General features: G+C 42.9%; 7 protein-coding genes across 7 annotated transcripts; 5 read left to right on the plus strand and 2 right to left on the minus strand.

Annotated features, from left to right (window-relative positions):
* The first annotated feature begins 4,990 nt into the window (after positions 1-4,990).
* On the plus strand, positions 4,991-10,666 carry FAM210B (family with sequence similarity 210 member B). Its single transcript, XM_054173724.1, has 3 exons — positions 4,991-5,221; positions 8,505-8,677; positions 10,429-10,666. The coding sequence occupies exons 1-3, from the start codon at positions 5,048-5,050 to the stop codon at positions 10,643-10,645; spliced, it is 564 nt and encodes a 187-aa protein (XP_054029699.1). The 5' UTR covers positions 4,991-5,047; the 3' UTR covers positions 10,646-10,666.
* Positions 10,667-14,183: 3,517 nt separating this feature from the next.
* AURKA (aurora kinase A) lies at positions 14,184-20,780 on the minus strand. Its single transcript, XM_009903220.2, has 9 exons — positions 20,678-20,780; positions 20,322-20,409; positions 18,930-19,209; positions 18,295-18,373; positions 17,456-17,647; positions 16,681-16,819; positions 16,174-16,322; positions 15,427-15,601; positions 14,184-14,876 (listed from the first exon to the last, which is right to left on the minus strand). The coding sequence occupies exons 2-9, from the start codon at positions 20,373-20,375 to the stop codon at positions 14,685-14,687; spliced, it is 1,260 nt and encodes a 419-aa protein (XP_009901522.2). The 5' UTR covers positions 20,376-20,409; positions 20,678-20,780; the 3' UTR covers positions 14,184-14,684.
* A 169-nt stretch (positions 20,781-20,949) lies between these two features.
* CSTF1 (cleavage stimulation factor subunit 1) lies at positions 20,950-30,043 on the plus strand. Its single transcript, XM_009903184.2, has 7 exons — positions 20,950-22,067; positions 22,714-22,884; positions 23,635-23,830; positions 25,194-25,471; positions 26,262-26,459; positions 27,036-27,426; positions 28,836-30,043. The coding sequence occupies exons 1-7, from the start codon at positions 21,948-21,950 to the stop codon at positions 29,093-29,095; spliced, it is 1,614 nt and encodes a 537-aa protein (XP_009901486.1). The 5' UTR covers positions 20,950-21,947; the 3' UTR covers positions 29,096-30,043.
* A 6,783-nt stretch (positions 30,044-36,826) lies between these two features.
* CASS4 (Cas scaffold protein family member 4) lies at positions 36,827-52,869 on the plus strand. Its single transcript, XM_054173596.1, is given in 8 exon segments — positions 36,827-36,838; positions 43,784-44,212; positions 47,490-47,594; positions 48,529-48,678; positions 49,538-50,872; positions 51,713-51,740; positions 51,743-51,768; positions 52,456-52,869. Coding segments are annotated over 8 exon segments (2,499 nt in total).
* Positions 52,870-54,622: 1,753 nt separating this feature from the next.
* RTF2 (replication termination factor 2) lies at positions 54,623-80,427 on the plus strand. Its single transcript, XM_009903183.2, has 9 exons — positions 54,623-54,745; positions 55,600-55,694; positions 55,798-55,891; positions 56,065-56,204; positions 56,663-56,741; positions 75,286-75,399; positions 78,617-78,671; positions 78,830-78,919; positions 79,764-80,427. Exons 1-9 carry the CDS (start codon positions 54,677-54,679, stop codon positions 79,943-79,945), a joined length of 918 nt encoding a protein of 305 aa, XP_009901485.2. The 5' UTR covers positions 54,623-54,676; the 3' UTR covers positions 79,946-80,427.
* Positions 63,570-70,768, minus strand: LOC104302650 (beta-1,3-galactosyl-O-glycosyl-glycoprotein beta-1,6-N-acetylglucosaminyltransferase 7). The gene is made up of 6 exons (XM_009903182.2): positions 70,701-70,768; positions 70,334-70,443; positions 67,787-67,914; positions 65,422-66,453; positions 64,874-64,969; positions 63,570-64,113 (listed from the first exon to the last, which is right to left on the minus strand). The coding sequence occupies exons 4-6, from the start codon at positions 66,395-66,397 to the stop codon at positions 63,887-63,889; spliced, it is 1,299 nt and encodes a 432-aa protein (XP_009901484.1). The 5' UTR covers positions 66,398-66,453; positions 67,787-67,914; positions 70,334-70,443; positions 70,701-70,768; the 3' UTR covers positions 63,570-63,886.
* Positions 80,428-107,697: 27,270 nt separating the features above from the next.
* Positions 107,698-116,191, plus strand: TFAP2C (transcription factor AP-2 gamma). Its single transcript, XM_054173484.1, has 7 exons — positions 107,698-107,909; positions 109,321-109,797; positions 110,093-110,144; positions 111,654-111,876; positions 112,580-112,698; positions 114,011-114,152; positions 115,780-116,191. The coding sequence occupies exons 1-7, from the start codon at positions 107,862-107,864 to the stop codon at positions 116,063-116,065; spliced, it is 1,347 nt and encodes a 448-aa protein (XP_054029459.1). The 5' UTR covers positions 107,698-107,861; the 3' UTR covers positions 116,066-116,191.
* Positions 116,192-141,884: the final 25,693 nt, after the last annotated feature.

Genomic DNA, 141,884 nt, shown 5'->3' on the forward strand with positions numbered 1-141,884 from the left:
GATTTTTTCTCACCCTAAATTCTTCTCACAGTCTGGGCTGGTTTCTTTGGATTTAGCTATCCTAGCAGTGCAGTCTTCTCCTCTTTGAACCAAGTTTTAATGATTTTCCACTGATTTTGCTGGAGAAGGAAGATGTCCCTAAAAGGTAACTGGAGGTACTCGAGCATTCATCACACAGAAATTTCCTACTTAATAGTATTACAAACTGCATAGGGATTCTTCAAATAATAAACAGGCATTGTGTTATACACACACAGATAAAAATTTTAATTTCAAGGAAATAACATTTTCTGATATCATTTTAATTCATGTTCATCTTATCAACTCCCTACATTATCCCATCTTCATAATTTAAGCATCTTCAGAACAAGATGTGAAAAGCCAATATACTCAAGAACTAAGCCATTTAAAACTAGTTCATATGCCATGCCCTTAATTTACTGGAATAGTTAAAAAATTACCCTAGCTTCTTTTCTGAATGAGGTTCATGACCAGTTCCCAATTTCTCTCATTATCTATATGGTATTACTACATTTGTAATAATTGTTAATGTTATTGCCTCCATCATGTATAAGCAGTTGCCTCCCACACTCATACAGGAACCAGTTTCTACTTGTCCATTAGAAGGAGCGACATTCTGGAAGTATCATATTCATGATCCTTGAGTTATTTGTAGATTAAGTAATTTGAATAAATGTCATGAACTTGCTGTCATGGAATTTATAAAATTTAGAAGACTTCTAAGATTTCTTCATCATCAAAATATCACTTTAGTTTGACTAAGACATTGTTAAAAGCAAACTGATACTGAATTACTAATTACATTTATCATTACAAGTGAACTATTATTATTATAAATGAACCAGCTCATTGCAGGGTCCCAAAAACATCAATGGCAGGACTTAGAATCATAGAATCAATAAGGTTGGAAAAGACCTCAAAGATCATCAAGTCCAACCTGTCACCCAACACCTCATGACTACTAAACTATGGCACCAAGTGCCATGTCCAATCCCTTTTTGAACACCTCCAGGGACGGTGACTCCACCACCTCCCCGGGCGGCACAATCCAACGTCCAACAACTCTCTCTGTGAAGAACTTTCTCATCACCTCAAGCCTAAACCTCCCCTGGGGCAGTTTTGAGACTGTGTCCTCTTGTTTTGTTGGTGGTTGCCTGGGAGAAGAGACCAACCCCCACCTGTCTACAGCGTCCCTTCAGGTAGTTGTAGACAGCAATAAGGTCTCCCCTGAGCCTCCTCTTCTCCAGGCTAAACAATCCCAGCTCCCTTAGCCTCTGCTCATAGGGCTTGCTGCTCGGGGCCTCTCCCCAGCCTTGTTGCCCTTCTCTGGACACATTCAAGAGTCTCAATATCCTTCTTAAATTGAGGGGCCCAGAACTGGACGCAGTACTCAAGGTGTGGCCTAACCAGTGCTGAGTACAGGGGCATAATGACTTTCCTGAAGTTGCACCCTTGGCAAACCACAGACTGAACAATTCTGTAAACATGGATTTCTAGCTCCAAATGATGCACATTATAGCTTATTTCAGTTCTGTCACTGTTCCTACATGCCTGTAAAACCAAGAGAGATTTTTGACTAGAAAAAGTCAAATTAGGGAAGGAAAAGTGTCATGTAAGGGATTTACAATAGATACCTTGATAAAGGGTATCCCCTATGCGACTTCATTTTAAATGTGCTGATAAAAGGATGCCAAACATTTTGGGAAAAGCCTTTTCTCAGAGGAATACAAATGCATCTTCTGGTGACATTTTACTTACTGCCTCTTTGGCAAGCTGTGGTCTTAATTCCCAGCTTCACTTTTAAAGATGCTAAAGAGTAATTATGCAATAATAACACAAAACCAAAGCAGCACTATTGAGCTGTTGGAAAACACCAAAAGGAAAATAATAGTAAATCTACATAGCACCAGGCTAAGAGATGAAGCAGTGGTTCATACAGGACACAAATGCAGTAGAGACAAGTGCATCATCAATCTACATCTGTTTTTAAACAATAGATCCCTAAGCCCTCTTGATTTGGGGTTCATATCTTGACACATCATGCTCTTGTTCCAGGGCTGCTGAACACACTTTGGAGATCTGTAAATGTTTTAGCATTTCATAGTGTAGATTCCAAAACACTTTGACACATGAGTACTTGAGAGAAAATGAATGGTGAAGACAGAAGCAGATTTATAGAATATAAATTATTAAAGTATTGCTTCAAAAATGGATATGTTATAACAACTGGTATTCAAATTACCAAGGAGCAATAGGACAATTTGAGTTAATTTTAGAAAAAGGAAAATTACTAGCCAGTCCTTCTCACTAATAACAGCAATCATCTCTATTTCCATATTGCAGAAGAACCTGCACATCCAGAACAACACAAATGTATGTCTATACAGAAGTGTTTTCTTCAGCTGTCTTTGAAAGTTGTATCTTCTCCCCTTTGTCTTAGCTACCGTGACAAGATGGAGCACATGCCTTTTCCCCTACACTTGTAAACTATCTTCACATTAAAGTATCTCAAGCCCACATGTTTGCTTGTTTTTCAGGGAGCATATATCATTTGATGTTTTCATATTGTTCCCGCCTGCTTCTAAGCAACATCTCCCACTGACGTTTTGGAGACAGCAGACAGCCAGACTCTACGTATAACCCTGACAACCCTAATGTTTTTATGCCTTATTAAGTGAAGCTATTCTGCACTTGTCCACAGCTCCTACATGTCCAGCAGCAGCATAACATGTATGCCACAGAAGAGCTGCTCTGTGTTCTCTACCATGCATTGGCTCTAATAGGTCTTCTAAACAAACACAGAGAAGTGTCCAGTGTGTAAGTACAGAGGCCAGTGATGGTCTATGCCAGTCAACTTGACTGACATCTCCTTTACTGAGACTAGAACTGACTCCTTTGACTTTTTATAATTCATTAAAAAGTTGATTAAATTGTAGTGTGCTATGATTAATGAGTTGCTATGTCAGTATCATCTGTCTATTCAAGTCGTGTTAGTGTGTAGTCACAGAAAACAGATTATCAAATTATTTTGGAACAGCAATAAGCACAATAAATACATGAATATACTAAAGACATGAAACTGACTTCTAAGAAACTATTCTTCTACCAAGCACTCAGAGAGAGACTGGATTTATGAAACAAGAACTAAAGAAAGCATAAAAGCCTAGAGCTGGCAGAGCTGTTTATTATGCACTGAACAGGCTATTTTAACACACACAAAGCTCTCTCCCTCTCTTCCTCCAACATACTCCTTGAAACCCATATGTTCTGTGGTGTATTGCACTTAACAAGAGCCACCCGTCATGCCATTTCAGCATTGTACCATTCAGTGTTGTCCTGTGCAGTTCCAGCTTGTGCTCCTAAACTGCAAGATCTTCCGGAGGGAAGACCTCCTATTTAGCTGACACAGATCTCCTATTGTACTCAGCCCTGTACGCTTGCATCGCTGCACAAACAACATGTCTGAAGAGGAAAAGCTTTGCAAGCAGGAAAAGAGAAGCATTTTATTGCTAGAGCCTGTAATTCAGATGCATTGTTTCAGTACATTAACACAGTTATGCAGTATTTACCCTTCCCCCCACAGTGAGCAGCCTTGTCTGTGATGGCAAGGAGCCATCATTTCAGAAAACTGCAGTGACTGCAGTTATTAAAAGCCTTGGCACTCTGCAGGATAGTGGTCAGCTTGTAGATACTAAACCATGGTCAGTAGGTCTGGAAATCACCATTGTTCTGCCCTGATCCTGAGACTACCCAGTGTGGAAAGATGTTTCCCATCAGCCAAAGCCCTGTGGGTGGAAATAGCACTGGGATTGACCTGCCAGGAATATCCCTCCCCAAAACATCTACAATCCTACAAGTGATATCATACGTCAGCGCAGTTTTTAGTTCCTAGTTTTTCTGTTGTGGCTTTAATATAGAGAGAGGGCTGTCAATGTAAGACCTTTTCAGTCTTTGTCAGAAGGCCACGTGCCAGGTGCTGCACTTTGGTATCAACAGCCCTATGCAATGCTACAGGCTTGGGGCAGAGTGGCTGGAAAGCTGCCCAGTGTGAAAGAACCTGGGTGTGCTGGTCAACAGCTGGCTGAACATGAGCTAGCAGTGTGCTCAGGTGGCCAAGTAGGCCAACAGCAACCTGGCCTGGATCAGGACTGATATGGCCAGCAGGAATAGGGAAGTGATCGTGCCCCTGTACTCTGCACTCATGAGGACACACCTCAAACACTGGGTACAGTTTAGGGCTCCTCACTACAAGGTCATTGAGGTGCTGGGACATGACCAGAGAAGGGCAATGTAGCTGATGTCTGGAAAACATGTCTGGTAAGGAATGGCTCAGGGAAATAGGGTTATTTAATCTGAAGAAAAGGAAGATGAGGGAGGACCTTCTGGCTCTCTGCAACTCCCTGAAAGGAGGTTGGAGAGAGGTGCATGTTGGTCTCTGCTGCCAAGTAACGAGCAATGGTCTTAGCTTGTGCCAGAGGAAGTTTAGGTTGGATACCAGCAAAAATTTTGAGACCAAAAGAGATGTCAAGCCCTGGAACAGGCTGCTTAGGGGAGAAATGGAGTTGTCATCCCCAGAGGGATTTGAAAGACTTGTAGAAGTGGTACTGAGGAACATGGTTTAGTGGTGACCTGGCAGTGCTGGATTAATGGTTGCGCTCAATGCTTAAAGGTCTTCTTCAACCCAGATGATTCTATGAATCTATGAACTCTGTGGGACCGGAGAAGTTCTGCATTTACGTGCTGCATTACACCGTCCTTACAGACTTCACTGTCAGACCTCAAGTCCGCAGCCATACCTGTAACCGCCCCCCCCCCCCCCCCCCCAAAATAACCGCCAGCGAGCCCGGCGGGAACCCTCCTTCTTAGAGGTCTAAAGGAGGCCCCAGCAGGGCGCTGCGCCTTTAAGAAGGAGGGCTCCCGGCGCCGGGCGGGGTGGGGGTTCGGTTGTCAGGCCTGGTTGCCCGGCCTGGTTGCCCGCCCCACTCGGCGCGCGGAGTCTGGGCCGTTCCGTTCCCCCGCCGCTGCTATGTATCGCTTGCTGCGCCTGGGCCCGCTGCGGCCGCCGGCCGTCCCGCGCAGCCCGCCGCTCTCCGCCGTTCCCCCCCGCGCCGTGGGCTGCGGTCCCTGCCTCTCTTGGGCTGGCCTCGGCCCGCCGCTGCCACTGGTAACGCTGCGATCTCCCGCCGGCAGTTCCGCCAGGGTAAGTGGGCGTGTGTGGGGGGGGGGGGTGTCTGGGAGCCCCCTGTGGGGTGCTGCCCTCGGTGAGGGGGCAGCGCGGCCTCAGGGCCCGCTTCTGGAAGGAGGTGTCTTGCTGGAGAGCGGATCGGAGCGGTGGTTAAAGCGCAAGTTGCCCTGGCCTGGAAGTGTTAACCAGCTTTTGGGGGTGTCTTAAAGATCAGGGGTTCGGCTGTCCTGCAGCGACTCGGAGTGAGCGGGCAGGCGTGTGTATATTTTCCTTGGGGGCTGCAGGGTTTGAACACTGCAGGTAAGTAACGTAAATAACGAATAAAAAAGAGGGGTTTCAGTAATTCCCGCTGACACAGAGCAGCCCGAGTGCTCCTGGTGGATGGACTTTCTGAGCTAGCCGTGGGTTTCAGCCCCGCAGATGGCAGCGGGTGGCAGACCGCCGGTTGCTGCAGGGAGGGATCCTGTTCCTGACTCTCTGCCTTGTGGTAGCTGACAGATAAAACACGAGTTAATGATGTGTTTCACTGTGCTTTCAACGTTCTGCTGCCTTTTTTTTTTTGCAGGTGGGAAGGAGAGGTTTTTATGAATTTGTACAGTCCATTATTTCCCTTTAAAACTGTAATTGATTCAGGGAGAAAAGCAAATGAAGGCCTTACATGTAATTGGCTTTTACACAGCAGTAGATTATGGAATCATATTTATGCTGGGTTTCTGTAGGAGACAGGACCTTCTTGTGCCAAGATTGTGCGTGTGAGTTTTCAGTCTCATTTACAGTTTAATTTCCACAGCTTGATTTTCAGGTTGATTTCTGTAACCTCATTACAAAGTGTAACATGACATTTCTGATTTGTTTTCATGCCCTAGTTCATCCAGAAGCTGAATCTTTGCCTAAATGCTGTGAAGAAAATCATCAGTCTAGCAGAATTATATGGATAATAGGCATCTTTCTTAGCTAAATTGCATGTTATTCAAGAGATGGTCATACTGGGCAGTTCAAATAATATTTGTTGAAGTGGTACTCTTTATTAATATCTTGCTTTGATACCAGAAATTGCTTGGCATGTGAGCTTGAGACTGTGAGTGAATCGAGACGTACTTGAATGATGAGAACAAGCTGTTTCTCAGTACTTATGATCCATCGTGTAAGCATGGCTCTAAGACCCAGAGTACCTCTGAGGGTTATGTACGTCTGTAGGTTGTCAGCTCCTGTTTTCATGGCAGCTGTCTGAAGAAAATCTTCATGTTTGGCTCTTAAATAGATAATGAGCATTTCTGTCTGAATGCAAAATTCACTAGAAGCTGCTGAATCTTAAAATACCATTCAGACTGTGCTTGGCTTTTAAGAGAATCACACTTGAATAAATGATTGTTCTTGACTTAGCATGTGATGATAATTGTATTGTTAGGACAGCTTTTGGCAGAAGGTATTGTGAGTCTATTTTGTTCAGTTTATTCAACTAGTTCCATTCAGTAACTCTGTATTTAAATTGTACAGACTGTGAGTTAAAACAGCTTTCTTCTCTCTCTCCATCCCCCCATTCCTATAATAAAACTGGAAAGCAAGAGAATGAGTTCTGAAACATGGTGAAGTAGCAGCCATGTATGGAATGTAATTACTTCCAGTAGCTCAAAGTAGATTATCTAACTATGAATGCATTATTTTGCTTAATGAGCTTGCTTTAAAAAAATATATTGATATTTTTTGCTCATTTACCTTCTATTCTTAAAAGTGTTTGGTTTAAGCAATGAAGAATTTCTTTTTCTACTCAATATTTTCTTTCTTAATCATGTTTCACTTTCTATTCAAATACAACTTTGACTCATGAGTCAACATAAAAAAAAATTAACATCCATTATGTTTGCCAATTTTGCAAGAATCAGTTGAGCTACACAGTTGCCTAAATACATATTTATGGATCAGTGTGATTTCCTGTCAAAATGAAAGTGACAGAGATTATGTTGTAAAAAAGAGAAAAGCAGCAGCAGAGGTTTGTGGGGGCTCTGGGGTGTGGTTCATATGGTTTAAATCACCGATTAAAGTGAGTTCATCCAACCAAGAGGAGCATATTTTCACCAAGTCCAACAACTGATCAGAAGTAATTTTCTTGGAATTTGTGTGCCTCGAAGCTGGCTGCCCAAGGAGGTGGTGGAGTCACCATCCCTGGAGGTGTTCAAGAGGAGACTGGACATGGCACTTGGTGCCATGGTCTAGTCATGAGGTCTGTGGTGACAGGTTGGACTCAATGATCCTCGAGGTCTCTTCCAACCTTAGTGATACTGTGGTTCACAACAGGAGCACACAGTAGCTGTACCTGCCCTGTGGGCAGCAGTGGCCTGTACTCTGGCTGTCATGTTGTCACTACCACTGTTGAATTCAGCTTAAAAGAAAGAACTCTTCTAAACTTTCCTGATGAGCACTCACCTATTAGAGAAAAATTCTGAGGTCTTTGTGGAAACATTTTCTTTCTCCAGTTATTTCTTCCATGGCATGTCCGAGGAGGTATCCAAAGGGCTATCTTAATACTACCAGAGTGGATGCTCTTCTCTGCCTGCATTGCACTTTCAGATTGCTTTGGGGTATATTTTAGTATGAAGTTCTGCACTTCAAATTTACCTAGATAAAAAGCTGTCCATGGATTTTACTATGATAAGCATTTTCAGTGAAGTTAGGCTATTTACACCAGCACTGGCATGTCTGTGTAGCTGTTGTCTGCACCGTAACAGTAGCAGTTCCCTGAGTCTTCCTTTTTTCAGCTGACCTATAGAGGGTGATTTATAAGAACTTAAATGTTGTACCTCTTCCATCAGTAAGTTGTTAATAAGCCAGCATCAGTGTGGTATCCCGTAGGCTTTCAGTGTCATCAGCTGCTTAGCCTGTAAACAAAAAGTGTTAAAGAATTCCCTGTATAAAGCTGAGCAGTGGGTGTAAGCAAAGATCTCTTTGGCACCTCAGCCTCATCCTGCAAGTGACTGTGTGGGTGTTCCTTGGCACACATTGGATCAAGTGGAAGACAGATTGTAATAACTCTTTATTGTGAAGTTTGCATTGTGTAAGATCTGGCAGCAAGTTCACTGCATCTCTTTGATATGAGTAATTGGGAAAAGGGAGCTTGCCAGGGCTCTGCCAAAGGTGTCTGCTATCCTGATGTGAAAGAGCAAATGTGTATTACTGCCTTCCCCAAGCATTCTGAACAGCACTTTATGCAAGCCACCTTTTTCATTATTCCAGATTGGTTCAACTGACTGGAATATGACATTGTACTTAGTGCTGATAAATATTTTTGGTTTGCTTTTAGGATGCAGGTGGATCCTCTGAAAAGGCAGCCACAGATCCCAGTGCTGAAAACAAGAAACTCAACAAATCCCAGCAGCTGAAACAAGTTTTTAAAGAATATGGTGCTGTAGGGGTTTCATTCCATGTTGGAATTTCATTAGTATCTCTAGGAATCTTCTACCTGGCTGTGTCAAGGTAAGGTTTGGACTCTAGCTCCTAGGTAACGGTTTAGCCAAGAAAAGTGTCTTACCAATGTGTTTGTTTCTGGAAGGAGGCATGTACTCTATGCCTGTGTCATCTATACACAATAATCTTCTGAATTTTGAGAATAGATGGATCCATAAGTGGATCTAATCTCCCATCAGGCAGGAGATGTACATGGTATTTTTGCATAGGTTCACAGTCTGTGGTGGGCAGGTGAAAACATCAGAGGCTGCACCAGAGTAACTAAGCAGATGAGAGAAGTTATTTTTGTTCTGCAGAGCTATCTTTTGTTCTCACACAGTAGTATGGTGTGGAGAGATAGAGCCTTACAAAAGTGTGGAGCTTAGAGATAAATTTATTTTTCTGGGTTTTGAACTCAGTTTCTGCAGATGAACTGCAGAAGGCAGTGGCCACTGAAAAAGGATTAGCTTTAGACAGAAAATCCTAGATAACTGCATAGGCACCAGGTGGAAAATTGTGTATGTGGCCTGTGGTGGGAATGCAGCAGTTAAAGATATGTTGAGCATGAGGTATTTGTTTCTCAAAACATTCCCTCCCACTAACTCTTGGCTTCAGTAGGAATGCCTGATTTCTGTCTTCTGTGCCACTGGGTGACAATGAATATTTTTTACTTCAGGCATAATTTAACTCCCAATTATAGATACTATGCTGGCAAGTGAAGGGGGGAAAGTTACAGTAACATCTTCCTTTGGGAAATAACTCCAAACTATGAGCCTTGGTGAAAGCTGCTGTCTGTAGGGAATTAAAATATTCATGGATTTGGTGAATAATGCTTGTTTGAGATCCATAATACTTGCTTCACTTGCGAGGTCTTAGCTAAGGTATTTGTCATTTTAACAGCTTTGTACTGCTCTCTTAGAACACTCTAATCCTAACAAGAACCAGCCTTACTCAGTTTGGGTTGAGCTACATTTATATGATCAATTTCATCAAGACTCAGAATAGGCTTTGTTGGGAAGATGGATTGCCAACACAAGTTCACAGAGGTCTAATTTTTAAAAAATTCCAGAATAGAGAAATAAATTCTCTGTTCTCTAGAATCTCTGACTGTCGAGAATGCAACAGCGTGTTTCTCATGCCGTGCTGCAGATAGAGCTCTGAAACTAAGAACGTATTTGACTTCACAGAGAAATTGTCAATTTAATTAAAAACAAAGTACATCTGAAAATATTACACTTGTTACAGAAGTAGCTTAAGTTTTTGCTGCTGAGCAGCCTTCCAGCACCTGAGAGGGGCCTACAGGAAAGCTGGCAAGGGACTTGCTTCCAAGGAATTCTACTGACATGATAAGACGGAATGGATTTAAGCTTGAGGAGGGTAGATTTAGAGTGGATATTAGGAAGAAATTCTTCACAGTGAGGGTGGTGTGACACTGGAACAGGTTGCTTAGGTTGCCTCTTATCTGGAGGTGTTCAAGGTCAGGCTGGATGATGCCTTGAGCAGCCTGGTTTAGTGGGAGGTGTCCCCACCCATGATGAGGGTGTAGGGGGGTTGAAACTAGATGATCTTTAAGGTTCCTTCCAACTCAAACCATTCTATGAATCTGTGCTGAAATAATTCTTTTTTTTTTTGCTATTTAACAACATCCAATTTAAACATACATTCCAGAGCTGGAAATGTGCCACATTAAATTTGCTGGAAAAAAAAAAATAGCACTTTGTATTTGTTTTAGCATGCAACCTTAAAATCAACTAAAGAAGTCTTGTTTTCTTTTTCTCCAGTGGTGTGGATATGACTGCAGTTCTCTTCAAACTGGGTTTCAGTGAATCATCATTGCAATCTAAAATGGCTGCTGGTACCAGCACATTTGTGCTGGCATATGCTATTCACAAGCTGTTTGCTCCAGTTCGAATCAGCATTACTATAGTTTCTGTGCCCTTTATTGTCCGATACTGCCGGAAGATTGGTTTCTTCAAGCCTCCTGCCTCAAATCCATGATCATTTCTTACTGTTTGGTTGGGGTTTTTTTTACCACCCCCTCTCCCCCCTTTTTTTTTTTAACGTTCTCTATCCATGTAGCTTTTCAGATTGCTGAATGTCTTTTAAAAGACTTTTTTGGATCCGTGTTAATGCTGATTTCCTCTTGTGTTTCTTACTTGTTCTTTCAGGTAAATGTTACACTGTGAAAGTGCTGTCCTTACCTTCTTTACTTTTTGCCACCTCTTCTTTAGAAAACCCTGTTAAAATAGTGTCTGGTTTCCACTGCAAGTGGTAATATATAGGCTTAACAATGAGCAGCCTCTTTAGAATACACAGTTCTGGATCATTGTAAGCTAGCTTTTGGGGCCTTAATTCTTTTCTTCTCAAAATAGTGACAGCATTAGTTTATTACTGGGTAGTTGGGAAACAGTAAGATTTTCTTCCTAACAGTCTGCAGAGTAAACAATACCCTACCATATGAATAGTCCCTTTGGTAAGTGTATATTAGATGCTAAAGTGGTAGGTGGATGTCTCTTTTGTTATAAAAGGCATATATTATGACCCCAGTCTTGCAGTACAATACACAGACTGCACTAACCTCAGTGGGAATACCCCCATGCTTAATTATTGCACAGTAATAATTATTTAGCCATGACAGGTGATGCACTGTTCTGAAACTTCAGATCCTTTGTGGTGTTTCTGTGTTTCAAGATTGTGTTGTTTGAACACATTCTTTTTTGTAAGCTAGGAACAGGCCTTACTGAAGTCCTTTTTATTTTTTTAATTTTTTTTTTATGCCTATAGACTCAAGGAATCCTGAGTCTACTGAAATCAGTGTAACCAGGATTACCTCCCATCTGAACATACTCCAAAGATCGAGAAGTCAGAGGCAAGGTATTGTTGAGGTTTTTGTATTGAGATCTGGCTTTGGGCTGGAGACACTTCTAATCCAAAAACTAATCCTATCAGTTCCCTGCTCCTGTGGATGAAACTCAAATCTGCACCTGAAGTCCAGACAGCACAATTCCTAGCTTCTCGAGAGCAATTCCTGTGCTTTTGTCTGACAGACTGTTGAATGTTACCAGTTGGAAGCACTTTTCATGTCTTTATTTGGACACTATTCCTATTGGAGTGTAGTTGCACTTGCATGTATTCACATTCTACCTTACAGTTAACCTAAAGACTGGATCCGAAAACTGGTAGTCACTGTAATTTTCTGTAGTAAACCTGGGTTTCAGACTTAGGACTGGGCTTCTGTGAAATAGCTCAAGCCAGAGGTATCACTCTTGTGGACCTCTCCCTCCTGCCAGGCCTGCTCTTTTTACCTTGCCTGCCCCTGTGCTTACACCTACCCCAAGGTGACTCTGACACAGCTCTGTTTGTACAAGAATCAGACTAAAGAAAAATAGCAGGAAATTACCCTGGTAATCAGAGTAATTTTTTTCCTTGCCAAAGTTTAGTGAATTGAGAGGAAGGAATCATGTTTAGCATGCGAGGTTGCTGAAGGGACAGGAAGGGAAGAGAAGCAGCAAGTAATTTATTTTTGTTTTGAACAACCTATTAACTCCACTTAGTCATAACATTAAATTGTACCTTCTTCAGAAAGCCCAAACTGTAGGGAGGCTGGATGCACTGAGAATTTTTGGGCTCCAAGTGAGCAAGCAGTTTGTGTTCTCAGAAGACGAGTTACAGCCACATACATCCTCGTGCCTCTGTTACTGCTACTCCTTGGGTAATAAGGTTTTCTCTAAGAGAGGGAAAACTGAAAAGGGGATAAATTATTTCCTCTGCCCCGTGGAAGCAAGCCATTACTGGACTGCCATCTGAAAACAAAGAACCCCTTGGGAAGGGCTTGGCCTTGTAAGAGTTTAGTGTCTTAAGACACAAGTTGAAGCAGTGAGCAGGTATCTGTGCTGGAAGCTTGCTGTACAACACAAACAGCCATATTGCACGTGTAAAGATGCATTACCTAGTTAAACTCTGCTCAAAGTGCCAACCTGAGAGTCAGTCTTGTAATGGGGCCTGCTTCCATGGGAGCTGCAAGCTGTGCCACTAACAGAGCTCATGTCATGCACAGCTGCTTGGCTTGCATGTTTGGAAGGTGGAGTCAATGCTGCACTGATTCATGTACCCTGTGTGCAGGAAGAATGGCTGTCAGGTTCAGTGTGAGTAGCTGCTTACTAAAAACAAAAGATAGACTAGATTGTTGCTCTCTCATGCCTCTTTGCAGTATGAATGCTGAAGCTGAGAGCTTGTCCCAGTATAGTTCAGCTTGCTGCCATCTGAGCCAGACCTAAGAGCCCAAGTTTCAAACCAGCTTGCCCCTTTACTGTGATAAGTCTACCTGTTTTGTGGATGAGAGCTTATTGCCAAGTGTTTGACAGGTTAAAACTGCACTATCTACAGAGCACTTACAGGGCATGCAACCAACACAACTGTAGCTTTCTAGAACTTAATACATACATTTAGAACAACCAGTCTTTTAAATTCACTGTTTCTTCAAGTTTAGTTGGGCTCCCTCCCTCTTCACAAAAGCCTCTGGGTGGTTTGGGTTGGTGGTGTTTTTTTCTACATGGCCCAATCTTTCAGTTTAGGGCAATGTGTTCTGCTACCATGGATAACAAAAGAATTACAGAATAAGCAGGAGACATTCCTGGTTTCATTTAGTCAGTCATTTCTGATAAGTATATTTTGTCCTAAGTTTCATAGAAGATGAACACTCAAGGTTTTTTTTTTCCTTAAAAAAAAGAAAAAACATCTTTCTGTAAAGCTGGAATCATGTTAAGCAAATGCATTTAAAAGTTAAGGCACCAGCACTAGCTTGATTTTCTTGCAGTGAAGAAACAGCTTCATTTCAATTATGACCAAAATTCATATTACCTTTTATATGACTGTATAAACTGCTGGCCCTTTGTTTAGATGCAGGTTTTTGCAAAGTCTATTTTAAATTAAGTTGAGAATATATTTTGAATTCTAGAATCCTTGCTTGTAAAAGGATCATTTTTTAAAATGGTTTGTAAAATAGTGAAGATGACCTTAAAGTCTTAATGAAAATATAATAAATTGCTTTCTCTTAGTTTGCTTGAAGTGTTTTAATGGAAATCAGTTGGTTTGTATATTTTGGTGATGAGTGACTATATTGTAGGGAATAACATCTTAAAACACTAGCTGTTATCAAATGGGATCTGTAATGGGAACCAGTGTTAACAATACTTTCCAGATTCTTCTCCCTCCAAGTGCTTTCAGACCATGTTGTCTTTGAATAATTGCACTACAAAAGGGAAGAAACTAGTCTAGGTCTGAGTGGTTATAGAAAATTCTCAAGGGAAGTAAGATTTAGTACTTACCTCATAAGCCTGTGTTGTGGCTGTAGAATAGCGACAGTGACTACACCGGTACCAGCACTTTGAGAGAGAACCTACCAGCTCCTTTTGACAGAGGTGGTAAGTAAACTTGTGATCAGACAGGCAGTCAAGCTCTACTGCTGGTAAAGACAAGTGGGCAGAGAGAGACAGTGGAAGCGATAGTACCATAAATAACTGACCATGATATCAGGAGTATATAACAAGTCTTTATTTGAAAAGTTGAGTGCTCCCATTTAAGACAAAAGACAAATAATGTACACATCATTTTTAGGACACGTGGAGAAACACATTCATCTTGCTCAGTTTCAGATTACACCACAGTTATGATACCCTTAGCAGCCCAATAAATTAGGAGGCAGGTATCTCCAGGATATTGCACTGCCCAATAAGCTAGACCAACAACTTCCTCTTGTTGTTAGAGCAATGAACCATTACCAGGACAGACCACATCATAACAGCCTTGAGCAGCTTAATACTTAGATCAAACCTGGCTCACATGTAACTAACTGGATGTCAAGTATATTAAGGATTCCACAACCTCCATCTGAAAGTCAACTATTACACTGCAATTAGAGTTTCAAATGCTGTCCAACCCTAAGATTTGCATTCCAACTGCCATTAGATTCCAAGACATGCTTTTCATATTGTAAGCAGTAGTCACAGTACATGCTAATCCTATGATACTACCCCTGCTAAGACTGTGTGCCAGATGGGGTAGCAGCGTCACTCTTTCTACTGCTGGGCATCTTTGTAGAGTTTACTGTAATCCATGGATGAAGCAACACATCCTTCAGAGGCAGTCGATGTTGTGGGTTATGCTTCAGAAGCTTTGAAATTAGATCTCTTGCACCTTCTGTTACAAATGGAGGAAACCTGAATTCCACCTAAGGAAAAAGGAAAGATAATGAAGACAATGCAACAAAAGGAGACAAAGGACACTACCATCCGAGGTACACCTAGAAAGGGAATGCAACTTGTGCCTGCTGAAATGAGATTAAGTAATTTCATCATAACCCTGAAGAAAACAAGGTTCTCACTGCCTGTAGAATTTAAGATAGGGCATTTTCCAGTCCATTTCAAACCAGATTAATTTGCTGGAACCTTACTACAGTATGCAACAGAAAAGGTTAATCTTACATATTTTCAGTAACACCTTGAACATTGAATATTCATTTTGTAAGTTAGAAAATAAAAGGTGGTGACAGTTACTTTATGAAAGAGGTAGAAGTTCATATGAAGGCAGATACAGGGGAGACACAAGGAAGCAAGACAAGGTATCTTAAAGCCATTCTACTGAAAAGACTGAAGAGGTTTTCAGGGGTCTAGTTCTATGTAAAACACACCCTTTTTCAAAGGGACCATTTGTTAAACTTCAGTAAGACAAAACTGAGAGGCAGCAGGATTCAGCTAGTCCAAATAAGTGTTGACACATACCCTGGAAATAGCTCTGTAGGTTTCCTGGTATGTTTCTGCTTCAAAAGGTGGTTTCCCTACAAGGAATTCATAGCACAGAACTCCCAGGCTCCAAATATCCACATTTTCATCATGCGTTCTTCCCTCAATCATTTCAGGAGGCAGGTAGTCAAGTGTCCCACAGAGAGTTGTTCTCCTGAAGAAAAGTCCAAGTTAATCATTTACTGATTATGGCAATTACAAGAGCCAGACAAGCTAATGCAGGCAATCATCTGTTCCTCAGTGCAGTCTGCCCTGGAGATTCAGCACTACCAGAGAGAGAGTGCTAGCAGTAAGCACCTCAGTCACTGCATTCAGTCTCAACCTTCCTTGTTCCATCCCACTAGCTCGGTCAAATACAGTCTTCCTCTGTCAGCTGCAATTCAGACTAATCAAAGAAATACCTTAAGTATATTGCTAGTCTAATGTTTGAACACAAGCACTGGTCTGTCACCTCAGGGATCACTAACTCTACAACAGTACAACCAGCTTTTTCACTTGCTTAAGATTCAGCAAGTTTTCAGCTATGCAGGTTAAAAAAAAAAAACAAAGATAACACTCTCCCTCTGTGCTGCAGCAGCCCTGATCAAGGATTTCCCACACCCTCCTCCCCCCAGTGTTTTAGGAAGTTCTTATTTATCTCCATTCCAAACTAAGAGTGACACAAAAAAACTTAACATCTTCACTACAGAAGTATTTCATTGCATCAGGTCTATATTGCATTCTCACCTAGAAGACGGAGCATGCACAGACCATCCAAAGTCAGCGATTTTTAATTCGCCATTTGAGCCAAGCAGCAAGTTTTCTGGCTTGATGTCTCTGTGAATCACACTCTTTGAATGACAGTATGATAGGGCATCTGCTAGTTCTGTGATGTACTGTATTCAGAAAGAACAAATCATTAAAGACATTGTCACTCTAAATTGTCTGGCTACAGCAGAGCCTTTTCTAGGCATAATTTAGTAGTTTAAGTAACAGCAATTATTCCTTAAACCCTCGAAGTCTGGCAATACATGCTGTGCATGAACTGACCAAGCACTTTTAGTAACAATGTTAGTGTTGTGCAACATTTTGCCTTGCCAACTTAATCCTTGTTACAACTGCACAAGCAAATTGTTATCCAAGGACTCGGTTTCACAGAACGGAAGGCAGAACTTAATCCGAGAGCTAGCTTTATAGCTCAAATATTTCAGATATGAAGAGCAAGTTAACATACAAGCAGCAAGCACAACCTACAGTGGCAGTTCTTCGCTCATCAAACTTGGTAAGCTTCTGAAGTTCTTTATAGACTTCTCCACGAGGTGCATACTCTAGAATAAGGTAAACTCTTGTAACATCATGGAAGTAACCATATAATCTGAGAATGTTGGGGTGCCTGCAAAAAGATTTAAATATTCTTCTGAGCAAGGCATTCTTCCATGTAACTTGTATTTCCCTTTCCTGCCTCCCCACCCTCAAGGCTTCAGCTCACAACATACCCATTAACAGCTTCACAGCAGACCGATGGTGTTTATCAAAACACCAGCTTTGACTCCCTACTAACAAGTAATTAGCCAAGAGTTTGACTAATTCATATCTTCTTGAACATACTTTTCTACAGCAGCTGGAAAATTAGATTACCATTGAACAGCCAATTCCTATGGGCTTTGAAATGGAAGTTTAAGCTCCCTCTGTAAAAACCAGTTTCTTCATCAATTTGGGCTTATTTTCCAGGAAGCAGAAACAAGCTGAGACTCTTGAAACTGCAGTTATCCACAAGAATCCAAGCAGCAGACAAGGGTGGGCTTTTTTGGTGAACAGGAAGATTTGTTACCTTCATTGCAAGGCACAGGTAAATCTTGGTGCAGAAAGACAAGAATTCTAACTAGCCAGGTCAAACTCATTTTTTTTAAAAGAAATATTTCCTCAACAGGGTATGGTATAGAATTGTAGAGGTTGGAAGTGACTTCTAGAGATCAAGTCCAAAGTTACTTTATGTGAACACAGAGCATAATTGGTCACTAAGTTTTACCTAAGATGAGACTGTATTTCAACTTCTCTTCGTAGTTGATGTTCAACACCAGCTTCCTCAAGTTGTGTTTTAAAGAGCACTTTCAGTGCAAGAATAAATTTACTCTGCTTTTCACGTGCCAGGTAGACATTTCCAAATTTTCCTTTCCCCAGAGGGCGACCAATTTCAAAATCATCAAGAGACCACTGCCTTCTGCAAGAGGAAAGAGAAAGTTAGAGGAGCTAGATACTCGTGTTGGTTTTCCCTCCTAGGTTTATGACCTATGTTCCTGTTCAGTAGATACTTGGTGATCTCAACTAGATTTTAAAGAGAACATCAAGATGACCAAATATGCAATAAGCCTTTTCTGAAGAAGGTTCTGAAAGTTAGTCTCTTCCCTCCTAAAGCTGACACACTGACAACAACCAAAAACCAAGACTCTGCACACCAAGCCAAGCTTGTTTCAACATGCTTAACAGTCATATCAGTGCATGTTAGAACTATTTAAGGTAGCCATACTACAGATTAATTCTGTTCTTTGCCAGACTCCAGTTTCTTGCACATACATCTTGATTGAAGCACTGGCTATCAGTGCACTCACATGGTAAGAGCTATTATTCATTTAGCCAAAACTTTTCTTTAGATTACAGGAAATCCTTGTTCCCCAAAACTATCAGGTTGAAGTAAGCTTTCCTAGATTTTCATATCTTTGAAGTGCAAGAGCCAGTGGTCTCCAGAACCCAGGGGGCTCAAGTAGCATTCAACTTAGCTGCAACTTTATTGCAGCACAAAGTCCTAGGAGTTAGAAACAAATTTACACCAACAGGACTTAACTAGAACAATCTAGGCATAAAACTTACTTTTTATTCTCTTCATTTTTCTTTTTAGTAGTCTCTTCATTTTTCTGTTTAGAGGTGCTTTCTGCTTCAGAGGTTTTTGCTATGTATAAAGAAGAAGATCCAACTTTGTGAATGAGACCCATGAACACAAGGCAAAAAACAAAAATATACATGGGAGCAAATTAACTTCTGGAGCAACTGAAACAGTTCTTAAGAATATATTCAATGACAACTTAGTGTAGTTTACTAAAAGCAGCATCATACTCATGTGTACTATTAAAGTGTCATTTTAAAAGCTTTCTTAAAGAACAGTAAGGTTCCCCCTCCCCAAAGCATACTCTTGCATGTAAGAGATAAACATGAACACCAGCAAAAAGTATGATGTACGAGTGCCAATTACACCAAGTCACAGCTGACTAAAGAGCATCTGGAAATAGTTACATGCCCATGTTGGCTCTAAACAGATAATTTTGGCAATAAAGATAATGCAGCAACAGTCAAGCTGAAGAATGTGCTGCTATTCTGTTTCAGGCCACAACTAAGTACACCTCTACAGGACTGTCCCACATCAGTATGAGCTGCACTGCATTCTGTTTCATGGAAGCATCCCAGGTGTGACAACTGTATAAATACATGTGCATCATCTTCACAATTACCAGGTACTGGAGCCTGTTTAGGTTTTTCATTGTTCTTGCTTGGAACTTGAGACGTGGCAGTCGCTTGAACCAGTTTTGGTCGAGGCTGCAGCGTTGTCTGGTCATTAGACAGTTTTTGGTTTGACAGTACAGATTTTTGTGATTGCACAGGAACTCTCTGGGCAAAGTTTGAAGAACACAGAACACGTTGTGCTTGACCTCCACCATTCGTTATCCGGTTCTGGACAGAATGCTGAGACACAGGGACACGTTTTGGGCCATCCCCGATGGGATTAGAAGTCTGCAAAAACAAAAGATCATATGTTAATTGTAGAATAGCATACTATATCCTTTGTGGCTTCATTCAGTAAATTAGAAAAAAACTACAAAGGAGGTATTAGGGCAGTCCAATCTTTTGTGAATGATAGCATTCTATGATTTTCTACAAGGGCATGCTTATTTATAGCTAGGAAAAGAACTTTTCCACATACATCTAAAGACCAAATATATTAATACATCAGATCCTCACTACAAAAACATACAGTGCTTTGAGTCTTGCTTCCTTTAATGCTTTTCATCTTAACATATCTTGCACTGCAATGGGAGTTCAACAGAACAAAGCAAGCCTATTTGGTAAGGGTCAGCTATCCACTTTTAATCTTTTGCTTCCAATAAAGGAAGGTGGTTTAGGCTTATATTTAAGAAACCCTTACTTTTTCTAGGACACTTTGCTTACAGTTAAGCTCAAATGCTAATGATGAGCTTCTCATTTTTTTACCCCCTAATGACACCCATCTGATGACTCAAGAGTTTTTTCTTCCCCTAGATATTTAATCTTCTAGTCCAGTTAACCAAAAATAATGCTTTGACAGCTTGATTAACAATAAGCTTTGCTGATACGATTCTGAAAACTTTGCAGGACTTATTTGGTCTTAAGCTAGTGAGAAAGTGCCTGTGTTTCTCTATAGGAAAAATAATCAGTATAATCTTGAGGACCGTTGCACAGGCATGTCAATAGGCACATTAACAGAGCGCTTGATTTTAAAATCCATCTTTAGATTAAGTTGGTCACACACAGTTGCTCTCTCCTTAAAGGATTTTATACTTAATATATAATGGGAATCTCCCAAATGGTCTATGATGTACAAATACAACAGAAAAGTAAGCCTTGGGCACTGTTTTCTGCAAGATAGTTACTGAAAGACAAAATCGGCAATTCTCACCTGCACGCAGAAAACACAATTTCAAAACATTTTTTTTCCGGCATTTTTGTTTGTTTGTTTTATTTTTGTTGTTTTGGTGTGTTTGTTTTTTCTTGCAACTTAGCAGCGTTAATAGCTGTCACACACAGTCTGAAATCCATAGCTCGTGTGATCAGGAGAAACACACCCACCAACCTACCAATTCACTTACCTTCATAACACGACTAGGGTACCCAGAACAGTTCTCTTTTGTATTCCTGTCCATAGTGCCCAAGAAGAAAAGTTACATATAGCTCAGCCTACAGAGGAAATAAAGCAAATTTAGGTTAGCGCCACAAAACCCACTATTTTTCAGATCTTTTGCTTAACGCGTCCCATACCCCTCGGTACGCAGGGAGGCCCCCAAGGCATGGCGCAGGCCTAGCCTGCCATCCGGCCGCCTCATATTTCTACCCCGCAACAGCTAGCCAGCGCTCGCAGCTTCCCATCAGCCAGCAGCTCTGGCAGGTATGATCCCGGTACCGGAGCCCTACCCATAAGCCGCACCGCATTGCAACACGTTCTCACCTCTAGCGTCTTCCACCGCCTTCAGCCGCCGCGGCTGTTTGAATTCAAACCTCTCCCTTAAATACCCTTTAAACTACCGCCCCTCGCCATTGGCCCCTCTCCCGCAGTTCGCGCACGCTGATTGGCTCCTTTTTCAACGAGCCAGCCCGCCGATTGGCTCTTTGCGCTCTCTGCTCGTTGCGAGGCCGAGTCCTGTTGATGTGAGTCGCTGGAGCGCAAGCGCAACGGTGGCCTGCTGCGTATCCGGGTAGGTCCAATCCGCCCGCCCCGAGGGCGGTGTTTGCGTTATATGCGTATTTTACGTACCGTCTCTCCGCCGTTGGCTTCTTCCGTACTCTAACTGCGTGGATCGGCGCCCCGCTTACACACTTTTCTCCGCAAAGTCTCTGCCTGGCCGGGTCTTCCGTTACGCAAATCGCGTACGCCCAGACCACCCACCTGTGGCAACGTTACAACTACCGTCGCTTCCTTGCAGCTACTGAGGCCTTGGAGCGTGCCGCCGCCGCGGGGGGAAGGGCCTCAGGTTAGTCCCGCATCCTGCGAGGTACCAGCCTCTTCCCACTCCTCCTCCACTCACGCACCCGCCGACCCGACCCGGGCTGAGGGAGAAGCGGTGCTGCCACCTCGCGTGGAGCCGAGTGCGAGTGGGGCCGGGGACCATTGTGTCCGGCCGGCGAGGTAGGTGCCCCGGGTGGCAGCTCGCAACCCCGAGGAGTGGGAGGACGGGCGGAGGAGTGAAGCAGGCCTCTGCCTCACTCTTACCCGGACGTGTGGCCCAGGGCAGCACTCCACGTGCCGTCAATTCTTGAGGACAAGTGCGAAGGGGACGCCTGCCTTGACACAGCGCAGCACGTCCGGGGACACCTGGTCTGAGGTACCTTCACCAGCCCACGGACCCCTCGTGTCATACCAGCAGTGACCCGCAGCCCGTGTCAGCTTCCGAAACCGCACAGGTTTTTGAGGAGACACTGAGCGGCAGCGGGACAGAGCTGGCAGCAATCAGTGAGCACAGTTTGTGAGTAACAGTGCACAAGGAACGTGAGGTTGCTCTGCTGTCTCAGTTGCCAGCTGCTTGAGTGGTCCTGCTCACACCTGTGAGGGGGACCTTGGCTGCCGACTGACAAGCGGCAGCCGAAACTAGGTTCAGTACTTCGGGCCTTTGAAGAACTGTGATTGAAGGCAACTTTTAACTGTCTCTGAAAACAAGTACGAAGGCGACCCTATTGTGTGTGTTGGTGTTTACAAGTGATACAGGATAGGTAAAAAGAAGATGTCAGGTCGTCGCGTTGCTGCAGCATGTGATAGACGTCAGCTGCCACGGGGCATGGGTAGCATGGCATCCCCCCTCCTTGACCCGCGTCCACTTCGACTACCATTTCTCGAGGCTGACGTGAGTAGGATTTTTGGGAGGGCGGTGGTGTGTTCTTGGGACAGGCTCTTAGCCTGTGGGAGCCCACGTAGTCTCGCAGTGCGAGGTGCTTGTGACTGTGCTGTCCAGGTGCCTGAAATCTGCATGGAGGCCTGCAGTGCTGAGCAGCAGTGGCAACAACTTGTTATTTCATAGTCCGCCCGTGTCCCCGCATCTGGGGATCCTAGTATCTTAGAGGAAGCAGCGTTTCAGAGCGTTGCTAATGGGACACAAAAGACCGTCGGTCCCCTGCTTTCTGCCATTTGGCAGCCTCGTGTTGGCCTTCGGCCCTCCGCAGCTCCCCGGGCGGCTGATCCAGCGGGGCCTGGCACCACTAGCCCACCCTAAGCGCAGCTCTGCTGGCCAAGGCCCTGAGCCTGAACTTCGCGGAAGGAGGCGGGGCGAATAGGGCTCTCGGACGCCGCGGCAGGTCACCGTGGCTTCCCGCTCTACCGCCCGGGTCGGTTCGGCCCGGCCTGGCCTGGTCCAGCGCAACCCCCGGCCCCTCCCCGCTGCTCGGGGGCTCCCTCATGGCGTCACCAGTCACGTGACGCAGTGGGTCCTGCTAGTGCCGGGGCGCGCGCGCGAGGTGTCACGGTCATGTGATGCTGCAATTCTCTCCTTCAAGAGTCGCCTCCAATCGATTTGCGGGCGCTCGATGCAGCAGCCTTCGCGGAGGAGCATTCTTCGGTCCCGGCCGCCGCCGCCGCCTCCTCCCCTGCCGCCGCCGCCAATCGATGCGCTCAGGGCTCCGGTCGCCATTTTAGGGGGAGAGCGAGGGAGGCAGAAGGAAGGGTCGGTAGGTACCGGGGCTGCTTCGAGCTGTCCCTCACTTTCGGCTCAACTGTCTGGGCCGGGGCTCGCCCTCCGCTGCTCCCGCCCGAAGGTGCCCGCCCCCTCCAGGCGTTCGAAGCCCGCTTTCTGTGACCGCCGTGCTCCGGCTAAGCACTCCCCGCCCTCATTCAGTCCCTTTCCCCCACGCCCCCTCCCTGCCCGGTTATTGGTCCCCGGACCTGGTTATGGGTCTTGCAGGCTGGGGTTGGGAGAGGGTGTACAAGCGGGTGCCCTGATCTGCCGGCCGATGGGGAGGAGGCATGGGGAGGATGCGGTCTCCCGGGATGGACGGGAGGGAGCGGGCTGGGGCTGTGCGAGGCCGTTTGACTTCCCTCACGTTTTACCTTGATCGCCTCCCTAGTGCCCGGGTCCGCCGGTGCTAGCGAGGCTGATGGAAGGATGCTGACAGAATTATTTTGCTAACTAATGCCGCATTATTTCGACCTTCTTTATTACTCCTTAATTCAGTTCATGTTCTATTTATTGGCAAGATTTTGATTTCTACAGCAAACAAGTGCAACAGGTTTTTGGGTTTTTTGGTTGGGTTTTTTTGTTTTGTTTTTTTTTTCCCTTTCATTTCTGTATCTGATTCTTACCTAAAATATGGCAGGATTTGGTATCTGCACTGAAATTCAGCATGATGTTCCTTATTTGAAGATTGTGGTTGTTTCATGCAACTCTCTTGTATGTGATTTTTCTTCTTTATTTGTTTCAGGCCCCTCCAAGGCATTCCTTGCTCACAATGTATAGAACAAAAGTCAGTTTGAAAGACCGTCAGCAACTTTATAAACTGATAATTAGTCAGCTGCTATATGACGGATATATAAATATTGCTAATGGCTTGATAAATGAGATAAAACCACAATCAGTCTGTGCACCATCTGAACAACTGCTGCACCTAATTAAGTTAGGTAAGACGAAATAAAGAAACTAACACAAAAGTCTAGTTTTCCAATCCCAATCCTTTTGAATTAAGAGGTTAGACGTCTTTTATGCAAATGTTGTGTCTAGAAATGGCATAACACTTTGTGTAATTAGATACAGCTTTTGAAGAGCATTTTAGCACTGTTTGGTCCATCAGTATGTACTGAAAGCAAAACAGGTCATTGAGTATCGTCAAAACGTGTGTGTTTGGATTTCTGCAGCACGTAAGAATACCTGCCCAGGCTGCTGGGTAGCTGGCAGCCTTCTAAAAATACTCCCCAGTAAATGGGATCACTGGCTCCACAGACCTAATAGAAAATTGACCCACACAGTTCTCTGCCAACTTCAGATACATTCTGTATGATTCTTCCTGATAGTGTTGGACAGGGAAGGAGCCCTTCCGTTGGCAGTTATTACTTGCCTTTACGTATCAGTCTCAAGGAAGTAAGCTTCGCAGTCTAGGGTCTCAGCAAAGGTATTGCCTGTCCTCTCTGTATTTTTTCCTCTGAGGGTGTATCTGTGCTGCGGTATGCAGCCAAAATATCTGAGCTATTGTTGAAACAAGCTGATGGAAGAGGTCTAGCCGTAACATCATGTCTTCTCTGTATTGTAACTGAACTGGTTCTGCTGCCTAAACTAGTTGAGTTCCAGGGGTATAAATATGTGAAATAAAAGTGCCAGACATGCAATGGGTAGATGAAAGCAAGAAAAAAATTCTATTGCATTTGATGAGTTGATGATCACAGCTGGGCACACAGCTGAAAATCTTGTCTGCCCTGTTACCCCTTCCAGTGCTGAACTGTGTTTGTTCTGTAGATGCATCTGGAAATAAAAAAATTAAAAATAAAAATCTGTAGAGTGGGTGTGAAGAGGAGTAAAAATATTCATTGGCAGTGCTGTTATAGTTGTTTATGGAGGAGGACTTCTTTTTCCTTCAATGCAATTAAACAGCGAGGAAAAGAATCAGTAAATGCTTCCATTTTTCACTTTGAATCTCATGTAATAGTAAGAGCTCATTTCTCCCACCATGAAAAGCTGATTAGAGTCCTGTCAGTGGCTTCAGTAACTGATTGTCAGTGCATTTATCAGTACTTAACACACTACAGTATTTGCTGGTTGTATTTCCAGTTATTTTTAAGAGCTATGCTCTGCTATAGCCAAAGCACTTCTCATTTCTCACAAGTACTGCTGTGTAACCAAGTCTGCTCTGCTAGCTTAGCTCTGTTCAGCAGGGGGTGCCTCTCTTAAAACACAGCTCATGGCTGTCACAGAAATCTGTAGCATAGATCTGGCCACAGCCTATCTAAGAAGGTTAACCTGGCTTAAGTGCATCAACTTCTCTCTTTTCAGGAATGGAGAACGATGACAGTGCCGTTCAATATGCAATTGGACGGTCAGATACAGTAGCTCCAGGCACAGGAATTGACTTGGAATTTGATGCAGATGTACAGACCATGTCTCCTGAGGCTTCTGAATACGAGACTTGTTATGTCACATCTCATAAAGGACCGTGTCGTGTAGCTACGTATAGCCGAGACGGACAGTTAATAGCTACAGGATCCGCTGATGCCTCAATAAAAATACTTGATACAGAGAGAATGTTGGCCAAAAGTGCTATGCCTATTGAGGTAAAATATGACTTGAATCATAACCACTTTGTGAATTCTTGAGGTGATGTCAGTTTCATGCCATGTCTGTGCCTTCTGGCTGGCTCAGTGGGTTGGACTAAATATCTGTCTCGCCGTATTTCCTACTCCCACGCGACTCATAAAGTACCCTTGAAGAAAAAGAAGAAGAAATAGGGCAAGTATACCTGTGTAACTTTTGGCAGCAGTCTAGAGAATTGAGCCAGAAATTGCTTCTGATAGTTGCTGGTAATTGCTGTATTGTATGAACACAGTGCATTTTTGAACCCACTTACATTTTTGGCCTCAAGAGCCTCCAGTGGCTACATTTCAGAACTGTTTCACAGAATATGTATTTACTTGCTGCTTTTTTTTCTCAATACAGTTATCAGGTAGCAGTTGAAAAGTAGGGTTTTTTACACAGCACACACTAAATTCTAAGCAACATCCTGCATGAGAAACTGTAGTATTCCCAGTTGGTGCAGCTTCCCTGAATTCTTACAGCAATTCAGTATTTTGATTTTTACTGGTTAGGAGGGTGGATCTGTGTTCTTGCACCAGTTGTCTCCTGGTGAAATGAGTTTGTTCTTGAGCAGGTCAGCTGACCCTTGTAAAGATATGGGGGTCTTACCTGATAACAGTATTTAATGAGCCTTCAAATAATGAAGATAATCCTGGTTATGTGCCTAGTCATGTGGCAGGAGGGTAGGTGCTGTTTGGCCACTGTAGCAACCTACGTTTCTGTCAAAACTGTTCTCTGCTTTCTAACACTCTTGTTGAATATTCTTTGTAGGTTATGATGAATGAGACAGCACAGCAAAACATGGAAAATCACCCTGTTATTCGGACTCTGTATGATCATGTGGATGAAGTTACATGTTTAGCTTTTCATCCAACAGAACAGATCCTAGCATCTGGTTCAAGGGACTACACACTTAAGTTGTTCGATTATTCAAAGCCTTCTGCCAAAAGAGCCTTCAAATACATCCAGGTTAGATACAATACCAGTTCAGAGCACCCAAAGCTTGAATGTATAAGTACTGAGGTATTGATGAGCTGAATTATGCCTGAGTTGATAAGTGATTAGGTGTGTAGGAGTGTGCAACTGCAAAATTTGCAGACATTATGGTAATTACGTTACAAGTTCATGCATGGTAATGCCTGTATTCTTTAAATCTAGTGACTGTCTGCTTTTTGTTAAGCTAGACCAAAAATCTGATATGGGTAACTTTGAGGTCAATTAAGTTATCTTTGTCTAAGAGGAGACTTTGGGATTACTTGGTGGTGAGCTTTGGGGTGTGTGACCAGCTGGCAGCCTCCTGTCACTTTTGTGTGATACCCCACAAATGAGCAGACCCTGCAGGCTGCTCCAGGACAAAAACTCCAATGCATTTAAAGGTAGCCTGCATTTGAATCCTATAGGAGGCATTTTCTATTTTGCAAAAGCAGAACATGTACTCACTGATCATTTAACTAGTTCTTTAGAACTTAATGCCACCAGAATTGACGCTTCCATTTCAGATGGTTTTGTCTTTCTTACACCAGTCTTGTGTTTTTGACCAAACAGGAAGCAGAGATGTTGCGCTCAATTTCTTTTCACCCTTCTGGAGATTTCATACTTGTTGGGACCCAGCACCCTACTTTACGACTCTATGATATCAATACTTTCCAGTGTTTTGTGTCTTGCAATCCTCAAGATCAGCACACTGATGCTATATGTTCAGTAAATTACAATGCAAGTGCAAACATGTATGTGACAGGAAGTAAGGATGGATGCATCAAACTGTGGGATGGCGTTTCAAATCGCTGTATCACTACTTTTGAGAAGGCACACGATGGAGCTGAAGTCTGTTCTGCCATTTTTTCCAAAAATTCAAAGTATATCTTGTCAAGTGGAAAAGACTCTGTAGCTAAACTGTGGGAGATATCCACTGGTCGAACACTGGTCAAATACACAGGTATGTGGCAGGTGACCTTCCAGGTACCTTCTTTCTTAGGTACTGCCCCACGGCAGGGGTGGTGATGCTGTCAGTAATTTTTAAGGGCAGTGGGACACTGCTGCTTCAAGGGTAAATTGCTCCAGACTTTTAAAAACACTTAGTGTAGACTAAATCCAGAAGAGAAGCTGTGATTCTGGTGTGCCAGTCACTGTAAGGATGTTAGGGCTGAGCAGATTGTGGAGACTTTCTGACATTGTTACTCTATTGCTTTGGAGGGAAAAGTAAAAAGGAACCCTGCCCTGAGGACTAGGGTGTTTGTGCAGAGGGTTTTGGGTTTTTTTTCCTCTATAGAGTGTTTAAGAAATGGTGATTATTAAAACAATATCATTTTTCTTATTGGTCATTGTTATGATTCTGTGACTTTATGTTTCTGTGTATTGCTAGAGTAGGGACAGGTTAATCTGGAAGGGTCAGAACTAACACCTAACCTATTTCTGTCCAGATCAGGCTGCTTTCCCACCCAGACAGGAGGAGCTGAACCTACTTGGGGGCAGTTATTTTAACTATTAGACTCCTGTGCCAAAGATGGCTCTATTAAAGCCATTGCCATATTCTGAGAAACGTCTGCAGTTAGGTTGATTCTTTTCTGTCAAAGGATGGAGTTGTGCCAAGTAGTTATGTTTAGGGCCTGCTGACAATGATCATTGATCTCAGCAGGACTTAAAAAACTGGTGCAGGATGTAGAAGCTTTGCATGAGATAGCAGTTATGTGGTGGGGAGAGCTTTGGGGTCAAGCAGTAATGTCCTACAGCATGAAAGAAGAGAGTATGTCAGTTTTGTGTCTCAGCTCCGGGAGTGTCGGTCCCTTTTTGTACGGGAGCTCTGTCCTGCTGTCCACCAGCAGGGTGCAGCACCGCCCTCAAACTTGTGCAGAGCAGGGGTAGGATGCAGGTGTATGTGCTACAGGCAGTGTCTAGACATGATCTATTTGATGGCTGTCGGGGGAAGGCATGGCCAAGATAAGCCCTACACTGTGCCATGTGATACATAGGTTAGAACAGAAGTTACCATTGATAATGAGAGGCTGTATATTCTGTTATCTGTGGTCTTAGTTACAGCTGTAAGCCTCATATGAGAAATATGTCAAAAATGCTCTTAAAGTTCAGTAATTGCAGTCATACTGAGTGGCTGGACTTGACTGACACAACTGGAGTAGTCAATTCTTCTGTCCTCTAAGAAAATTTAGACTATACCATGTATGTAACTGCCAAAGAATATTCAGTATTGATTCACCTGTCCTGTGTGGAACTGAGAAGGCTCCTTTGGAGGCTGCAGAAACTGATCCTTACGGGAGGGCTGTTTTTGAGTCTTTGGGAACTTCCTAAAACCGATCCTATTGGGGTTAACATTTTGCTACATATGTTTAGGAGCCGGTTTGAGTGGACGACAAGTACACAGGACACAAGCTGTCTTCAACCACACAGAAGATTACGTGCTGCTTCCAGATGAAAGGACCATAAGTCTCTGCTGCTGGGATTCAAGAACTGCTGAACGGAGAAACCTTCTTTCTCTTGGGCACAACAGCATTGTCCGTTGCATTGTCCACTCTCCGACCAACCCTGGCTTCATGACGTGCAGTGATGACTACAGGGCTAGGTTTTGGTACAGAAGGTCAACAACGGACTAAGGACAGCTTTCTAAAACACTGATTCTCCAGGTTCATGATACCATGTTATATTGATTGTACTGCCAACAGCTGCCTAGATGAACGCTGTGCTGTGTCTTGTTTCTTTAATTCTGTCCAATGTGGCAGGAAAATATCAAAATACTGAGACTTAAGTTTTGCCCCACACTAATTTTTTTTATTAGTGTGTGTGGCATTAATTTTTTTGTATGTCATCTCTAACTGTACTTGAGGAGTGTGGGGGAGGGGCTGGGGGAGACAATGAAATGATCCTTGCAGGAAGGGTTAAACTTGTTCTCCTGTCTTTCTAAATCCTGTGAAAGATAATGTGACTGTATCTTGCTCAAACTGGGCAGTATGAGCCAGTTTTGCTCTGCATTGTATCTGTGCAATCCCACTGAAGTCTGTTTAAAGAATGGATTACACAAGTAACAGCAGAACTTGGCAAGTATTTTAATGAAGCCTTAAGCTGCCTTCGGTTCTGATTCATTCTTTGTAAAGCTCTGGTTTGTATCTTTTAGTCTGGAAGGGGGTTGGCGTTTTTTGTTTTGGTTTGGTTTTGTTTATTGGCCAAGTGGACTTAAACTTCTGAGCATCTTGTGCCATAAGGATTTGAAACAGCATTTTAAATTGTTTACACAGATTCAAGAATTATGTTCTAGTTCTTGTATTAAAGCTCAGACTCAAAATCTTGTCATCTTCTGAATTTCTCTCAAGTGGAACCTCAGAAGTAAATTATTTTCAAGGAATATCCACATTGCACCTGTAGAATGTGACAGTGCTGGAGCGTGGGAAAATGGAAATAGCTGTGTGATAGGTGTCTAGTATCCTCTCAAAGAAAGAAACTTGTGCATATTGATTTGGTATTACATGTGCCTCAGAAATGTCACTTTGCTTCATTTCCTTGAGAACTTTCCATCCTGTGTCTGCTGTACAGCACTTGAATTACATTATTGGGTTTTTTTAATGATTCAAAACTCAGAGTCCCTGGGTTTCTTGTCCCTGTCATCTCTGAAAGTCCAAGTTTCCAGACCTCATCCTGTTCAGCAGGAGCACAGATCATGAAGAAACTTTGTGCTTAAACCTTCTGTAAGCTTGAAAATTCATTCTTTATTTTTACAGGTAGTTTTAAATGCATTCATTCAGTCATCCTTGCACAGTGCTCTTGGGCTGCTCATGTGGGAGGCTTCTTGTAGGCAAAAGTTCAGCACTGGCTTTCAGGAGGATTTTTAAATGTAAGATTGTTCTTACTGCTGGATTAACTTTCAGTTACTGCTGATGAAGTATCTTGTCAAGGGCTGATGAGGGTACAGGTTGGGTCTGTATTTAAATAAAAATTACCTTTTTGAAAGTTGTTTAATAATACACTTCCCTCTTTGTATATTAGTTTTCTGTTCTGTATGAAAAAAGAATTAATTGAATTGTGGAAGGCAGCATCTTTGGGGACATATTAAAGCTTAATAAACTTGTGCTGCATCTGAATTGGATAACATCTGTAGATTGACAGTACAGAACAGGGGCTGGGTTTTTACAAGAGGTAGAGAATGAACTTTAATCTTCTCTTAAAAGCTACTTCCATACAAGACACTTCTTTGGCTTAGCAATCCTCTTTGTTCCTCCTCTGCCCTCCAAGTGTCTAAAACTTGGAAATAGGGGAGGCATGAGATAGCAGTTCTAGAAACAAGGAGAACCAGAACTTGGTGGGAGGGAAAAGGGAAGTCCATAGTGAATGCAGGCTCTACTTGCTCTGCAGCAGCAACCCTCTAGCACAGGCAGCTTGTTAAATTGATAGCAGTGGCAGCTGGGTTTTGGAGTGCTGCATTTGTTTTGAAGCTGTTAAGCTGGTGTTTGGACTCGATTTGAAACATCATTTCGGCATCATCTTGGTTTGCTGGGACTAAACCATAGGCCAGCCATTGACTGCAGGCCATTAGCACCCTGGAATCAGCCAGGGCATGTGATCCAAGTTGGCTACAGGTGTATCCCAGACCAGAAGTTAGTATAAAGGGGGAAGTTTGCAGAAGATGTGCAGCTTCTGCTCTTGATTAGGCTCCCATGGATCTTCTATTCTTTTCCTGGTGCCTAGTATCTGCTGGGGAGGGGTCATCAGCTGATCAAGTAACTGCTGTAGTTTAGCCCCAGATCCAGGCTAAATAATGACAGTTATGTGTTAAATCACTGATGTGGTTGGTAAGTTCCCATTTTGCTAGCATTCATCTCAAGGTTCCTGAATTCTGTTGTTTTTTAACTTGCAGGATAAAACTGGCAGAGTTTCATTCTGTTAACACAAAAAAACCCATCCTGGTGTTGGCACCTTCTTCCATTTCATATTGTGTATTGCCTTGCTTGAGGACAGAAGTTGGCGGGGCGGGGGGGTTCTGTTTAAGAAATAAGAGCTGGAAGAAACTCAAATCTCACTTAGGTAAAGAACACAGCCCCAGAGTTAAAGAGCTCAGTACTACACTGTCCCAGTGGTACTCTGGTAGGTGAAGGTGGTTGACATGAGGTGAGAATGAGAATGGGCAAGGCTGCTATACAGTACTGAGAGCAAGAGCACATGGAGAAAAAGGATTTATAGCTGCATTGCGAAGAACAGGGTTATGCACACAAGTGCTCACCCTCTTAGATCCACATTTGGCTGATAGGGAATGTATCTTTTCACTGTACAAGTCTGGAAGTACCTGTAAGTGTTTTCCATGCAATCATGCTTACTGCTGCAGTCAAAGATATTTCACACCCAGAAGCTGTACTTGATTGAGTTTTTCAGTCATACCTCTTGGGAGCTCCATCCCAGTAAGGTGTTCTGCTCAGAGAAACACACGCTCAGCTATTATCACCTTCTCAAGAAAATCTCCAGCACCAGTCTGAAGGGCTGTTGTTTCCATCCAGCATGTAACCTCCTCTTGCTTCTCCTCAGAAGCAGCTATCATAGAAATGTGGCAAGATGGTGATGTAGCTAACACATATGGCCAAAGAGCCATGCTGACATGAAAGCAAAGCAACTTTGGAGACAAATCAAGTATGGGTTTGTGTCTTTCAGCATTCCTTGGCACACTGACCTGGCAGCCAGTAATGGACACATGGCTCAGAAAGGCTGTTTCTGGAATTAAATGTGTTTGCCACACACTGAAACAGATTTCAGATTCTCTGGTTAAGATGGAGTTGTGGTCTGAGATCAGTGTTTCTCATTTCCTGGTTGTCTTTCCACCAGAGCTGTCCTGTGAGGCTGAAATCCAAGGAAAACTGAGGTGCAATAAAGGAAAAAAAGTAGCTGTGTTTCAGGTTAGGAAGTTCTCTGTGTACAAGAAACCCTTCAAACATGCTGCAGCACAACTGCTACACTTGCTGAGCAGGACCTTGCAGGACGGGGACTGGAGCTCTCACATTTCTTTGTCTACTTGTATAAACCAGGAGGAGCTTTTCACCCCAGGTATGGATGGTAGTACATCATTTCACAAAACCCCTTTGTAGCAAAAACATTATACCGGTGCCTTAAAAATGAAAACAGCTTTGAAAGGCACAAACAAATGTTAGCTTTGAATTGATCTGATCTGGGCATTCTTACTTCTGTCAAGCCTTGTGGAGCCCCTTGTGGCAGCACCATTCTTGCGTTCATGATGTGTCCAAAAGAGGAAACACAGAAATGTGTAGCAAAACAGAGGGTGAGACTTCTGGCTGCGGTTAATTGCGACAAGCTGGTGACAGAGAGATCAAGGAAAATTCCACTTGCCAACAAAGTCTTTTTCTCACTCTTAGACGTTTTCTTAGGGTTTTTCTGGTTCACCTTCCATTCTTCTCAACCTTATCTGTAGCCACAGAAATTTTCACGAGAATCTTTCCTGCAAGCTCCTAAATGCATCTAGGGGTAGAGCTGTCAGACATACTGCCTTGAGACATAGTTCAAGTCACTCTTCAACCTGAAGACTCTTCACCCTGCTGTAATTAGCTGTGCTGCTCAAAGCAACGCTGCTGGAGAGTGACAACAATGGACACAAGCAGAAGAATTGACCGAATGGCAAAGGTATGTCCCTTTGGGGTTTTAGCACAACATATAAACAAGAAAAAAAAGGCTCCTAGAATAGGGTTTGTTGTTTGAAATCAGCTTGATGGTGCCGTGAATGTTTGGTGCTCTCATCCGGAGGTGTACACAAGGCTCTTGACAGTGCTCATGCACATGCTGCACTTTTTGTTGTGACAAAGCCATTCGCTGGAAGAAATGTCTTCTTGGGGAGGACTCTGCAGCAGGATTTCCAATAACAAATACCTATGAATAAACACATTTGTGAAATAATAAATACATAACTTCAGTTTCCCACCTGTCTGACTGCCATCCTGCAAACATTAGAGATGTGGTTATATATCAGAGACTTTCAGTGGCAGTCCAGGTGACCTGCTGCCTGGTAGGTATTTGCCTCTTTTACACACCAACCAGAAGAGATTTTTAAGCATTATATTTGGGGTTTTGTTTATTGGGTTGTTTTTGTTTGTTTGTTTGCTTTTAATGACTGGGACTAGTTCATATGGCATTTAACATTTATTTGTATATTTCTATTGCATCTGGTGTAATTATATACATATATACACATAGGTAGAGCACCCTGCTGCAGTTATAAGGGTTAGAGAATGCTGAGGTCTTGATTCAAAGTCTGCCTTGACTGTCCTTCTGTCTGCAAGTCTAACAAGCAGCAAAATGGCATTATTCTTTTTATCCTGGATTATGATCTGGGTGTTTACTGTAAATAAACTGCCTCCTGGAAATTTGATACAAAATACTGGGGAGGACAAAGCTTAGTATGAGCTCAGTAAGTCAGGCTTTTTGCACTCAAAATTTTACCCTGAGGCACATTGATAGGAGGACAGTTTTCCATGGTAACTCATCAGAAATTGATGCAGGACATTTCCCATTTCTATACAGAGAAGAGAGTTTCTAGGTATGATATTTACAGTTTCCTTAAATGGATTGCCAATAGCTAAAGAAATGTAATGGTAAAAAGCTGATTTCCTGTTCTGCTGTGAGACCTTTTGATACATCCCTAGCATACCCAGTCATATGCAGCTGAATAACAACTGAAAAAGTCCATTTTATTTCTCCTATATAATTTATGAAGGGTTTATAAGTCTCCTACTACCCAGGCAGTGCTGTTTATTTTAATATTTGAGTGTTTTACTTAATATGAAAGTAGCCAGGGTGTGGGTTTTCTACTGGACTTCTTGTAGCGCCATGTACCAAACACCAGTGGCTTTACTGTGACAGGTAATTCTGTGCACCCATCACTGTGCCCCAAATATCCCATCCTCACCAGGAGAGCCATTTCTGAAAATGAATGTGTGTGAGCAGAGCCAAAGGAATGCTGCTGCTGCTTTCTGGTTGCGTATGCACCTGCAACACAGTCTGCACAGGAAGAGTTGCACCTCATGGTGCAATTTAAAGCCCAGTGAGCATGGACAAGCTGTGCTTGGGAAATAGCTCTCCTGTTTGACAACACTTTCTGTGCTCTTGCCAAAGGAAAAATAGGAGTGCGTTTTTAAACCCTCATTAAGTTGATCTGAAGTTCATCTCTCCTTCCAAAGTGCCCAGTTGCAATTTTCTCACCTTGTCCACAAACAAGTGCATGAAGAATGGTGTGAGATATATGAAGAACCACATGAGATATGTTCTTGTAAACTCCTCCTCACCTGGGGATGTGTGCACTTCCATCCCCATGGCTCCAGGTGCCTGCTGCCATCCCCCTGTGTCCTTTTCCAATGCCTGGGGGCAAATACATGTTTCACAACAGAATTTCCCAGAGTTAGTATATTGAGCAAAGAGTTGCTTAAATAGCCAAGGTGGAATACTGGAGAGGTGGTGACGTCTCCTTTTTTCTGGGCCCCAGCCAATAAATTTGGGGCTATTCTCAGGGATGCAGTCGGGTGGAAGTGGACTCCATGCTCAGCTTTCCTGGGGAAACCTTAGAGCAAAAACTTTGGTTCTGTCATGGGCAAAACAGTCTCCACACAGGGAATTTTCAACTCATTTAATTTATTGCCAGTTAGCACAAACTTCTGATCATTTATTTGGGTGATCAAGAAAGAACAAACTATGAACAATTAAGTAAGCACTTACACAAGCACCTTTCCTCTCCTTTCCTGCTCTCAACTCACATTATCTTTGTGTGAGGTACACGCAGTCCACCCCACTTGGCACAGGAGGTTGGGGCTGGGGGAAAAGTTCTTTGGCTGCTGCTCTGTGGCTATTGTCCCTTTTCCTCCACTCTTGCCTGTATCTGTCCCTGTCCCAGATTGGGACACCCGTGCCCACAGTCCCTTGAGGAGTTCCTGACCGTTTGTGGCAGGGATCCTGTCAGGCATTAATTCAAGAGAACATTTAATTGTGTCTGAAAGTAGTTTTATGGCCCCAAGTTATGGCTTTGTCACCTGAAAAATTCCAGGGCAGGGAGTGAACAGCTGATCTGTATCTTCTGCATGAAGTGAAGTGTTCAAAGTAGTAAAACTGCTGGTTGTAATATTAATACAAAACCAACAAAAAACTCAAACGCAATAAACGCAAATAAATAAAACCTAACCAAATGACAACACCATAAACACACACACAAAGCCCACACACACACTCAAAAACCCAACAAACAAACAACCCAACAACAAAACAAATCAAAACCCAAAACTAGAGAGCACACCACACTCGACCCCAAGGCAGTTCAAGTGAGCTGCTTTGTGCCAGAAATTCTTTCCCATTTGGACAACACTGTTAAGTGCTTCTCTGCTCCTAGCCCCAGCCCAGAGGTGTAGATTTTTGCTGAGAAAGCATTTTCAATTCAGCATTTTCTGTCCAAGATGCCTTGCTTTTCTACTTATGTGATTGTGGCTTTAGGAGTGAGTGCCTAATTTAATTTTGAAGCTACCGTGGAAAGAGGAAGGAAAAGACTTTTGCCAGAGAAAAGGCAATGTGAACAGCAGCAAAACCAGTAAAAGTTTGCAAACCTCAAAACACTCAAAAGTGCATAGCAGTAAAAACCTGTGCGTTTGCATAAGCACAACCCAAACAGAGCTGCTGCTGAGCAAATACCAGCTATGCATAGCTGTAAATAACACAACTATTTAATAAAATTCATTTTATTTCTTTTTTACTAACCAAAGAAACAACCCCCCTCAGCAATAGCTAAGGTTAGCTTTTCTTCTCAGGTTTTCTGTCTCTGAAGAGCAAGATTATTTTGCAGTGATTTCCATAACTGTACAAGAGGTCAGTTTTCTAGGGACCAGAACATGAACATTTCAAAGTCTGACAAACCACTTTAAAGTTTAAAATAAAATGAAACTAAATACAGGAGTAATACAGGATGCTGCAAAAATGCTTCAAAATCCATCCTTGACTTTCTGGTTCAGCCTCAGTGCCCTGTGTTTTCTGTTAAGATACGGTTGCAAAGCAGAACAGGCATTTCCCGGGGGTTTGCAGGAGGGACGTCTGTATGTCCAGGCCCTCATTAGCATCAGCAGCTGCAGGCCAATGGCACCGTGCAGATAATTTTGCTACATAATTAGCTCCCTTCGTTCCCAATAGCTGCTCTCCTCTGGGGAATGCAGCAGGAGGTGGAAGGAGGCTGAGCATTTGCTCTTCAGGCTTCTAGCCAGCTCCTCCAGTGCTTCTGCTTAATCCACTGGACTGGGAAAGGAAGGGTTAGTGGAGACCTTATCCTCCTCCTTAGGTGATGGAGTAACAGAGAAATAGGAGACAACAAAATGAAGGTCAATGTAAGTACTAGATTATCTTATTTCTGTTGCAGTTATTTTAATGGCTTTACTTCTCTCATTTGTAGCAGAACTGTAGATAGTGTAAGATCTGTGTCAGGATCCCTTTTCAAAGAGTGCTGCTGATCTTAGTTGTGCATTACTAGCAGAGCACATGAACTTAACTTTTAAAGTATGATCAAAATTAAGCTGAAAAATTACTTCATTGAGAACAACAGCGTGGTTGAGGGGGGTAAAGTTTTGGACCCTACTTATTAGGCAGTAAAATCCCTTATTAAACAGTGACTACAAATGACCCTGGCTGGTCACTAGGACACCCCTTGCTTTCCATACTGTCTTGGAAATAATGAGTTTCAGTGATGAACATTTGACCTATCTGTTACCTCCAAATGATGATGCGTTTTGCACTGATAACTAGAAAATGAGGAACGGGAATGTTTCAACAACTTGAGTCACTCTGGTGAAGGAAATGTCAAGCAATTTGAATATGAGCTGTGTGAGCCTAGGAAAGCTTGTGCACTCTAGGATAAGGACTGATCATATCCTGCAGTGCTCTTTGCAGGGAGAACTGAACCTCAGAAGAGGAAAGGAGTGGTGGCAGTTTAATTTTTAGGACATAACGCTCTCCTCTTGGAGGAGGGAGGAACAAATGGAAGGATCAAAAATGTTTTGTAGTCCTCTGTTAATGTTTTTGCCCAGGCTTCCAGCACAGCACGCACACAGATGCTGAGCGTTAGCTTGCTTTGTGCTAGGCAGGATTTCCCTAGCTGTGAAGCTCACTGACTCCCAGCCTGACCTTACAGCTGATCTCCAGCAGCTGTGACTCGGGCAGTGTCTGCATGGTCACCATATGCCCTGTGTTAATGACGGAGGAAGGGATCCACACAGCTGCGCACGGGAGTGGGGATGCACAGTGGTGATTAGGGCAGGTCAAAGCCCATCCACTTCTTTTCCCAGAGAAATGCTAAAATTTCAAAGAGATGCAAATTTGTCCAAAGGGTGGGCTTAAAAAGAAATTGACTTTTTTGGTCAGATAGCTGCAATGAGAGCGCAAGAGGAAGCAGCAGTCTTGGGGAGTTGTGCTGCTGCTGCTGATTCATTATGAATCAGAGAGCACCCACCCCGAGCGTCTGCCTCTCCGGTTGCTGTCACTTCTGCCACGGCCAGGGAATTAGCGGAAACTTGTCCGCAGGTCAGATGGGATACAGGGACAGCATCTTGTCATGTTTCTGCACCCAGGAGGAAGGATACACAGCAGTCACTGCAAATGACAAATTTACAATGTGCTTCTGACAAGCTGTCCTAGAAGTTTGTTGCCTGTTCCCTAGGCAGGCAGAGGAAGGAGAGGAAATACTCTGCTCCTGGGACTGTGCAGCATCTATTGCTTAGGAGGCAGAAGGAGAAAACTTGTGCTCTTCAGAACTCTCCATATCTTTAAATCCATGTTTGGAAATAAACATTGTACTAAAATGTCATTAAGATGCTACAAGGTTTAGAAAGTCAAAGTAAGTTTGTGCATTTGGGCAAAACCCTCTGGGTAGTAGTAAGAACCAACCCCCCCATTCATAGTCAGTTCTTTAATATCAGGAAATGGGAATTTATTTTTCCTCAAACTTGGGCATGAGACCAAACATGCAGAAATGCTATGAATGGGAATGAAATCCTAATCACACTGAAAACAAGGGGAGTGTTCAGCTGGTTTTAACACAAATAGAATTAGATTAAGTACTTTAGTGGAGAAAAGAAACTTTGAGGAAAATTAACAGAACCAGCTTGTAATTCCCACCCTAATGGGTGGGAATTAGGCACCCCTGACTAATGGGAAGCTGCACCATTTTTAAGTGGTTCTGCCTGAAGTTTAAAAACTGGTTATTCTCTATTTTTAATAACTGCTCTGACTGTTCAGCATTTAAAAGCTGATCATTGGTGCCTGGTTCCACCCCCCCAAAAAAACAATTAACCCTTGAATAGGCCATAAAAGCAAGTCCTGACATGTGTTCTTTGTTGAAGCTCATACAAACAAAAAAGATCTGAAACTTCTGTATAGCCAGAACACTGAAAGTCCAAAATATGCCCCCAGAAAAATGGATGTTTCCCATGTGAAGTCTGTCGACAATTAACTGAATTAGACAAAACTTAAATTGACTCAACCTGGTCTAGCATTTAAAAGGGACTTCTCTGGGAAGCATGTTCCCAGCTAAGGGGGCAATGGAGAATGTTTATTTCTCTGGCTTTGTGCAGAGGTGAAGAGATTAACTGGAAACAGTTCTGTAAACATGTCAGAGGGTGTCACTGATGCATGAACATAGCTGTTTAGCAAACACAGCCCGCTGCCTTTAGCTGTATCTTTTCCTTCTCCTCAAATATTTTAAGTCCCATTTTTCTGCAGTAAAATGCTTACAGATCCTTTTTTTTTTCCCTTTGTGTGCAAAACACAGCTGAAAAATATTTGTCTTCACCCACAAAAAAAACCAACCAACCCCCTCTCACACACACAAAACCCAACCCAGTGTTTCAAAGTGCCTCTTCTCATTCAGATTATTTTAATAGGGTTTGAAGAAGCACATTTAGGACAACAGGGAGGTTTGAGTTGTTTTTAATTTGAAATGCTGTGAACTACTACAGTACCTACATATCACATGAATTGGAGTTTCCCAATAAAAGGAAGGAGAGCAGAGAAATTACTCTGGCAGACTTGCAGGGAAGATGCTCAGATTATCATTTGATAATCACAAAGGATTTTTCTACCAACATTTGAACATCTTTTATGAGAGCATGTTGGGGGGTTCCTATTGATCATACTATGGGCTGAACATTGAGACCAGGATAGGAGAGGGATGAGGAAGTCTTAGTATTAGTGGAGTTTTTCCCTTAGCACAGTTGTCTGTGATGCACACAGAGCACAGGTATCAGGCTGTGTGAGTACTCCTGGTTTGAGGTTATAATATTTTGCATTATAGAACCATATATTAGCAGTTTTAATGACTCTTAATTAAAATCTTTCCCTTCATTAATAAACATGAGTTAACAGCTTCATTCTGAAGACTCCCAGGGGCTGTCAGGTTTTGTAGTGGGAGGGCTGCTGGATAGACAAATAATATAAATGGGAAAAGCTTGCTTTTTAGGGAGAGTTGCAATCCTAACACCCAATATACAATAAAAAGAGACATTTCCAGCTGCACAAGAACTTCCCTGCACATCAAAGTTAACTGAGCCTGTGTTACCACAGGTCTCATACTGTGGATCCATTCAGTATGGTTGGTTCAATATATGTGGGCAATTTGCATTGCTCTAAGGAGGTCATGAACTCTGCATGAGGAAAACAATGTCTCCAGGAGAGGTTACAGAGGATGCAACCTCTGTTTTCTAGGTCTGGGCTCTTGCAATCTTCTCAGTGAGAGAAGAGCAACAGCACTGTCTGCTGAGGTGCTTTCTCATGGAGTGATGAAATGGCTTTTAAGATGTTCTTTGTCTGAGGAGATTTTTTTCAGGGCTGCTGACAGGGAAGAAGCAACAAACGTCAAAGAAGGAAAACCACTTTGATGTCATCTGTGTTGCTTTAGCTCTTGCTACATGTTGGTTATTGTAAGGACACATTAACAAGATCACATAAAATAAAGAAGAACTATACACAGCTGGCCCTGGATGGCATCTTGTGGATGATAGCTTTAGACAGCCAGCTTCCGCTCCTCTGGTAATAAAGAAAAACTGCAGATCCCATTGGCCCCAAAGCACAGCTTCCTCCTAGCTGAGCATCCCCTAAGGTCTCTGCGATCCTGGGAATGCAGTGCTTGTTTACAGTTAATGGCAGGTCAGAGATACTTCTGCTTACATGATAGAAAGAGGCTGCCACTGTGATTCTTTACATATGTCTTACACAGCTGAAAGTGTAAATAGGGCCTGAATTCTGACAAATATCCACACATTAGATGAGCCAGAGCCTGTACCACAAAGAACCTCGCTCCACCTAACTAGAGTTGGTTTTGGTAGACCTTCGCTACCTATGCTGTCAGATCAAGCACTCAACCTGCTTTAAACTTCCTGTATTTTTGTCTATAAAACTGTTCCTGCTACTACTTGGATCGCAAAAGCAGTTGGCTAGGGTAAATTCTCTTCAATGTGTCTCAGAAAATGAGATTTCTTTGGAAAGTGAATTGGAACAACTTTGGCATCCAGTGGCTTCTCCTTAACTCTATTGCTTAACATGAGCAGATAGAACCCATAGGGTGTTGAGGGACAGAGCTGCTTGTGGGCTGGCTGCTGGTAAGGAACAGGGCACAGATGAGACACTGGTAGTTCCTTACCACACCTCACAATGCGTTGGTTTACTCCCCATGGCCATACCCTCCTCATAGCACCTCAAACGCCACCAGAAAATGAGTCAACCTACAGCAAGCTCTTTACTGCCAGAAGTGCAGTGCTTCCCAGTACCAAAGCTTGTTTAATGCTTGCTTGCTGCATATCCTGCCAAAGAGCTAAAAACATCAGATGGGTGCTGGTCGGCATTGCTGTGAGCTTGCCACAGTCTGAAACATCTGGTTCAGTATCCTGGGCTAATACTTGTTGAATCCACAGCTGGGACTCCTAAAAACTAATGGAGCTTATAGGAACAGTATTGCCTACTTTCCTTTGGTGATAACACCACATAAAAGCGATGCTTCACAGGCTCTTCCACACCAGTCCTGGTGCAGTCAAGTCCTGAGAGGCTGAGTGAGTAATCAGAATTCTTGGAAAAGAAACAGCACTAGCAAGTCCCTTTTAGTTCTTGTATTTGTGTTGGTGCAGCCGGGAAGGACATCTTGTTGTCTAATGCACTAGACAGGCTCAGTTCCTGAGTTCAGGCTTCCTGGCTCTGCCACCAATTTCCTGCATGCGCCTGGATAAGGCTCTTAATGTTTCTGTTTGCTAAAGGCAGGGAGTGTCCCTCTGCCCACCCTCTTCGTGGTCTGCCTTTCAGCGGTTTTGTACAGCATCCAACAAGGGAACAAGTGTTACTCTAGAGCTCAAAGGGTTGCTGATGAATAATAGGAAAAATTTCCTTTTTGATCTAATTGCCATAAAGTGTGGAGCCATAGAGTGAAGTCTGGACTGGGCTTGGGTGGGATTCCTGGAGGCTTGACTTCAACACAAGTGGTTCAGAGCATTTGGCATTGTCCAAATAGAAAGCAGGCTCCTGTGGTCAAGGCAAGAAGACTGTTTTAACCCAGCTAGGACATAAGGTAAATGGGACTGTTGTCCATCTCTGGCAGCTGCTGATGGACAAGCCCATGTATCATGAAAAGGCCATTGTTCACAGACACCCTGAGGAAGAAATGCATGCTGCTAACAACAGGTCCTTCTCATCAGCTGAGCTGACAATTTGGTTTTCTTCTGCTGCAACTTCAAGCCAGCTGTTGCTTTACAGCAAATGCTCTGGACAAAAATACAAGGCATCACATTTCCTATTTGGGTGCTATCTCTCTGGACATGACTTGCACTTTCTGATAAACTAACACTGAAATGCAGCCAGTATCCCACTGCCTGGGAAGCTTGCAGTCTTGTTTTGAAGCTGAAAGCAAATGGTGGTTTGTACTGAAAAACACTACATCCCCCTGCTTACTGCAGACGGGGTTTGACTAGATGACCTTCAGAGGTCCCTTCCAACACTATTCTATGATCCACAGCTCTCTCTACTCTTTGCACAAATGCCTTAAGTGAATAATGCTACCTGCTGCTACTACTTTTCACACTTTTAGCTGTCATCTTGTAATGAGTAAGAAAGTACCCAAAATAAACATGCTGAAAATAAAATGTGGTGATCTACACAGTCATGATTGTCAGAAATATATGGGCTTCAGATGAGACAGGTGGGCTGCCCTGTGATGAAGGAGCTGGAAAATATGAATATTTGCTCTCTCAAAGGTTTTCTTTGATCTTAATAAAGTTACTTACTCTGTTCTTCCTTGGTTTCCTGTCTAAAAAAATTACAAAGAGAGCACTCTATGAAGATGCTGAAAGATATACTGGAGAGGGGAAAAAAGTATTCAGCTACAGGTGATGTCTATGTAATGGGGAGAAACACAGATACTGTTTCAGGCATGCTTACCTGAAATAAACTCACAAACACACTGGCCTGCTGTGAAGAGTTAGGAGCCAACAGATGTATTTGTTTGGTGTCACCGTGTGCATAGGTAGATTTTTCTCTGAGCTAATGTATCACAGAAATCATTAACCTGGGATGGTCAGTAGGATTCAGCTTTCCAGTCTGAGGTGGATGTGGGCACAGTTAGCTGGAGTCTGGGTCTTCACAAGTACTGCAGCCTACCACAGCTATTCAGCAGCATTTCTGCCACTGGGCAGCTGTTAGTCCCCTGACCTAATATGAGGTTACAGAGAAGTCTGTCTGAAGTTGAAAGGAAAGAAAGTATGGTTCGTTTGGGGGGGGTTGTTCATTTGTTTCACAGGTAAGAAATAATTAGTCTTTTTCATGTGCAGTTGAAGTCCTTGGGTAAATAGTGTAGCAGGCAGGAAGCATGAGGTTTAGATTTTTTTGGATGAATGATGCATTTTCTCTGCAACTTCTGGCAAAGAATTCATGGACTGCCAATGGGAAAACCATCTATTTTTCACAGAGGGATGTTCATAAGTTACAAGTCTAAGCAGTGCTATTCAAGAACTTTGGGGGAAGGGGTAGTAAAGAAATGTTACAACATTATTATTATTGTTGTTAGGAGTAGTAGTTGTTGTTGTTACTATTGGTGGTGTTGTCATCCATTTCTTCACCTCACTGAACAGAGCAGGTGCAGGCTGCAAGGATTCAACTCTCTGAAATCAATGAAAAAATGTTGTTTAATGTGAAAGTGAATGGACTTGAGTTAAACTGATGTTAAGGTAGAGATAAACACTGAATCAAAAATTAACGCTTTTGTTGGTGTAACAGTGCAACATTGGTGGTTTTTCTCTCTCCAGAACACCTTGGCCAAGGCGCTATATGACAACAAGGCAGAGTGCTCAGATGAGCTGGCCTTCCGCAAAGGGGACATCCTGACAGTTCTGGATCAAAATGTCATTGGCAGTGAGGGCTGGTGGAAATGCTCCCTCCATGGCAGGCAGGGTCTGGCCCCTGCTAACCGCCTCCAGCTCCTTGCCACCTCTCAGGCTGTCCTGCTTCCTCCTTCCATCCAGAGTGACTCCTCAGAGTCACCAGCAGGCCAACAAAACATCTACCAGGTTCCCTCCGTCCCCAAGCCTACTGTATCGTCATCTACCTATGAGAAGATGGAGGGGTGGGTGAAATCTCCAGCCAGGGTCTCTACTCTTCCTGCTCAAGGAATATATCAGGTACCAGCCTTGGCTGCACAGCTGCTTAGTGAAAGGACCAAAAGCTCAGCAAGCCAGGTAAGCATATAAGCAGCTATAACAGCAACAAGCAGTATTATTAAAACAATCACTGGGAGCAGGGAAGCATTTCAGTGGAATTTGCAGCAAAGCCATTCTAATAAATGGTGTTTAGGAAACTCCCATCAATTCTGCTACATTGTATAGCACCGTGTGAGAAACACTGCTCTGGGCAACAGATGAGAGCCTCTATATTCTGTAGTCCTTCACTTTTTTGACAGTTTGAAGCAGCTGTAAACTAAGACAAGAAGTAAAGAATATACCATTTGTTTGGAAGACTAGAAATTATTTACAAATCTAGCCCAAAGTTAAAATAATAGGACACAGAACTTTCTCCTCTGATGGTCCACAGCATGCATCCATTCCTCTGGGCACATGTGGGGCTTTGCATCCATTTTGCACATCCTTTGCACAGGAAGATGATTCATAAGAAAGAAAGATCACCCCTTGCTGTATGATTGGTGCTCTTGCTCTGGTTTCTACTATTTTCAGCAAGCTCAGAATGCTGTTGCCGCTCTCTCCTGCTACTCAAGGTTGTCACTACACTTGCACAAAGTAGCAGCACTTACTATGGACATGCCAGAGGCCACAGAGTTTGGTGCATCCTGAATCAATTTCTCTCCCAGACAGTTTTTCTGATCACAGTTTTTTGGATGAGTGCATCCACCAATCCTCCCAGTTCCAAAGAGAAATTGCAAACCCACCTTCCCAGGATTTCACTAGAGCTGCCTGACCTGGCCTCTTCTTTCTCCCTGCTCCTGCTGGGCATTCAAATAAAATTTGTGAATGGAAAATGCAGTTTGAAAAAATGTTACATCAAGTGTCTTAACCTTACAACACTTGTGCCTTCTTCAGCATAAAATGAGCTGGGAATCTTTTATAATGATATGTAAATAGAGCAGGTGGAGAGGGAGTTCAAGTACAAGTTTTTGTTCAGTCCCATGAGCTCTTCAGCCCAGGGTGACTGTTTTTAATGTGTAAGAAAATCATCATGTCAGAAATGTTAATTGAGAAAGGAAAAGAAAGGGAATTCAGCTCTGAACTGCTTTTAGGCTGATCTAATAATTTGATTTGTGAGACTCGGTTAGGTTTTGTTCCACTGTGCTGAAGACAAGTTATGAAAACTAAGGTTCTGGCCCCTTTGGTGTGGCAATGAGTGCTGGAAGACAGACCAGCTTGGTACATCTTTAGTGTTGGAAACACAGTTTTCAGCACTGCAGCAGCAAGTTCAGCTTTTGTGCACAATTACCATAACTGTATGTTCAAAGTAATAGCTACAAAAGACCCTTTTACATTTACTGTGACCTGATTTCTCCATTTTCCTAATCCTAAAGAAGGCATTTGCAAATCCAGTGTGAGGTTGACACAAATCTTCCACATTGTGCCAGCCAATCAGACTGAAAATGTTACTCTCCGACTATTCTTGTCTTTTGGCATCTCATGAGTTTATGTACCTAAGCCTTGTTTACTCTAACAGAAGTGGGGGGAGGGGAGTTCAGAGGTTCAGATCTGTCTGTGCTGCCTCTTGCACTGCCACAGCTGTTACTACACCAACTGTACCACTGTGGCCACAGGCCATATGCAGATGCATGAGGAGGCGCAGGGGTGCACAGCCTTTGCGAGTGAAGAAGGAACTGCAGCACTCTGGACTGCCCCACACAGATCCAATGGGACAACTGGCAGAGTTCCTGGCATACTCAGCTGTCCTCTGAGCAGCTGGGTAGAGCCACTGCAAGGCTTCAAGGAAGCTGGTTGAAAGCAATAGAACAAAACAAAATCCCTCAAAGCTTCTGTGCTTCACACTGTAGAAAAGCCACATCACTTCTGTCTAGTACCCAGGGCATCTCCTTGTTTAACTGTGACTGAAAGTACTGTAAAAATCAGTAAGATGAGTTTTCTTTTTGATTTGTCCATCTGGAAACAGACCTGACCTAAGGATTCATAGAACCACAGAATGGTTCGGGTTGGAAGGGACCTTAGAGATCATCTAGTTCCAAGCCCCCTGGCATTGGCAGGGACAGCTTTCACTAGACCAGGTTGCTCAAGGTCCCATCCAACCTGGAAGTGAACACCTCCAGGCAAGGAACATCCACAACCTCTCTGGGCAACCTGTTTCTGTGCCGCACCACCCTCACTGCCAAGAATTTCTTCCTAATATCCAGTCCAAATCTACTCTCCTCAAGCTTCAAGCCATTTCCTCTCATCCTGTCACTTTCTTGATACCAATTTTATCCTTTCTACTCATGAAAGTCTTCTCCATTTTGCACTGTGTGCAAGCAAGGTGTTTCATATCACAGAGCACTAAGGGGGTTTGGGTTCACTCTTCATTCCCTTTCTTCAGATGAGAGCTGAAAGCTTTAACAAAGCAGCAGCAAACATCTGTATAGCTGGAGTCCTGCTCCTCCACCATATTTGCCTTAAATTTAGTCACTACAACGCTCACATGATGGAGAACACCACCTCCAATTTTAAATAATTTACTGTCAGGCAGCAGTGTCTCTGTAGATCAGTAGTTTACAATACTCCATTTAGAAACCAGCTGCAGAGAGCCAACCTAAACCCATGCTAAGTAAACAAAACTCCATAGTTTGGGGACTGATTTTTACAAAGTCCTTTCCCAACATCCATATTTTGGTATCTAATTGTTCCACAGATCTGGTTGTAGGTCTTAAAATTATGTTTTAAGCAAACAGAATTAGTCTGCAATTGACCTGAGTAATGTAATTCCCACAGCAGACTTCTCTGTTCAAAGAGCTGGACAGGATATCAAGGAAACTCTGTTTGCTCCTACCAGATTGAGTTAGTTCTTTGTAACTGCAAAATAACAGACTTCAGCCTTTATCTTTTTGCTGCACATACTACTAAATATGGTTTGATCTAATGATTCTGTGAGACTGGAGAAGTAGAAGTTCCCTCACTTTCTTTTTTTCAGTGGTTCTGCTTTTGAGCAAAGATTTAAGTGATAACTGAAGCGGGATTTTCTCCAAATCTCTTCCCTCCCTTGGTTAGTACAGCAGATCACCTTTGATTTCTATGTGCTAGTTCATAACATATCTGAAATAAACCAGAAATGCTGTCAAAGAAGAATTACTGGGGAAAAAATACCATGCCTGCCTGTAAGGTCAGGTCCTGTCAATTGCCATCAGTGAAAAGCTTAATCGCTTACAAGTGATGACTCTAAAGGTGGCCTATTCAACTACTTAATATTTCAAAGATGTCCTGAGGTTACTGCTCAGCACTTTCTCATTATTTCTTTTTTTTCTTTCCCCCATAAAAGTACCTGTTTACTCTCCCGAGAGCATGCCGGGCTTCAGCCCCAAACATCAGGGGTGAGGTATATGATGTTCCATCCACACAGCGCCGGGAGTCCTCACTCACACAGGTGAGTCCTGCCATAGCATTCCCCTGCAGCTCACACCCTGTGGGACCTCAGAAGAGATTTTCAAGGCAAATTATAGTATTTCCTTGTTTGTTTTGTGCATAGCTTGGCAGTGTGTTTTTAGGGAAGTTCAAAGCCTAGATCAGTTTTCTTTTGAATTTGTTAGAGGAATATGTCTTAAATTTGGTACATTTCTAATAAACACTTTCAGTTTTACCACTGCTGAGTTCCAGGGCACTGATGATTTCTCAGTATCAGTGTCAGTCTCTGCTTTCTACCAGGAAATGTGCTTTGTCACCAAGTCATTTGATTGGAAAGAACACAAGATGTTTGCAGAAACCAAATGCCACCCACACAACCTGCCTCCTGGGCAACAAAACAGAAGGCATTAGGTCACATAACCACAACACACTCAGGGCAATGTGCTGATTGCATTCAAGTGCCTTGCTCTTGAAACCAGGCATCCCTGGGCACAGCGAACATCACCGCATTTCCTCCATGTCTCACTGCCGGTGCAGGTCACCGGGATGGGACAGACACAAGGCCCCAGCCCCTCGCCTGCCATGCAGAGTTGCACATGTAGGCTGGAGCACGTCCACAGATCCTCCCTGGCAGCACCTGGCAGTGCAGAGCTGGGCTCACCCTAATTCATTTATTATCAAGTTATCCACAAACTTCCAGAAGCGGGGAGACTTCTGATCAGATCCAAAGCCAAGCGTGTCGCTGGAGGCTGCCTTGCACCACCTAGTGCCCACCACGCTCCATGCAGCGCTGCGGGAAGGTGCTCCAGCAGCTTTACAGCAGGTTGAGTTTGACTCGCATTGTCCACACCAGGCGACACACAGTGTATCACCATAAAGAGTCTGATTCCACCAAAGTCTTCAGTGGGGTCTAAAAGGGATTGAATTTAAAGCGTGGGGTTTTTCCCTCTGACCAGAGCGGTGCCACTCCACCCGCCACACGGAAGGCCTCTGCGCTGGTCAGATCCACCGAGTGTTTCCAGGAAGAGCAGAAGCAGCTTTACAAGATCCCACCAAGCCCAGAAAAGGCCAGAGCTGTTATCAAGAAAGATTCACCATCGGGCAATGTAAGTAAGACTTGTTGGACACAAGAGAATAAACTCAAATATTTCTAAAGCACTGGGAAAAGTCTGTATGCATCTCAGCAAACCTGTATCAAGTGAAAATTTAAACTCATTGCAGTTGAGAATAGTCAGTGGTGCTTGCTGGTCATCAGGGTATGCATATAACTAGGGCTGAGGATACTGAAAAAAATCAAGTGGGTTTTTATACAGAGACTAATAAAATCTTACATCCTTCATTCTGTAAAACTGAGTGTTTAATGCTGCCTACTAATAAACTGGCATTTCACTTTTCTTGTAGCCATTCCAGAAAACTATGAGTTTTCCACCCCCCAAAGAAGATAGGGAAGAGCCTATAGATTTCACTGGCTGGGGAAAGTGCTGTATGATTTAATCACCTGGGCTCAAAACATTTTAACCTCCATATGAGAATAGAATAGAATAGAATAGAATAGAATAGAATAGAATAGAATAGAATAGAATAGAATAGAATAGAAATTAACCGGGTTGGAAGAGACCTTTGAGGTCATCGAGTCCAACTTATCATCCAACACTATCTAATCAACTAAACCATGGCACCAAGCACCCCTTCAAGTGTCTTCCTAAACACCTCCAGTGATGGTGACTCCACCTGGGCAGCCCATTCCAATGGCCAATCACTCTTTCTATGAAGAACCTCTTCCTAACATCCAGCCTAAGGAAGCAGCTTGTGCATTTTAGAAAGAAATAAAAACTATGGGCTAGCCTTTCCGTGGTGCAGTTCCAGTGACATTACTGGAGTTGCATGCATTTTCTGAGAATTCAGGTTTGTTTCTCATCTCTTGTCTAAAACCATGGTTTATAAATCCTGTGTGCTCTCTTCCAGTTATATGATATCCCTCCCAAAAGAGAAACCGAGGCTTCAGACAATGAATCTCAGAGGAAGCGCTGGGGCCATTACAATACCTTGCCAAATCCACGGAAGTCAGAATGGATTTATGACATTCCAGTGTCACCAGAAAAAATGGGAATAAAACAAACTCCTTCTGGCCACTCCTTGGAGAAGCAGATGCTGTATGACACACCACCAGCCAGGTACAAGGTGCTAACAACCAGCACTGAAGCCAAAGTTGCCAATCAGCAGTTATATGATATTCCACCCACACAACGGAAATTAACCTTTCCAGATATGCATCTCTATGATGTTCCATCCTCACGGGACATGCTCCTTTTGCCACAAAACGGTACCTGTGATGTACCCTCAAGTCTCCTGGCTCCAAAGGCTGAGAATCAGACCTCTGAAGAGAATGTGTATGACATTCCAAAAGGCTTGCCCACTGCTATGCAGTCTAAGAGAGATATGGAAAAACACAGTGACAGTTCTGGAGACCAAGCATACAGCATTCCTCCACAGATCTCAAGAGAAGCCAAGATAGAACAAGACAGATTATCCATTTCGAGTGTGGACAGCAAAAGCAGCACGCTCTCTACATCCTCAAACTCTTCTGCTGAGTCTTTTTCTATGCCATTATCAGAAGAGCCTGCCAGAGAAATTAAACTGGACCTTGATGTAGCGATAGAGACAGTGACTAGGTTGCAGCACAGCGTATCCAGCTCGGTTGCAAGTTTAATGATTTTTGTGAGCAGCAAATGGAGATTACAAGAACACCTAGAGAAAAGCATTGAAGAAATTCATCGAGCAGTTGATCACATAAAAGTATCACTGGGAGAATTCTTGGCCTTTGCTCAAGTCATAAAGGTAAATGCCTCTTCCTTGACTGATAACAACCTTCAGACCAGAATTACAAAACAGTTAGAAATTCTTGTGAACTCATTCAAAATTTTAACAGAAACAAGAGAAGCTCTAAACAATTGCAACTGGTTGCTAGAGGCTCTGGTCCTCAAGAAACCTCAGAGCAACCCAGATGATCTTGATCGCTTTGTGATGGTAGCGCGCACAATCCCAGATGACATCAAAAGGTTTGTATCCATCATCATTGCCAATGGAAAGCTCCTCTTCAGAAAGACTGAGAAGAAACAAGAAATGAAGCAACCACAAGTGAACCTAGAATACAAAATGGCAAAACAAATCACATTGCCAAGAAGAATTGAAACAGATTCACTTCAGAGAAATTCTCCTGAGAAACCCAGCCAAAGTCAGGTCTCTTCTGAGAAACCAAAAGAAAATGCCACTGAGGACTGTGATTATGTTCAGCTGCAGGTCAGTATAACTGGATTGTACTACCTGTATTCTTGGTTGTTTAGCAGATATTAAGCTATTAGCACTACATTATCTTTAAGGTTAACTTTCCTTTATTATTACTAGTGCCAAATTCAGCTCGTGCTACTTCCCATTTTCCAGGCTTCGTGTGAATTCAGGATTTTGTTCAAGTGCTAGGTGGCACACATAGAGTGATCAGTAATTTTAAGTAATAGAGAGAACCGGCAAGTGGAGAACTTACCCAGCAAACACTGTGAAAAGATTTTTAGCTTGCCTGTTTACATTCATTTGAGAAAAAGCCTTTAGCTGGGGATTAACAATTTGTTTCTTCTGTTTTGACCAGCAGTTCTCTTCTTGCTGGTATATTTTGTTTGTTTGGCTCTGGGACAACTGTATAAGAGGTACTAACTCTCAAACTTGAGGCGCATTGGAAAGCATTCTGTTGCAGAAAATGCTGATTTAACAAATGTAACTCATACTGTGAATTATCAGCTTTATTAGTTGGAATAGTTTTGGCTATTTATTAGAATCATTCTCCTTAGAATTGCTGAAATGTCTAGAAAAAAAAAATGCAGCTCTCTTGGTTTCACAAAGAAATGCTGGCTTGCCCTTGGAATTTGGGAAATGCTGGTTTCAGGTCTCAGATCTTGCAGGATCAGACACTAAAGTTTTAGTAGGAGAAAACCTACAGTTGCTTTTAATGACTGTATCATTGTTGTCTCTAACACGAAGGCTGCATAGCAAGGAGGCGTTTCCCTCTGAAATAAGAGAAAAACACATTTATCCTTAAATATTTTATGTAAAGCATTTCACCCTTGCTTTCATTTTGATTTTTATCAGGCACAGAAAGTACTTTCAGGTAAAGAAATAACAAGAGTACAGATTCAAACCCAAAGGTATTTCTAATTATGAAAACTATTACTTATGAACACTTCTAGTCTCTGACTTCTGTGCATGCTAAAACTCAAAATAATTTCCATTTGGACACACATCTCTGTATAGATAGATCTATTTGTTTTCTCACAGTTCATTTTCTCAGAACTAGTTCTGGGAATTACTGCTGAAAACCTGTGCAAAACAGTCTTTCCCCTCAAATGTAACAAACCACTGCACTTTAAAGTCATGCTATTTATTTACTTGCCTTTGTGTATCATTTGGGATAAGGCTGTGAGAAGATTTCAAAACATCCTGCCCTAGTGTAAGGGTTGACTCTCTTCATATTGTGCAGTTTTAATCATTCATAACCCTCATAAGTCAGCACCATTAAAGATCAAGTCTGAATGTTCTGTACTATCTGAAAGCTTGAAATTCAGACCGTAATAAAGGTTTGGTGTTCAGCACTTTGTGTGCTATCCATTATTAAAATCATTTTCAGTGAAATTTGTTTAGGGAGAAAATACCACTTTGAATTCCAGTACTTTATGGAAAGAGAAATTACTGTAAAGGACTACTAGGCTGGGGTGATTTGGAGACAGTGTTAACTGACAAAACTACCTGTAAGTGAAGAAACATGGAGAATATAAGGTAGAGCAAGTAAAGAAACAATCAGTGTGCTAAGCCTCTCTTTTTTAACCTTTTCCCAGGTTTTGCCATCTGCAAAGCAGGCTGTAATTCAGAGCAAGCCAGACTCTGCAAAGAAAATCCCTCTCTCAGACCACTGTAAGCTGTGTTTTGCTGCACTGCACAAGGCAATAGGTGTATTTACTAGTAGTCTAAGCAACAACCAGCCACCCGAAGTCTTCATATCCCACAGCAAATTGATCATTATGGTGGGACAAAAGTTGGTGGATTCTCTCTGCCAGGAAACTCAAGAAAGAGATGCTCGGAATGACATTCTCCACAGGAGCAGCCGTTTTTGCAGCCTCTTGAAGAATCTGGCTCTTGCCACCAAAAATGCTGCAATACAACATCCCAGTGCAGACGCCATGAGGGAACTTCAAGATCAGACTGAGGAGCTGGCTAAGTACACGCAGCAGTTCAGAGCAATAATGGAATGAAAGACTCTGCCGTTTCTACAAATACGTAGCAAAATTGTTGGTCCTTAGGTGTGTGGCAGCCAAGGTGTGCAAAAGCAGCTCCTCCAAGAATTCCTGCTGGCCAGTTCCCTGGGTGATGGTGCAGTTTTAGCAGACAAAGTTCCACACAACAGCAGATGCAGAAATAAATCTGTAGAACAACAATCTGTACTTTCCTCTCCATTGTTCAGATCCTGCCTGGAAATATCATCATAGTGGATGGGCAGGAATGTTTGCTGTGTATTAGAGCAAATTTATTTTATTACCTGGCTGTTTTCTTGGGTTTGGTTTTGTTTTAGTATCTATGTAGGTCAGATAACTACTTTTTTTTTTCCTTTTCTTTTTCTTTCTCCCCCCCCCCCCCCCCCCCCCATTTGGCAATATAGAGCATCTTTTTACATTTTGCTGCATTTACATTTTGTTCTGTAAATTATGATATCACATCATCATTTACTCAAAATTTATGATTACCCTTTTTAAAGAAAAACAGCTACCAAGCTATTTTTAAAAATTATTTATTTTTACTATACAAATGCAGTGAATGGATTATGGGAGAAAAAAATCTGACAGGTACTACATGTAGCTAGGAGTTAATGAAAAATATTTCAGCAGGTAACTGGGCACAGAGGAAAACTGACTTGGAGGAGTCCCAGCTCCTGGTAAATCTGCTGGGAGCACACCTCTGTCATCTCTGTCACGGCCTGAAGCTGTTCAGAGCATTGCTCCAACTGAAACCACGTAGTCACTGAACATGCAGAGGGTTTGGACAAGCTCTTCCTACAGACTGGAAAGGTTATGTTATTCCTCACTGGGCACCCAGAGCACCCACACTGGTGAGGCTGCCCAGGGGCTCTCAGCCCAGTCCTTGCTCTGTCAGTCTGCATAGTGCATGAACTTTATGCTCAGACATGCTGGGTATGAAACAGAACCACAATGTAACCACGCTGGTGGATTGCTTGTATGCCTGTTGTTTGTATTATTTATTTTAAAGTCTTTATCTGAAATGTCAAAGTCTGCCCTTTCTTGGCAGTGTTGTATCTGTGTCTTTGCCCTGAAAACGGACCATTTAGTCCTGTGAGTAGTTACAGCTAATTCGCACTGCACCAGTGCACATGAGCTCCAGTTCTCTGTGGAAAACCCAGCTCCCTCCGTGGTATTTTTACTTGGTAGTCACCGTGTTTTATACCGTTATTTAAACGTTGGCATCTGTAAATACTGTTGTTTGCACGGTTAAATGCAGTAACCGTGCTGCACGTTGGCTTTGTACCTTTTGTATTAAACTCATTCCTGGCATAACTGAGTGTTTGTAACCGGCAACCGACCTCTCCTGCTGCAACTGCCCGGGAGCAGGGGGCGGGAAGGGCAAAGAGGCAATACCTCGGAAGGATGCGGCCAGCTGCCAGTCCCTGCCAGCCCGGCCCAACTCCAGAACAGGTCATTTGGCCGTCAATCCCCCAAAGTCGGTGTTCTAGCCTGGGCGGGGGTTGTTCTCACAAAACAAGGGGAAACCCTACCCACCGTGCCAGGGCCACCTGAAAAGCAGGAGAGGCGGCAGCGGTTCCGCCCCGGTGTCGAGAGGGGACGTTGCGAATCTTCTTCCCCGCCCCGCGAAACAGTGGTACGTTCCGCCCCCCTCCGGCACCGGCACGGCTGGCTGCGCGGCGGCGGTGCGGACGCTCCCTGGGCAGCCGGAAGTGCGTAGTGCCCTCTACCGGAAGTACTGCCCTCCACCGGAAGTGTGTTGTCTGCTGGGGAAAGGACTCGGAAGCGTAGCGCAGCGGCGAGCGATATGGGATGCGATGGTGGTACCATCCCCAAGCGCCACGAGCTGGTCAAGGGGCCCCGCAAAGTCGAGAAGGTTGGAGGGGACCGCGTGAGGGCGGTGGGGAGAGCGGCCGGGGGCTGTCGGACTGGCTCTCTGAGCCTGGGCCCTTCCTGTGGGCCCACGGCCCCGAGGGATAGAGGCCCTGCGGAGGCCCGGTCAGTTCTTCCCCTTCCGCAGCGCTCGCGAACCGGGCATGGCACTCTTGGTGCTGGCAGCGTTGAGAGCATTTTGCGCGGCACTGGGCAATTCTGCAGTGCTGCCGCAGGGTGACTGTGGCGCTAACGGCAGCTGCAGTGGAGATCCCTTTGGCTTCTGGAGTATCCCCTTCTCTGATAGGACAAGAGAAAATGGCATTCCTTTTCCCCAGGGGAGGTGTAGATTAGACATTAGGAAAAGCTTCAATACGGAATAGCTTTCCAAAGCCTGCAATGGGCTGCACAGGAAAGTGTTTGAATCGCCAACCCCTTTCCCTCCCCACACCTGACTATCAGTGTAGCTGTACATTTCAGCATTTCTTGTATGGGCTAATGAGTCATAAAATTTGGGGGTTTAGACAGGAGGTTCAACTAGCATCCTGACATCCACAGATTTGCTTGTTTTGTTATCTTGGTCCTTACAGGCAATGGAACTGGTAGTTGACCAAAGCAGGGGTTCCACGATGCAGAAATGTGTTCAATAGATAAGAGTTAGTCCCTTGAAATTGATTATGAATTTTGCTAAAAGGTTTTGTTAGAGCTATTTTATGGGTTAGTTTTGAGTTCAGAAAGTAGGTTTGGTAAGATACCTGAAGGGTTGATTTAATGCTTTAAGTGTTACTTGATTTTATGTTTAAATAATTTGCAAACATAAAAACTATTTTAAAACCAGGGGTATTTTTCTTCCTTCAGGTTGACAAAAATGCTGAATTGGTGGCAAGGTGGAACTACTGTGCTCTGAGTCAAGAGAAGTTACGTCGGCCAATTGTGGCCTGTGAGCTGGGCAGGTATGACTGTTTCCATACACACCACTGTGTCAAAAAGCACTAAGCTGTAAATAAAAGAGTGCTTTGAGAATCAAGTATGCTTACTAAAAATCTTATGTTGCAGGTTGTATAATAAAGATGCTGTCATTGAATTTTTGTTGGACAAGTCAGCTGATAAAACTCCTGTGGAAGCTGCGTCACATATCAAGAATATTAAGGTAAAACAGCTTCTCTGCAGTTTTAGAGAGTGCTGTGAAAGTTAAAGCATGCCACAAACACTTATCTAACACTGAAAGTGTTACAAACCACAATGAAAAAGCTATTGCAAAAATGTTATTGTGGCTCAAAAATTATTAGTAAACAACTTAAACCTTGCATTTTTCTCTTTCAGAATGTAACAGAGCTAAACCTTGCAGATAATCCAGCTTGGACTGGTGATAAAGAGAGTATAAAAGGTGACAAATATGATGACATTCAGTCTGCACGCTTCATATGTCCTGTGGTGGGATTGGAAATGAATGGAAGACATAGGTCAGTATGTCAGTTTCTGGACTTTTGGGTTTTAGATGTGAGTACTTAGCTAAACCCAACATAGAGCAGGTAAAAATGTTTGCATCGGTGGTGTTGTGAATGATGTAGTTACTTCAAGCCTTTGTGGGGAGTATTTGTTCTCTTGTCAGGAGGAGGGAGTTCAGGAGGCTAGTAAGTGTCCTTTTACTTCATATTCAAGAGGAATGATAAAAAGTTAATCCTTTCCTACATTAATTTGTGTTTAATAAAGAGTAGTAGTACCCAGTATTCCTAATTTAATTCTTACATTCTGCAAATTAGTAAGTACCTAATTAAAGTGCTGATTCTTTAATTTGCTGAAGATAAAGTCCTGCTGACCCTTTGCAGTGTTGTTTCTGTGTTAAATAAAGCTCTTCACATATTTCTCTCAGACACAGGCTTTCTTAAAAATAATTGCATGGCTTGTCTTTTCTTTGAAGGTTTTGCTTCTTGAGAAACTGTGGATGTGTGTTCTCTGAACGGGCTCTCAAAGAGATTAAATCAGAAGTTTGTCACAAGGTGAGTTTTAATTCAGCTTTAATAGCAGTGTGGTCACAATCTCCACAGGTAGATGTATAGATGTAGATACATACATGTGCATATATATGTATTTGTATTCACATCTACTATGGTAAAGTGTGGGAGCTTTTATCTGAATATACAGATTGAAATAGAACCTACAAATGGTCTGAAGTAATTCCATATGGCCTTTTAAAATGTAAATGTTTCTAAACAGTTGTAAAAAGGAGTATTTTTATTCCCTGAGAGTTTAGTCTTGCAATTACTTGAGAAATTAATTTTTCCTCAAACAATGACTGGTTTTGTTTCAAGGTTTCTGACTGGTTGGTTGGTGTGTTTTTTCCCTAGATGCAAGTGGTTTGTGTTTTATCAGTATCAGCTCTCTATTTAAACTGATGACGTGTTCAGGTTCTGTTTTGATGTATTTTTAAAGGATTTTTCCTGTTGGTTTTTGTCCTTTGGTGGGGACAACTCCTCATAGAATTTTCATCAATTACATGAATTATTGTGTAACATGAAGTGCTGGTTTGATCCCCTTATATTGGTTTCTTCCTAGCTAGGGGCTGCTTCTGCTGTCAGGGAGATTTGTGACAATGGTTGCCACACTTAGGCAAGCTATTTTTCAGCAAACACCCTGATATTGGAGAAAAGAAATTGTATGTTTGCATTAAAACAGTGAAGGAAAACTTTCTCAGTGAGATGTTGCAGGTGATGTGGAGCATTATTAGGTGTAGCCTCATGTTGCTGCATTGAGTGGTGATTTTGTTCTTTAGAATACTGGTTTAGTCCTAATGGCTCTGCTTTCCTGTTGGCAGATACTAATGTATTTTTAATGAGGTTTTTTGTTTGCATCTAAATTTTTGCTGATAGATGGATGTAACTTGATTGTTCAATGCAAGAGTGAGATGGTTTGGCCAGTCTGATCGTTTTACAAAAACTAAATGAATCCTTCATGCTTTTTTTTAGTAACCAGTGTTGAACGTAGCCTCATACTCGCACACATCTCTTTGCACATACAGGTGAAGTCTTCACAGTATTCAGGAGAGTGCCCCTAGAAATAATGGAGTGGATATATAGTATCATCTAGTCTGTCATCTTTTATTGTTCAGTTTTGGTGCACAGAGACAATGGGAACCAGCTGGGGCAGTATGATTTAGTCCACATTGCCTTTCAGGTCAAAGAGTGATTTGGTAGAGTTTTGGATGCATGCTGATAATGTTCTCATTCTTCATTCAAAATCAAGAAGAGGGTCCAGAGCCTTTCTAAATAGGATCACAGGGTTGTGTTTTCTGGTAGCTAATGGTTTGTTTCTATCCAAAGTGCTAATTAGCAGCGTTCTTCCAGCAGCAGTGGAGTGTAGTAAAATGAACTAGAACTGATGAATAAGAAACATACCATGTGTATTGTACACATGATAGAGTCAGAACCTTCTAATTTATAAATGAAATCCTTTTCTAATTCATGCATTGTCTAAACCAAACAGTTTTTCAAGTACAGAATGTTTGAGGGTGGTGGATTACCATACATGTTTCTGCTGGTGCTAACCTGTATTTCAAGAATTACAACATGTCTTTTGAACCAAAATCCAAGCTGTGAGATTCATATGGGCCACAGCTGTTTAGGGTTTCTTTTTTTCATTGCCTTGCCACCTTCAGTCTGCCACTATATGCCCAAACATGCCCCTGCAATGTCTGTGTGTGGGGTGTTGTTTTGTGACTTCAGAGAGTGAGAGTAGTTGCAAAAGAATAACCCTGTATTTGCTTGTTTATGCTGTGTATTCACTCTTCTTTTTTCAGCTTCAGAATCTGTGTTTTCACTTCATCCCATGGGATTAGTTTATAGCATTGATGTAAACTGGAGAAGTGTCAGATCTAGGAGCTGTGTGGCAGTTCTCTTCCCTGCTGCTGTGAAATTCAAGAAAGCTCTTTCAAAACAAGCTATTCTTATGTATTAATGCACCCTGTGGGCCCACAGAGCAGTCTTGATAGTCTGCTAAATTGTAAACAGCAACTGTTTCCCAAAGGGCTTTGGCAAACAGATGCTCTAATGATGCAGTGAAAACATTCACCAGAGAATAGAGATCTCCAGCAGCCCAAACAAAGCCTTTGTGCTCATACACTTTGGAACTAGATAATGAATGTGTATTTTACACCACTACAAGATGCATGTCACAAAATGTGCTTCATAAGACTGTAGGAAATTACTTCCCTGTGCTCAGGGCAGGGAGTTGCTTCTTTTCATGGCCTTCCAAGCCATGGCTTGGCTCATGGGAATGCTTACTGCTTTGTGAGAAGTCCCACAGACAGTTGTCTCATTGCTCAGTTTTCTTCTGTTTTTTTCCTGTGATAGCTCATATAACTGTTTGCCCACGGATACTCGGATCACTAAATAATTGTCTAGGAAAAATGGAATGCATGTGCAGATTTAGTGTAATTCAAGGAACTGGAGACCCCCAAGATGAAGCATTCAACTTTCCTGAGTTATCTGAGCAGTATTTGTTGTAGTGCTAGGTTTGAAAGGCTCTATGGAGTCTGTGCAGGAAGGTTTTTCTATTGGAGTTCTCTTTCAAAAAAACCCATCATTTTCTTCAATAGAAACTTCACATGAAGAGCTGACAATACTAAATATGTGTATTTGTCTGCTTTTGCTGGAATTGTTAACTGTATTGGTATTAGGGGAAGGTGCAGGAATATGAGAGGAGAACTGTCATGGATGGAGGAGGGGCAACTGCAATTAGTTTGAGGCCTTTTTCCAAGTGACTTACCTCCCTTGGAAGCAAACAGTTTTGCTTCACATCTTAAGTAGCAGTCTGAGAGATTCAAGTTGCAAAATAGCATTAAAACATGAAAACTGAGGTAAGCATATAATGAGACACTGCAGCAGTGTTGAGAGGAATGGTGACTCTTACTGCCAGAATGGGAAATGTTTTGAACTGTCTTGCCAAAATATGGCCAAAGATTTTTTGAAAGTAAGGAGAATTTTTTTAGTGGTGGTTCATGTTGGAGAGTGAGCTTGTTAGATGAAGTGCTTGGGACACATCTTCAAGCTTCTAAGTACACTGAAAAGAGATGAAAGAGAACTTGAAACTAAAACAGAAATGAATACTCATGAATACGACTAAAACTTGCAGTACCTTGTTACCCAGAAGTGTGTATCAGTACTAAGTCACATGCTAAATGCTTCCAGATAATAGAGTTCTGTTAGCAGAAGCCCTGCAGATCAGTTTTCTGTTGCATTCTGCTTCCTGTTCTTCAGGAAGAGCTATATTTGACATGTAAATTGTCAGTTTATAATTTGCACTTTTGCCTAGGATGTTTTCATCTGTTGTCAAGTTTAATTCTCCAACAGACACTAAGATCAAAATAGTGAGCAAGACAGTAACTACTCACTCTTTCTGTACTGGATGAGATCTTGAAGCTTGTAAGTTAGTGCTAATCATGGGTGTAGATGGAGAGGAAGGCGAAGTGATTAAACATCATGGAACTTGTGTTTCAACTGGCTTCCTGATTCTGTGAGCATTCTTTGGTACCTCCTTGTCTGGAAGTCTGTTATTTGACAAAAATTAAGCTTTTGGAAATGAGGGAACAGAGGAATTACCTAGCATTAGGTAGCATCTATTTATCCTCATTTTGGGAGGCTTGGGAAAAATAAAGCATCATTTCCAACTTGTGGTATCAAACTCTTCAGCCTAAGAAGTTACTGTTGGTATAATAGTGTGCTACAGGTAGATCGGAGGCAGGGTAGTGGTTATTGAATCTGTGTTGCATGTTTTACTGGGAGTTCAGGAGTCACTCTGAAAGCTAAGGACAAGTTTACATTTTAAAATGCAATTTTCTGTATCACTTGAGAATTGATTTTTGCAGTTGTTTTCAGAGTCAACAGACGCAGTTGAAATCGTATGCTTAGCTATTAAAGTCTGCTGTATAAAACACTTAATCAAGTGTTTAACTTAGATACAGAGCTATTGAACCTCAGGCTTTTTGAAACAGAAATGATGCTTACATCTTCCAGGTAGAGTTCATGTGTGCGTTCTGATGTGGAGCGGTGTTTCCTTCAACAAGGTCGTACTGATAGTATTATGCTCTTAGATTAACAGTCACCAGAAGTTAGTAAATATTGGTTGCTGAGATGTAAATTCTGTGACTGATCTACTCATGGCATGATAATGTTTACAGAAGGCATACAGACCTTCGTGAACATGTTTGTGTATGTTTAAATGCTTTCAGCTTTCACAGGTTTACTGCCTGATTTTCTACATTTCTTAGAAGCAAATAATCTGTCCAGACTATACTGTGATTCTGGTTGCTCAGACTCATGAGCAGACCACTGTTTCTTAGTGCATGAATGTTTGATGGGCTAATTAGGATTTTCATGGGAGTGTTATATATGTAAAATTTTGTTTTAAACGTGAAATCCTTAAAGGAAGGAGGACCATGCTCTAGTGATTTTCCTGCACTGCCATGGGTAAAATCATAGAATCAACAAGGTTGGAAAAGACCTCAAAAATAATCAAGTCCAACCTGTCACCCAAGACCTCATGACTACTAGACCATGGCACCAAGTGTCACATCCAATCCCCTCTTGAACACCTCCAGGGATGGTGACTCCGCCACCTCCCTGGGCAGCACATTCCAATGGCTAACAATTCTCTCTGTGAAGAACTTTCTCCTCACCTCGAGCCTAAACTTCCCCTGGTGCAGCTTGAGACTGTGTCCTCTTGTTCTGGTGCTGGTTGCCTGGGAGAAGAGACCAACCTCCTCCTGGCTACAACCTCCCTTCAGATAGTTGTAGACAGCCAGAAGGTCTCCCCTGAGCCTCCTCTTCTCCAGGCTAAACAATCCCAGCTCCCTTAGCCTCTGCTCATAGAGCTTGTGCTCGTGGCCTCTCCCCAGCCTCCTTGTCCTTCTCTGGACACAGTACTCAAGGTGTGGCCTAACCAGTGCTAAGTACAAAGGCACAATGACTTCCCTGCTCCTGCTGGCCACACTATCCTTGGTGCAGGCCAGGATGCCAATCAGACATCGATTATATTTTAAGAAGGCTTTTCATGCAGGTTTTTGTTGTTGCTCAATTTCTGCAGAGCAAACCAATATTATATAGCACCTCACTGCTCAATTTTTCCTTTTGATTCCATTCAGAAGTGATACACAACAGGTGTTTTGTGTGGTGGTGACAAAAGGTAAAAGGTAGATACTGGCTTTGCTGCAATAAGGAGCACTCCATTCATGTTTTAAAAGAAAACATGGAATGGATAAATGCTGGAAGTGGCCTGCAGTGCATTGGGTGTGGTTTGGATAATAATTAATTATGAATATTGCTGTGATTAATACATGCCAGAGACCCATTATCTTCAGCAATGGTTTGCAGAGGTATTCCCAACAAGCTCAGTATGAACATGCTGCATGGCTGTTTTTTGTCTTTATTTATTATCTTCTTTATTTCTCTCCATATATATATATTTTTAAAAAGGGCATCTCAAGCCATATTTAGCCAGAAAATAAGTCCTGGGTTATACACAAAACAGAGTATAGGCCTTTGGGTTGAGTTTGCACATTTCTGTAAATAAATAGGGACCAGATGGTCGTCTTTTAGGTTAAAGTTCATTTGAAAGAAATTATGTTTCCATGAAACTCAGTGTGGGAAAATGAGAAGTACAGTTCTAGGAACCTGGGAGTAAGTTTGTAATGAGAAACTTTCATGTTCTATTGTTGGGTCTTTTGTTGATTCATTTGATGTTTTGGGGAAAATGCTTGGTCTGTAAGTCAGTCCTCTTGTAAAAGAGTGATATTTTGGGCACATATTGAAGCTTCCATCTAAACTGCTTCATGACATTTATAATCTGTAGACTCTGATAGAGTTTATAAGTAACAGGATGTTTTATTAGGTCCCACCAGAGTTTGTGCAAAATAACTGGGAGCTTATTTTGGATTTACTGGAATGAAACTTTCATCTGCATTCTTGTCCAAATACTTCTAAAGGAGGAGGAACAGTTTAAAATCACTTCTCACAATTCAGATTTCTCTCTGTAGCACCTAAAGAAAGACCTTTGCAGGCTGTGTAGAGAAGGTCTTATAAATATTTAATCTAATGGAAGAGTTGCCATAGTGTATGAAAGACCAGCGCCTATATCCTCTCTGTTCCCTTATAGTACCTCAATCTTTTTGATTGAGTCCTGAAGAGGAAAAAGCAACTGTTGTCTGGGAAAGGGCTGAATTGCTGCTCTCTTTTGTTGCCCTTCCCTGGTTTTGCCACTTCTCTACTGTAGTGCAGCCATTGCTGCTTGGTCTGCAGAGGGTTTGGGAAATGAGATGCTTGTCCTGGTGATTGCTATCTATAATTCTTGTAGACTGTAGCAGGGTTCAGGGAAGTTTTGTTTCCCTGGGTGGCTTTTTATCGGTTTTACTTTGTTGCCTGGGCTCAGATTTCCCACGTTTCCTTGCCCTAAACTCCTACCAAGGCTCAGAAACCGGGATTTGCAGCTAAACATTGGTTGCAAGATCCCTGCTCCTGTTGCCCTTTTCATTAGGAGCACAGTCTGAGTAGAGTAAGAGTAACGTTGCCATGCTACGCAATGGAATTAGAGAAGCAGCTGGCCATCAAACAAACCATCTAACCAAATAAACATACACAAACAAAGCAACACACAAACAAACTAAAAAAACACCACAAACATGAAAACAGTGAAATAACTGTCTGAAACTTGCTTATCTACAAGCTCTGAAATTTTAGTGAACTTCATCATTCAAAGTAATCTATTTCCTGAAAGATACAGTGGACATAGCTTTAACTTATGTTCTTTATCTGTGTTCAAACATTGTTTCCGTGTTCAAACATTGTTTCCCTTTTTGGCTGCAGACATGAGGAATGTGATTTATTTTTTTCCAGTTAAATAATTCACTTAAAGGATTATGAACTTCCCCCTTCTCCTCAGTAAGTTATAGATGTAGACATGTCATTTTCTTTAAGAATTAACCCCTCTGCAGCTACTGCTCTTTATATCAGTGTAATGAATAAGAACTGTTTATTTCATTGGTGGTACAGTATTGTGCTTACCCTCATGCTGTAATGCACAGAGTGAAGTCTATGGCTAGAAACGTTACTGGTTTCTGTCAGTATTTTCAACACTTGTTTAGATGTACTTGAGCTCAGACATGCAGCTTCAAGTTGAAGTAGTTCTCTTCCTGAAGCCGCCAGTGATCTTCAATTGGAATTTCTGCCTGGTGCAGCACTTTGAGCCTGTGGCGTCTCTCTAGACAGTCCATAACAAGCGGGTATGTTGCGGGCTCGAATTTGTTGGCAAACAAATGAGGTGACTCAATAATCCACTGTAAATCTCCTAGTCCATAGACACAAATGTCTCTGATGTAATGACCTGCAAAGACAAATTGAAGGTATCTGAAAGCAGCAGAAAGCTGAATGGAATTTAAAAAAAAAAAAAAGTTTCCCTTTGTAGAGTTCCTAACAAAAATCTACCTTTTCATTTCACTTAAAGCATCACTAAAATGTATCTGGAGGGTAATGCTGGATTTTAAACATCAAGGCAAGGGTTTGGTTTTGCATTTTACACAAATGGGTACACTACCTCCATCTGCTTCACTGACGTATTGCTCTGGTTTGCATTGTGTCTGGTAACTGGGCATGGTGAAGTTCTGATCTACCTCTGTTTGGGTACCTGTTTAACCTGGCAGTACTGCACTGTGCTGTGTGCACAGAGAATTTATGTGTGCTTTCCCTGTGGTCAGCACTATTCTCTTCAATTTGAACAATAATAGAAAAGGAGATTTAACCCAGTGTTGAAGAAAGTATCCCACAATTGCTTAGCAATTAAAGCCTCAGCTCTTCACTGGAAACTGATCAGTCGTGTTGGTGCATTTGCAATTGGAGGCTGGCAGAAGAGTGCTCAATGTATGGATACTGTGACCATCTGTGTAAGAATGTATCAGAAACCATTTAGAAAGGATGTAGTGCAGTAATTTAGTAGGGGGGCTTGCTGGTTTATGTGATACTTCCAGAATAAAATATACTTGACCCCTGAGGCACAATTAATAGCTAATGTATGGTATAATAATGTAATTTGCAATGAATGCTAGTTAGTGAATCAGGTTTGAATTCATGATGAAAATTCAGGTTACCTTTGCAGCCTCTATGTGTAGTTCCTTCTTGATCTTTCCATTTAATGGCTCGAATGTTTCCTTCCCAGTCAGCATTGGGTGTAGCCCCTGGAGCATCTTTGAAAACATAAGGTTCTGATAAAATTTCTTTCTGCTTATTACAGGGAAAACTTTCACTGTTGAAGACCTTTTACATGTAGCACATTAAGTATCTACTGTTATTTAAATCAAAAGAATAGACATCATTCTTGGGTTTATTGCCTCTTTTTGTTCCTTGAGAGCTTGAGCTTTCATGTAGCAAAATACTTTTACTCTTTTTATAACAAACCTTTTTCTAGCCTTGTAGCTAATGGTCTGCACCATAAACAGTAATTTTCGGGAATCAATCCTTGTTTCTCCAACATTAGGAGACATCTCTTTCTGAAAGGGCATCATCATGGCTCTATTTATGCAAAGCAACTCAATTAGTTGGTGTTGTTAGGCTTTGAGTTGGAGCTCAGAGCTCTGTCAGAGCCCTTACAATGCTGTTGGGCATGGCTTATTCAGAGTAGAAATAACAGAAATCTTACCATTTAAACGATTCAGTGTGACCCAGTAGTGCTCATCTGGACTGTATGTGTCTCTTGACCACTCCAGCAAATCTTTTGCACGTGCATCAGTCAGTGTAAACTCTACAAATTCTTTAGTGAGTATGTAATAGGCACTGCCAAAATATATTGTCAAATTGTGTGGAGGCTTAGCTTTTATATTCTTTGTTGGATACACGTATGACATTCCAGAGTGTACCGACTCTCTGTAACTAACCTGTGTCCTGTGTTTCATGTGAGCTGGTTGGACTATGCCAGGAGTCATATTCTTACCATTCCATTTACTTTTGATGTATTGTATAATGTCTCTGTTTGTTTTAATGGGATAATCTTGACCACAGAGATTAATGACATAATTCCACTGGATTTTGGAATTGACTAGATCTCTCATGCAGTTGATATCAGCTTGTAATCTTGAAAATCCTGCATAAACAACACTTTCTCTTTTTGAGGAAATGAAAATATTTTCAAAGCAATTAATGAGGTTTTGTACAGCAGCTTTATAATCTTTTGGGGACTTTTCGTCGACATGTATGCAGTAAATATTCTGAGGCATATAAATAGCTCTTAGCAGCTTTACAAACATTTCCAGCTCCTTGTGAATTGTGATAATGTATGCCAAGGAGAAATTTCCTTCTTCATCTGACAGTGGCCTGGTGATAAAGTGCAGAGTCTTCAAAACCATGGAGCAGTTGCACGAGGTCTGAGTGCAGCTGAGTGGTTTAGGTTGATAGGTATTCTGACAGAGGTTTCCTATTTTAAAGGCAGCTGCTTTCCCTGCAAAAAGAGCTGAACAAAGTTCATCTGGATAAAAACCACACTCTGCAATATTTGCCTTCATTTTTTGTTCACTTGGCTCTTCAGAAAACATATCCTTTAGGTAGATGAAAGTGTAGATGAACATGCAGACAGCAATGCACAATAAAAATCCTGACTTTGTTGCATCGAGTGGGTTCATCTTTTGTTTTCCATAAATTGTCTTCTCATCATAGTTTAATGAAGTGTTCAAATTACCTGAAAGGAAAAGTAAGATATAAACCTGTTTGACTTCCTTTTTTTAAATAGATGTGACGTTGAAGATGTATTTATAAATGTTGAGATGACTGTCCTTCCACTTCCTAGGAGGAGCTCTCTGTGTGCCCTTGGAAGTGGTACATGAAGCAGCCTTTCTAGCACAAACAGAACTACCCAGAGAACCCAAATGGCTTTGTACACTTCATTACTTGAGTAAGGGAGGGGTGGTGTAGCCCATCAGATAGATTGTCTCAGTGCAGAATAAAATTCTATGTGCCAGTAAGCGAGTCCAGTGCTATAGGTTGGTCAAGGTCTAGCTTTGTAATAAGAAGGCTGTGTGAGAGCACTGTGTGCTAAGGGACAGCTGCTACTGCTATTTCCTTAAGGCCTGGGAAACCTTAACGTTCTGCCAGAGGACCAGAATTCAGTAAATTAAATCAGCAGAAAATTTATTAAATAAAGAAAAGGAAGAGAGTAGAACATAATCCACAAAATACACTGGGTTTTATCCTTATAAAGACAGCAAATGTTTCTGTCTCTGACAGACTTGTGGTGGTTGGTTGTTGTTTTTTTCCCCTCTGACATCTTTGTATTAATGCTTTGGAAAACAGAACGTGCAGACAACACTCATTTCTTCTTTCTAGCATACGTGCATCTCCTGAGATAAGTTTGCTGCTGCCAGTCCCAGCATTCAGAAAGAGCTATGTAATTTACATCAGTGTTGGCATAGAATTTTTTCCTGTGTGATTTCTTTTCTTTCTTACTCTGATGAAAGATCAGAAGAATGAGAGTGCAGCAGCCCTGAGTGCACAGCAGTTACATGAACTGTTTATCCTTGAAGCATTTAGAGCAAATACCAGGGGTGGACCAAGGGTCCCATCAGCTACCATTAAGTTTAATAGTTAAATGAAGAAATACTGTGAGTTTATTCTAAAGAGAATTAATTTTCTCTCATTTAATGCATTTGCTTTTAAACAGATTTGTAATTCACCTCTAAATATTTCATGCTCTGCAGCTGTCAACATCACAGTGTACTTGGTTTTACATAGGAACAGAGAAGCAGCATATTTTTATAAATGTTTCTTTATAGGAATGCTGTTGTGGTCAGGAGGCCACTAGAAAGAAGTGGAAATGACTTCTTTGATGAAAACTCAGTATGCATCTTGCCTTAGAAGCTCGAAAACAAAGAAGTCATTGTAGTTAGAGTAGAAATGAGGCACAGAATTTAAAACTAGATTAAGAATACAGAATTTGAAGCAAGAGAATGGATACTCTGTATTACCACAATGTAAAAATCTGTTGGAAAAGACTGGATTTATGTTATTGTCCTTACTGGTATGCACTGGATTTCATGCTGGGAAAATGCCTCTTTTCCGTTTATCATTCCAGAGAGTGGAGTGGTGTGTTAGATGGAGGCTTCATCCTTTTTGCTCCTATGTTCTGTCAGCAGTATCCTTCAGTCTGCATTGAATGCATAGGTCAAAGAAAAACATTAGGAAATCACATCCCAGAAGAATATTCTTTTCTTCACAGCTCCTGAGGGATACATTTACTGGATAAACAAGCTTGATGAGAGTATTTGATCCAGTCAAAGAGAAAACTTCAGCAAATCAAACCCTTGTCAACCTTTCCTCCTTTCTGCACACTATTGAGAAAAGCAATGCCACTGAAGGGTGAAAGCCAGGGGGGGTTGCAGTAAGAATGAAATACGCCAGTGCTGTAGCCTGCTACCAGCTGACTGCTGCAGCACAGAGATTTGCATAAGGGTCATTATGTACCTGGTAGCAGAAGTTGGGGAGAGGGAGTGTCTGTTGAGGAAGCATTAATATTTGTGGACCTGGCCAGAAAAAAAATGGTTTTGTTCTGAGAGAATTATTACAGGAGGAGCACTGAGGTTGCCCTGAATTAGTGAATGGGATGAGATCTTTATGTTGCATCACAGGGAGGGTTAAGTCTGAAGGCACTGGGCAGCTGTAGAAATATTTGGGACTTTGTACTTCCTTAGAATATAGAACATCTGTACAGAATCAGCACAGCTGCCAGGATTCTTCCTTAAACACATCTTTGTGGACAGGTTGCAAAGGACAGAGCCCTAGGGAACCAAGCTATAACCTGTTTCTTGCATACACTTAAATTTTTATTACCCTTCAAAGAATAGCTTCCAGGGATGTTTTGAATTAAGTGTTTACTATGGATTTTTCCTATCGAGTTGCTGGGCATCTAGAAGCTGTATTTCAAATGGCAGCACAAAAGTGCACAAACACCCTGTTACCAGGTAAGAAGAAACAATTCCTTCTCCAATGTTAACATGTTTCTGGGGAATGACTAAATGATGAAGCCTTGTCTACAAGAAGAGAATGTCATGTCTTGCAGCTTCAGGCAATATTATAGAATGGAAGCATTGGCTTTTGCTAGTGTTTTACCAGATTTAGGGCTAGAATTGCAGTCGTTAGTCCTGTGAAATTTGCCACGTAAGATTCCTGTAGCCCCTATGCTATTGTTTGCTGTCAAGGACTGTGCTGACATATTTCATCCTGCCCTTGAAGAGCAAGGTGTCATCCTATCCAGAAGACCCACTGTCCAGGCATAACCTGGACTGTGCTGTTCAGCCTTTTAATTTATTAGGTACTTACTATTATCAGAATGTCTTCTTGAAACTCAGCCTTTTCTGTGGTAGGGATTAGATTTTCTAAATCTGGAGGATGAAGTTGCATTAATTTCTAGAACTGCTGAGAGTTTGACATTCCTCAAAAACCCTGTCTGTAGGATTTTCAATCATCTTTATGGCTGCTTTTATGGATCTTACTTAACAGAAAATTGTTGTTGTAAGCTTAAGCTTCTCCATCTCAATTAAAAAGGTAAGCTCTAGAGAAAAAGTGGAATTAGTTCACACCTGAAAACAAGCCTGTGAAATACCATCTCGGTTCATCAAGATCCCATTAGCTGCATATTTTGCTGTGCATTTCATAGTAACAAGTCATTTTACAACTCACTCTTTCTTCCTGCAGTAGGATTTTGAACAGCATCATTGCACCTGTAGGTATTTTGTCTGTACTCTTTGTGTTTGCTTAATATTGATGTTACGATAACATTGATGTGATAAAGTTCATGTGATGGAATAATCTAGTGAAACAAATTATTTGGGAATGCTTATGAGTTAAAAGGCATTAATTCATTATTTCCAAATCTTTTTATGTCTGTTTTCTCTCTGAAAGGTGTTTACAGAAGCATTCATGTAGACATTTTATAAACAAGTGAATACTAACTGTTAAAATCTCCTTGTTAAAATCAATTCTTGCAACTGCCTTTGACTTTGGTTTTTACTTCAGCCTCGGTAAGCATGCTGAGTCTGCTTCTGTCTTGTGACATGCATCCAGTAAAAGAAAACATTTCTTCATCAAACCCAGTTAATTTAGAAATTGTAAATCATTCTTTAAAATACTGCATTGCTGTTTATTAATACACCCTCAACAGATTTATGGAGGTTCAGTTGTTCATCATTGCTATTTTCTGTTTTCCTGTTACGTGTTTTTTCCTTGCATGTTTGACCTCATCATTTAAAACAAATATTATGAAAGCTATTTAAACCCTGAAGTTACAGGCTGTAAAAATGAAATCTTGTTTGCAACAGAGCATAAAAAGTATCCATAAGTATTGTGATGTTTATAAGGCAAACAGCAGTAGTGGTAATGACCTCCATCCTACCCGAACATCTATGACAGTAAAAAAAGGGGGGGGGAACCCTGAAACCTTGCTGCAGATTTGAGACTTTTACTCAAATGAAGCAGATCTTCTGAATTAGAGAAATTAAAACATGTTGTGCTTTAATTAAGGAGAAGCAAAAACCTGAAGTCTAACAATCCAATTTATTTAGTCTTACCTTGTACAAAATCAGCCAGGAGACGGCAGCATAATAAAAGTAAATAGTCCCCCCGTCCTTCAGCAGAATTCAGACAGCATTCTTCACTGTCGCTTGTGTGGAGATCTTGCCTAAGTCAAAGGGGTTAAACATTAACATGAATGTTTTCATTTAAGACCTCATCTGGCTTCCCACAATGCTTGGCATATTTATTCTGCAGTAATGCTCTTTGGCTTCAAAAACGTCCTCTGTTTCACAATGATGAGAGAGAACTTGGGCTTCTCGAAATTCTGTTGCCACACTTTCTGAGACAGCCTTTAAAGGACTGAAATCAGACTTTCAAATCTGTAGAGTACATTGCTGATGATTATAAATAGTATTGCTTTACCTCGGAGGCATTAACCTCTGCACTGCTAACGGAGCATGCTGGATGATGAGAACTGGAAAGGAAACCAACCCTCTTCTCCTCCTCCTCCTCCTCCCCCAGTTCTTAACTGTTTGCCTGCTGAAACTTTCCAATTTGCAGCAAATAAGTATAGCGGAGAATTGCCTCTGGTCATTTCAAATAGCTGGAAGCTTACAAGAATAAATTCCTTGTGAAACCACGTGTTTACTGTGTTACTGCTTATATAAAGGTGCCTGAGATTTTTAATAAGTGAAGAGTTAGCAGCTTAAATTTACCAGACTTAGGAGCTTTGGGGTTCTAGAAACAAGCGAGAAGGCTGCTGTATTTTGGTCACATTCAGATCAAAATAGCATATTGGTCAGAAATAAATAGAGGGAAAACCTCAAAGTAAATTAAAGTGCTGCTGCAGGTATGGCAGATACAAAATTATCATTGACTTTAAGGGAAGCTCTGTAAATAGAGGTTTCTGCTTGGATGATATATTTGTAGGAGATGCTACAACTTATGAGGAAATTTCCCATTCTGTGAATTAGTTTGTAGGAGGCTTTCCACTCTTCAAACATTACCCATTTACTCTTTGATTGCATGTCTCACAAGGGTGTCACCATCAGAACTTAATCTGGCACTACCAGATGAATAAACCTCTATGAGAGCATCTCTTAAAATATGTTTTTAATTGGCTGTTACAAGGTACAGTGATCTTTAATACATCATCTTGTGTGGCTGGTATATGAACAGCATATATGGTCCTTGTGTGAATAGCATATGCATCAAATCCTCCTTCTAAATGCTGCTACTAAATACTATTTAAAGAGAGACAGTCAGGCTGTTGTTACACATGTTCCATAATCTACAGGGAAATGGTTTGAAGAAGTATTCAAGTCTTTTGTGCATTTCCTAGTAGCGATCATATTTAGGAGGACTGCGGGAGTTAACTTAGTGTTTATGTTGGGAAAGAGACTTCAGATTTCTTATAAGACATTGAACTGTAACAGGGAAGTCATTGTGCCCCTGTGCTCAGCACTGGTTAGGCCACACCTTGAGTACTGTGTCCAGTTTTGGGCCTCTCAGTTTAAGAAGGACATTGAGACTCTTGAACATGTCCAGAGAAGGGCAACGAGGCTGGGGAGAGTCTTTCAGCACAAGCTCTACGAACAGAGGCTGAGGGAGCTGGGATTGTTTAGCCTGGAGAAGAGGAGTCTCAGGGGAGACCTTACTGCTCTCTACAACTACTTGAAGGGTGGTTGTAGCCAGGAAGGGGTTGGTCTCTTCTCCCAGGCAACCAGCACCAGAACAAGAGGACACAGTCTCAAGCTGCACCAGGGGAAGTTTAGGCTCGAGGTGAGGAAAAAGTTCTTCACAGAGCTGTTTGCCATTGGAATGTGCTGCCCAGGGAGGTGGTGGAGTCAGCATGCCTGAAGGTGTTCAAGAGGGGAATTGGACGTGGCACTTGGTGCCATGGTTTAGTAGTCATGAGGTCTTGGGTGACAGGTTAGATTTGATGATCTTTGAGGTCTTTTCCAACCTTATTGATTCTATGATTATATAAACAGTGTAAACATTTTGATATTAAAGTGTACTTGCCCCTTGTTCATTTGCATTATATTAAGACTAGAGTAGCCATGGGTGGAACTACATCTTTGATGCTGTATAAAAAAACAAAAACTAGTCTGCCAAAAGTAGTTTACAGAAGAAATGATGCCACCATCACCTTGTGTAGCTGAAACTTAAACTGTAAAATTTAGAATTCAGCAAATCATCTTAAACTCGGATTTCTTTGGTACTGGAAAACCTCTTGTGTTTTATTTTCTAAGAAAGATAGGCTCTCCTACTATATTAAGATGCTTGAAATTTTAAAGGTTTTCATTATTTGAAAACTAATTTCACTCTTTCTTTTACCAGTTCAAGTATTGTATTTATGCTTAAGCTGATAAATGTACACCTTCATTATTCTAATGATTTTAAGCCTTTGGGTAGGTTTTGGTTTTATTTTTATGTGAAGTTCATATTCCTGTGTCTGTATGTGTATACACATGGGATTTGTAGAGTACATAAGTTTGAGTATCAGTCTTTGAATACTTTCTGATCGTGTTTGCACACCCTTTAAACAATTCCTGGGTGTGAGCGTGTTAAACCATTTAGATACAAACTGTTTTGATCACACTTTTGTAGCCGGACCCTGAGAGGGCTTTTAGACAAAAATGGAGCTGCATGTCCAGCATCTCCTTCAGCTAGCGTCCCACTCATCTGCAATTACAGATTGAATCTTGCATTCAGATCTGCAGGCAGCTCTCCTAAAACAAAAATCTGTCCAGAAGACCTTAATCTGAAGGCACAATCCTTCTGAATTTGCAAACCCCAAATTTCTTTCTACATTCTGTCGCAGCTTTGAGATGAAAGTCTTTTTTTTTCTTTTTTCTTTCTTCTTTCTTTTTTTCTTTCTTCTTTTTTTTTCCCTTCTTTTTTCTTTTTTCCTTTTTTTTTTTTTCCAATGAAGAGCTAGTGAGCCTTATTAAAGAAACAGAATTAAATCTTTGCATTCAACAGGACCAAAATTAAAAACACATTTGCTGCATGCGTGATGCAACAACAAATGGTTACCTACTGGAGTTAGTGAAACCTGGGGAGGTGGGTTTGGTTCTATACCTACAGCTTGCTGTACTTAAAGTATGTGTGGAAGCATTTGGTCTCTGTAATTATGATGTGGCTGTTGTCATGGCAAAAAAAAGAGATCCATTTCACTGAACCAGAAGAGCACACTGTCTTTATTTTCTCATTTCTTGTAAATATTTTTCACTTTAGAGCAGTTCCACCTGTGTTTTCCAGATGGGAACCTGGGTTTGCTTGCTTTTTCAAAGTGCAGAATGGGTTGAAATTAGGGCCCCGTGGCATAAGTGGAAATTTCCTCCAAGTATGAAGGTGCTTTTTAGTATGCTGAACAGAATATATTCTAAAATAGTATCGATTGTAATCACTGGCTTGTAGGAGTGTGCTGGTCTTTCATGCTGTATTTGGAAAACACCCCACTAGAAATGAATGTTTAGGGTTTCTTCAGGATCAAGACAGCTGCCAGTTGCTCTTTCCTCAGTGTGAAGACTGATACATCTGTCTTCATTTCCTAGACTTCTCACTCACAAGTGTCTGAGATCATACCAAGCTGGTATTTCTAACACTAGCTCATTGAGTAGCAATGGAAAAATTTGGGCTACTCACCCATTTCTTGTGTGTGACTCACTATTCTGCCTGATTTACTTTGTATGCAACCCTTGATTCTCCTTCATAATCTCTCTGACCACCTTGATTTTAAACTGTGTTCATCACTTGAGTGGGCCACAGTCAAACCTCTGTCCACATGTCCTTTCATTTGATTAATTCCTGCTGCAAATACACGAGTAACCTTTCTAAACCTTTGTTTATAAAACAGGAGAGTAATGACAGAGGTGGGATTATAAACTAATCTTGCAGATTAACAGAAAGCTTCTGGATCTAACAAAATAACAACAACAAAATTGAGAAAAGAAAGCATTGTAGTGAACCTTCTGGCTTTGCCAAATGATTGCAAATGTGTGCAGTGAAACATCTGTGACTTCAAGCAGAAAACAAATGTGCAATTACATGAAGCACATTACATGCATTATCCATTATCCAGTGTTTTGAAACTTGGCAGTGTTTAATAAATCAGATGAGAGACAATGAGATGGCAAGTCTGGGTTAATGAGCAATGCCACTTTTTTTGACCAGTTTTTATTCCCACAGTAATGTAAAAAATAATATTAAAAGAAAAAAGGTTTTCTGGTTAGCTGTCAGGGAGAAAAATTCCCTCTGCTGTCCCTTCTGCACGTACAAGAACAACACCTTCCTTGTCATTCCTGGTCAGTGTAAAGGAACTGCTCCTATCAGTGGTTGTTTCTTGTATTACTATGTTGAAAGACAAATCCTACAGTAGAATGGCATCGTGATTGGATTTGAATCGGATGCCTTAGTGGGTTTCACTGTGGGGCTCCAAAAACTGAGTAGAATCTAGTTAAGTGTTTGATTTAGTCAGAGTACATTTTATGCTAGTAAAACAAAAAACCCCTGCACAGAAAACACACAGTGGTTCCTTTTTTTCCCAGAGGAGAAAAGTGAATCAGTTAATAGGAACTGATGGTGGAAAATACATGCCATTTCTGTAGCCTGATTGCATGGAATAGGGCTTTGAAGAACAACAAAATATTCTCCTATTCCTGACATTCTTTTAGAATTCACTGTGCAGATTGGTGTGTGAGCTGGTTTGAAATGTGGTTATCAGGAGTTCACAGTTCACTGCTAAGAGATGAGTATTTATTCTCTTTGTGAAGAGGGGTACTGTCAGTCAGTGTTCCTTTGCTCATTGCTAAAAACAACAGAGACATTTCAGATGAGAAGATGTATTAGACTATTAAAAGGGAAATAACTATTGGAAAAGAAACATTACAAAGCAGGGGAGGATTGGAGAGCTTAAACACAGTATTAATTCTAACAAAGTTCAACAGTGTAAGGATCTTGAAAAAAACCACTAGTTTTGTCCTTTTTTTTTTCCTTGAAGTGTGGTGTTCCCTTTCAAGAGGGAGATGTGATTGTCCTTAATGGTAACAAAGAAGATGTGGAAGCATTGAAGAAAAGAATGGAGGAGAGAAGACTTAAAAGTAAATTAGAGAAGGTAATCCTTTTATGCATTGTTTAAAAGAAAATGGGAACAATTCTTGTGTGTAATGTGTGCTCTTAGATCACTCAGCTTTTTTCTGCTGATATTTATGCAGAGTAAACAGTTCACTCAGTAAACTGTGTTTTACTTCAGTGCTGCTTTTAAAAGTAGTGAGAATGTGTGCAGATTTTGCTCTTGACATGTTGAAGTGGGTTGTACTGAAACTTTTTTGACTAGCAGGCAGTGCACAGTGATCTGAAAAAGCACCAAATTCAGTGCTATGGATCAAATGGACGGTGTGCCAGCTCTATTGCAGGGTTTTCTCAAAGCAAAGGGCTTGTCTTAGTTAATGCTAGTAATGAGCAAAACATTCCCTGTATTTCATACAGTGGTTCCTGCTGGCAGGTTATTAGTTTTTTGATCTTCAAGTATCCTCTACTGGCCGCTGTCAGAAATGCACTACTGGGATGTGTAGATTCCTGCTTTGATTCTGTAAGACCACAGTTTGGAAATGCTGTCACATTTTGTGGTTCTTACAGTCCTGAGCCATTACTGGTGGTGCTGATTTTCACCATACTGTTGAGCTCTTTGCATGTATTTGTTTCCTTTCTGACTAAGCAAAATGCCATAGAAGCAGTTGTTACAGTTCTGCACTCTGTACTGCTGCTTTGTGCAGTTGTGGTTCTATGGCACTCTGCTGTCAGATGGGGACCACTCTGCACACAGAACTTTGTTCAGAATTGGTTTTTTTTTTTTTTAAATTATCATTTTTAACTGCTATTATTTGGAGGATGATAAAGCAAGCAAGAACTTCAGTGTTGACTCAGTCCAGAGTGGAGACAGGTATAGCTGAATTTCAAGAGTATGAATCGTTGCCTGACACTGTCAGCAACTGAGACTTCAGATGGACACTGATCATCTCTCCCCTGTTACTGTGCTTGACTTTTGTCTGCCTGTTGGGCTAGATGGCATACAAACATTTCCCTAGATTGTTTTGACACCAGTTCTTGTTTCCTTACCAGCAAGCATATGATTCCTTCTCATCATAGAGTCTGTATTCATCTGTGCTAATAAAGCATCACTGGGGCTGGGCAATACAGCAACAAGGTGGTTATTCACAGAGATCCTGCTGTTCCATTTCCTCTCTGTTCAGAGCCTCTGCACTTAGGGTTCTGTAGTTTCTGATGTAAGAGTGATGCTGTAAATCGTATGCTGTCTATTCAGATGTTGTCTTTTTCTGTTGGGTTGTGTGGGTTTTTTTGGTTTTGGTGGGGATTTTTTAGTACTTCATCATTTAATGTTTGAAAGAGTTTTAAAGGTAATTTGATCATAGCATATTGCAGCTCTCAGTAAATGAGTAGTCAGCTCTCAAAATCACAGGCATTTGCACTCCATTTTCATTAGAAAGGTGGGACTGACAAAGCACCTATGGGTTTGGTTCAAATAATGTGGAACAGTCTGCAACTTGGTACTGGCCCAAGTTTCTGCACAATGAAGTACCACCACCTCTGTCTCTTACTGTATCAGCACCGTTGCTGTAGTGGCAGACTAAACAAAATCATGCTTTGGCGTTTGGGTTCTATATGCCTTAGGTGAATATGCAAGTAAGTTTAGTTTGTTCAGTGGAGACTTACAGGCAGGTACAGGATTTGCAAATCTCTCAGTAGGCTTCTTACAATTCATCCCTGATTTCTGAGCAGTTTTTTTGTGATTCTGCCTTGTCTTGCTGCACCAGCTGATCTTTTTGCAGCTAGAACCATTCTTCTCTGCTGTCACTGGCACCATTCACTCTAATCTGAGACCTCCAGTCCTAGTATCAGAAGACAATTACTAGTTTGGGGGCGCTGCTGCTCAGACCTCTCCCTCAATTCCTTCTTTCAGCTAGGAGAGCAGGCTAAATGGACATACTGTATTTGGAGCAGGAGGCACAAACTCCTTTTCTTTATACTAAGGAGATAAAGCATAAGGAAGAAACAGCTAACACTAGGTATAAAACAAACACTGAAGCTCAACTGTGCCATCTGTGCCCATGATGAAATATGTATAATATATATTCATTGTCTATAATACATATGCATACTTAGTTTTACAAGCATCTCTTGATTCACATGGGAAGCACTCTGAAAAGAGATTTTTCATGTACTCAGGCAGGAGGAGAGCAGGGTTTACTTTTAGACTAATAAGCCTCTGCCACCACCTTCTGGCTAAGCTTTGCAGCAACATGGTGCTTTGGGTTTTTTCCCTCACATGCTTGGCAATATGGGTTCTCCTGATTTTTATAACTCATTTAAATATATTTATTTTCTTTGAGTTTGTGTAGCTTTCTTGAAACACATGCAGCATTCTGAATGTATACAGAGCCATCTTTTGTCATAGCACCACCAATGACTTCTAACACATCTTTGGTTTTCAGCTTGGCATTTATATAATCAAAGCCTGTAAAGGGATTCTTGTTGCTGTTGTTTGGGTTTTTTGTGGCTTTTTTAAATCTGGACAAACATAAATTAACTTGGAAAATCTGGTCCACAGATGGCTCTAAAAAATCTAGGTTAACTATTTGCACCTTTTCTTCCCAGGCAATCTCGTGACAGAGGGCCCAGCTATTGATAGTTACCCAAGAGGGATTTTTTGATTAAGTAAAATAAAGAGGATACAAGATGTAGTATTATTCTGTTTTATTGATCAAGGTCTTTATTGGTGAGAGTTAACTGTGTCTTGTTTAATGTGCAATTTAGTGTCCTGCCATGTGGGTTCACAGTCTCAAAGGACCTTAGGGATGATAACAAAGAATGCAAACCAAAATACCATATCCAGACAGTCTGGTTTTGACCTGCACAATTTTCTTTGAGGTAACTTCAAGTTTCCAAAGTTTTTCCACAATGAAATAATACCAAAGTGTGGATCAGTATTGTGGGAGGAAGAGTTAGAACAGAATAGGCCAGGCTGGAAGAGACCTTCAAGATCATCGTGTCCAACCCATCATCCAACACCTCCTAATCAACTAAACCATGCAACCAAGCACCCTATCAAGTCTCCTCCTAAACACCTCCAATGATGGTGACTCCACCACCTCCCCAGGCAGCACATTCCAATGGGCAATCACTCTCTCTGTGTAGTTCTACTATATAGGACATAAAAACATACTACATTAAATTGTTTGTCAAATACGAGTTGGGAATGGCATTTCCTTTGGAATACATCACATTGACAATTTCTGCTTGTGTCATTGCAGAAAGCAAAGAAATCTAAGTCAACAGAATCAGCCCCTCGGCAGGATACCACTGAAGGTAACCTCACAGATAGAAATGCAGTGTAACCCTCTGAGTCATGAAGCAGATTCATGATTTCTTGTTTGTTTGTTTGGGTTTTGTTTTGTTTTGTGTGTTTTGGGTTTGGTGGTGTTTGGGTTTTTTTTCTCTTTCTTTCTTTTTGTTCTCTTTCACAGATGCCCCAGGTCCATCAAAGGCTAAGAATGGAAAGGACTGCATCACTTCCAGTTCTGGAGAAAGGCAGATTATCTTCACCAAAAGCTCAGGTTGGTGTTTACTGTTTAACCTAAATGTGGCAAATGTGAACAAATAATTCTGCTTTGAAAAATACTGTCGGAAAGATCTTTCTCTGGCTGTTTTGTACCGTAGGTTTCAGAAGCTACCCTCTCTTGGGTTTTATTTTTTCTTTTTCTCAGTAATAAAAGGTGAACTCTGGTTTTCAAGGGAGCCATAATGTTGTAGCTCACTTTTCCAAAGAATGTGCTCTTTCAAAAGTCTGTCCTAAAGAGCTGCTTTTCCTAGCTGGAATAGGAAGCTGCCTCATAAACAGGCACAAACAGTTAAGAGAGAAAGGGATTTTTTTGTAGCAGTGAGAGAGGTGGTATCAGAAAGAGAGGCATGGACATTTTCCTATCCCAGATATATAGTGATGCAGAGACCATTATTGTTGGTCATACATGACTTTGCACAGAATAAAGGGAAGAGATAGGCTCCCTGGGGACTGTATGTCACAAGTTTAGCTTTTTGTCATTTGATAGCTCTAAACAATACTTCAGGGTGGTGGGATACTTTCGTGTTTCTTTCTTGAGTTCTGAGTAAATTTTCACTTAGAGGAATAAAAGTCATCCATACTGAACTACAGCACAAGGGATTTACACAAGTGGGAAAGAATTCTCTCTGCAAGATTTTTGAATGCTTTTGGAGCATAAAATCTGAAGGCTAGGAACTTGTTGGCTGTGGAGTACAGCCATGGGATATGTTTGTGGCAGCCCTGAAGACAAGGCATATGCTTCTGTACACATTGTTTTTAAGTATTTTATCTTTATTTAAATACTCCTCTCAATTGTAAGCTGCTGTGCATGCTTCTTTCTTTTCCTTTTTCTCTCTCAGATAATGGAAATTCATCTGTGCCAGCAAAAGTCAATAAGGCTGCTTCTGCTACTACGAAGAGATCCATTGCAGACAGCGACAAGTCTGAGGCATACAAATCTATTTTCACATCACACAGCTCAGCAAAACGTTCAAAGGAAGAGTGTTCCAATTGGGTTACTCACACAGCCTACTATTTCTGAAACTATGAGCCTGACTGTAACTTTCACTACTGCTTTCCTTCCCTGAGGCTGCTTCTGTACAACTCTGATAGAGCTTTTGTTGTACTCTGATGTTATCTGCAATTACTCAGTTTATAAGTTGTTTATAAACTTGTGAGTAACTAATGAACTTGAGTTAGTTGGAGTTTCTGTTAAATAAGAGAGAGATCACCAGGATCCACATTGCTCCAGTAGACCTCATTCTAAAATGATGGAGTTTTTGCACAAAATTTTCTTACCCCAGTTGGATGTGGTCATCCTTACTGACACTGGCCTATGTCCTTGGGAGGAACAGGAGGAGTGAGGACAGGAGGATCTGCCTGCTGGCCTCTTTTACTGAGATTTGCCACAGCTGTAATTAGTTTCCAATGTATTAGTACAGAAACTCAAACTTTTTTAAACCCTCTGACAGTAAAAAGAGCAATAATGCTTTTCTTTTGTACTAACTAACTAGGCCCTCACTAGAACTACTGTGTGTTTCTTAAAGGTCCTGTTGATGTTTTCAAGTAATTTGCTTTTTAAGGGAATATATGAAAGCATAAAGAAAATGTTTGTACAATGTTCTGCTTGTACATATTGTTGTAGCCTGGTTTTAGTCCCAGAGTACTCATTGTAAATTATTGTCTACAAAGATCAGCCTGTAATAGTAAGGCTGTTTTTTTCCCCAAAAAAAACATTTGGAGGTTTACTTTGTGGGTATGTTTTGGAGTTAAAAATATCAGGTCTGAGCTTTCTTTTTTCCTTTCATCAGGGAATCAGAATATGTTGGAACAAAAGTATGATTTCCTTTGCTCTTCTGCTGAAATAGTAAGGTTCTGAGTGTATCTTTTGAGGAGCAATGTGAATTCAGCTGCCATGAAAATGGAAGCATTTGCACTGGGTGAGAGAAAACCACTTGGTGAAAGAACAGGAGCAGGCAGATGATAAATGGCTTTTTAGGGAGAAATGATTGAGCACCAGTGTCGTGGGAGTCGGTGCCAATGGTGGCTGATGGAGGGGAACCCTGCGAGGCTGAAGTTAGCTTCTGAGAACTTTTCATGTTGCAGGCAACCAAAATGTGCTGCTTCTGCAGCACCTGTAGTACTCATTGGTTTATTTTCTGACATAGAATTCTCAACAGCAGACAAATACTTGACTCAGAATTGCTTGTTACAGGAAGATGCTAAACATGGTTTGTCATTCAGTTTTGCTTTTGTAATTGTGCTTTTTTACCCCTGTGATGTTGATTTTAAATAAACCTTGCTCTGGTTCTATGACCATTAACACCACATGTTCACTTGAACTGATACAGAACTGCTTGTTTTGTCAGTGTTGGAACAGAGTAACTTCTTCTGGGCTTTCCTGTGGCCCTTTTTAGCTTTTTTTCCAAACACAGGAATCCTCTTAAAATGTTATCATAGAATCATTACAGTTGGAAAAGACCTTTAAGATTGAGTCTAGCCGTAACCCAGCTATGGTGACCACTAAACTGTATCCTCAAGTGCCACATCCACAGCTTCTTTGAACACCTCCAGGAATGGTGACTCCACCACCTCCCTGGGCAGCCTGTTCCAATGCCTCACCACTCTTTTCAGCAAAGAAATTTTTCCTAATGTGCAATCTAAACCTTCCCTGGCACAACTTATGCCCATTTCCTCTCATTCTATCACTAGTTACCTGAGAGAAGAGACCACCACCAGCCTCACTACAACCTCCTTTCAGGTAATTGTAGAGAGCAATGAGATCTTCCCTTAGCCTTCTCTTCTCCATTCACCAGCTGTGTCAGGAAGCTCTCTTCCATACAGTTGTCTTAGAATGTTTCTTCTCTGCTGTGCTTTATGTCCAGCAGATGTGTAGTAAATTGAAGTCCCCCATGAGAACAAGAGCTGGCCATTTGGAGACATCTGCCTGTAGAATGCCTCAGCAGCCTCCTCATCCGGGTTGAGTCATCTGTAACAGACTCCCAACAGGATATCTGCCTTGTTAGCCTTTCCCCTAGTCCTTGCCCACAAGCACCTGACCTTACCATCACAGTTGAGTTCTACACAATTAATCACTCCCTTAATACACACTGCCACTCCACCACCTCTCCTTCCCTGTCTTAACCTTTCTGAAGAGCTTAGAGCTATTCATTGCAGTACTGCAGTCATGACAGTTGTCCCACCACGTTTCTGTGATGGCAGCTATGTCATATCTGTCCTACTGCACAATGGCTTGTAGTTCCTCCTCTTCTACAGAATGGTGTAGTGACTGAATATTTGAATCTAATAATAGCTACATGAAATGACCAGAGGGAGTGATGGAAGCTTTTCATCTTCCTTTTCTTCCTCTTAAAACAGGCTTTTGTCAACTTGGCACAAACTAGAATAGAAATGGCTTTCAAAACCACTGTGTAATTGTTACCTTTGTGTTTGAAAATGATTCATTATCCTTGTAATTTACTTTTTAAAGTGTCCCCCATTTATAATTGGTAATAGTTAATTGGAGATTCAGATGCTGTGTTTCTATTTGCATAGGTGGTCGCTGTGATTCAAAGACGCTGAATGAAACTGCTAGGATGGTATTGTTATTTTGATAGGTATGATTAAAAATGGGCTTGTTGTAGAATTTATATAGTGGTAAGCATTTTTGGCTTCCAAAGATGTGAATACATCTATACATCACATCAAACAGTTTGAGGTTTACTTGAGCTTCCAGGAAGCACTCGCCCACGTTTTTTATACATGTCTAGCAATTGGCTTTGTTCTCCCTGTTCCCTGTTCTTTTCCTCTTCACTATTATCCTTTATTGTTTGTTAGTGACAGATAATGGAATTAGTGCACTCAAAGATAGGCTATAGGAGGCTCTTTATTTGCAGGTGAGTGAATTCTGTTTTGACAATCCATGTTAAGGTCCTGTTGGTGTTTTATAGGAGTGCATTTTTTCAGCTATTGGTTATAAATCCTAAGGGGAGTTACTGCATTTGATTTAGCTGTTAGTTGCTAAAGAGTACTATACTGTGCTAAGAGAATATAATACACAGTTTTGCTTTCCTTTGGTTAACAGTATGTTAGGCAAAGTCCAGCCTGCTGACCTGGTAACAGGCTTTGCAGCTCATTGGGGCATGGTAGTGACTTTCTTTGTTTCTTTCTCAATCTGACCTGCTCATCTAGTAAAATAAGTTCATGACTACTGTGGCCTGGTTGCTTTACAGATTGTTCATACACACTTGGGTTTATTATCTGGCATTGAGAGTTTGTGCTGTGCCACTTTGTCAGGGTTTTGTTGGGTAGTTTACCATCCCGACTTTGTGGATGGAGTTCTTAAGTCGTTTATGGTTTATAGCAGCGTTGTCAGTGACTAATGAAGTAGTCTCTTTCCCTTTACAAAAAACAGCTGTGGAGGAATGTGATATATTGTTGGCATGTGATGCAATTCGTCACCACAATTGACTTTTGTTAATATAAAATAGAGGAGCAAAAAAACTGACACTTCTGTTGTTGGCAGGCTGGGTTAGGCAGTTGGGACTGGAACGTTGACTTGGCAAGTTTTAATAGATTCAAGTCAATAGTTTGCTGGAGGATGTTTGCTTTGTTGTGGTTTGCTTTTTGTGGGGGAGGGCAATTTAATTTTCTTTTAACGTAGGTGAATTTGAATGTTGGTGAAAGTTGAAGGCTGCAGAACTCTTAGAATCTGAAGTCTATATTTTTTGAGATGCCACATGAGTCTCCCACAGCACTGCATCCATGTGTCTCTCTGTTCTGGGGAGTTCACAGAACAGTTAGTTCTGTTTCCATGATGTTCAAGCCTTGGCCTTTCTTTTGAAGAGCTTAAAAAGGCTCCAATTAACATCAGTTGTATAACAGGGGCATTTGTGTGTGTGTGTGTGTGATGTGGAACCTGCCCACCGGGAACTGGACTGAAATTCAACAACTTCCTTCACATAGCAAATAATCGAATGGTGGTCATGAAATTCAGCCTAGACATGCAGTAGTGCAAAGGGACTGTAAAGCTGTGTATCCTGATATACAGTCCTGGGAACCCTCTGTCTTGTGCACACTGGCAGAGCATTCAGACCTTCCTTCCGATATTGATAGCTCTGAAGACGAAGACCTGAGGATGTTCACATGCTCAGACACAGCAGAGATCAGTCTGGTATCAGTGTTCAGTTTTCTCCCTGGTCACAGCTTTATTCCCTGGTCACACCAAATTGGATGTGATGTGTTGTGCTGTTTTATGGGACATCCAAAACTACCTTTCCCCCGTCATCCATAATAGCGTCTGTAAGCCCTGCTGTCTGTAAGCGTCTGCTGTGGAGCAGCTGTGATGCCCTACTGCAGCTGATAAACCAACTCGTGCTTGCCTGGACCATGTGCTGATCCATGAAGAGGACCAGAGGCACTAACACTGCCTTTTTGTGGAGGACAGTGAACCTTGCCTGCCTTGAACCTTGCCCACGTAACATCCTGGAGCTGACAAAAGTGAGTTTTGGGGTGGATTGCTCTTTCCTGGCTCTGCACACTGCAGCAGAAGATGACTTCCCTCCTTCACACCATAATCTCTACTCCCTCCATTCTTCATGCCTGACCTCCCTATGTTGCCACTTCCATTGGCTCCTTCCCCTGCTTTCACTTGCAGTTAGGCTGGAGGTGGGTGCTGACTATCCTGAGTCCTGCAGCCTACCCCTCTCTAAGGGCATTTCTGTTGCTATCTCTCCAGCCATTTTTTCCACAAGACCTCTAAAACCTGTGCATCTTCAGTAGTTTAACATCCCAGTGAATCTCAGCTGAAATTAAACAATGGTTTATAATGTGGCTGGTACACATGAAGGTATAGGAGCCCTGAAGCTCTAAAAATAGACTTAAATTCTTCAGGCAAAAAACCAGTACCCCAACAGCCATCAGGAAGGCTGGGCTGAAGAGGAGGAATACACAGTGTCTCTTCTGGAAAGACTGGAATTTAGTGACCTCCTGCTGATAAAACTGTAGTTAGTAAGCTTCAGGGGAAAGAGTTTGTTTTGTAAGGCTATGTTAAGTTTTATTTCCCTTGACCATTTTTTTTTTTAAGAAGTATTTGTAGGACTGTTTTCTCTCTAATGGGAATAAAGTTTGAGAGGCATATAGTGGGGAAAAATGCATGTGGTTTGCGAGGATGTTTGGGAGTTTTCACAGGAATTACAGAACCTCTCTGCTTCAGTCTCCAACTTCCATGCCATGAGATCATCACATGGTTGTCAGATTGACACACAAAAAAACCCCCAACAACAACTTCAAGTTCCCTTTAAAATGTGATGCTTGTTAGATTAAAATATTTCTTATTAATGCCCTATTCTTAGCTAAACTGGATGAACACAATTGCCTTTAAGAGTCCTGCCTTGCATGCCTTGCAGCCAAGACGCCAGTTGCAGTTGGTATATTTTGCTCCAGATTCAGAGCAGCAGTGACCCTGCCAAATAGTTTCTTAGTTGCATTTAAAAATAAAAGGGCTGTTTATACATCACAATCCACAGAGGGTCTGAAATCAGTATGTCCTAAGATGAATACAAATCATAGACAAAAAGTGTTTTGTTGGAAGGCCTCACAAATATGGAACTGATTACTGCTAGACAGCACAGATTTCCTTCTGTAAGATGGAACTGATACAATTCCTTCCTGACAGCTAGAAATTATAATTGAGCTGGGGTTTTTTTCAGTGTTTTAAACTTTAGCAACCTTCAAAATGAGCAAGAGGGATGGAATCCTAATCCATTTGCAGTTGGTGGGAATTCTGCCTTTAAAATGGGATTTTAATATCCATCCAACTGCCTGCTTTCTGTGGGGGTACTGCTAACAATTTCATAGCTGTGGTTTTTGTCAAGCATTTAACTTCATCTGGATTAAAATGCCTCTTACAGGTCAGTGACAGAATTCAATTTGCAGACTGACCACAGATTTTTGGGGGGCAAGAACTGATTTCACTATGACACGGAGTAAAGCGAAATTCTGTTTTAAAAATAGTGTTCTGCCATCTCTGTAACACATCCAGCACAACTCAGCCTTTCTCTGCTGTTCATGATCTCTCTAAGAGGTTCCCTTAAAAGTTAAGGGTGTGATCTGGTGTAAAACAAGCCCTTCCCCTTGTAGGAGCACTCATCTGTCAGAGTGCACTACTGCTTTTTCCACTCGTATTTTTCCCTTCTTCCTTCTCATTTGCCTCCCCTGTCTGCTGCCTACAGAGATCAGAGAGAGTTTTGCTTAGTGATGATCAGAAAAGCAGAGAACAGGGAGGAATCAGGGTGATCAATGCCCTGGTTTTGCAGCCCTGTTTGGTCTTTGGGGCTGATTTGCTTTTGTTTTGCAGCCGGGACAGGCTGCCTCATCCAGATGAACTTTATCCATCCTCCAGGCCACATCCTGAATTTGGTGGCAGTTTGGGTCAGGAGCAGATTCACAGCTTGTCTCTGTACAGGTTACTTATTTTAATCCTTGTGTGGCAGTTTTTGAAGAGCAGAGTTGTATGTGCAGCAAAGAACATGAGATTGTTCAGTCTTTTTCCATGTTGCTGCTATGAGGGTGCTTCCTTTTCCTGCCGTGATCTTGGATGGCTGTCCAATCCTTTGCTCCCTTCTCTCCCATGTAAGTTATTTCCTCACGGTATAAGGATGACTTAAGACTTAATTATTATGTTTGGAGGACGGAATATGTCCCTACCAGGTCACAGTGTCATTTGCAAACAGGAATGTTTTTTCCATGGGCTGTTAAAGGCTGATGACTCTGGAAAGAAATATGTTGTTACCTTAAAATAGCAACAACTTGACAGTGTAAGTTTTCCTAACAGTCATGACAGTCGCATTTTTATGCCATGAGTTTCCTCTTTTATAATTAAAAGCAATTCCAAGGAATCACTTTGTCTCCACTTTGCAGTGATAAGTGGGGATTGACATTTAGCATTGAAAGGGCTGCATTGACCAGGATGGGTGTAGCTTTCTTCAACTTGCCTACAAAGCTAAAGAGATGCAAAGCAGGTTGTTGCTCAATTCTGCTGACCTTAGCAGCTAGGTAGGACAAATTAAAGAAAAAGGGAATATCTGGCCTCAGCCTTGGTATTTAATGGGTCCCAAAATGTGCTGAACTCTTTAGTCTAAATGGTCTCTTTAGTGTGGTGTCAAATAAGCTAAAAAGCAAAGGAGCTTCCTTCATTGTTTAAACTTGTTTAACTCCTGTTAAGGCTAATGTACATTTATTCAGACTGACAAAGTGCTGAATTTACACAACAGGGGCAGTAACAATTAGGTCAGATACTTTTTAAATAGCAGTGGGGGGTGGGAATAATTCGCTCTTTTATTCTCATGGATGGAAATTATTATTAGCCAACTGCAATACCTGCTCTTCTCACCCACTACTATTCCTCCTGCATGTCTCCGTGCCATGTCCAGCTCCATCCCATCTGTTCGAGCAGCAGCATGTTAGCTGTGGGGACGTGGCATTACTACTGTGATCCCAAGTATTTTAGTAAGCCCATAACTGTCCTGTGAATCTGACCCTCCTCTTCCCTGCTGGGATCTGACCCAGGCCAATAAATTATACTAAGGAAGAGGAGAATTCAATCGTTAAAAATACGTTTTCCACTCGAATTTATAAAGTTGAACTCTAATCTTCCATGGTGTCCAGTTAGGGCTACCTCTTTCTTATATATTTATCCTAAATATTCCACTTAACATCCCGGCGATGCAGAGAAGTGATGAGGTGTCTGCATCCTGTGCCTTTCTCGGGTATTTGTGCAGGGTGGCTCCTAGGACAGAATCCCGGATTAGTTAGTCCATGGAGCTGATCCAGCACAGCAGGATTTGTTTCTCCAAGAACTTTTTTTTCCCCTTGGCTTTCCTAATATTTGAACAAGCATTCTTGTTTAATTCAGTGAAACAGAATCTGCTTGCATTTGAATTGTGGTCAGCAGCGGGCATGCTGGGCTGGTTGGATCTCTTAAGCTGTAGCCATTTACTTCCCCATTGAGATTTAAGCTACTCATAGTTCATTTGGTTTGCATGTTTCCCTTCTTTAAGGAATCATTAAATAGCCCCAAACATTCTCGTCGGACTGGCTGCAGCGGCTGCCGCCAGCTGCGCATGGTAAAGTCGATCGGCAGAAGCATCCCAGGACTCCTGGGCTGGAAAACCGCAGGGAAGAGCTGGAATTTGACGGAATGGGTGAAGATTTAGTGTCACACACCCCAATTACCTGATAACAAGTACCTGTCAATGTGTATGTACCTGTAAATGTGTGTTCACCAGGAGCACCTCCCGGTGAATGCTGCCTCCGAAGCCGTGAGCGGGCGCAGGGGCATCTGCGGCATCCCTGGCTGGGAGAACTAGGAGCTGGTGCTGTAAACGCATCTCCTTCGAACTGGAGTACGAACTGCTGAGCTGAAACCGCAGCAGGTTGCGTCACTGAGCAGTATCTACTCCTTAAGCCTTCCCCCGCCTTTTTGGCTTTGCGTCAAAAGCCTGCAGGGGCTAAACGCGAGCTGCACTTGGGGATGTTGTCCATATGGTGGCACCAACAGAACAGCAGAGAGTGGCAGGGAACGGCCGAGCTGAGGGAGGGGAAGCCGGGAAGGACTGAGCCAACACAGCCGTTCCCAGCCGGCAGCCGAGCCCAGGATGACATCTTCGCAAACCAAAAGCTGCGCTTCTTCCCTTTAAACGTTCTTGGTGGCTTTCTCTGCTGTCCAAGATTTCTGAAACTCCCTAACTGTCTTGTAAGTCATCTCTGTTTTTCAAGCGTCATAAATGGCTCTACTTAATAACAGCGTTGCTAAAGCTTTCCCTTGTTCCCTACGGAAATGTGCCCTGATTCCCTGTGACTCCGTGCGGCAGTAAGTAGATGGACAGCACTGCACAGGGTTCCAGGAGAGTTGCTGCGTGTGGTCTGGGTAGCACAAAAGTTTGCTGTAGCATCAGCCCTGAAAATTTTGATCACAGGATAAATCTACGGTCTCTGTTGTCCTTGCCCTCTTTCCTAGTTGTTTCCATACGTCTGCGGTTTGTACGCACTTAACATCAGGGAATGCATCGTTGTTATGAGCAGAGAAATGCTAACAGCAATGAAGAGCAAAAATGGGAAACCATCTCTAGAGGGAAAAGACAGTAAGGAGACAGTACCCATCTCTTAATAGGATTACTCTCAAGTGAAAACAGCATGATTTATTTGACTGTTTAATACACTGATTTTTTTCAAAGACAGTTGGTCAGAAAATAGAAGCTTTGTTCCACACAATTCCAGTGCTTCAGAGCTTGTTTCCATTCCAGATCAGACTGAGAAGCGCAAACTGCTCCCAAAAGTAAAGTTCTGTGAAATGTTGATTTGGGACAGTTGAGCTGGGCCCATTGCTTGAATTGTTTCAGCTACGGTTAGATATTTTCTTTCTTAAGAAAAAGCAACTCGCAGAATTCGTGTTTAATGGCTCTTAAACTTGAAAGGTTGCATCACTCTGAAACGTCGCAAAAGCCGCGTGTTTGGGATTTAAATCCTGGTTTCTGGCATCTGTAGTACATTGAACTGTTTTCAGCAGCTCTCCTTGTGATGTTCAGCGGCTCCACGTCTGAGTTGGAGAGATCCTCCCCGAGTCAAGCTGCCCGTAGTTGGAATTTTAAAAACAAAAGAGGAGGGAAAGAAAAGCTTGTCTTCTATTTTAGGGTCTTGCAGTACTGGTAATGCAAACACTGCAGAGTGAATATTTAACCAGTGCATGAGAATCTGAAAAAGTGTAAAGCAAATGCAAGGCAGCAGTCGATTTGCCTTGTTCAGCTAGAGCAGCATTAAAACATTAAAAATAGATTTACAGATTTCATAATGTGATTGCAACATTCACACAGGTTGGGATTTTTAATTTAACTTTGAACTGGATAATGCAGATTGCACGGAGACCAGAATGGACCATATTCTAATGGGAGAATTTGCCTTATGCAGGATTAACATTTCAAAGGCAGGGAAGGATTTTTTTGAGAAGATGGCACAATGATCTGGCTTGCTTGCCAAGTCGACATCCTCCTAAAGCTGTTGGCATCAGTGTGTGGTTTCAGACCATTTCTAGCAGGTAGGGCATCAGGGAGGCACTAGCTCTGCTTTTATCATGTTCCTTCATGTTGCCCACGTGTGATATAGCTGGTCATGGTACAGCCTACTACGTTTTGCTTCTGTCTTCTCTTGACATTAAGAGGTCTGAGCAAACAGCCTTGTACTAAGTGGCCCAGCACTGTCCTGAAAGGGCAATGTGCTCTGGTAGCATGCTCTAGCAGTGTGCCATCCTGGTGGAAGTCACATTGCCACTGAAAGCAGATTGCATTTTAGCTGCGACTGTCCACACCTCTCAGTCAGTGGTGATTACCTTCTATTCCCATCCTTGCAGGCCACTTTGTGTTCACTCAAACTAAAGGTGTTTGAATCTGGAAGTGGCACTTGATGTGAAACCTCCTGTACTTGAGTGCATCTTATAAATCTACTTCAGAAATGGGCTTCAGTTGTGATGACTTAGCAGTAGAGTGTGTGTATCTCTTGAAGATGAGAGGCACTTGCAGCTCTGGTAGAGATGCTGAAATTTCAGGTGAAACTCTGGGAAATTTGCAGAATTTTTTCTTACCAGGAGAAGCTGGGCTGTATCTGAGAAGTTCCAGCACTCAGCACAGAGTGAGTTTTTAAAATGTGTATCAAAAAGTTAAGAAAAGGCAGTGGTTTAGTGCTGGTGGCTAGGTGAGTGAGTAGATGTTATCCCTTCGTGCCTCTTCCCTAATAGCTGCCATCATGCTCTGACTCAGGCATAGCTGTCTTGAATGATGGTTGCTAGAAAAGGAATTCTAGGCAGGTAGGTATTCAAAGAATTTGTATCACTAACAAGGGTAGATGGTTGCAGTACAAATTTTGGAAGTTAGTGGAAAAGGTGAAGAGCAGAAAAGACATAGGCAGGTCCTTAGGACATAGAGGCAATCTGCTTTCAGTGGCAATGTGATCCAGATGGATCAGACAAACTACTGCCCCTGAACTTAGGACGGCAGGACACAACTGTCCCCCCCTGCACGCACAAATGTGTGATTTTGAAGATGCTGTGCATATCACACACTATTTTGCACACGCTATCACAATAGAGTGATATCATACAATATTTTGCATTCCAGAGCAAGGACATCAGATGGGGTCATACTGGCTGCTACCTCCTAAGAAAGTACATTCGTTGGCCCAGCCCCTCTCCACATTGTAGCAGTATGTCTTGTTGTAAAAACCCCCTCTGGGATTTATCTCTTTGGTAAAAGGTTCTCCACAACAGCTGAATGCTCAATATGGCATTGGTTAGCTGTTTTCCACCAGAAGGGGAAGCTGAGTATTTGCAAGTATCAATAGCCCTATATCCCTCTGCAAGGGAGGGACAGAGACAATGCAACACTCTGCTGGTGTGGTGAGCTCTGCGTGCTTTTCTAGGATGGTGGCATTTCATGATCACAAGGATTATCCTTGTTCTTCAACAATGTCAGAAAATGGTCCATATGAAAAAGAAAAAAAAGAGAAAAAAGAGTGATGGGATGAACAAAAGGAATTATGAAAAACTATATAATTTTGTCTGAGAAGTCTGATGCCTTCTGGGAAGTATCATATAATACCCAGCATGAAATATCCCATCAAACGCAGACAGCACAGGCATGGAGCAATGTTGAGCAAGAAGTTTGACCAGAGCACCGATTATTGATTTCAAAACATCCCAGTGCTATGTGGCCACAACAATTCAAGGCAAAATTGAAGTAGTCAGAGAGAATCAAAGTGGTGCAGACCAACGGCTGTTGAAGATCACTTAATGCAGATATGCAACAGCTGCAACAAGCTTCATGCAGAGACATGTCTTTATATTTCATTTAAGTGCAGGCACCAGTACTCACAGGAGAGGGAATGCTGTCTGAAAGCAGTAGTGAGCCTTCTGCATCTGGAACAAGAATTCATATTGAATCCTACCAGAAGTAAAGCAGTGGTGAACAGCTTCCGTGCAGTGACTGAGAGCTCAGGGTTGTCCATGAACTGGGCTATCTCTTTACATCTTCAGAAACTGAAAATGAGGTTATTTGCAAGCTTACATTGCTACTGTCAGCATGAGAGTTGTCCTGAGGATAAGGATGCTGTGATTTGCCAGAGCAGAAATTAAGCCATTGCCTTTACACTTGGCCTCTTTTCAATCTACACTGGTGCTTTCCAGCCTCTGGGGTTCATGGGCTATTTCCAAGTGACCTGTGCATGATAACAAAGAAAAAAGACTTTTTATATTTTTTGATCCCTAGCATCCGCTGGAAGGTGTCTGGAAATCACCAAAATGAAACAGGCTGAGAACTGGTCTCCATTAGTAGTTAGTCAGATACACCAAAACCAGCACATAGCTATTTGTGCATTCTAGATGGAGGTGAATGGTTATTGTCTGAAAGGCATAGACAATTCTTCATTGTGAATGTTTCTAATACTAAATTGTTGGATTTTGATGGCATAGCAAAACTGTCAAGAAACAGACTGTGCCACAGGATACATCTGAAAGCTCATTTTGAAAGTGTCTGTGCTTTTATGTGATCTCTTTGCCTTGTTTCTTCTAAACTAGAAGCTGTCTAGCTGAGGAATCTGGTCTGTCTTCCTGTGATATTGGCTGGGGCTGAGGTCCACCAGTATGTTGGGTAAGATTTGTGATAGTATTTACAACTGAAGCTTGTTGATTTTATCTGGCTGTCTTTTAAAGTTGCACTGTATTTAAGGCAGGTCTTTTCTTCTGAAATGAAGTTTCAAATCTGTCTGAAACAAAGCAGCAAGTGCTTGAGAAATGGATTAGTTTTTCTTTATTAGCTCTGGATTCAAGATTTAGAGATTATTGGAATCTTCTTCAGTAATTCAGCTTGGAGCATTCCTGCAGGTTTTCTAACCTCTGAAGATGTTCCCTTTCATCAGCAGGTATTGCAACAAGGACTTTTTCTCCTTTTGGGCAAAAGTTAAATATTAATTTATAGCATGGTTGCATCAAGATTTCAGAACTGTGCTGCAAAAGCTAATCAATGTTGCTGTGATCTTACTTGCCTTGAGATGATGGGCACATTGCCCTCCGTTGATGTAGTTAAACTTCTTATAGCATGCCTGGATGATATCCTGAGCCCTGATGTGTTTTTATTAAGCTTCTCTGAAATCATTTTCAAAGGATGCAAACCTAGGCTTAGCTGCAGAATTTAATGGAGCCAAACTGTTACCTATAGTCTTTAAAGAACATGCTGTAACCTTTTTGCTAAAAAATCTGCTCTGCTGTTAGCAAGTTTTACCCAATATTCAAATGAAACTTATTCCTTTTCAACCTTTGCCAAGCTGAGGTTATTAAGAAAGAGATACAAATTAAAAGGATTAAAAATGCAGCTCTAATTAAACACATATGAGCAGTTAAGAGTCGGCTCTGCCCTGGTTATCTGTGCACATAGAAGTATCACACACAACTTAAAACAGCCGGAGTCTCCATTAAGTGTTTGCTGAAGGCACCACCAAGCAATATAATAATATGCTGTGCCTTTCTCTAGAGCTTCTTCTATGTAGGTCCTAAAATGTTGTTTTAAAATTAGATGAGCCATTGCTGTCCCCACTTGCTAAAGAGCAGGGTCTGAGCGGAGAACAAGGAGAGATTTCTCTGCTTCTCTCGTGGTCAAACTCAACATGGCCTCCTCTATGGACAAGAACTGGTCGCCACCAGGAGCTGTGCCAGTGCCATGAGACAGGATGGGGATGGCTTGTTTTTCCAAGCAGACCTGCTGTTCCTTTTCAGAAGAATGTAACGTGCAACCAAGACACATCAAGCGGTTTTGGCTTTCTGTGGCAAAAGTGAGTTGATATCTCTTAATAAGTGTCCAAACAAGCCCTGGAAGACACATAATCACAAACCAGCGTGTGCGATCACAGCTCGGCATTTTGAAGGATTAGAGGGGGATTAGGAAGTTTGTAAAATCCTCACCAACCTTTTGTAGAGACAGGATGGAATATTTATTGAAGAATTCACAAGCTGCAACTGCCTGTTAAAAGCCTTTTTTTCCCCCTTGATCTGTGCTGGGTGTGGATGGCTTTGTGATTTTTAATTTTAAAAAGAAAAAAAAATATATCAGAACGTAGCACATCAGTCCAGGCTGTATATAAATCCTGCTTTGTGTGATTCCTAACAAGTTTCAGGGGCATTGTGCTCCTCATGAAGAAGGGGAAAATCTCCTTGCACCAGAGGATAGCAGGTCCATTCGTTCTCCTGGACCAGCTGGTGTTGCTGGTCTAATGCACGCACCCAAGGGAATATTATCACCTGAGGAAAACAAATAGTGAGTGAACTTTAATGTCCAAGAAGTGTTCCAGAAAAGCTACTCATATCCTAGAACTTCTGGGGCCAACATATCATGATGGGCTTGAAAATCACAGTAAATAATCAGGCTTCACCAGACAGGATAACAGGACTTACCTGCTTTTTCTGGGAATGGGAGATGAAGCCGGACAGGAAGGGAAAGGAACACCCTAACTCATGCCTGCAGATGATCTGACAGATCATTTGGATATGGTACATATTAAACAGGGCTGTTCAGAGCATCATCCCTCAGGTGAAAAGGAAGAGGAAATATTTTTCTGGGGAAAACATTATTAATAATATATTTGCTGGAAAGGGTTAATTTTCCAGTACTCTTTTTGGCTATTAGAACATTTCCCATCAACCAAAGAGAGGTGTCTGATTGTTCACAGCTACTGTCTACCCAGTGCTAACCTACTTGTTTTGCAATGGAGGTAAGACTTTCTCTGCATTCTTATCTCTATCCAAGATTGCAGCTTGGTTTGGATGTATAGGCAAAGATCAGAAATGTTGTGCCTAAAGCCTTAGGCCAAAGCTGACAGTGCTGCAGGACCCCAAGGCTGCTGAGGATGGAGTTTCTGTGGTGCCCACCTCTACCTGCTTCTAGTAGGGTGCAGTAATCCTTACCTGTTTGCTGATCTGAATAAGTCTGCAAACCTCAGGCTGAGCTTTTAGGTTTTGTTTGGGGGTTTTTTGCCCCCAAATGTCTGAATGTTCAAAACTTTGAACCCAGCAGTTTCCTCTGTAATGTTATCTCACCACTGTTTCTTTAGCCAAAAGCTAATTTTTACCATGGCTTAAGGATGTGAATTTAAACCATCCTATCTAGTCCTCAATAGCCAGTGTATGATCACTTAATGCTACCATCTGAAGAGGTCTCACAGCTGTCACCTTTGGAGGTCCTCAGGAATTGGCAAAGCTTTCTGAACAACTCCATATGTGAGCAAAGAACTGCAGCAGCTCTGCCTTTAGTATTTGCACACATTGTTGTCGCCTATTCTTATTTCTTCCAGTTTTACTGTCTGCATTTACCAAGGTAAAATCATAAGGGGATTTGCCTAGAACAGAGGGAAGTCCCTCAGCTGCAGTGTCAGGCTTCTAATCCTTTGCCTTTGTATGAGCCTGTGACTCAGGTATCAATACAGGTGACTGGGCCACCACCCAGGCAGCAACAGCATCCTCCCTGCCAAGGGAAGGAGAAGAGTTCCCACCCCAGGTCAGCTTGACTGGTTCTTTGCTCCCTTCTGGCTCTTCATTTGCTTCTAAGTGTATTTGGAGTGGTGTTCATTTGCCAGATTCTGTGTGGATAAGTAGGGCATGGGGATATTAATTTTTGTTGCTACTTGTCCTTCAAACCTGGCCTGCGAGTTCTGGCTCAGGGCCAGACTGAAGAGGTTCCTAGAGGGCTGGCAGCCCTCTTACCAGAGGGAGTTTGCACCCAAGTGCTCCTCTCTGTAGAAACACAAACACAGGGTTTCATATGGTCACCCCTCAGGAAATACATTAATTCACCTTAGTTTAATTAACCTGGAGAAGCCATTGTACTGAAATGCAGCCACCTGTAAGGGAGAGCAGGGCTGAAATGGGAGAAAGGTCCCAATTTTAAACCAGAAGAGTAGGTGTAAATCTTCCTTCAGAAGTGGGGAGGGATTAGTACACACAGGCCCAGCAGGAGCCCAGGTTATTGCTAATTGTGTCTTCACATTTTAGTAGTATTAAAAAGAAAAAAAGATAATCCTTGAATATTTAATGCCCCATTTCTTCACGACCACAGAGATTAATTGGGAAACGAAAGTAACTGGAAGAGAGGAGCGGAGAGCAGAACACCTCAGGGAGCTGCAGCCTGGGCTGGGTGCAGGTGAGGTACTGGGACCTGCCCTTTTCCTGCCGTGCTGTGCAATGGAGAAGCACTGGCCGCCTTGGAAGGTGAGAGTTTGTTCTTCTTGCCCTGTTTTCCGCCTCCGTGCCTTAATAATTCCTGGGTGACTGATACTGACCTAGAGGTCAGGAGCCTCCAGTAAACAGCCAGGAAATGCCCTTCCCATTGGTCATTATTGCCTAATTAACAACTCGAAATATTTCACAATCGATGCCAATGACACACGATGGCCATTCCAAGGGGTGGGAGCTGCAGAGCACTTGGCAACATCTGCATGTGAAAGGCAGCAGTGAGCTGCAGAGGCGTGGGCTGCTGCGACTGGCTCCAGCTCGGCACTGGAGCCTCCAGCCTCACTGACACCCAGAATCATTTTTTTTTTCCACAAACACAATGGCTAGAAATGGCTGGGCTTAAGGTCAGGTATTTACAGCCAGTGCCACGGTGTCGGAGAGAGCTTATAAAAGCTGGGAATTATGAAAAGTGCTCCCAACAGCCCATTCCTTCCTTGTTACTGGAGCTGGCCTCAAACAGTAAATCCTTGACTTGAATCTGCACCAGAAGGAGCTAAGCCAAGGTGTCTTGGCCCTGCAGAAGCAATTCCCAGCCCCTCACCCACCAGTCAAGACAGCCTGCCACCAATAATGTGCCCTATGTATATAAAAATATATACATATCTTTCCTGAGGGACATTCCCTATCTGAGGGGTTTTACAATGTTCATGGCACATTTTGTTTAAAAAAATGCTGAGTTTCAGAAACAGCCTCCCTCCTTTCTCCATTGTCTTGGTCAGGTAGAAAGTGCATTTTAATGTCCTGGGTGACTGACATGGAAAGGCTGTGCAGAAGCTGCCATGCAGTAAGAGGGCTTGAAGGCTGGAGATGGCTGCTGGTGTTGGATCTCCACAGCAGTCCTCCATGGGGCACTTTATGTCACTAAGTTGGTAGACAGTTGATACAACAGAAGCAATGAATGGAGGGGTCCAACAAGTTCCAGGAGCTGGATTTTGGTACTGGAAAACACGATAAAAGATGAAACAGAAAGGCCCCCTCTCCCCTCTCTGCTTTTCACACAGGCACCTGTGTTGGTGCAGCTGCCTGCAGAGGAGCAGCCTGAGGCCACATTTGCTCCAAGCAAATTCAGGCACTTTGTCCAGCATTACACAAGTGATAAATGTCAGGAGTGCAAGAACACATCTATCTGCTGAGATTGGAGCGCATGGCGTGGCACATACACTAGCATGATGCTTTGTCCTCCTCCAGTATGCGTGTCACCACTACCCCAGCCAACTCACCCCTTTAAAAATATCATGAAATCAAGCCAACAGAGGCACTTTGCTGCAGTGTGGACATGGAATCACTGATCTGGCACCCAAATGCCTTCAGCTTGGATTTGGCATCTTCTGGCAGCAGAGCCTTACACGGAGAATTAACATGGAGCAGTTCTCTTCATACCATCGTTACTTAATGTTAGCTTCCATCTGCAGGCCCTGAGTGTCGTGTGGGGAGGTATCAATAGCACTATAAATACATCTCATGCACCCATACAGTGTAGTTTCTGGGGAAGCTACAGTGGAGGGAACAGAGCAGATGAGCCTGGTCTGAGAGCTCCATAGCTAGCCTGTTCCTTTCAGGGCAGGATCATGAAATGTTTAAATGTTCTCCCATGTTACACTACCAGGGTCAAGCCAAACATGAATACACTGGAAAAGCCTTTGCTGCTGTAAATGATGAAGAAAAATATTATGGATTAAACATGGCTTAATTTTTTTAATGCATTTTGCCATTATTTTGGGCGGATATTTGGGCTGCAGACAGTGTCACCATTTCAATTGGAGGACCAGAGTCCTTTTATCCATGTTCATCATGCACCTGCAATAAGAGAGAAAATAATGGAAATAAAAGTAGCCTGTCACTGTAGTGTGGCTAAGGAGAGGAAGAACAGTGCAAAGAAAATGAAGTTTTTCTGCTGAGAGTGTGTGTGTAAAGGGTGAGGATTTGAATTCTGGCATCCTGATATCCCCATTCCTGCTCTATCCGTCACAGTGCTATCTAAATCCTGGGCCATGTTTGCTTTTTCTCAGGTTAGTTTTCCAGCTAATGCTTTCAGAAAGAGGTTTGAAATTAAGATTTCCATATTTATGTCCCTATTAACATAGATACATTAAAAAACTTAATGAGCTTATGTAACAAATTGCTACATGACATTGTTAACAATTCAAGAGAGGATCTGTACTTAGGTAGATAAGAATGATATTTGCAATGGCACCAGCTCTGGTAAAATTACAAGGAGCATCAATTGCATGCTTCAGATAGACTGTCCTGAGACTGGAGCCTAAAGGTCTCTGGCATGGTCCCATCCTGTCAGTGAGGTGTGTGGGTGGGGAGCCATGTGCTACAACCCACTTTGCAGAGCTTGAACAGGGTGATCCAGCCCCTTAGCCTCTGTCCAAGGACTTTCTGTGACCAAAGAATGAGATGAGATTGTGGTCTTCTGATGCAGAACTGGCATCACCTCTTTGTTCTCACAAAGATGATGAGCATCCTTGAGCGAGACCCCTTTGGGCATGTCTGCAGAGACTTTTGCCTGCTCTGGACTGGCTGGATGTGTCAGCAGGTTTGGGAGGGTGCCAGCCATTGCTCTGCTGGAGCCAGTGTGCCTGCTCCAGTCACAAACTGATGTCTCAGGTGCTGCAAGGACTTCTGCAGCTCCCAGATCACATCTGGTCAGCTTGGGGCAGGGCAAGCTGGAGGTGTTTGTAGCTCATAGGTATGCCTTACATTTCCATTTATCCTGCTTCCCAATATAAACAAGGAAATACTGAGTCCCCCCAGTTTTAGGACAGGAAGATGATGTGCTGTATAAGTGCATAGGTAGAGCAGAGCTGGTGAGCATTCAACTGGTCTGAGAGTGCTGAAGATGTAAATTTTCCCCTATTTTTGTGCAGATGCTGTCCCAACTACTCACCAGGTGCACAGGCTCAACATGCTCTCCAGAGAAGCTGAAGCATGGCTTTTAGGAAGAGAGGGCTCAGAAGTTAAAAACTCAGGTATTCAGACCCTTTCCCTCCCCAGTTAGTGCTAACAGATTTATACAGCCAAGTCAATAGACTGGGCTCTTTTGCCCAGTCTCCCAGGAAGCCACCACTGGCCAAGAGCTGTGGCAGCAGAAGTGTGAACTCATCCCTCCTCCTATTCATTGCAAAGCCTCCCTATGACTATTTACATGCCACCATTAGTAAGCAGGGGCAGGTTTGGGCTCCAGAAGGCATTGTGGTCCTGATGAGGTTTGGCTTTCTTTTCTGGAACGAGCCACAGGCATTAAGTGGCAGCTGGTGCCCTGAGCATGGACACAGAGCCTGAATGTTCCTGTGGCTCTGGGGCCTCTGGAAAACCCTGACTTCATGGCTACACTTCACTGGCCACCATGGTGGCTGTGATGGCTTTATATGCTGTCTGGAGAAGAGCAGATAATACTTGCCTCACCAGAGAACACTGTGTCTTGGAAACCTAGGAACAAACTTGAACTGGTGAAGAGATTTGAGCTGTTTGCAGTGCTGTTGCTCTGAGCGGCTGCTAACCACGCTACAACAGATTTACAGTCTCACTGAAACGCAAGTGAGGATTCCTTTGGCAAAACTATGCTGGGATCAGCTATGCTGACAGAAGAGCACTTTAGCTGGTGTATTCTGTGTTTACACAAGAGGAGTGCTTTATCGGTCTAGCTGTACCAGCAAATCTCCCCTCAGGCTAGTTAGTCTTTCCTCTGCAGCTTTGCAGTAGCTGTATGGGCAAAGCCTCCAAGGAGAGATGCAGTTGGCACTCAGTGAGAGCACTTGTGAGAGAGTGTCTGCCTGGGGCAGTTTGCCAGGCTCCCCCCGGGGCAAGCATTGCCTGACAGCCTGGACCCAGCTAGAGCTGAGGCCATTCTGGCAGTGCACCAGCACACACCCTCAGTGTGGACACAGCGTGCTCTGGGGTTACTGTAATTTGCATGGGTGCAGCTTGACCTGGTTTGAGCCCATGTCTGCTGCTGGATTTGCATCTGTTCAGCTGAGCTGGTTTTGTTTCGCTGCTGTTCTTGTTTTTGATTCTAATGCAGCCCAGCACAAGGAAGTGGTGGCCTCATTCCTCTCCTCTCAGCATCAGGGCTGACTTTCAAAGGCTACCACCCATCTTGCACTGGTATGACTCTCACTTGTAACGACTGTTTTCCCTGCCTTTCAGATTCCCTCCTGTTCCTTGACAGTCCCATACCCTACAGCTCCCTACCACCAAACTTTACTCCCCCAAGCCTCAGAGAGAGGGAACAGCTCTGCTCACATCTCCACCTAGGCTGTCCAAGGCTGTGCTCCTAGGGTCTTTAATCTCAGCTCTCCGAGCCACTACGTCATCTAACAGCATAAATTTAATCTGGATCAGGCATGGACCCATGGCTGTCTTTCTGCTGAGGTAGTGAAAGCATGTGTCTAGGGGCAGCTTTGGAGTCACCACTGTTGTAAATTCATTTTGGTGGCAGGATGAGAGAGCATATCTGACAGCAATGATGAAGGTAAAAGACATCTCATGCAGCGTAAAACTACTGGTACCGAGTTAACATCAACCTCTTTTTTTAGTATATCTGTGTTGGTAGAGTGAATTTATATTGTCTTAGTGCTCTCCAGTGACAGATTTTTACACTAGCAGTAGGAGATTTAAAGCTGGTTGAACTGTACTGCCCGATAGTGTCTGGGCTGTGGCTCCTAAATCCCATGAGAGAGAAACTCTGAACTCTTCCTTGAAACAACTATGTCAGAGATTGGAAATCCAGCAAATACCTTTGTTACACCGCTTAAACTTCTCTGGACTGATACACACTGGGCACATTTCACTGCTCCAGCAAGTAGAGAAGTAACACAGGTAGAGAGGAAGTTTGGGATCAGCTTGATCAGCCCGATCCCCAGCTGCCTGATCACAGCAGAGTTCCTGGACAAAACCCATGTTCATAAAAGCAATGACAGGAAAACTTGGAGTGTGGGTGCACATGCACAGGTTGAGGGAAAAATGAATGATGGAAGAAAAGTTGGAAGACCAAAAATGAAGCTGCCTTGAAAGGCTGTCTGCATTCAGATTTGAACTGGAGCACCCTGAATGATACTGTCTCCGTTTTATCACTTTGTAGCAAGGAGTGAAGGTTTTTAACACACACACACACAAAAAACCATCTGGACATCCCAAGTCTGCATTCTGCTGTAATGTTCATGCAAGCTGAACGTGGATAAGAGATTTCTAAGCAGTGTGACTTTTTACACCTCAGAGTATCTCCTATGTGCCTTTGCAGCAGTAGTGCTACGCAAAGCTCTGCAAATAATTTTGCGCAGAAAAAAAGAGTAGAGCTGCCAAAAAAGCCCCAAACCTCAGCCTGTAGTTGCTACACTAACCATGTAACACCATCATGGACTTTTGTCTGTGCAGATACACCTGCAAAATCAAGTCCTTGAGAACACAGCTTGGAGCAGGTTTGGAAGAAATTGAAGGTATTTGCTGGCACCTGATATTTGATAATTCTGACAGCCCTTCACTGGTGCCTTATTAGTGTGATTATAAATGACAGAGTGCATTAAGTGTAGAGGTTTCATTGATGTCATTTTTACCAGCAGTTCAATTCCCCCCCCCCCCCTACACAGTTCTGCTTCATTTTGCCAAGTCATGGAGCTCACCATTGTATCAGAAACAGAGAAACACCACAAAGGAGCAAACGTGGTGCCATAAAACCCTCTGTATTTCCCATTGAGCTATAACCAGGCAAACACCTGTGGTCATCTGTTAATAGAGACATGAAAGAGAGTGTCCCTATGCTCTTTGATGCTAAGTGATAAAAAGGCCAAAGAGGTTAGGAGTTTTGTGTTTGTCTCTACATTTTTTTTCCCTCTACACCTTTCCCCCATACATGATACATTTCAGATTTTGTCCTGCCAAGCTTTGATGGAGGACTCTAGGGAAGACTGGCAATTTAGAGGGATTAGGAGTTGTCTAGAAACTGGACTATAGAAGTAAGAGTAACTGCATTTGTTGTCTTTATTTAAATTGCCTACAGGGACAGTCCTTAGCTTCAACTCACGTGACCCATTTCCCTGACACTAAGGTCAGTTTACTGACTTTAAGATGACTGAAGAGTGAAAGGTAACTAGAAATAAGGCAGCTGGCTCTTCTGTAAATTCCATGCCTACTGTGCAGGTACTGTCTGCATCTCTGCTGAACTGCTGTATATTGTGCTCAAAATCACCTTTGAAAGCATTTAAATTCTTTGTCTATTAAGATGTTTAACTTGTGCATGTGTCACAGTGAGGGAGTTGTTTTAGCCACAGCCTAAACTGGGCTGAGCAATGTTTCTGAGATCATTTCTGTATCTCAGGCTGAAATACTTTTCTGCCACAGGAATCTTTCTTTTTGTGGTACTGAGGGTTTTTCCCCCCTCCTTATTGTAGTATAAGCAGTTAGATGTAGGAAGGTAAGAGCCACAAAGACTTCCTTTTTTAAAAGGTATTAGTTATGTATATTGTGCCAGGAGTCTGTACGTTCTTGTTTGTTTGTTTGTTTTCAGAAAATAGCCAAACTAAATATATGAATCCTGATTTGACATGGTGGTGTTTAAACTGGTTTTAGTGTCTTGTTTGGGGGGTGGTTGGTTGGTTTCTTGGTCAGTTTTTTATTTATTTTATGTGGAGTCTACTTCCTGCCCTAATGAACCAAGTTCAATTACACAGAGACCAGCAATGAGATCCTTTGGAGCAACAGTCTGGCTAGCAGCAATGAATCCGATGGCATAAGGCAAGAATTTAAAAAAAAAAAAAAAAATTAAAAATCACAGCATCTCTCCAGAATGGAATGATCACACTACTGCAGGCAAAATGTCAGAGCCTCAGGATCGTGATGCAGAGATGCAAGGGTCTTGGGGACCATGTCTCCTACCTTTCCCTTGGTCCCACCAGATAAGAATCCAGGTTTTGCCAGTGCTGGGATAATAACCCTTATTTTGTGAATGAGGAGACTGAGGTAAATGCAGCTGCATGACCACATTTGTGGCCATCCCCTGCCTCAAGGACAGAAACAGGCTAGGAATTTGGGTCTTCCTTGCCCTTGTCCTTCCTATGCTGTGGCTGCAAGCAGGCTCCTGTGAAGTCCCTCCCTCGCAGATGTCCATCTCCTTCCGCAAACCATCCAGCTCAACAAAACTTGTGTACAAAAGCCAGGGAAACTGCTTTGCAAGAGCCCGAGGCAGCTGCACATCGCTGCTGAACTTCTGCCACATGCCACACAGCATCTAACCTGGGGCCCAAAAGCGCCTGGTGTCAAAGTCTGTCACTTCTGCCCATGAATTGCTAAACATAACCTTTCTGCTGCAGGCTCACAGCACGCTATGGCCAGGGGACTCTGCTCCTCCAGCTCCATCGGAAAGAAGCAGGAAGAAAAACATAGCTGGAATCGTGTTTATTAAGCAAATTAATAGGTTGGGGAAAAAAACTAGCCACGGTGTGGGCACGCTTTCTTCTCACCTCCTGCAGAGGCAGGGGCTGGAAGCTGAGCAGGTGCTGAGTGCTCGGCGGTGCGTCCTCCTCCGCTCCCTACCAGATTTCTCTGCTGGGGGGCAAGCTGCGGGGCGGGGGGAGAGAGGGCTGGGACTGGCAGGCTCACAGCCCCCGGCGGGACTCCAGCTCCCCTGACACACCTCACATACTGGTGTAATACTGGTGTGGGCGCCCAGAGCTCCGCTGGAGCCGCATCCCCGGGGAGGTGGAGGCAGGCCGGGCCGCCGCTGCAGGAGTGCAATAGAGTGGGCGCCTCCCGAGCGGCCCCTGCCCTTCCCTGGGAGACACACGGAGAGCAGAAGCTGCCGGTGGTCAGGGATGCTCCCGGTGCGAGCAGCTACGGAGAAACACACATAACCCCCATTCCCTCGGGATCTGTAAAAGGAGGAGAAACGTCAGATCTTAGAATTTAAAATAAAATTTTTTTTAAAAACAAAAAAAAACCCAAACTTAAAATGTCCTATGCCGCGACTCGGTGGGACCCTTCCAGCAGCTGTGGAGCACCGCACTAGGCAGCCACCGGCAGCAAAGTCCGGGTCTTTTCGTCCTCTTTCGGGGTCTGCGAAACCCGCGAGACGGAGGTGCTGCCGAGACCAGGGTTTGGGAAGGGGGAGGACAGGCTGGGGGCGCGGATTGGTGCGCAGGCGCCCTGCTTCGCGCCCAGGTGTCCGCGGCTCCGGCACGGGCGCAACGCAAGCCCCCATGGCTCTGCTGTGGAGGACCGACTGCCAAGTATGTATCCCTTGCGCTTGTCCCGGCCCCCTTCGGGGCCAGCAACACCCCAGGAGCCGTCCCACCCGAAAGAGACCCCCCCCTGCAGCCCGGCCGGGGCGGCTCTGCCTCCCCCACTGGTTTTGGGCTGGGTGGTGGGGTGGGACGGTCTGTGGGAGTCCAGAAGCGCTCCTTTACGTGGGGCGAGGGTGGTCTGGGGGTGGAGGAGGGGGACACACACATCTCCCGCTCTCTGCCCCTCCTTGCGGAGTCGCAGTTACACGGCGAGTCTGCCGAAGCGGTGGGGCAACAGCTCCTGTTGCAAAGCGCTGCAGGAACAGAGGCGATAACCATTACAGGTTGCTGAAGCCTTGTTAATGATACAGATTTACGTGTGTTTAAATAATTTCTAGAGGAAGAGAGATTAAACTAATTAGCATCCCCACGCTCTCTTTTAATTGCTGCCAAGTAAGAAAACCTACTGACTTTTACAGAGGGTCAGCAAGTGGGCTCTGGCTTCTCTCCTGAAAGCGTGTTCACACCTGGGGGTGCTTTATGGTCCCCCATGGGAAACACCATCCTCGTGGAAAAAAAACGGGTGTGTGGGGGGCAAGCCACAGGAAGGAAGAAATAGAGGATGTCCCCAAAGTAAAAGCACCAATATATTTTTTTTTTTATTTTATTTTTTCCCCCTAATGCGAAAATAAAGCTGCCACCTGTCGGGAGCTACCTCTCCTGACCCATGTATTGAAGGGAGTGTCCAGGGAAGTACCGTGTACTTGCAGCAGTCCCTGCTGTCTGTGCCCGGAGGTTCCCTGGAAAGGGAGAGTTTCGCCGGCCCGGAGAGGGAGGGTGCGGCCGGGCTGCTGCTGGGTGCTGTCGCCGGTGCCCCCGGCCCGCCAGCAGCCGGCTTGCGTATGAACGCAGAGCATCGCGGAAAGTCGCTCTTCGGACAGAAGCGGCTCAAAAAGTACTTCCCTCTCTTCCCCACTATACTCCCCCCTCCCCTGCCCCAATTTAGAAAAGGGCTGACGTGCCCAGACCCCGAGCCGTTTACTCAACCAAAGCATCCAGCACCAGGGGCAAGAGTCTCACTCGGCCCCAGCGGCAGCAGCACCTGCGCGGCTGCGGTAGCCGCCGGACCCAGCGGGAGGCGGCAAGCAGCGTCCTCAGTCCCAGGCTGTCCTCCCCGCGGGGCCCGGCTCCCCTCGCAGGTCCCTGGCAGCTGCCGCTCTTGTCGGCTGAGACCGAGGAGCAAATCGATGTACTGAAAAGTTTATCTGAAACTTCCCCGCGTTCAGTCTCTGCTCTTTTGGTGTGTATTGTAGGAAGCCAAGTGCTTGTTTCGCTCTCCTTATTCAGTTAATTTCTTCCAAACTTCTCACCCTTTTCCACTTATCTGTTTATAAATATTGTTTATGCACGACAAATAATAAGAAAGTTAATTCATCTTCGTGATTTTGGCTACCGAGAGAAACAAACGGACGGTGTCCAGACCTTGACAATTAAGTGAGAAAATCACGGCCGCTTCCCAGTGTGACATTTCTGAGCAGAAAGAAAAATCTGTCTTCTGAGGTTCTGACAAAAATGACCAGCGTTGCTACAGTACAGTAGAGTCTCTTTGGAAGGAAGAAGAGCCATTCCCAAACCCGGGAAGCTCGACGGTTGCCTTCCTCTTTTCTTTCTAAATCCATCTTGTCCCTTTAATACAAATGAACTTTAAGCTCCCCCTGTCTTTTATTATTTAGATTCCCAGTCTTAATGACGCCAGGAGCAGCGCAAGCACACTCGCTAATAATCGTCGCGAACTGCATTTCAAAGAAACATCCCTGGAAGAAAAACACCGTCGTTTAACAAAACATAAATAGAGACTCCACCAAAAATGATAATGCGGAGTCCCTGATGATGATGGGCTTAATGCAACTGCTGCAAATCGGCACCTGCATGCTAGATAAGGCAGACAACACCTCCAACAGTTACTTCCAGCACCCCCCCTCGTCATCTTCGGTTTTATTTTTAGATCATTCAGGTAGTCAGAAAGAGTTTTTTTGGTGCTACCGTTTTTCTTTAAATTATTATTGTTAATTTCCTTCCCCGATCCCTGGGGGAAGCGAGGGAAGCGTGAAGGGGTTTAAATTTCTTGACGTGGCTCTATCTCGGGCCTTGAATAACAGCTCTCAGGCGGCTCGTCCCCGGGCACTGAGATAGCCAGATCTCGGCAGCCAGCACTGTCCAGGGTCATCTTTTGTCCCTGTCACAATAAACAAACACTTGCTCCTCTCATGTAAATGAGCAGTGATCCGGATGCACCTTAAAACACGGAGAGAAGTCGTTGCTTTTGAAAACGATGTTCATTTTGTCTGACACACGTAACTGCATAGATCAAATGGCTGCAGAAAGGTAGCAATTTTGACAGGGAAGTATTTTCTAAGCTTAGATGAAAGTGTGCTCACGGCGTCCGAAAATGCCTGTCTCACCTCCCACCTGCATCCCCAGCCCTAGATTTGAGCGAATAGATTAGACAGGCGGGATTTTCGTTAAAGACATTGAACCAATAAAAATAATGATGTAAGGAACTAGTGGCACAATTCACCCAGCCCCGAATCGGGGACGCTGAATCAGTGCTGCTTTACCTACCAGGGATTCAGCACAACTGCAATAATCTTGTCGGATAATTAAGTAAATTATACCTTCAACATCGGTAGCTTACAAGTTGTTATCAGTAATTCAAAATCCTGACAATTACGCAAATTGAGCCAGGCTGGCGCTCCGGCGTTCTCCCTTTTGCAACTTTCTTGCTTTTTCCGACTTTCGCCCAGAAGCCGCCAGACCCGCCGGGTGTGGGGTTACCGGGCTGCACCCCTCCACGCGGGGCTTAGCAAAGTCCTTCCACGTGTGTGTGCGTGTGAAACATCTGACTCTGCTCCCCCTCCCCCCCAAAAAATCCAGCTCGTAGAGGGGTGGGGAGGGTTGTTTGGGGCAGCCTCTTTGCAATGTGCATGTGCGGGGGTGATGCCCACCCATGATCCTTCCCACGAGCCAGGACTGTCCCCCTTGCACCCTGAGCGTTGCGCGGGGGCTGAGGTGGGGTCCGGTCCTGCGTTGCCTCCCCACCTCTCCGCGAGCGCGGAAGGAGTGGCTTGAGGCTGCGCGCTCCCTCCTGAGTGGCTGACGGCCGCGGCTCCCAAGCCATCCCTGGGGAGGAGTTATGATAATCCTATTGCCATTAAGGGCGTCTGGGCAGGGAAAAAAACCCGAGTGACCATAAGCGCGGAGCGTTAGTCCGTCATCTGCCTTCATGCCTGCCAACTGAGCTCCGTCCTGGGGGCCGCTCCTCTTCCCCAGCGCCGACGTGGATTTACCGCCCGTGGGGGGGGGCTGAGCTCTCGTTTGTTTTCGGCACCACACACCTGGTTTGGACGCTGGACGCCATGTTGTGGAAACTAGCAGATAATGTCAAGTATGAAGAAGACTGCGAGGTGAGAAGCGTGGGGAGGGGTCGGGAGTGGGGATGGGGGGGGGGGGGGAGGGTGTCCAGCGTGGGGTAGAGCGGAACTCCGCTGCCCCCCTGAGCCGCGCTGCCCTCCTCTTACCCTCCCCACTCGCTTCTAGCCTGAGCCCGGTTTCTCTGCCTCCCCGCCAGTTGGGACGGGTCTCTTCCCTGAGACCCTCGCTTTCTTCTTGTGGGTGTTTGGGTTTTTTTTGTTTGGTTGGTTTTGTTGTTTTGTGTTGTTTGGTGTGGTTTTTTATGAGGTGCGAGTTTAATATTTTTCCCCTGAGTATTTTTCAACTCTTATATAAAATGGGGTGAAAACCTCGGTTAAAAGAACCGAATTGACATCCCGTGTCCCCCACCCGCTCTCTGGAGAAGCGCCGTGAGGGAGCAGGGAAGGAGCAACGACAGTCGGGGTCAGGGCAGAAGGGGGTGCAGCTCCCGGCGCGCCCCGGGACCGAGCACCACAGCCTGCCGGACCGCTCTGGGCGGGATAGGGCCGGGAGATGCGGATGAGCCGGCGGTTCTCGGACGGCGGTCTCGGTGGCACTTCCTCCCCGCGTTCTCCCTCTCCGCGGGACCATCTCCCACTCCTTGTGAGGTGCTCCTGGCCTTTGATCTCTCCGAAAGCGTCTGCGTCCCCGGTGTCCCTTCCCCTGATTCCACTGGTCGCGGCTCGCCTGCTCGGCTCCTACAGATTAGCTGCAGTCCCCGCTTCACGCTCCATTGGGACCCCATTCACCTCATATTAACTAGCCCTGTTATTTTAATGACCGTGAAGCCTGAAGCTGCTAAATCCCTGGATCAGCTCAATGTAGACATTTATGCTTTGACTGGTGAGATTTGAAATCGGGGGAGAAGCAGAGACAGGACGGCTGGCGGGAGGAACGCCGTCCTTCCCTGCCGCTGTCGGGAGAGACCCGGCCTGTAGGGTGGTCAAGACATGGAGCACTGTCCTGCTTTGCGCAGGGCCCTTATTTCTAAAGGCACTGGGTCTGCAACTCTCGGCCTCAGGAGTCCCTTTCCCTGCCGGGACATCACGGTGGAAATGAGGCTGCTTCCCCTTTTTTAATTTTTCTTATTTTGATTGTTCTTCCAATGACTTGCACAAGCGTGAGGGTCAGTCTGTTGCAGTGACGAGGAGAGCAGTGAGAACTGATTTGGCATCCCTTCTCTGAGAGCAGGGCTGAGTTCTTACTCGAAATGCCTTAAAAGCGAAGCCTCCCCGGGCAGGAACAGGGCGGCTCTCTTGTTCTTCTTTCTCAGTGCTACCTCCTGCAGCCCCGAGTGGCTCGGCTGCGCCCGATGCCTCCCGCCGAGCCTGGGCTGCCGCCGCTGCTCGACAACCCCCCGCTGATGGCTGCCTTCCTTCTCCCCTACCCCTCTGTGCTTTCCAGGACCGGCACGATGGAACGAGCAACGGCAACCCGCGGCTCCCGCACCTTTCGGCGGTCAGCCAGCACCTGTACAGTCCAGCTCCTCCGCTCTCCCACTCGGGCGCCTCCGACTTCCAGCCTCCCTACTTCCCCCCCCCGTATCAGCCGCTGCCTTACTCTCAGTCCAGCGATCCCTACTCCCACCTTGGAGACCCCTTCTCCATCAATCCACTGCACCAGCCTCCACCGCCGCCCCCCAGCCAGCAGCAGAGCGCTTGGCCCAACCGTCAGAGCCAGGACCCGGCCAGCCTCGCCCCCCACGGCCGCCCCGGCCTCGTTCCCCATCTCTCGGCACTGGAGAGCGGCTCGGCAGCCGGCCGCAGGGAAACATACCGACGCTCCGAGCTCCTTCTGCCTCACGGGCACGGTCTGGACGCCACTGCGCTGGCCGATAACTTGGGCCTGCACGATATGGCCCACCAGATGGAGGAGGTGCAGGTAAGTTATTCCCCCAGACCCTCGCCGCCCCACAGTGGGAGACGGACAGCGGACAAGCGCTTCCCGGCGGGCAGTGACGCCCGAACGCTCAGCTAGGGAACAGGCGCCGTCCCCCCTTCGTCACATCTCGGCTTTACTTGTCCCATGCCCGTCCTTAGAGCGAAACCTGCCTTTTCTGCCGTTCTACCCTTAAAATGGGGATGCGCGGGGAGTGGGGGAGGTTCCCAAAAGCCCCTCCGGCTCGTTCCTTCTCGGCTTTTCAAGGTGCGAAACTTTCTCCCCTTTCTCTTTCCAGAATGTGGAAGATCAACACTTATTAATGCATGACCAGACAGTCATTAGAAAAGGTCAGTAAGGTGGCACTGCAGTTTACTTTCCCTTGTCAATAGTTACAGTTTGATGACGCACCGGTGAATCGACGCCTTATTATCTTTTAAAATACAGACCCTTCGGGATCGGGAGGGCGGGAGGTGTTATTACGGGATTTTCTAATGCCGTCGGAGGGAAGGTGAAAGAGAGGACAAACCCCCGGGGCTGTCCTGGTCCGGCGGTGAGCCCGAGGTGTGAGACTCCTTCAGGGGACACCGGCTGTGCCTGCCACAGAAAAAAAAGTTCCTGCGTGTGGCTTTAAACGAAACCAGGACCTGGGACCGAATTTAATGCTGCCCTGGAATACCGATGTGTAAAGTAATGTGGAACTTGGTTTTGTGTTTTATTTTTGTTTGTTGCTAGCGCTCGAAGACAGTTTGGGTTTGTTTTCTTTCCGCTTTCAACTTCTTTTCAAGTCCCCTTCTTTGAAGGGAACTAGCTCGCTGGTATGAGCCTGCTTAACCGTATCTTAATCGAAATGGTTTTGTAGCTGAGGTTTTAAGAAAGGAGAACGATGTATTGACTTAATTTACAGTCATTTAGAGTTTTGGGTTTTTTTTCCTCTGCTTTTGTTTTTAAACAAATTTGTGCTTAAAAAAAAAAAAGTCAGTGGAAGTTTCCTCTGAAGACTTCAAACAAATACCTTGCTGAGGAAAAGCAGAAGTGTTTGTCAAAGCACTGATTGCTGCCTTTAGCTCATGGGAGAGTAATTTCGCTGTCAGATGCACCACTGAAAAATCTTTCCCCCTCGGGGAGTGGGACCAACCTCGGCTTTTTAACCCTTTCCAATCGGTGCTAGGAGCCAGCAGCACACCTTTGGGGGTTAACTGGGTGGATTCACACAGGGATGGAAAAGCTGGAGCTCTGATTTGCTGCTTGCAAACCCTGTTGTCCCCATTCACCTAAAGGGTGAAGTCACTATCGAGCAACGTTTCACTTTCAGTTCTGGGCTGCATCCTTCCCTGTTATGTACTCTCCGTTATACATTTGCTGGGATTAAATTCCAAAGGCCGTTTCTTAAATCTGCTTGTGTGTGAGGTGGAAGATGAACCCCAGCAGGAGTTGGGAGCTTTCCCTGCTGCCCCGGCTCAGAAATAGTTCTTGGCAGTAGCTGAAGGATGCTAATTTGGAGTCTGTAGTTGTATTGGGCTTTTTAAGCCCGGATTTGTTAACTCTCAGCATGCCACTTCAGAGATGTGCTCCTTGCGAGTCTTTACTTTGTGTCTGCCAGATCCTAGAAATTCAGTGTGGGAAAATATAGCTGTTCAGGAGCAGATATTTGGAACCTTTTGGCTATAGCCAAGCCCCGTGCAGCAGATAGGTGCTGGGAATAGGGGTCAGTGATGTTAGTGTTTAATACAAAACAAAATCCCTTCTCCTGGTCAGTATTTATTTATTTATTTATTTTTAAGGAAGGAAATTCACTTGCCACGTTCTGTTTATAAAATACCTTTATAAAATGCTTACTTTCCCTCTTCCTCTTGCAGGTCCCATTTCCCTAACGAAAAACAGTGCTCTGAGTCTCCCCTGCCAAAAGGATGGATTAATTGGTGTGGTCATAAACCCCAATGAAGTTTTCTGCTCTGTCCCGGGGAGACTATCCCTCCTGAGCTCCACGTCGAAGTACAAAGTGACAGTGGCAGAGGTGCAGAGGCGTCTCTCACCCCCTGAGTGTCTCAATGCCTCTCTGCTGGGAGGAGTGCTCAGAAGGTACGTTGTGACTCTCCTTACCATGACCCCATGGTGTCTATTGTTTGGCAGTTTTGGTTTTTTTTTCCCCCTTGTGCTCTGTGAAGGAGCTAAGAAAACCTTTTAGCAGATTTCTGACTTTTAAGAAGCCCAACAACACTGCATCTTAATAGGCTTTGGAAATAAACCCTTCTTTGCACTTTTTGCAACGTCTCGAAGTGCCATTAGCAGCTCTGACAGCAACACTCGTTCTCTGTTTAAAAGCTGGATTTTTGTCTCAAAACCAGCTTATGAAGCCTTCTTATGCCTGTAACAAAGTGTTTCTTCGTGGAATGATTTTTCTGGATTAAATCTCCTCGTCCTTAACCATTACAAGGACACTTTACATGCCCCTTTTTTTGCATACACTTAATTGGGCCTGTGACCATTCTACAGCTGTTAGTTTTTGATGATGCAGTTTGGAACATGTTTTGACCTCTACTGTGCTTCATCCTGGCTGGTTTGTAGTAAAGCATTTTAAAAATAGGTCACTTGAAAAGAGCCTGGGTGGTTTGGTGGGGTTTTTTTGTTCGGTTGGTTGGGTTGTTTTTTTTGTTGTTGTTGTTATGGGTTTTAAAAACATTTCCCCCCTTTCAGCTGAATGTCAGTAACTGGAGTTTTTCATCTTAAAAAAAAGAGTATTCCCTGAAGATAAAGAAGCCACTCTTTTTCTCTTTAATTTTAGAGCCAAATCAAAAAATGGTGGCAGATCATTAAGGGAAAAACTGGATAAAATTGGCTTGAATCTTCCTGCTGGTAGAAGGAAAGCTGCAAATGTGACACTATTGACATCTTTGGTGGAAGGTCAGTCTTTAACGTGTTTTAAAGCAATCTTTTTTCCCTTTGTGCACACCTTTTATCCTCTAGGCAAAGCATGGAAAGGCAGAAAGTCCATGAATACAATAGACAGATTATTTGTTTAAAATAAAGTGGGCATAGTGGGGGCATTGCAGCAACTAACAGCTGTTGCCTTTGAGGGAGGGACTCCTCTCCCCTTCTCCCTTCAGATCTGGTCACCAAGACCTTGCTGCCCTACCTGCACAAATCCAGCTAATGCTTCTCATCCTCATGGCTGCTTTTCAGGGATGCTGGCAGAGCTGTAGAAACTCCTACGTGCCTTGATGGTAAAAATGCAGCCTGTGTTGGGTTTTTTTTGAGGTGCTTCAAGTTTTGTAAGGGTACATGCAGGGAAGGCAGAACGGATGAAATTCAGCACATTATTAGTGAGTTTGGTCCTTTACTAGGGAGCCTTAAAAGTCCAGGGTAGCTGACTCCAGTGCCTGGCCCTACCTCAGCGGTGTCCTCAGAAGCTTTTCCAATAAATAAGCTTATAAAGTGAAATTTATAGCTTTTGACTTCCTGATAGGAAACTGGAGCCCCTTTAATCTCCAACATGTTATGTGGACCCTCTCAGTTAAGCTGACTTGAAGAGTGTGTATATATATGTATGGATGTGTGTGGCTGTGTTTAAAGCAGCTCCTGGTAGCGGTACAATTTCATAGGAACAGAAGAAGTGATTGAAAAGTGAAAAATGATCAAACAATATCTCGCTGCTGTTTCAAACCAGCTCAAATAATACAGCAACTGCCATTTAAAGCATTTATTTGGAAGCTGGGTTTAAGAGAGTTTACATATGTGCACATGCACATCATGCTTGATCAAATTACCTTTAAAGGAAAAAAGAAGCCTAATAATACACCTTGTAACTTTTTAATATGAAAATGCTTATTTAGAAAACAGTGAACTGATAAACCTTTTGTGTAAAAGGAATTTAGTTGCCACATTTTTTTCAGAGTCAGTGGACAGCTTGATCTAGACAATTAAAATCTTTGCACAGTTAATCTGGATAGAGCCAAGTTTTTTCTTTCCAGTACAAAGGTGAGAATTCTTTTTTTGTATTAGTCTCCATGTAAGTCTTTGACTTGATTCATACTTGCAGAGAAACACTGATCTATAAGGAAATGGGGGTGAGTTGATATGTGGTAACACATCAAATGTCTTTTTCTGGAAGAGCTGTACACTTCAAAATTCACAGCACTCTCCTTCATTTCCCTGATGTGCTTATAACAACTAGATGTTCCTGTGTGTAATGAGTGTTCTCTTCTACCCACACCAGGTGAAGCTGTGCATCTTGCCCGTGACTTTGGTTATGTGTGTGAGACAGAGTTTCCTTCCAAAGCAGTGGCTGAATATTTAACTAGACCACACATGGGCCGCAATGAAATGGCAAACAGGAAGAATATGCTTCTTGCTGCAAAGTAAGTTTTGAACTTGGATTTTTTTTTGTTTGTTTCATTCTCCTTTTCAAAGATGCTATTGTCTTCACCACAAGGCTCTGTAACTATGGTCAGCTTGTTATGCTTTCATGTGTAATTGTAATTGGGAAAACAAAGCAATTTTTACATTGGTTTTGATTTGAATTCAACTACGGCAGCAGCTATTTTAGTCTGAACCAATAATGCAACAACCCTGCACTAAAGCACTTTGGGCCAATTTATGTTCCTGCTTTTCCTTTTAACTGTAGTAAAAACTTTAGAAAGCCCTAGATTGGGACAGCTATATCACTGGGAAGGATACCCCTAATCTGACAGGGCAGTTGTGCCCTGGAAGTGTGAACTGGTGGTGGGACTGGGAGAGGTGATCATTCACCCACCTGTGTGCATGCAGCCCAGAGTGGCACCTCCAAGGAGAGTTACTGGTGGACATGCTGGGTACCAACAGAAGCTCTGCTTCTTGTCCTCTTAACTGCTTTTGACAATAGCAGCACACAGGTTTCCTCAATAGGGCACCAGGAGTCAAGAACTGTGGAGAGTCCCTTTTCACTGTTCCAGCTGAAGATTTTTTGCAGTTCAGTGAAAGCCAACCTTCAGTAGATATAAAAAGACCCTGTATTTCACTGAATTCTTATTACAAGCCTTGATGAACAGGGAAGGGTAAAAGAGACAAGCTTTTCTGTAAATACTTGTAAGTAAACCATGTACTGAACAGATCTCTGGTAGACAATACCTGTGTTGAGTTATGCTTATCTGAAACTGGCCGTTGGAGTTCTTGCTGTCCCTTTTACCCCATAGACTTCCCAGTCTGAGATGAAACAAAGCCTTCAGTTACCATCCTGTCTGCTCTGAGATGTCTCCTGGTTTGAGCTGGATGTAATTCCTTGCTTTTGGTAGTAACTTTGCTCTGGAGAAGATAGATAAGAAAAGCATGCTAGAAGAATTGCCCTAATTTTGGGCTCGGATCAGGCATGCAAAACACTCCTGTTGCTGAATCAATCCAGCCCTCCCAATACAGAAAAGGTCTTTCACAAGAATGTATCAGTTAGAAATGCAGTCTCTAAGATTGTTCATCTCATCAAGGGGGAACATTTGCAAGCAGCAAACAACATATGCTTGAGCATTATTAACCATTCACATTTTGCCAAGCATATGTGTAAGTGTTTGCAGGATCAGGCCCTCTTGAAGAGGGCACATACGTATAATATGCACAACTAAACTGAATCTCCTTTTCAGCTGCTTTAGCCTTTTAAATCGCTTGACTGCAGCTGTGGAAGTTCTCATAGAAACTAGCCCTAAATTCCCACTCTCTTAAAATCTGGAGCAAATGGTGCAGAGCCAGGCAGACACCAGAGGTGTAGTTTTGTGACAGATATAACAGAAGGTTTATCAGAAACTGGAGCTAATAAATAGGCCTTAATTTTAGACACTGCTGCTGTTGGAGCAATGAATTTCGGGGTGGGGGGAGGGGGAATACCCAACAACTTAATTTCCACATAACTGCCAAATACTTGATATGGACTTTGTTTTTATTTATTTGATATTTTTTCTCTTTTTTTGGGGGCATACATTCCCACCATGGTGTAAAGTGTGATCCCTTTGTGTCTTGCAGGCAGATTTGTAAGGAATTCACAGACCTCCTCACTCAGGACAGAACTCCTCTTGGAAACACGAGACCCAGTCCCATCTTGGACCCTGGCATCCAGGGCTGTTTGACTCATTTTAGCCTGATCACACATGGCTTTGGGAGTGCTGCCATCTGTGCTGCCATGACATCCGTCCAGAACTACCTAAATGAAGCATTAAAAATAGCAGACAAAACATACATGAACGCTGGCGACCAGAGCCCTGCAGAAACCAACAAAACCATTGATAAAATGGATAAGCACAGGAAGTAAAAACAGAGAAATCAGACTTCAAACTCTTCCTCCTAAGCACAGACTGGGATCTTCTTGCCGGGTGGGAGGGAAATAGAGATTTGGGTGGGTTTTGTTTTGTTTGGTTGCTTTTGGTTTTTTAAGAAAGGAGGGGAAAAGGAGAAAAACCATCTTATTCTGGATCTTCACTTCCCCTGGATCCATGAGACAAGTCTTTCTAAAAGCTGCAGTAATCCCTTATTTGTGGAAGCAATTGCCAGAAGATAAGTACTTGGTGCAAGTGTGTTGAAATCCTTTGCTGTAAAAGTGGTGCTATAAAGGGATTTTGATGGAAATATGCAAAGAGATATATTTAGATTTCTCTTCCATGTTCAAGTACCTAGTGGTGACCAGCTTCATGTATAGTTTTTAAGATACAGATTTTAGATGGATGTTCTTTTGATACAACTTCAGGGTTTTATCCTCTCTAAATGCAACAGTAACAATAAAACAGTATTAAACAATTCTATAGAGTAATGTACATTAAATTTTTGGTTTTATAAACCCCCTCAAAATAGCAAGATGAAAACGGGGAGATGATTCTGTGGGGACCCTTTTTGTCGGTTTGTTGGTTTTTTTGATTGCCCAGATGACCACAGGGAGAGTACTAAAATCCTGTTAGACGTTGGAATTTATCTGATGGCATTTGACATGCCTTTTTTTTTTTTACAGGAATATCCAGGCTTTTAAAAAAAACCTGCAGTAACATTTGCTGCAGTGAATATTCTCTTGGGTTTTTCTTTTTAAATTCTTTTTTTTTATTATTATTATTTTTTTTAAACAACAAAGAATAGTTTCAAATGAAAAGGCTTTTAGAAACTTCACTGTCTGTGTCTTAAGGATATTGCAGCTTTGTTCACATATTTATATTGTCTTGGTTTTAAATTGTTGGGGGGGGGGTGGAACTTGAAAGAAGAATAGGCACATAATTTTGTTTGGTTTCATATTATGTTTTTTTATATATATATATATATATATTTCCAGGGAGGCTTTATGTGTATTAAGGGAAGCAGTGTGTTGAATGTAAATATTTATTTATGTGTAATTTAATCGGATTTGTAAATAATGGTGAACTTTTTAATACTTTTGTTTTGTTCTTTTGTTTTGTTTTGTTGTCGTTTTTATAAATGGGTTTCAGATTTTAATTTTGGGAAGTATTTCAAAGGGTAATGGGTAAGCTAAACATATCTTTTAGGTTTATGCACAGGTATGTTATACAGGGTATTTAAGACTTGGTTTGTTTTTGGGTTGTTTTGGGTTTTTTTGTTGGTTTTTTGGTTTTGTTTTTTTTTTGATATCTCAATTCTTGCCACTGAAGATTAAATCTGCTCTGAGGTGTATGTTCACAAAGCAATAATTTTGTGCATCATTCACCTGGTAACTGACTAGACATGCAAAATGAGTGTGAGAGTTAGTGTGTATGTGAATAATGGAGGTTCTGAACTATCTTTGCATATTTGTAAATGTTCCCAATATAATTCTGATGTATATGATAACCATATAATAAAAGTATTCTGGATAGAAGCATGGAATGTTTTGTTAACTGAAACCAGTTTTGTTTTCTTTCTATACGTTGGGAATGTGGGGCGATTAGCACTAGAGGATATTATGTATTGAGTCATAATTGCAGCACTTTATTCGGATTAACAGAACAAAAATATGAAGCTGTTTGCCAGTAAAACTAATGGTTTCAATTAAACATGTTATGCATTTCCAAGAATCCTTTTTTTTCCCCCCCTTCCTAAGATGTCATTATCATGTTAGCTGCCGAGTTAAATAGGCAGCTGAAACAAGCTGCAAGGCTTCCTCTAAATGAAAATCCTATCAGCTTTTGTCTTCTAGTGAATATGACTGTATTAGAATAGTCTGCCTCTCATATTTGAAATACTGGCATGAGAAATTTGATAGGTCTCCCATCTGCTTTCAGCCCAATTTTTACTGATTTGAGAAAGTTCACAGCACTTTGTGGAAGTTCCCAAAGTACTCTGCGGTAGTGGTGAGGCAGGATGCGAGGCTTTCAGTGGTATTAGCAAAAAAACCCTCTTCCTGAAGTGAAACTTTTATGTACTTATTTTTTTCCAGAGCTTTTTGAAAATGGGAGAAATAAAAGCGTGGTCTTTAGTCTGTCCTTGGCACTTCAACACTTGACGAACCTTGTCATGCGTGTGGCTAGGGCAAACATTGTGAATGGTGAGACACAGGACAGAGCTGCGAGCGAGTTTGGTTTGCATTGTGGCTGTGTGTTTTATTCACAGATGTGGAAAAGAGGCAGTATGTACAGTTTCTGAATTCTTTGCTCATAAATTATTTTTAATTTTTCATTATTTTTTCCTCTAAAGGGTAAAGGCAACCTCCTGAAGGTGTGGAGGGAGAAGGAAGGGAAGAAATGAATGGTGATTGTATTGGTGGTGAACTGGGAGAAACCTGGGTTTGAGCTGCAGTCTAGTTTCCTTCTCCCCTAGAGATGTGAAATTCCAGCCTTTACATTTGTTGGATTCACTGTAGCATTTGAGAAATAAGCATTTTGGACCATCTGTAAACACAAGCACAGTGACTAACAGAACTTATAGAATATACAGACAATATGCTATTCTCATTATACATTTTTGTTGATTATATATAAGAAATATGCTAGGTGTGGGAAGAGGTTTTAGAGAATGTGATGTTAAAGTTCTAGGTTTTTGTTCTGTTTCTGCTGCTGAACTACTTATACAGCATACAGAGTAAGTTAGTATAGTTCCCAGACAATGGAATCTTGCTTTTTATTAACATACAAAACCAGGCCCTGAAATATTGCCCCTTGGGATAGGAAATAGGGATGTTTCCATTTATTCCTGCGTGCACTTGAGCAAAGCCAGTCAATTGTCTAATGTACTGATTTGAGTTCTATTTATATGGTCAGAACATTACAAATGGTGAGTTTCCATTACCTTAATTCTTTCCCCTCTACTTTATGTTTTAGATGGTACATTATTTTGTGTGTCAGATACCTTATAAGATGAGCCAGTAATATGAAACATGAACAATGTTTTCTGCTCCATTCACTGAAGAGAATACTTAAACTCTCAGCTGAATTTGTTTGTCACCTGGAATTCTTAACCTTAAGGCTAATGCAATAGGTTAGTAAGTTCTTGAGAAACTGAAAAAGCAAGAGTTATCTGAACACACAGGAAGGTATTTGCTGCTTTTACATAGGCCAGTCCTGGGGTAGCTGAAAGAAAGAAGTTCTAATGGATTAAGACTCCTGAAGTTCCACTTTTCATTTCCTTTGGAAATGGAATAGTCAGATGACTGTCCAGTTTTGTTCCTTCTCCCAGAAAAATAATAGGTTTGGCCTTTTTACAGGGGAAATTTTACTTTATTAGGCTCTTAAAGTAAAAATTCTGAAGTTGAAATGGATCACTTGAAGTGTTGCCCTTCTGCAAAAATGTCATTTGATATGTACCCACAAAATAGTTGAGTTTATGTCAATTGGTATAAAAACTGCTTGCTGAAAAAGAAAATGCTCCAACCATCTCCCTTCTGGCCAGCAGCAACAGCTGGGTGTTGGAGTCTTCCTAGGCAGCTTCTCTCCACCTGTGGTAGCCTTTGTGACCCTATCATGGAATCATAGAATAGTCCAGGCTGGAAGGGACCTCCAAAGGTCCACTCTGACCTCCCTGCAGTCAGCAGGGATATCCCCAGCTAGATCAGGCTGCCCAGGGCCTTGTCTAGCCTCACTTTGAATATCTCCAGGGAAGGAGCCTCAACCACCTTCCTGGGCAACTTCTTCCAGAGTTCCACTGCCCTCATAGTAAAGAACTTGTTCCTGACACCCAATCTGAATCTCTTTCTCCAGCTTACAGCCATTGCCCTTCAGCCTGTCACTGAAGGCATTTGTAAACAGTCTTTTCCCACTTTTCTTGCAGGCCCCCTTCAGGTGCTGGAAGGCTGCTATTAGGTCTCCCTAGAGCCTCCTCTTCTCCAGGCTGAATGACCCCAGTTCCTGCAGCCTTTCAGCATAGGTACTCCAACCCCTTGATCATTCTCATGGCCCTCCTCTGGACCTACTCTATCAGGTCCATGTCTTTCCTAGACTGAGGGCTCCAGGCATGTACACAGTACTCCTGGTGAGGTGTTATCAGAGAGAAGTGGATTTGCTAGCAACATACCTTTTGCAGCCCAGGATGTGATTTGCCTTCTGGGCTGTGGGCTCCCACTGCCTGCTCAAGTCCAGCCTTGCATCCATCAGCACCTCCAAGTCCTTTTCCTCAGGGCTGCTTCCTAATGCCTCATCCCCCAGTTTGTATTGATAGTGAGGATTGTTCTGGCTGAGGTGCAGAACCCTGCACTTGCTCTTGTTGAATCTCATGAGATTCACCTGGGCTCATCTCTCCAGCTTGTCCAGGTGCCTCTGGATGACATCTTGCCCCTCTGGTGTATGGACAACACCACACAATTGTCTGACAGGCAACCTGATTGTTGCTGATTGCAAGCCTGATGATCATTCAAGACCCCAGCTCTTTAGTGTTGCTTTCAGTTTAAAACGGTGGTGGTGGTGGTTGTTTTTTTTCCCTAGTGTTTATAGCTTCAGAGAGAAATGATGTAAAACTAGTAATACATTAGAAAACAAGGAACAAGAATGAATTTCTGTTTTGATTTAGCAACTAATTTCAGTTAAGCTCATTTTTGACTCTTGGTTTTTGCTTTACCCTTAACTTGTTTTGCTTATTTGCAAATGGTTTATGTTGTCCTGTCTCTCAGCTCCCTCAGACTTTTGCAATGTAAACAAATGCAGCAGTGCATCTCAGAATGGGTCTAACATGCTGTGATAGCTTGTTGTGCTTATTTACTGTGGCCCTTTCTTCTCTTTTTTTTTTTTTTCCCCTCATGGGATGCTTATGTACATCCTTGTAGTTATTTTGGCTTAATGGCATGCAGTCATAGTCCTGGTAATGGGATCGGGCTGCCTCAGTAAGAGCTGGATGTGTTAAAATACTGTTATGCTGTTAAGATTTTGTCTCAAAACTGTTAGTTCAGGAAAAGTACATTAAGAGGTTAGGGACAAGAATCCTTCCCCCTCACTAAAAGAAGCCACTCCACTAAGTATAACATGTTTCTGGTCCTTGATATTTGCAGGTTTTTGTGTGGGGAGAACCTGGAGCCGGTTTTGCCAAGGGCTCTGGGGTATCTTTGGGATTGTGACACAAGGCCTGGTGGTGAGCCACAGGAAATGCATATGGAACCATGCAAATGAGACACTGTTCCTAAACTCTGGCCACAGCCAGAGATACCGTGTCTTTGCAAAATATGTGCATTATTCAAACCAGTTGTGGTCTGTCATAACATTTCTGTGCTGCCTGGCTCTTGCTGCTGCCTATTGCCTAGCATCACGTTGCCCACGTAGCTCCATGGATGTCCATCTCTGCAGAAATTACACAGGATTTACACTGGAACCATGTTTTTAACATCATTAAATCCCGTTTTGTACCATTTTCTGCCTTCTCCCTCTTTCATTTTCACTTTCACAGTGTTTATATGTTTCATTCCTATTTTAGATGGTGTTTTACATTCATTGGATATTCCTACATCTCTTATGAGGATGTTCCAGCTGGTTTCCCTGGGACATTGTTATGTAAGGGCTGGCCACAACTATTCTATTTTTCCTGTTCTTTGGCTAACAGCCCTATTTAACTAGCTCTCATGAAGGCCTTGAGCAGAAGCTACTCCTCTTTTGTGACAAATTCCCTGAATCATAGAATTGTTAGGGTTGGAAGGGACCTCAAGGATAATCTAGTTCCAACTCCCCCTTCCATGGGCAAGGACACCTCACACTAGATCAGGTTGCTCAGAGACACATCCAGCCTGACCTTAAAAACCGCCAGGGATGGGGCCTCTACCACCTCCCTGGGCAACCTGTTCCAGTGTCTCACCACCCTCATGGTGAAGAACTGCTTCTGAACATCCAATCTGAATCTACACATTTCTATTTTTGTTCCATTCCCCCTGATCCTATCATTACCTGGCACCCTAAGATGTCCCTCACCAGCTTTCTTGTAGCCCCCTTAAGATACTGGAAGACCACAATAAGACCTTCTTGGAGCTTTCTCCTCTCCAGACTGAATAGTCCCATATCCCTCAGTCTGTCCTCAGAGGAGAGGAGCTCCAGCCCTCTAAACATCCTCATGGTCCTTCTCTGGACACCTTCTAGAACCTCCAGATCCTTCCTGTAATAGGGGCTTCAGAACTAGATGCAGTACTCCAGGTGGGCATCTCACCAGAGTGGAGTAGAGGGGGAGAATCACCTCCCTCAACCTGCTGGCTATGTTTCGCTTGATGCAGTCCAGGATGTGATTGGCTTTCTGGGCTGCAAATGCACACTGTTGGCTCATGTTGAGCTTCTCATCCACCAGCGCCCCCAGGTCCTTTTCTTCAGGGCTGCTCTCAAGCCAGTCGCTGCCCAGCCTATATCAGTGCCTGGGATTGCTCCAACCCAGATGCAGGACTTTGCACTTGGTCTTGTTGAACCTCATGAGGCTGTCATGGGCCTACCTCTACATCTTCTCAATGTCCCTTCCCTCCAGTGTGTCTGCTGCACCACGCAGCTTGGTGTTGTCAGCAAACTTGCTGAGGGTGCACTCAACGCCACTGTCCATGTCACCAACAAAGACATTAAACAGGACTGGTCCCAGTACTGATCCCTGAGGGACTCCACTTGTCACTGGCCTCCACTTGGCCATGGACCCATTGACAGCCACCCTTTGGGTGCTGCCATCAAGCCATTTCTTTAATCACTGAATGGTCCATCCATGGAACCCATCCTGCATCAGCCTGGAGACCAGGATGTGGTGTGGGACAGTATTGAAGGCTTTGCTCAGATCAAATGACATCAGTTGCTCAGCCTTCATCTATTAACATTGTGACCTTGTCATAGAAGGCCACCAGGTTTGTCAGGCAGGATTTGCCCTTGTTGAGGGGGCCCACACCTTCCCTAATTGTCTTTTTAGCATTAACATGCCTATAGAATAGACTATGGTTTTATCACTAATTCAAAATTAGAAACATGGAATCATACAGACATTTGTTTTCTCTGCCATTGAACTCAAACACTTGTTTATTATTACAGCAGTAAATTCAGAGATCTGAGATGACCATAATAACAGGAGTTATCTCTTAGACAATGTTTAGAGCTGCTCTTTCAAGGTCAATCAGCATAAACCAGGGAAAAGTAGCAGCTTAAACTAAGGTGATCTGAAAAGTTGTGTTCTTCAGCTGATAACTGCAATAAAAGCATGATTTCTGGTTAATTGAAAGAGTTTTCCAGTAATAACAGAAAGTGGTTTAAAATGGTGCTAGCTCCCTTGTTATAGACAAGAATGCTAAAGCATTCTTTGGTCATAGCAATCTGGCAGGACAGTGTCTTATCTGTGAGCAGAAACCACCTCTGCCTGCTCTTCAGCCCATCAGCTCCAAAGAGAAAGCATAAAACAACCCAAAGCACATGTGCAGTCCAGACTTTGAGCTTGCTGTGAAATGCATTATTTTGCCTTTGTAGGGCATTAAGATGTCAGACTCCTGTATCTCTACTTATTGCTGGAAGACCCCAGCATGAAAAAGCCACAAGGAAAGAAAAGGCCTGCAACCATGAGCCCTGCTACCAGTGTAAGGTCATCCTCTGCCATGGCTGCTGGAGGACAGAGTGGCAGAGACAGAATGCAACCCATGCCTTGGGTGAAGCATAGAGGATGGACAACGTTGGAGCTGAGCTGGGTGCTGGACTGTGAGCTGGAGCAGCTGGGACGGAGACACACGTGGTTTTGGCTGAACAAGAGAAGCAGCAATTAACCTCCAGCAGAGAGGCAGGGCAGGTACCTGGGACCAGTAATTTTCTCCAACTCTTGCAGCAAAATTTACCTGAGCTCATTTGTCAAGCTTTGAATCCTTAAATCTATAACTCTAATTAATTAAGAATCTCTAATTACCCCAAAATGGTGCTCTATATTTAAGGCTAAGGTGTGGCAAAATCCAGAGAAAATGAGTGAAGGTGGAGGATGTTCTGAGCTGGAGATACCAGGAAAAGGTGTATTTTCAGAGATCAAGGTGCACCTAGGTGTAAAGGAAGCCAAGCAGCTCAACGTGTTAGTGAGACCTAGGGCAGGTGCCACACCACCAGAATTTGTCTTAAGCAAACAAGGACCACCCAACCCTTCACCACTGGAGATTTAAAGCCAGATAACCTTTAGGATTTAAGCCCAATATGGGTATTTTCTATACCAGAAGCACACTGGTTCTGGTTCTCTACTACCTTGAACAAGAAACTCTGGTGGGGATAGTATTGGAAAAAATCAGAGCAGATGCGTTCTGGCCCTGCTCTCATAAGATGAAAAAGCTTTCACAGCCAAAGTCTTATGTAAGTTAAGTAAGTTAAAAATGTATAACTTTTAACTAGGCTGTAACCAGTGAGTATGACTCAGGCAAAAATGCAGTGTGATGGAGACATTGCTTAGATACCATTTTTGCCTTGCTGTAGGGGTTACTGCTTTCCATACCTCACACACGAGTTCCTAGAAGTCCAGGCTAAAGAACTTTTAGGAATTAGGGTCTGAGGTCATCTGAGGAATTGAGGGGAATCACCTGGGTTTGGGGCTGTTTGACTTCAGCAGTGCATCAGCAACCGTAAGCCTGCAACACTTCTCTCTGAGCTCTGTTGGGCTGAGCTTCCCTGGAACTTGGCAGCACCATTGCCTCCTCTGCTGCAGGTGTTTGGTAAGGGTGTGCAGTGGCTGCAGACGGAGCACATCTACATGTGTATGAGGTCGTTGTGAAGATGTTAAAAGAGAAGAAAAATTATGCATGCTTCCAGGTAAACGGTAGGGTCTCTTCTATAGAGCCTCAAGTACTGTTTTCTAGCTCCAATAGTAGGAAATCTCTGCATTGTCTGGCAAATAAACGCCTGTACTTAGTGGCTTTGTCTGGTGAAAGATACAAGTTGATAAGATCCTGGTAAGGCTGTTGTGAGGCACTCCTGTTAACTTCCCTGCAGAGAGCCTTTCCAGGGCTTCACTCCAGAAAAACTGCTAAGCTAGGGGAAGGATTCAGTAATCAGTGATCTGTGTTAACATTTGAAGTAAAATTCATCTCTGCCTGGTATTCATCTAGACCTGTGTGGTTGTGGTGTTAAAAAGCAGCATAACCCCCCTTTTTTATTGTTGCTGTTGTTTCATGTTTCCTGGCAAGGTATGGTAGGGCAAATTGCATCGGAAAGGTAAAGATGGGAATGAGTCGTTGGGTGTTAGCTAAAAAGGTGAGAGAAAACGTGTTAAATCAATTATGAGATTTCCTTTTCATTCATTTTTCTCGTGTAGCTTGACATAAGACACACACACATACATCCCTCCCCCAAAAAAACAACCCACCACCAAAACCCCACTATCAGCTGTTTAGATTGCTTCAAAGGACACTGCTTGGCTGGGTTGGTCAGGACATGGCCCATGCTGGCCCTTGTCACTTTCCTGAAAACCAAGAGGTTTTCACCTCTGAGGCTCTTTGCCCTCTGATGCCACGATGGGCAGATGGGCAGATGGTGCCAACCACAGGGCTGATCTGAAGCTTCTACACATGGGGGCCTGGGTTATGCCTTGGTGCTTGGGCACCCTGTGGGTGCTGACTCACAGCAGCAGGGCCACCTATGGAACCATCGCCTGGCTCTCAGCACCTGGCTCGCTCTGGAGGTCTCGCAGCCAGCACCCAGCAGGCCCCAGCCTGTTTGGGCTGGGAGATCTAACAAAAGCACAGCCGGGGCCAGGGGTGATATGGCCGTAGGCCATCATCTTACATAAACCCCATAAATTTACATAATGTGTTTTACAAGATGAAAACTGAGGAAGCTTTTTTTTTTTTTTTTTTTCCCCCCCCATAAAAGAGAGAAGAAAATAGGTGAAAGAGCTTTACAAAAATGGGCTATCAGAAATCTGTGGTTTCCAAAATAACAGTGTCAGTAGTTGGGTTTGAAATGATTTCAAGGGTGACTGTGTAATTTGGAAATCAGTCATTGTGTACTTGACAAAAACAACAACCCAGAGGTAGGACCATAAACAGAAAGCTAATATTGGGCCAGTGATGGGGAAACATCCCTTTTGAAGGAGCTGTTTCTCCAAACCTGTTGGCTGCATCACATACAAGAAAACCCTCTTCCTGCAGAAGGGCTGTGGCATGGAGAGGGTTGCCAAAGCTTGTGGAGTCACAAAACCAAGGCGTTCTTACTTTGCTTAATTACAGAGGGTGACTCAGATGCTAATGCAGAGGTCAGTAAATGGTCTATGATCTCCAGAAATGCACCTTACTCCCTGCCTTGGCCTGTGCTGGCTCGCTGCAAGTGACTGGATTTCACACAAAGGCCACTGTGTGGTTCAGTCTGCTGAGGACTTGCTGCTGAGCTGTATGTGCCTCCTGCGCTGGGCTTACTGCTTCCCTCGGGGGCTAGTCCTGCACAAGTTATTTAATGGAAGAATAAGGGGAGGGGAGGGAGAAAAAAAATCCAGAAAATTGCAATGCTTGGACATTGTCCCTGCTGTGATGCACTAGGAAATGCTGGCTGATGCTTGTGAGAGGCTGGTAAACATCCCAGAGTGTAGCTATGGCTATGGACCTCGTTAGCCACAGCTGCTTCATTGATAAAAAAGAACAGAGACATTTCCCAATCTGGGGAGGGCAGAAGGCAAAATAATATCCCTGCTGGCTGGATGATAATGTGGGCTTAGACATTCAGTCATCTGGTCCCCTGAAAGTGTTAAACTTGGGGGGCATGCAAGGTCCCTGGGCTGTGGTAAGGCAGATACCCAGATCCCTGTCTGGTAGTGAGGTGTCCAGGGTGGGCAGCAGAACTGGCTGGAAGTTATTTTCAGCTGCTGCTTAAGGAACTGGCTATATTTTTAATAGCTGATTTAACTGAACTAACCAAACTGCTTCCAGCACAGCCTTGTACTTGTAGGTGTTGAAGAGACTTGAATGAAAGGCAGTATTGGATTTCCTGAGAGGCTTTGCCTCACTAATCTCTCACTCAACCATTCCCTGCAGTGGTCTTCAGCCTTTCCCAGGACTTGGCAGTGACATCCATGAGTATGCCCATGTACATAGGTGCATGCGTCTGTGTAGAGGGAAGGGCAGTGGCAGGCACTTGCTCTGCATGTGGATGTGAATTTACATCTTGTTACAATGAACTACATCTGAAGTATCAGTGGTCATATCAGGCTTGCGTTTAGGGCCCCTGACTGATACTGAAGTAAATCACAGTGCAATACCCAAACACATTGCAGATGAAGAAGATATGGAAATATCTGCTTGATGTAGGAGAATTGCGAGGGGTGTGAATGGGCTGACTCTGTGGTCCACGGTCAGGAATCTATACTGTCAGCATGGCCAGTATGAAGTGGTTGTACAAGGAACTGAGCTTGTGTTTGGTAAAAACCTAACTTTTACATTTTTTATCATGTTTCCTCCTCCCTTTCCATTTTCACATCTCTTACAAGGTAAGTTTCATAAAATTACTAGCTCGGGAGTGGGAAATCTCCTGCCTGCTACTGGGTACAAACTCGGTAACAGGGGGAAAAGGAAATAGATACATTGAAAAAGAGGGTTGTGTGGAGGAGTAGCTCCGTAGATGTACTTCGATGTCTCATTTAACTTGCAACACTGAGTCTTCATTTTTTCCTCCCTGTCATTCTTCCCTTCTTCCCTGGGATTAATATCCCTGTCTTTTACATTGTGTCCCTGCACAGATCCAGGATGGGCTGTGTGGTTGTACTGCTGTTGCTGGGATGACACAGGAGAAGCTGACTCTTCTCACGGTTCCTACATGCAGTTCTCTGAACTCTAACTATGACCTGGATGGATCAGTGTGTGTTTAGGGGTGTCAACACGCCTTCCACTCAGAAAGGTGGAAATGGTTATTACATGATGCACTGGAGCTGGGATGTTGTGGAATATCCTCTTTTGGAAGTTTAATGAGCCACATTACAATAAGGAGTCAAGCAAACCAGTCTGTGCTGCTGCTGGGTGTGAGCTGATTCCAGGAGCTGGTGATTTGATGTCTGGCTGCTAAAGATTTCTTTAGTTGGCTCTTGTGTGCTGTAGTTACTTCTGAGGCTTGAAAGACTATCACATGCAGGCAACTTTAGGCCTGTGTCCCAAGTACTTTGTAGACAACAAAGGTGATTCCTGGCTTATTCAAAAGATCAGGAAGGAAAAGAAGGAAAAAAGATTTTTGTGTCTGAGGAAGAAACCTGAAAAGTTATGAAGCTTGTACTAGGCAAATAATGGAGAGAACTAAACCTCTTTCACTCTTTTGTTGTTGTTCTTCTGGATATTTTTTGTAATTTATTTTTTTTTTTGTCTGTATGTTTTTAAATGGCTGGGAAAGGAGAGCATTCCTTCTGGCATGTATTAGCTAACCTTTACTGTACAAGGGAAAGGTGTCAAAGAATGTACACACTTCTCAAAAATACGTACCTAAAAAACCCCAAGGCTCAACCTCTTTCTTCCATCAGGGTTAAAATCTAGAGCCACCAGGCAGGTAGGAAATTGCATCCCTGAGGAGGGCAGAAGCTGAGGGTAAAACGCACAACAGCTCTTCCAGGCTGTGCAGACTGCAGCCTGGCCACAGTGGGGCTGTTGCAGGACTTGCCAAGGGGAGACTTTCAGGAGCACACACAGAGCATGTGAGCATTTATGGTGAGTCACTGCTGGGCTAAAACACTGCCTAGCAATGCTGCTGGGTTGAACCATTTTGTAAGCCTTTGTAGTATAGAGGTTATTCTTCCTGCTACTTCTCTTGGCAGCACTAACTTGTTGTGACAGTGATGTTGCTGGCTGCTGCTATTAATCCAGCCTTCTTGGAGATGCAAAAATCATGCTGTATCTGGGGCGAGACGCACAGTCAGATTAATCTCTGCTCTAGAGTTAGCTGTTCTGAGTCACGTCAAAATATGATAGCCCTTGTGTGCAAGGGTTACAAACTGGGGAGGGATGTGGCTGGGAGCCCCTTTTCCATCTCATTACAGTGTTGGACCACATCACCTTATTATACAAGAAGGTCATTTGTCTCAGTACACCTCCAATTTTTCCATGCAGTCATGCATTTCTGATCTATGTTTCAACTTCCTGCCTCATCAATGCAGCCCTTATCCAACACTTAGTATCTCTGCAGATTTACTAAAGCACAGCTTCTCATTTGCAGAGATGTGTGCTGAGTAAAATGCTGGCTTTCTTGGGGTGATTTGTGTTTAGGGGCAGAAGGAAGCTGCCAGCAGGCAGCTCTTGCCCTCCCCATAATGGTAGAACTAGGGCACTGTGCTCTCTGAACCATGCCACTCCATGCTCTGTCCTCAGCTGAATTTCATCCCTTTCCTTTGTCGGGAGAAAGCAGCCATATGTGTAGCAGGCAGGTGTCCTGCCTCCTCTCCTTGAAGCACTGATGGAGTTTCTCATGTGCCACAACAGGGAGCTCATTAATGACGGCCCTGCATGGGGTCTGTGGATGAGGGGTGTGGGCTGCCTGGCACAGATTGTTTTGCATATGATTATTTCCACACACTCCTCCCCATCAAAACAGCCACTCCTGCATGAGCTCCTCTTCCAGCTCTTGGTATGAAGGATGGGCATGCCGAGGGTGAACTCTCTTGTTGTATGTCTGCACATATATAGAATCCTAGAGTTGTTTTGGTTGAAAAATACCTTTAAGATCACCAAGTCCAAGCATGAACACAGCACTTCCAAATCCACCACTAAACCATGTCCCTGAGCACCACATCATCACTTCCCTGGGCAGGCTGTGTCAGGGCTTGACAACCCATTCACTGAAGAAATCTTTTGTAATATCCAAACTAAACCTCCTCTAGTGCAACTTGAGGCCATTTCCTATGTCCTGTTGCTTGTTACTGCACCTACACAAGCCTGGCCCTTGCAGAGCAGAGCTAGGGGAAGTTTTGATAGTTTTTGGTTGGAATTTCCCTTTTGATTTGAAAAATTCCATCACTGGAAAGACCTAGGCTTTCTTTATGGCTTCCAAAAGTCTGTATTTCACTTGTTGTATGAGCTGTTTACATCAGACACTTGTGCAGGAGCTGCAGAGGCTTTTGTTAGGAGAGGTGAGGAACTGGCCTGTGCTGGTTCCTCATTAGCCCCACATTGTCTACAGCTGAACCTGTCAGCGTCCCTGGGAGTATCCCCATGAAAACAGGTGTAAGAAAGCATAAAATTCTGCCCAGGTGTGAGGGATAATTGTGAGAAGTAGCCCTGCCATCTTTGAGGAGGTGCTGGAGCAGTCATCTTCTGTGGGGCATAGAGGACTCAGGTTCAAGCCGGGGAAAAACATGAAGGGAAGTGCACTACAGGTAGGAACCCCTGTTCTCAAAACCTTCCTGCTTCTCAGGGCAGTGGGTGGGAGGTGGAGGAGCTGGAAATGAAGGAATGAAGTTGAGCCTGGGAATATGTGGGGAGTGAGATGGTGTTTTGCCTTTGCTTCTTGTTATCTAAATCTATATGAATTGAAATGCATTGAGTCAACTTTCTCTAAATCAAGCCTGTTTTGCTCATGACTGTAATTGGTAAGGGATTCCCCTGCATTTGTTTGTTTGTTTTTATCTTGTCCCATGAAATTTTTCATCTTATTTCACCCCTTTTGAGGCAATGAGAGAACAACTGGATGGGTGACCAGCTACAGTCCAAAGTCAATTCACAACACTTGCACAAATGTTTTCACCCAGTGCTTGTACTGTATCTGTGATTCTTTTTCCGCACAAACTTTTCTTCTTTCTCTATTGTAAACCTGGACTGAACAGGTCTCTAATTCAGCAGGAGCCCACTAGGTCACTGCTTTAGTCAGTCAGTGAGTCCCTGTTTCAGGCTCTGGATTCCCCTGGCCTAGGAAGATTACAAAAGCTCATTGTAATGTCCTACAGCCTAACTACAGACTTCCCTCAAAATTGTGAGCCAACATACTTACAGATTTTAGCCACAGCTAAAATTCTATGCTTAAAAATATTCATGTTAACTAGGACTGTTGTGCATGCTTACGGTGGCTTCATACCTAACTGCAAAACACCGTGTGTGCAACAAATGCACACTGCAGTGCCAGCCCTGCATGCACAGGTCTGAATACTTGGATTCATTCTTAAGATGTGCATAAAACTCCTTCTCCTTTGCTCGGTTTTACTGTAACAGACAAAGCTATCTGACTAAAGCACTTCTGAGAAGCATTTCAGAAATCTAATGCCTAAGATTTCACTGTGGATTTTTGGCTTCAAAGTGATTATTTTTTTTTTTTTTAATGTCCCCAGAGCCTAGTTAAATCCTTAGTTATAATGATTGCACACTGAAGGGTGCTGTTACATAGAAATGCTGTCCCATAATGGCTTCGTTGCTGTGGAAAATCCGATGTTATTTGGTCATTCGCTGCGAGTTCCCTAAGCCATCAAGACATTTGCCTCAAGGCTACAAACACAAAGCTACAGGCAAAACCCTCTGGACATAATGAGTGGGCATTTATGCAGAACTAAAAACTGGAACAGCTGAGCAGTAGATCTATGAATAGCAAGCATGCCTCTAAGCACAAAAGACATCATTCTGGCATAAAGGGGTTTATAATGGTTCTGACATCTTGTATGTCAAGATCATGCTACGTTGTTGTAACTTTTTTTTTTTTTTTTTAATGTTTGTTTGTTTGAACCACGTTCCTTAAGTAAGGTCTGAGCAATTAAAGGGTGTGAAGGAAGCCCTATAGCTTTGGTAAGAACAAAAAATTGGGCAACTGACACTTTTGGCAGGATCCGTCATTTTAGGGAGCGAGCTTATTGCGCCTGTGTCCTGAGAATCCCCAGTTCCACCCTTCAGGATTTCTTAGGGGTTTCTCTTCTATCTGTAGCTCTTCTCTTCATCTGTAGCTCTAAAAGGCTTGAATCTGAGGCTTCAATCTAATATTTGCTGAGAAGTGTCTTCTGATGGTAATATGGAGGTTGGGCTAACCATAAACTCCAGGGTCAGGGAGTCAGGCAATACAAAGGAGGGTAATAACATTCAGAGTGATTTGGATCAACAGGGAGCTGGAGGAGCTCAGTGTTGAGAAATGTACTGCAGTGAGGTCGCAAGCCTTTGCAAATCATCTATAGACACTTCAAGCTACATGGTAAGAGCAAGATGGAAAGAGATGTGTAGCTTTTACACCAGGAGCATTAATGAAAACCCAGCATAGAAATTAGAGCCAGAGCCAGAGCTAAAATATAGAAATATCCTAAAGGAAAAGCGATAGGAGAAAGCAAACATAAGGATGACAGATTCATGTTCTGTGTGCCTGCATCCACGTGTATCTGATAATTTTTGAGATGCTGTTGATTTCTAAGATGGTGTGGGGATTTGAGGAGTTTTTTTCCTGGCAATTTTTTCAGCCCTAGTGCAAACATACTGTGGGACTGGGGGAGGGGCTGAGCAGCCCTTTGTGACTGGAAAAACGTACAAGTTCAAACATGTTTTGCAATCCTTGCAAAGTAGTTTGGGCCTTGCAAAACCATTGGTTGTAGAGATGAGCAAAGCTTCTGGTAGTGTGAAGCTCTTGCAGGGAAATGTGGCAAAGGAATTGGGTGCTAATCTCTGACATGAGAAGATGTAATGAACATCTACATTGCGGATTGTAATGCAGCGGAGAGATACCTGAGCTGGTTGTGACTAGCTAACCTAACTCTGCACTTTGGGTTATGAAAAGCAAATTTCCCTTCTACCAGCAGAATGTTAACCCATGCATAAATCAATGCTAGAGAGTCTAGAAAGTATCTTGGCAGAAAACTGTAGACTAATACAGTTGTACACCCCATTTCCTTATGTTCCAAGGGCCACAAGCAAATTATTTCTCTTTTTGGCATACACCCTTCTTATAATTGAAAACAAGGTATCATGCCCGTTTTGCATGCTTACCCTGAAGAGAGGTAGATTCTGAACTAAAGATGCTCAGATACGGAAGGATGCTACTTAGGTTGCTCAGAAAAGCACAGGGATTGATTTCATTATCCCACCAGCTTCTCCCTTGCAGCTATTAGTGGCAACTTTTCCCGACTGGGAACGGACTCCTGAGGCCCTGTTGGGAGAATGACAGCTCTGCCCTGCCCATAAGTGTTGGTTTCTGCAGCCACTCTTTGGAGACTAATTGATTGAGCAGCATGGAAGAACAGGAATGGGAATGTTCTCTTTATAAATGTGGAGTTAAATCCAAGGACTTCTGCTCTTGGTCAGAGTGATGTGGGCTGCAGTTTTATGAAGGCAACACTGTGGTGGAAATGTGTCCTTGGTGCATATTGCAATGCATAGTTCTGTTACACCAAGTATGGCAGTCTGGCCATGGAGTCAGATTTTGTTTTGCTCTGTGTGTGCCAGTTGTATTTCAGGCAAAGATTTTCATGTTTCCCTTGGAAAGCGCCTTCCACTGCTGCATATTTTAGTGGTATCCCTCTCTCTGTCTGTGACTGAGTGTTTGGCAGAGAAGAGGTGATTTGGCAAAGAGAAATCTTGGCTGATGGGAGATTGAAATCTACTTCAGTTATTTGGATGTTCAGTCTTTTGTTGACTGCAGATGTGCATTCTTGGCTGTCAACCATATATCCAGTTATAAAGTGAAAATCAGGCATTAAAATACCTGTATTTGGTGTACCAGCAAGTGAATGCTAAACCCAAGATGTGTCGTGGTAGCAAAACTAGGAGGATGGAGACTTGTGCATACTTAGAGGTCCTTCTTCCTCCATTATCAGTCTCCTAGCACCTGTCCTAGGAGACAGACAGGGAGGCTGGTAGTTCTCTCCTGATGTCTTCCATCACTAGAGGCCCTTCAAAAGCAGCTGAAGAAAATGCCTGAGTGAGAGTAAATCTCTTCACATTTGTAAACAGAGAAGAAAGACTAGTTTGGTGTCTGATCCCACTTCTACACTGGCTTTCTCTTGGGTTCTTGAGACTTGACTTTGCTTGTATCCCTTCAAGCTAGTTTACGTGTAAGTGCCCCTGGAAGCTGCTGTCTCCACGGCTTGGAAGGATATGACAGTTGCTCCTTTTCATGCAATGAACCTCTTCCAAGCAGTGAAAGAATCCTGCTCACAAACCCATTCCCTTATCAATTCTCTTGTGCCCAAACTGCGTAATAACAATGTAGCTTGAACAGCGCTGCGAGCTTATTTGCTTTGTGATTTGTGGTTGGATCATTGCACTCCAGCATTTACTGATGAAAGGAAATTACCAAGAAGACGCTGGTATTTACATTAACTGTGGCTTTGGGGAGATAGTCCAAAGAAAATTATGTTAAAGCCAGTTATTATGTGTCTCCTTAACAATTAGAATGAAACCCAAAGTTTATAAAACAGAGGTTGATCGTACAAAGATTTTAGCTACTACATGGTATTTTCCCTTTCTGGAGGTTGGGGGTGGGGGGAAAGGGGTTTTTCCCTTTTTAGTTTTCTTTCCTCTGCTCTTCTCCCTTTCTTTCATTCACTTTCTAAAACCAGTGTAAAGAAGATGGCTGAATGGTAACATGACGCTACTGCAAGAGGGAGTCTTGATTTACACTGAGCAGGGTCTTGGCTTCCAGGGAGGCCTAGTGGAGTGGCTCAGTTGTCATGTATAATAAATTAAATGGTGGGCTTCCTCAGTTAAAGCCACCAATTCTAATGGGTTTTATTTCACCTCAACTCAGTCTCATGCAGCTCTGTAGGTTAAACAGAGGTTTAGCTCCAAAATCTTTCAAGATACTCCAGGTACTTTCGTGTATGTCTCACTAGATAGTTTTGTGACTGTCCTAAGATGATACTTCAGTCTAAACTACTTCTGGACACTAATGTAACACTTACTATAAAATTAGATATATTATGAAGAGTGATTTGATATTTCTCAGCATGACTCATTTGCCAGCATAGTAGATCCAAGAAACAAACACAGATGTGAGATTTTAATTCTCTTTTGGTGTAAACCACTGCCAGGATTCTTCATGCTATAAACCACAAACTATGCCCAGTAAGACTAGTAACACTATCCTTTTTTTCAGCTTCACTTTTAGCTTCTGACTTCACAGGTGAGCAGAATTTGTACATCTTATTCCTTAAGTAGATGTTGGTGGTGTTTGTACAACCCTACCAATGGTGGGATTTGTCTCATCAAGCTGTAGATGACTAGTAGATGAACAGTGCCCTGTGTACTGCTGCATTGTCCATGCTCTGCATCAACAAAGCCTAGAGTTAACTTTAAACAAGAGAAAAAAAATTACTTAAGAGGTCACATAAAACAAACATTAACATCAAGCAACAAGCGTTTTAATCATAGTTGCTCAGTTCTCCAAAACAGGAATTTTCAACAGCCTGAGCTTCCTGTTGAGGGTCTGTTCACAGTGAAGAAATACAGGCACTACTGAACTATGATTTATCTTATTTGCTGCCAGTATCTATTTTAGAGCCTTGAAGTAAGGTGAAATTAAGTCCTTTCCTCAAAATTCTTCTTTAAGAAGGGGAATTTCAGATGCTGTGGGGAGGCAGGCTGGGCTCCCTTTCCTTGGATGATCCTATTACCAGACTTTACCCTTACATCACTCCACAAGTCCTCGGCAGATCCAGGCACAGGAATGTGCGCTCTGGCTCATGCCTTCACGGGGCGGGCACATAGAACATGTTCCCGCTGACCTTGCTTTGGGGTTATTCCGCTCAGCCTTTGGCTCGCTAGAGTCCAAATGGACAGCGCTGTTTGATATGTGTCTGGCCACCAAAAGGCTGCAGACTAGAAGTGTAACTGACTTTAATTATTAAGGCATAATTTCAGTCTTCATGTTTATAGGATAATTGTTTCTTTTTTAATATAATTTAAACTTCGCAACACAAGAAACAGGCCTGAACCTGCGGACGGAGTGCTGGAAACTGTCTAAGAAGATTAAGGTCTCTTAATTGATTTCGCATAAACAGGTGTGACTGAATTCATCAGAAGAAGGTTAAGACTAAATGTATTCTGCTAATTATGCAAAAATTGCCACAGTGCCTGCTCAGTTGAGCAATTGCCTTTGCTTTGCAAGCGGGATCATTCCTCAGCTATATGTCAAATGGGAAAATTGACATTTCCTAAGCAAATGAACCAACCTGTCACATGCTGTGTTTTATTTGGAAATATTTTTGCTTGTAGATAAGTTGGCAGCGGTGGATTTGGCAACAGGACATGGGAATGTCCCTTGTGTGCTGTGCTGTGATTGGTAGTGTGGGAGGACAGGTGTCAAAGCAGGGCTGTGTCATTTTTTTAAACTTCAGGAATCTGCACTGGTGAAAATTCCTGTTTTGGAGAACTGAGGGAGCAACTATGATTAAAGCACTTGTTGCTTGATGTTAACGTTTGTGGCCTCTTAAGTAATTTTTTTTTTCCCCTTGTTTAAAGTTAACTCTAGGCTTTGTTGATGCAGAGCATGGACAGTGCAGCAGTACACAGGGCACTATTCATCTTGGGTTTCAAAGTAGTCAGTAAGTGGAGCATATAAATCCTCATGCAGCCGATAAATGTGTTCTATCCACTCTGGACTCTTTACCATCTGTCTTCTTAATTTTACATCTTGAATGAACAAGAAAGAATTGACAATGTTGACCATAGTGGTAGAAAGGACAAATGTTCTGCTGTTGATGTCCATCCCAAAGACAGTGTAGATGTGACAGTAAATTGCGTGCCAAGACACGAATATTGCAGCGTCATGAAGGCTCTGCAGTTATTCAGTGGTGCTCCTAACAAAACCATTTGCTGATGAAATAGCTCCTTGAGTCTCCAAACTGAAGGATGGCTGGTATTTAAGGTGTGCTTTCAAAGGGAAATTTGCACATGAATGGCGATCTAAAATTACTTTAGTTGCTTAAATCACTATTTTGTAATAGCAAAGACATTGTTCGTCACATTGAAAATTAATCATGAAAATCATATTCCACATATATCACTGTTTGTTCTGAGACCCAAGTGCAAATTTAAATCAACTAGCAGTAACTGATGACTTAACACTCTAACCATGTGTTTCACTCAAGTTAAAAGTGAGGAACTAGCAGGAAAGAAGGAACAAAATACTAATTATGTGCTACATTTAAAGCAAACACCCTTAACTACATCTCTACTGAACACGTGGAAACCATCCAAATGCACAGTCTTGTGTTTATTATTAAAGATATTCATCATCCATTCATGGTTTTAGCTAATTTTTTTTGGAGACAAGGCGCTCTGCAGTACAAATCTTAGAGTATCACAGCAGGAAAGCCTCTCTGTGTCTTGAAAAATGGATGCAGTGGCTGTGTCTGTACCTGCACCTGCTGAAAGTGAATTGACACTATGCTGTTTCCAAAATAAAAAGTTAAACATTATCAATGGACTAAACTATGCAGAAAAGACCAGAGATACTCTTCTATTCTTCTTGGTACTGGTAAAGCATTAGTAGGAAAGCTCTCTCTAGGTTTAGGTGCTGGCTTTTGGTAAAGATAGGGACCAGATAAAGAGTGTCTAGAGAGGAAGGAAAGAAGATAAGAAATTTGGGAAAACTAATCTACAAAAACCCTGAACTTGGGATTGGTTTGCTTGCACGTGAGACCAGGAAGGTGTTACATGCTTTCAAAAAGAAGGAATGAATTTGTTCTCTCTACCCATTCACCCACAAGAAGCAACTTCAAGAATACAAAGCTAGAGATCAGACAAATATTTTTAGCAATAAAATAATATTTGTAATAGATGGTGAGTTTCATCTGAGGAAAAACTTGGACTAAAATCAGTCTGTACTGAGAAGGGGAATAGTTGCAAGAGTGCTTGAGATCCCTTCCAGCTCTGTTCTTTTGATTTTATGTCTCTATATATTTAATAACTGCTGTAAGCACTCTTGCACCATGAGTTAGAATAAGTAATTTTAAGAGGTTGTAACTTCACTTACTGCAAAATCACTCCTTCTTCCAAGTAAGCCTGTCAGTTTAATTTCGATGTTGCAGATTGCAAGCTCTTCTTCTACAGAAGTATCTTCCTTTTAAATGAAATATACTCAAGAAATTATTTTGCAGTTCCTTGTCAACTTCTCCAGAAAACCACCCATTGATGAAACATAACCCATTTAACAGAGAGAAGAATGAAATGAAATCTTGAATTATGCTGATACAGAAAAGAATCACATTGTTTGTCTCTCACTCACTGTCACTCAAACTTGACTTTATTTCACAAACAGAAAAACTGTTTCTGGTCATCTCTGTTTCAAACATCTCCCTTGGGATGACTTCTGGCTATTTCTGTACATCCAGACTGCATTTGATTTCTGAAGGGTATGAATGCCCCAGTTCCTTTGCTTTTCTGAAAACCTAAGTTGTATGTTAATCAAGACAGTGAAGAGCTGTCTGAGAAAGCATTGGAATTATAGGATTTAAGCACTTGCCTTTAAAATATTTGGCTAAGTTAGACATGTCTTATTTATCTGCTGCCTGACATGAAACCTATTTGATTTTATCAAAACAAGATCATTTAGGGTCCCACCTCCCTGCTTCTATTTTGACAATTAATCAAACTTTAAAATTGGAAACAGCTACACGAGGTTTTCAGGAGGAAAGCAGCTTGGAGTAGTAGGCACCTCTTGTCAAACTGAAGCATGCTGCTGCACGGTGGTGTATGCAAAAGCAATACTGTGCCTACTCATTTGAATGCAAACCTGTTGTAGGCAAAACATCTTCAGGGCATGGCTAGGAAAGGGGAAATGATTGATTGAAATAGGTTTCCAAGTGATTTATCTAATCCAAAGTTATTTTCCACATCCTCTTCAACTGATGGAAAAAAAACAACACAATCCACTGAAACCATTTAGCTCTCCAAGGTGTGATGTTATACAGGAATTACTGGTACTTTTCAGTGGTTGGAAGCACACAGCCCTTGGCCCCCTGCCTCATAACACAGCCCAGGCTGGTACAAGCAGTTTTGCAAAACATGTAATTTTAATTCACTTGTTTTAATGATCAGGAAACAGATACTTTTAAACTGATCTCTGCTGTGCAATTACATGTGTTTTGATGGAAATACCTTTTTTTAATTAGTTTCATTCCCACAATGACACTAGCTAGACTGTTCTATTAGTAAGCAAAAGCATTGCGTTCTTTCATCAGGCTGCTTAGCTTTCAAAATCCAATTCAGTTTCTATTAAGAAATAGGATGAGAAATGATTTGGTTTTTTTTTTTAAGAGAAAAAAAATATATATTCTTTCCTCAACTTTTGGACAAAGTAGTTCTATAACCCAGCTCTGTTTTCAGATCAGTAAAAATTTGCTTGCTAAACATGCACAAACGTTTTGGTATAAAACAAAGCAGAAAGATATCCGAATCTTGAGTCTGTGGCTTCCTGTTTATTTTCTTGTGCTGGTGTGGTAATGGCAAATGGTACCAAAAAATATCTCTGTGTGTGGCAGATAAGATTAGGAATAGTAAGTTAAAGTTTTAGGTGAGACAGGACACAACAAAAATTGATTTATTTCAAGTAGTTTGTGGAATAATGGGATAAATCAGGCTGGATCTTGAAACTTTAAGGTCATAAGTATTATCTTGCTTTTTATTGGAAGGAACACAAACTATTGAGGTTTTGGGGGGAACTGGCTGTAAAATTGCAGGAATTTAGAGGTGGGGGGTGTGCCAGTTCTTCCGTGGGAATGTCACTGGCTGTCTCTGGGACTGCAGATTGAGATATTATTGTGTCAATTAAACATCAGGTATTCATTTTCCATATAGGAGATTCAGTAATTACTGCACGCACACAGTAGATGACAGCTGTTATCATTTTGATGAAAAGAGTCCTAAATTAAAACCCTGTTGCTTTGCATAGATCCCTGCCAAAAACAAATGTTAATTTTCTTAGTTGGTCAGCCTCTTTCCTCGAGTCCTCTGGCAGGTATGAGTAAGGACCAGATCTTTGTTTCTCCTTTCTGTGGTGTTCCCTGGCACGCTGATAGTTTTGCACCTGAGAGAGTAAATCCACAACCAAATCTTACTAGATTTGTGCATATGTCTGATGTTCATATTCAGCTAATAGGGGGGCATTCTGCATCTGTGGAAAGACTAAATATACCTAGATATTTTTTATTCCATTTGTTTTGTAAAAGGTGATGCACTTGTAAAAAGAGAAAAAGGTTCAATGACCAGGATACACTTTTAGCACAGATGTCTGTGTAGACAGAGCAGGGTCTGTCTGAGAAGCAAACAACTTTGCCCTGCTTTCTGACTGCAGAATGGAGTGGCTTACATGGATTAACTTGGTAACATCTGCTTGGGTTTATACACACTCAAGATGGTGAGGTGCTATTTGTACACTTCTGTTTTCTTTGAAAACCTTTTCCAATTATAAGAGATTAAAACCTTTAATATGTCAAGCACCACCACACTCTTGAGAAAAGTGAAGGAGAAAAGAAAGAGAGCTTATTTGACATACAGAATAACTGCTGTCCATGAGCTCCTTATGCAGGAGGGTTTTAAGATATATGGGAAAACCCTGACACGTGCCCATGCTGTGAAGGGATATGGGGGCTGAGTGAGGGGCAGAGGCTTCTCTGTGCTAGTTTAACCACCAATGCACTGACATCTCTCTCTTGTTGGAGACCTCAAAATGCCACATGACTTGCACTCAAAAGACATCCAATGCTACCTAGCAGTCACTCTTAATTTTTTGCCACAATTAATAACCCAGTGATATGACTTACAGCAGAAGACGTCTGTCTCTGGAATGACCTGTCCTTTTGTTTCACAAGAACAAAAACCAGGGCTCTTCTGTCTTTTTTTTCTAAAAGACACATTGCCCACTACATCCCATTTTACTGCAGTTGCTGCTGATTTCCTTCCAAAGTTCGGGATAGAGGCAGGGTGAAGCCCTAGATAACACAGGGATCTTGAGAGCCTGTGTAAATTAAGTAGGACATGGCTTGAAGGACAGAAAAGAGACTTGAAACACTTGAATTTCCTGGGGTTTATTGGGCAAAATTTGGATCTGCTTTGGGTAACTTCATTCCTATACTGGAAATTGTCTATAAAGCAAATTGAAATAACTGAATTGTCCCCCAGAAACAAAGCAATCAAATCAATTTAAGAATAATTTGGAAAATCCTTTCTTTTTTGAAGGCAATGATAAATCATCTCTTTAGAAAAATACTGTGCATGTCCCAAAGCAGAACAGCAACAACAAAAGCTCTCTTGAGCAAATATTGCAAAAGCAGTTTTAAATGTAGTCAAGCCCTCTGTTTAACATGGTTTGCTGCAAACTAACTTTTCTGCAATATTAGAGTGGCCCAGTTGTAAGTGACCCAGACTTTTGGCTTTCTGAGGGACAGAAATAGGATTTTACAGATCAGAATATTTTGTCACATAACAGCAATATGATTTTTGCTTTGTTTTGTTTTCCTTTTCTGTCTGAAGCTGCAAGGGTAGTGTGAATGTTGCCTGTGGATGTCATTATTTCAGTACCTGGTATCATTTGCACGCAGAAAGTCTTTGGAGTTTCCCCGTTGTATAGATTCTCCTTGACTACCCGGCTGTGAAAGGAAATAGGTTTAATAGGTTTTGTACTTTTAAAAGCTGGCTGGGCTGGGCTGGAGATAAAAGTCTTTGCTCTGAAGACTTGCATCTTGTGAGAAGAGACTTGATGGTGCGTTGGTGCCTTTTAACTCAAATACAGGTCTGAAGTTAACTTGGGTTTCTAAAATTGAAAATTGCCAGAAGCCTTTTGTGTGTGTGTGCATGTGCTCTCCTTTGGGTGTATGAAACAAGTTAGGGCTCTCTCCAAACAGACATG

This window comes from Dryobates pubescens, chromosome 26 (genome assembly GCF_014839835.1).
Source record: "Dryobates pubescens isolate bDryPub1 chromosome 26, bDryPub1.pri, whole genome shotgun sequence".
Lineage (NCBI taxonomy): Eukaryota > Metazoa > Chordata > Aves > Piciformes > Picidae > Dryobates > Dryobates pubescens.

Excerpts from the sequence above, each read along its gene's own strand:
- CSTF1 (XM_009903184.2), top strand. The coding sequence starts at position 21,948 with ATGTCAGGTCGTCGCGTTGCTGCAGCATGTGATAGACGTCAGCTGCCA. Across the intron at positions 26,460-27,035 it reads GAGCCTTCAAATACATCCAG|GAAGCAGAGATGTTGCGCTC; the intron begins GTTAGATACAAT and ends TTGACCAAACAG. Across the intron at positions 27,427-28,835 it reads AACACTGGTCAAATACACAG|GAGCCGGTTTGAGTGGACGA; the intron begins GTATGTGGCAGG and ends ACATATGTTTAG.
- LOC104302650 (XM_009903182.2), bottom strand. The coding sequence starts at position 66,397 with ATGAACCCACTCGATGCAACAAAGTCAGGATTTTTATTGTGCATTGCT. Across the intron at positions 64,970-65,421 it reads CACACTGAATCGTTTAAATG|ATGCTCCAGGGGCTACACCC; the intron begins GTAAGATTTCTG and ends ATGTTTTCAAAG. Across the intron at positions 64,114-64,873 it reads TACACATAGAGGCTGCAAAG|GTCATTACATCAGAGACATT; the intron begins GTAACCTGAATT and ends TTGTCTTTGCAG.
- TFAP2C (XM_054173484.1), top strand. The coding sequence starts at position 107,862 with ATGTTGTGGAAACTAGCAGATAATGTCAAGTATGAAGAAGACTGCGAG. Across the intron at positions 107,910-109,320 it reads AGTATGAAGAAGACTGCGAG|GACCGGCACGATGGAACGAG; the intron begins GTGAGAAGCGTG and ends TGTGCTTTCCAG. Across the intron at positions 114,153-115,779 it reads AATATGCTTCTTGCTGCAAA|GCAGATTTGTAAGGAATTCA; the intron begins GTAAGTTTTGAA and ends TGTGTCTTGCAG.
- AURKA (XM_009903220.2), bottom strand. The coding sequence starts at position 20,375 with ATGGACAGGAATACAAAAGAGAACTGTTCTGGGTACCCTAGTCGTGTT. Across the intron at positions 19,210-20,321 it reads ACCCTAGTCGTGTTATGAAG|ACTTCTAATCCCATCGGGGA; the intron begins GTAAGTGAATTG and ends TTGTTTTTGCAG. Across the intron at positions 16,323-16,680 it reads ATGAGCGAAGAACTGCCACT|TACATCACAGAACTAGCAGA; the intron begins GTAGGTTGTGCT and ends TTCTGAATACAG.
- RTF2 (XM_009903183.2), top strand. The coding sequence starts at position 54,677 with ATGGGATGCGATGGTGGTACCATCCCCAAGCGCCACGAGCTGGTCAAG. Across the intron at positions 55,892-56,064 it reads CACATATCAAGAATATTAAG|AATGTAACAGAGCTAAACCT; the intron begins GTAAAACAGCTT and ends TTTCTCTTTCAG. Across the intron at positions 75,400-78,616 it reads TTAAAAGTAAATTAGAGAAG|AAAGCAAAGAAATCTAAGTC; the intron begins GTAATCCTTTTA and ends GTGTCATTGCAG.
- FAM210B (XM_054173724.1), top strand. The coding sequence starts at position 5,048 with ATGTATCGCTTGCTGCGCCTGGGCCCGCTGCGGCCGCCGGCCGTCCCG. Across the intron at positions 5,222-8,504 it reads CCGCCGGCAGTTCCGCCAGG|GATGCAGGTGGATCCTCTGA; the intron begins GTAAGTGGGCGT and ends GTTTGCTTTTAG. Across the intron at positions 8,678-10,428 it reads TTCTACCTGGCTGTGTCAAG|TGGTGTGGATATGACTGCAG; the intron begins GTAAGGTTTGGA and ends CTTTTTCTCCAG.